The 144179-nt window shown below is 36.3% G+C and overlaps 1 protein-coding gene across 2 annotated transcripts; it reads left to right on the top strand.

Annotated features, from left to right (window-relative positions):
- The first annotated feature begins 78311 nt into the window (after positions 1–78311).
- LOC131060173 (thioredoxin H9) lies at positions 78312–140809 on the top strand. 2 transcript variants are annotated; one of them, XM_057993306.2, is made up of 4 exons: positions 78312–78790; positions 79786–79908; positions 80437–80559; positions 140466–140809. In XM_057993306.2, exons 1-4 carry the CDS (start codon positions 78767–78769, stop codon positions 140601–140603), a joined length of 408 nt encoding a protein of 135 aa, XP_057849289.2. In that variant the 5' UTR covers positions 78312–78766; the 3' UTR covers positions 140604–140809. The 2 variants fall into 2 exon arrangements, with proteins under 2 accessions (XP_057849289.2, XP_057849290.2); XM_057993307.2 differs by having other exon boundaries at positions 78314–78550.
- Positions 140810–144179: the final 3370 nt, after the last annotated feature.

The following is a 144179-nucleotide window of genomic DNA, read 5'->3' as shown; positions in this document are numbered from 1 at the left end:
CCTTCTCCTTTTTTCCAAGCTTCTAGAGGTCTAAGGCAAGGGGATCCTATTTCCCCCATCTTCTTCATTATTATGGCAGAATGTTTTGGAAGGAGTATGGAAAATTTGGTTGTGCAAGGCTCCTTTAAGGGTCTCCACCCTTCCTCAACGGATCTTGTGTGTTCTCATCAATAATTTGTCGATGATACTATTATCATGGGAGAATCTAGTATTTCTGAAGCTAAAATTTTGAAGAGTACTCTTTGCAAGTTTTCCTCTTCTTCTGGTCAGCTAATCAAATGGACAAAAAGTGAAGTTTTTTTCATCAACACCCCGGAGAGAAGACAACAAAGAATCAGTAGAATCCTGGAGTGTAGGATTTCTGATCTCCCTACTAACTACCTTGGTATCCCAATGGGTACTACTCCTCCTGACTCCTTCTGGAGTTCTCTAGTGGACAAATTCCAAAAAAATTTAGCTGGCTGGAAAGGAGCCCTCCTAAGTCAAGCTGGAAAGCTCCAACTTCTTAAATCTTCTTTGCTAAGTATTTTGATATATGCTCTTAGCCTTTTCAGAATTCCAGTTAAGTATGTTGATGCTATCGAGAAAATTCAAAAAATATTCCTTTGGTCTGGGGTTGAGGACAAGAAAAGAATATCCTTGGTGGCCTGGGACCAGGTCTGTAAACTGAAGAGCCATGTAGGTCTGGGCCTGAGGAGGATACGAACCCTAAATGAAGCTCTTCTGTCCAAACAAGTCTGGAGAATGTTTCATTTAGATACTGAATGTGTAAAATTTGGTGAAGTAAGTACTCTCTTCAGTCCTCCTCCCTTTCTTCTTTTATCAATTCGGATCTTAGTATTAATGGTTCCTACATATGGAATTATGCCTCTAAATGCAAAGAAATTATAGCCAAAGGAGTGATCTAGAAAGTTGCTAATGGTAGGAAAGTTAAATTCTGGGGGGATCCCTGGCTTTTTGATAAACCTTTAATAGAAATCAATGAATGGGCCCCCCATGCTCCCTCTTGTATAAGATCTTTTGGCTCCTTAGTTGCTGAGTACTGGGCTGGTAACAAATGGTAGAATATTGAAAGCATCCATCCAAGCCTTTCTAAGCTCAAGATCCATTTGTTTGTGGTATGGTTGAACAAAGAGGTAGACTCCCTGATTTGGAAACATGATCCCAAAGGTACCCTAATTGTTTCCTCTATGTATTGTGTTTTATCCCCCAATCCTTTAGGTAATCCCTACTGGTCTAAAGTCTGGATTAAAGGCCATGCCCCCAAGATCAATTTCTTCTTCTGGACCATCCTCCATAAAAAAAATCTTGACCCTTGACAACCTAAAAAGTAGAGGCTTTGCTTTCCCTAATAGATGTGCTTTGTGCCTTCAGGAAGAAGAGTCTGTGGACCACCTTTCCATCCGCTGCCCCTTCTCAGCCTCAATCAGGGAAAGTTTTCTCAAAAGTTTAAGCATTGCCTGGGTATTTCCCAAAACCATTAATGATTTGTTTTCCTCCTGGAACATAAAATGGACTAACTCTTTTTTGAGATCTTTGTGGCAGCTCTCTCTTCCTCACATCCTATGGGGACTATGGAAAGAGATAAATAATCGAATCTTCAAGGATGTCTCCCTCAATCAGGACATTGTGTTCCAGAAAATCCAATGGGCAATTCAGAAAAATATAGGGATCATTGAGGGTCCTTGTTTTTTGAACAACTCTCTAGAATCAAATATCTTAAGGGTGTGGAATATGAAGAGTACCGATAGTCCTAACCTCAACCATAATAAAAGGCTTGAAGCCAAATGGCAAATCCCCCCTCATGATTGGTTCAAAGTTAATTTTGATAGTGCTGCCAAAGGTAACCCGGGTCCTTCAGGCTGTGGAGCTGTTCTAAGAGATGACAAAGGAATTTGCAAGGAAATGGTTGTTGTCCCTATTGGAACCCAAACTAACCATAAAGTTCAAGCTATGGAAGCTCTCCAAGGTATCCTCCTAGCAAAAAAAGGTAATTGTCCCTACCTATGGATTGAAGGGGACTCAAACAATATTATAAATTGTCTTAAGGGGGTCTCAAAACCCTCATGGTCGATCTACAACATAATCATCTTTGTTATAGACCTTATTAGCACCTTTAAAAAAAGCTACATTTCCCACGTTTATCGAGAAGCCAATGGCTCTACTGACTGGGCTGCCGATGCGGTGGTTAACAAAGAAGCAATTACCACGTGGACGGGAGAACAAGGACTCCTGAAGATGTCAGGCAAATCATTTGCAATGATCGTTATAGAAGTACTCCAAAAATACTTGATGGACAGGATAATTATGAAAAGAACTGACTTGAGTACCTTGAGTCATTTTAATAATGAGATACTCATTCATTATAATACCAATGCCATTAGTTCCCATACTTTTTGGGTAACTTTGATTGTTCTGAAAAGCTCTCCGGCTAATTTGCTCTGCAAGTTTCAAAATTTGGTGTTAAACAACGACAACATGGGTGGTAGCAGGAGGCGATATGAACCAAGTAGCTGTAAAGAATGGAAACAGAAGGAGGAGGTTTAGGGTATTCTGCATAAGGGTGGCTTCTTGAAATTCATGGAGAGACTCCACGATCGGGACGACATGGTCACCAATTTTTTCTGTAAAAACTGGAAAAAGGGCATGTTGAAAATGGGAGACCAAACTGTAGAAATTGATGAAGATTTAATTGCTCAAGCTACGGGCCTCACAAGAGAAGGGTGAAACTTCTACAGAGATAGGAAATTCAGTAGGGAAGTTATTGAAAGATACCCGGATACTGAGAAGGAGAAAAAATGACAGGTAAAGTTGAGCAAAACCCACTACCCGCCTAGGGTTTTTGCCAAACCCTAGCGGGAGGTCCTGTTTGTTTTAATGCATTATATCACTCTAGATGGTAGGTTCACAAAAGTTCATGGTTATCACTTTGTTCTACTGAATCACTTTAGGCACAATGATAAGGTTAACTTCCCTTATTTTTTGCTCTGTTCGATGAATGTGTCCCTTAAGGACTACAAAGAGAACCCACTGGGTGATACTGCCATGCATCAAGGCCTTATGGTCCTAATTTATGACCATCTTAAGGCCAACCAAATTGCCCAGATGCAGCCCTTTGTGGATTCTGAGGATGAGGGGTCTGACCCTACCTTCTCAAAGGAAGAGGAGTCTGAAAGTGACCCTTTGACTGACACTGAGGACAACATGGATGTCTCCGATTATGAAAGTAGGAAGAAGAGGAAATACATCAAAACTAAACCTTCATCCTCTAAGGGCAAAAAGCCTAAAGGTAGACCCCTGATTAGCATTTCTTCGGAAGAGGAGGTTTCAGATGACTCTGAGGAGAACCCTCAAGGGCTGCTGAAGAAGAAGACAAAAGCTCACACCCAAACCAGGAAAAAGCACAAGAAGAAAGAGGAGACTGTTAAGGAACCAAAAGCCCACAAGCAGGTAAGGGCCCTGGAAGATGATCAGAATCTGGAAAAAGAGACCATGGAAGAGGCTCTTAGGGTTGTTGACACAACTACCACCCAGAACACCCCTAAAGAGGAAAAGGCAACCCCTGGAAAAGTTGACCCCCCCTCTAACCCTCCCTCTGAGGGTTTGCAAGGTTTCATGGAAACTATGGAGTGGCTTATTAATAGTTACAAGAAAGTTGTGGATGAAAACAAAAAACTCTGTAACAGAATCTTGATCTTGGAAACCATCAATACTGGGGAAGGGAAGACCATTGCCAACTACATAGAGGACCTGAAAGTACCATTGCCAAAGTCGAAGACATAAGAGATGCTTTCAACCCCAGGTTTGAAAAAATTGAGAAGGATTTGCTGGAAAGGAAAAATATTGCTGACACTAATGACCACACTCTCTCGGAAACTATTAGCAAAATTGGTAAAATTGAGGAGTTTCTGAAGAACATTGTTGAATAGAGCCTAAGCATCCTGAAGATTTCACCTAACAACACCAACACTCTCATCAGCAAACTGGATGAAGGAAAGGAAATCCTAGACATTGACCCAGAGACTAAAGGAACAGGGGAAGCTCAAGGCCCCAGAACCCGTACCAGAGGCAAAAAGAAGGACAAAAAACCTAACAAGGATCTGGAAGACCTTAAAGCTATCTGAGCCACTTACGACGAGCTGGTGATAAAGGTAGAGGACCTGTTGAAGAAAATTACTATGTAGCGCCTTCTTTGTTTCTTTGTTGTTGTTTGTTTTGTTGTCCTTTCGATTTGCTGGCTTTTCTGCTAGTCTTTTTGTATGTGATTCTTAAGCACTGATCTTTTTGGTGTCTTATCTTAATATCTTGTGTTAAAGGTTTCGGGTCCTAAAAACCTATTTTTTAATTAATCAGAACAAAAATATCAGAACTGTCAAAATGAACATGTCAAAACTATACAGGAAAATGTTTGAATATACTGTCAAATGAACACCGTTGTATTGAAGCAATAGATCAATGTCAAATTGAGGCTGATCATAATCTTCAATACTGAAATTGATTATGATCTGATCACTAAAATCTGAGCATAAGTATAAACTAAAATAATCACATACTGGCTGTGATTATACATACTGAAATCAAATTGAAACTGATTATGATCTAATCACTGAAATCTTATCACGTCTCCCCCTTTGACATCAATGCCAAAGGAGAGAAGCTACAAAAAAGATAGAACTGCAGACAATTATATGATGCATACAAATACAAGAAGTATAGGAATGCAACATACACTTATTGTAGTACATCTAAAGTTCCACTGATGAAACAGAGAGATAGAGTATACATTGCAAAAAAAATTGCATAGGGGTAAAAGATATACAAGAAATGCTCCGTGAACAGGAGAAAAAAAATATCACTGAATGGAACTAAGAGGGAAAAAAACAAGCTTATCCCTCAAAAAATCAAAAGTAGTTTTTGGTAAAGCTTTAGTAAAAATGTTTGCCACCTGATTGTTTGAGGATACATAATGCAACACCACATCATTAGCCAAAACCTTTTCACGAAGAAAATGATATTGAATATCAATGTGCTTTGTCCTGGAATGTTGAATAGGATTTCTAGAAATGTTTATCGCACTAAAGGTATCACAGAAAATGGATACTAGTTTAGCAACATCAAAATATACATATTTTAATGTTTGAATCATCCAAAGTACCTGAGTGCAGCAAGTAACAGCTACAATGTACTCTTCTTCAGCAGTTGATAAGGAAACACAGTTTTTCTTTTTGTTGTGCCAAGCAACTAATCTTCCTTCGAGAAAGAATGCACCACCAGAGGTGTTTTTTTTGTCATCAATGCAACCTACCCAGTCAGCATCAGTATAGACTGTCAAAGTAAAAACATTATGCCTTGGATACCACAAGCCAAATTCAAGAGTTTCAGAAATATACTTCATGATTCTTTTGACAATATTTAAATGAGATGTTTTAGGTGTTGATTGAAACCTTGAAACTAAACAGATAGAATGCATAATATCAGGTCTTGTAGTAGTCAAATATAAGAGACTACCAATCATAGATCTGTATATTGTGTGATCCACATCTGGCTGATTGACTTCTTGCTGAAGTTTGCAGTAGGTTTCCATAGGTGTACCCACTGGTTTACACTCAGTCATTTGAAATTTCGCTAACATTTCTTTGGCATATTTAGTCTGAGATATAAATATTCCTTTTTCTAAATGCAATCCCAGAAAGAATGAAAGTTCTCCTAACATAGACATTTTGAATTTGGATTTCATTATTTCTGAAAATTCAGAGCAAAAATCAGTATTATTACTGCCAAATATGATATCATCAACATAGACAACAACAATCAGAGTATCATCACCCTTTCTTTTGCAATATAAGTTGTTGTCTACGACACCTTTTAAGAAGCCTTGTTCTTGCAAATGCTTATCAAATTTTGCATACCAGGCCCTTGGAGCCTGTTTTAAGCCATATAAGGCTTTTCTCAGTCTGTATACATGATCTTCTTTACCTGCTACACATATGAACCCTTCAGGTTGTTCCATGTAAACCTCTTCCTCAAGATCACCATTTAAGAAGGTTTTTTTTACATCCATCTAAAAAACTTTAAAGTTTTTATGCATAGAGAAGGCTAACAAGATTCTAATGGCTTCAAGTATTGCCACTGGTGCAAAGGTTTCATCATAATCAATTCCCTCAATTTGGGAATACCCTTTGAACACTATCCTAGCCTTATTTATGACAAAATTTCCTTTGTCATCTAGTTTGTTTCTAAAGACCCACTTGGCTCCAATTACATTTTTACCTGGAGGCCTAGGAACAAGCTCCTAGGTCTTGATCTTTTCAATTTGGCTAAGTTCCTCATGCATGGCTTTGACCCAGAAAACATCTTTACTAGCTTCTGCATAGTTTTTGGGTTCAAGCTGAGATAACAAGCATAAGTAAACTTGATTATTAAAATTTGTATCCTTTCTTCTGGTTACCATTCCAGAAGATGTATCACCAATTATCTATTCTTGAGGGTGATTTTTATAAAGCAATTTTGTGGATCTCATTGGAGTAAAAGGCTGATTTGCAATATTGTCATTTGACTGATTTTGTTCTTTATTTTCATCAGCTTTTGTATCATTTTCTTTCTATTGTTCATTTTCAGTTTTCTATTCACAGTTAGATGAAATTTCAACAATGTTCTCATCAAATTTATTATCAATAGTATGACAAGTTTCATCAACTTTCACATTAGAACTTTCAATGACTCTTTTTAATCTTTTATTATAGCATTTGTAGGCTTTGCTATGGGTGGAATATCCTAAAATATTCCCTCATCACACCTTGATTCAAAACTACTCATGCTATCAATGTCTCTCTTAATATAACATTTACTACCAAATATTTTGAAGTAACCCACATTAGCTAGCCTACCATACCAAAGTTCATAGGGAGTATATTTTGTGTTCACTCTCAATTGGACTTTGATAAAAATATAGACAGATGTGTGGACTGCCTCTTTCCAATAGGTATTGGAGAGACCTACATCTTGCAACATAGTTCATGCCATCTCTTTTACAGTTCTATTTTTTCTTTCAGCAACACCATTTTGTTGTGGTGTTCTTGAGGCTGAATATTGCCTCTTGATACCATGTTCTTCACAGTAATCAATAAACTCCTCTGAAGTATACTCTCCCCATTTTTTTGATCTTGGACATTTGATAGTTAGATCAGTTTCATTTTCAACCATTTTCTTAAACACTTTAAATCTACTAAAAGGTTCTGCTTTGTTTTTTAGAAATGTCACCCAAGTCATTCTTGTGTAGTCATCTATGAACAACATGAAATACTTTTCATTGTTTAAATATTTTATCCTTATAGGACCACACAAATCAGTATGGATTAACCACAATGGTTTGGTAGATGAATATTCCTTAGATTTGTAGCAGACTCTTGTTTTTTTCCTTCTTGACATTCTTTACAGACAATGTTATCTGGTTTTGAAAGAGATGACAAATTTCTGACATTCTGATTTTGATCAAATTATCATAATTTATGTGCCCTAATATTCTATGCCATAGTCTGACTTCATCAATTTGACTCATAAAACATACATTAGATTCCTTAGTTTTGGAATTTTCATGAAGATTGTATATATTTCCATAAATTTGAACCCTACTACAACAGTCTTACTTGACCTTTTTTTGATTTCACAACCAAGAGCATTAAAGGTTACATCAAATCCATTATCACAGATTTGACTCACACTAAGAAGATTGTGAGCCAGACCTTCTAGATAGTATACATCATGCACTGGAGTGTCATTATCTAAAAGAATAGTACCTTTACCTACAACTGGAATACAATGATCATTTCCAAATCCAACAGACCCTCAAGAGTAGTTCTCAAAACAACAAACTTGATTTTATCTATATTCATGTGGTGTGAACAACCACTGTCCACAACCCAAAGATTCTTTTTGACAGAATGCAAGGCAGTCTGAACAACTAAGGCTTCTATCTTTTTCCTTGGTTTCCAAACCAACTTAAACTTATCATGTTGACCATATTTATTGACTTGATGTAGAGGATTAGTGTTACAGAAGGCAACTATGTGTCCTAAGTTTTTACACTGATAACATCTCAAAGTACTTTGGAATTTGTACAAACTTTGATTTAAAAAATTAGGCCTTCTTATAGACATAACTCTACATGTATTTGCTTTATGTCCAAATTGTTGACAATTAAAACAATATCCAAAGAAATGAAAGTCATGTCTAGGAAACTTACTAATTCTTTCAGCAGTCTTGTCGATAGCAACATGACCTGAGGATTCACCTTCAGCAGCTTTATGAATGCCTTTTCCCTTGTAGTCATTGGCATTTTTCACTAGGGTGGAAGATTTGTCATTGCTTTCACTTTGCTTCAGTTTTTCTTGAAGAACAACTACTTTTTCTTCTAAAGAAAGACATTATTTTTCTTTACTATTTAGTTTTTCTTGAGTAACTTCAAGAATCCTTTTATTCTCTTCTAATTGAAGAGTAAGATCAAATATGTGTTTGTTTTCACTTTGACTTTGATCCTTTAGGATTACAGATTCTTTTCAAAAGTTCCTCAAAACCCGTACAAGTTTTGAGGAACATTATATTTTATTAAAAAAAAATTAAAAGTTCCTCAAAACCCGTACTAGTTTTGAGGAACATTATATTTTTTAAAAACCTGCAAGTTATGCAAAACTAAAGAGGTTTTGGCCTTAGTTTTGCATAACCCATATGGGTTTTGTAGAACTCGGAACCAAATAGGAAGTGGGGAGAGAGAGGGAAAGAAAGAGAAGGGAGAGAGGGTGAGAATAGGATTAAGAGAGGGAGAGGAAGAGAGAGAGAGAGAGAGAGAGAGAGAGAGAGTGTGTAGGGGGTAGGAAGAGAGGGATAGAATAGGATAAGGAGAGGGGGAGGGAGAGAGTTAGAGACAAAGAGAGAAGGGGATAGGAAGAGAGGGAGAGAGGGAAATAAAGAGAAGGGAGAGAGAGAGGGGGGGGGAGAGAGAGAGAGAGAGAGAGAGAGAGAGAGGGGAGAGAGAATACGATAAGATAACGGAGGGAAAGAGTTAGAGACAAAGAGAAGGGGATAGGAAGAGAGGGAGAGAAAGAGAAGGGGGAGAGAGAGAGAGAGAGAGAGAGAGAGAGAGAGAGAGAGAGAGAGATGGATGGAGATGGAGAGAGAGGGAGATTAAGAAAAGGAGAGGGGGAGAGGGAGAGAGAGGTATATTGGGAAAAGGAGAGGGGGAGAGAGAGAGGGAGATTGGGAAAAGGAGAGGGGGAGATGGAGAGGGAGATTGGGAAAAGGAGAGAGAGAGAGAGAGAGAGAGAGAGAGAGGGGGGGAGGGGGAGAGAGAATAGGATAAGATAACAGAGGGAGAGGGGGGAGAAGGGGAGGGAGAGAGTTAGAGACAAAGAGAAGGGGATAGGGGGAGAGAGAGAGAGAGGGGGGGGGAGGGAGAGAGTTAGAGACAAAGAGAAGGAGAGAGAGAGAGAGAGAGAGAGAGAGAGAGAGAGAGAGAGAGAGAGGAGATAGGAAGAGAGGGAGAGAATAGGATAAGGAGAGGGGGAGGGAGAGAGAGGGGGAGAGAGGGAGAGAGGATATTGGGAGGGAGGGAGAGGGAGGGCGGAGATGGGGAGAATAGGATATATATATATATATATATATAGAGAGAGAGAGAGAGAGAGAAGGAGAAGGAGAAGGAGAAAATGGTGAGAGACTCAACAGAGAGAGAAGTGTGAGGAGGAGAGAGATGAGATATAACTCAAGGAGGATAATTAGGGCTCTTAATAGACAGAGAAGGTGATGGGGGAAGGAAGACGAGAGAGAGAGAGGAAAAGAAGAGAGACATGCATGTATACAAACATATATACATATATCTATATAAATATAAGTATATATAACTATAGATATGCATATATACATACATAAACACATATTATATATGTATGTTTATACATGTGTAGTAAATGTTAAGTTTACAAGCATACATTATTATGTCCTCATAACTCGTACGGGTTTTGTAAAGCACAAAATAATGGTTTTAGTTCTGCATAACCTATACGGGTTATGTAGAACTGTGAATAGTACTTTTTGTTTTTCAAAACCCGTGCAGGTTATGTAGAACTATGAATAGTACTTTTTGTTTTTCAAAACTCGTGTAGGTTTTGGCTTGGTAAGAGGGTTAAAAAATGACCCTAAGGCTTGCAAGCCCATTTCCCCCCCATTTTTGTCCCTTTACATGTTTTTTCATCTTCCAACATGATACCTCAACTTTGACATCATCTAGTTTACAAATGATCAAGTGGGTATCTCCAAAATTACCACCATAATCTCACACGTCTTCTCAATTTTCTGACCATATAAATTTTTCTTTTTTTGGACAACATTAGCATAGTAAACTTTAATTTTCTTTACCAATGCCTTGACAATCCTCACAAACATATGTCTACCATTTTTCTAATAGCTTTTGATATACTTGACCAAATTCAAAATATATCAAAAGCTATATTTTGATGCAAGTAATTGTTTTGATGCAAGTTATGCCCAGCACACGAACAAGTACCAAATTTTCAGGATGCGGTCACTTCAAAAAATCAATTGACAAAAAAAAATACTCAACGGAAAATTACAAAAAAATACACAACTTATAGATCTCACTCTTACCTATCATCCTACCAAAGGGTTTTGCAAAATACTAAATCTAACTATATATTTTGTGCAACACACGAAAACAACTATGTTATGTTTTTCTAAAAAAATTAGGAATAGTTTTTTGTGCATGAGAGGTTTGACCCTCTTAAGCTTATCCAATTTTAAAAAACTTTAGTAGTTTAGAAACTAGATTCAGAGCACTACAATTCTCATTATTCTCTCAACTCCTAGTTTTTAGTGCATGACCTTCAAATATCTCTTTGAAGTTCAGGTTTACCTGTTTTCAGAAGAAGAAAAAAAAGTGGCCACTTATACCCCCCTTTTTGTTCACCATCTTGGTGCACTTACCCTAATCTTAAATCTAATCATATCTCTAATTGAACCTTAACATATTTAACCTATGTCTAACCTAACACCAACTTTAAATTTGAAAGACTCTTAATGATGTTTATTAAATGTTATGTAAATTTAAATTTTGTGATGAACTAGACATGAAATCTATACAAACTATTCAATAATTTATGTATAGAAAATGTGAAAATTGTTAATCCTATGAGGATCCGGTTAATACTGAGAGGGGGGAGGGTGAATCAGTATTAAGACCAATTGAAACTTTAAATCCAAAATCAAACTTATATAAGATCTGAAACCATTTAACAAATATCTCAACTTCTTTAATCAGATCTAAACAACCTCTTTATCAGATTTGCTTAACACATTAATCAAATCATTTACCAAAACTATCAATACTTTCACCACCAAAGCAATCATATAAACTTGATCATTTACCAACTCATTAACCTTATCAATCAGATCAAATACTTTCACAAACAACTCCTTATTAGTTTCGGTAAGCTCTAATAAACTTCTGATAAAACATCATAACCGGTGTCTCAGAAATAATGCATGAAATGAAACATAAACAAGAACATCGCATGAAAAACATTCCACACATGAACACCATAATTTTCTGACGTGGAAACCCAAATAGGGAAAAACCACGATGGGAGTTGGCACACACAAATATTTGTACTCTTTTGAAGTATGCCCTGTTAGGAGCTTAGCCATGTTAGGAGCTTACAATATGCCTAGTTAGGAGTCATCTGGTTAAGGGATTTGACTAGTGGCCCGGTTAGGAGCTTGATGATCTGTTAGGATCAACCTCATGATAGAATTTAACACTCTTTTGAGAGCTTCCTTGTTAGGGGACTTAAATGTTTAAGGCCTGTTAGGACCTACCCGGTTAAGGGATTTAACCTGTTGCAACTGTTAGGGAACAACAATAAGAAAATGATTTGTTTACTTGTACTTCTCTGCTTGCTTGATCAGATCTAGTTATTCACAACACTCTGCAACTTTCAGGTAGATCTCACACTTCACTTGGATGGCTTAACACATTCTCTAACACTGCCGACACAATAAACATCAACTGTGTCATCCTAAATAGCCATCTCAACTAGGTCGGCCACTAAACCCTAATTACATCATGAATTTACAATTCAAATCATAAGAAATCATCACAGATCCTTATACAAATCATTACGACAAATTACAATGCAATATCAACCATTGGTTGATCGTAACCCATCACAAAAATCTGATTTGTACCAAAGTCAAATCCTTAAAACACTCTACTAAGCGTTTCACTGATTCCCAAGAAATTCTTCCTTGAATCGTGCCAAAACAACAATCAAATCTTTTCATGTGGGTTGTGTTTTGTTACCAACTTCATGTAGATGCGTCATCGATCACCGTCATAACAAAAATCATTACCGGTTTGATGATTTATTCACTGGTCTTAAACCCTACTAAAACCTTAGCGAAACTTCATCAGAAATTTGAAGCACACCTTCCGATAATCTTCACAAGTTCCAGTTCCGGTCATATACTCTTTTCCATGATACAAGTTTACCATCCAAACTGCAAATCACCAAACATCGTCGATCATCGGATCCAATCAAAACATCTCTTCTTTACCGGTTAAAGTCCTATTTCACAGACTTCATTTCTCTGTTGATAAACCATGTCTTCCAATAAACCAAATCACTTAGATGACAAAATAAAATATCAGGAACATCAGTTGCCATCAATGACAACACAAATAACTGATCAAGTCATCTAATCATAAAATCTCAATCTCTTCATCACAAATAGACTTCTATCATTTACCGGTGCAGTCATCAAACTTCAACTACATCACCTCATCTACATCAGTTATGCCAAATGCCAACATTTAGTGCATGACCTTCAAATATCTCTTTGAAGTTCAGGTTTACCTATTTTCAGGAAAAAAAAAAAGGTGGCCACTTATACCCCCTTTTTGTTCACCATCTTGATGCACTTACCCTAATCTTAAATCTAATCTTAAATCTAAGCATATCTCTAGTTGAACCTTAACATATTTAGCCTGTGTCTAACCTAACACCAACTTTAAATTTGAAAGACTCTTAATGATGTTTATTAAATGTGTAAATTTAAATTTTGTGATGAACTAGACATGAAATCTATACAAACCATTCATTAATTTATGTATAGAAAATGTGACATTTAGATTTTATTTGTTTTATTTTGTTGACTATAAGCCTTTTTTATCCACTCTTAATACTTTTATCTCAACTCCTAACTTTAATATTACTCCATTTTCTCCTAAATTTATACTTTTTAAAATGTGTAATTATTATGAACTTTATATAATTAATTTTTATTTATAAACTATTTGTAACATTTGATCTACAATATTTAATCTTAATTTTTTATATATACATTATTCTTATATTTTTATGGGAGTTACATTATGTTGTTGAATATGCGGCAACTTTAACTAATGTATCTTAAATAACAATTTTTTTTTAATGAATTAGGTTATGTTGTTGAATATGAAGCAACTTTAACTGTTTTATATGATCATTTTTTTTTTAATATGGTTAAATTTTGTTTCAATATATATTTCATTAAAATATGAGTATGTTAGTATAATCACGGGGGCTTCACTTAGTGAACTTGGGTTATATCATGTGTGTTCATGACATACTAAAGAATCCCCCTATTTTCAAAAAATATTGCCCTAAACTCCTTTTTGTCACCCCCTCCCAATACACAACTTGAATTAAAAGCCCTGTTATTTTCACCAGATATTATATTTTTTCATAGCTCGAATTAAAAAACCTCATATTTTCACTAGATAGGCAATATATTGTTTTCAATTTTCAAGATATTAAACCCCCCAATATGAATGCACGTGATATAATATTGCCTAGTTAGTGAAGGCCCCGTGAGTATAATAATATTGAAATTAATTAATTTAGCTAGGTTAGGGCTATCCTTTAAAATAGATTTAATGCATATTCTAATTAAAAAATAATATAATAATTATAATACAATAATATAAAAAGCTTAATGTTTATCTATATGACACTACTTTTAATCTAACCTTAAATTTATCCATATTTTCAATTGAATCTTAACATAACCCTAAACTAAAGATTTAACTTAAGCCTAACGTAAAATAACTTTAAACATAACTATTAAAATTATTAATTTTAGTTTTGTTATGGTTATTCTCATGTAATACTCTATCACATATAAGTGGAATAGAATTAGATAATATTACAATATATCTTATTATTTCTAATACAATCTCATTTTTTAAAATAAAAAATAAAATCAAATTACAATATTAGATAATATTACAATATATCTCACTATTTCTAATACAATCTCATTTTTTAAAATAAAAAATAAAATCAAATTACAATACATCTAATTTTAATCTACAATGTATATAATTTGAAGTTACGATTATAATTCAAATCACATTAACTATTTCTATTTTTAAATCATATAACTACAATATTACCAAATAGACTAGTAATCAACTAATTGAAAAGATCATTCTTATTTATTCAGATAATAATAGTTACATTTATTAATTCTATTATAATATTAAATCAGCAAGTACTTGCCTCTACATGACACTTGTTAAATTTTATTTTTGACAACGTATATACAATTTTTTAACTACAAATATGAATAATATATAAATTGAACAAGAAATTGATATATTAACCTATATTATCACAACTTTTTTAAATTTATTAAGATTATAGCAGATACATATATCATTCACATCCCTGGAATTTTCAAATTCACCTTCATTTCTTTTTAAAAGCATCCTAGCATAAGTGCGTGCTTAAATGAAAGAGTGTTGAACAAGTTTGACGACTATAAAACATGGCAGACTCGTATCACCTGCAGCCCTTGACAGTCGGTGCGAAGAGTCAAAGAAAAGCACCAGAAATCTGAACGTTAACAGACACTAGCATTTTTTATAATATATCTACTTATTAATTAGTTTTAACTTCTTTTTTCTACAATTTATTTTCAATTTTTAAATAGTAATCGTTCCATTAAAATATAGAAAAATTTAAATTATTTGTTTTTTTATAATTAAAAATTTACATGGGATTCTGGGAACACGAATCTAAGCAAACAACACACTTAAACAATCATATGAGAACATGGAATGATACCAAATGAAAGTGTTAAACTACAAATAAAATTCTCACGATGATTTGTAAAGCATATACATAATGCACAATACAAGATATATATGAAACTCAAGAAGTTTCTCCATTGCTTTCTATGAATATAATGATATACATATATAGATTAAAGAATATAACCAAAATCTATAATAAATTATAAATTAATAACTAATCACCTAAATTAATGTTCAATATTCTTTCAATTATTCTAACAACCACATTTTGAGTTTGGTTTGATTTCTTATCCTACCACATCTTTGGTGTTGGCTAATACAACTACAATTGAGATTTATGAAAAGGAAGAAATCAATTAGATGTAATATGCCATGAGAGGGAAGAGTTTTGAGCAAGCTTTTGGAACTAAAAAAGAAGAAATCAAGTACATGTAATATGACATGAGTAGAGGGGAGAGTTTTGAGCAAGCTTTTTGGAACATGAAAGTTACATAGATCTTGATTATGGTTTATGCAAAATAGGATATTGTGAATATGTCCATGCTTCATGGACTCGACTTTCCAATTAAGTTGGATGAACATTAAAAATAAATGTTTCCTCTCATCATTTAGAAGTAGGATAATATAGATTATAGGTTGTAACCATTATCTATGTGTTTAATAAGATAATAAGATGGTATTTTGAGTGGAGAAAAATATGGATGAGTTCATATGTCATTTATCAAAGACATATTGCTAAGGCTTTGAAACCCATAATTCCTCATTTTAGATCACCATATATCATCAAAGTACTATGATTTTTCATTCCAAAATCTATTCATAGTGCATAGTAAAATAAATGTAGATAGAAATTCGACAACTTACAATACTCTAAAAATGATATAATTTTCTCAATTTTAACATGTTCGTTTGTCAAATTTTAAAGTGAGAAAACTCATTTTCTTAGAATTCACTATATCAACCTATAGCATCATAAATTGTAGTCCTACACAATTTTGTCTGCACCTAGGCTTCACTTTTGTGTTTTGGCCTCCTATTCCCTAATAATGTTTTTATTTTGATCACACCCACCTAGATTCAACATCTTCTGCACCTGAGTGGGATCTTGTTCAAATTTGGGTATTGATTGGTAGGACTAGGACGACCTGGGTGCCATGGTTCTCCCAAAAGGGTCCCAAATTTGGACCCCACAATGGACACATCTATGAGGCGAGAAAACATTCCCAGTGTCGTCTTGCCCCAAAATTTCAAACATATTTTGTGTAGTTTGGTATAAAAACAAGCCTAACGCCCTCATTTTGGGAACCTCTATCAATATCTCAAATACACTTTTGCAAATTCAAGTGAGCAATCGATCAAACATCATTAAGGCAATCGAGGAGAGTTCAAAGTTTAGATTTCAAGCACTCGAGATGGCATTCATGAACAAGACTTTATGAAGATATCCTACATGAAATTATCAACCTTGGCATGAAGACTTTAATGCAAGTTTCATCAAGATATCAAGTTCCAATTTAACCATTTCAAATTCAAATCTAGCCTAATCCTCAAAAGATAAGCTTTTAATTCAACATTTCAATTCAATTCAAGGGTTAATTCCAAACCTGGGGTATGACCTAAGGCAAACCCCCATCAACAACAACATTTTGCTATCCTTTAGCTGTCTTTGTGTAGCTTTCTGTGTTTTGAGTTCCCTTTTTGTTTTGGTTGGGAATTGTTTTGTGTTAGGGTGACCAGGCATGGTTTTCTCCCGCTTTAATGCTTTATCTCTCTCCTGATATGTAATAAGGTTCGAGTTCCTTTCAAAAAATTGTTTTACTTAATCAAAACAACAACATTTTTCTTCTTTCTATGTGTAGGTGACAAATCCAAGATCCATGGATATAGATTCTAGCAAAGGATATGATGACAATCAGATCTGACTTTTGCAAGGGTGAAAATTGGAGACCAAGACAAAAACTATCACAGTGTTGGAAGTATGTGTTGTTGTGGTTGTCATTGATGTCAAACTTCTTGTTCCAGATAGTTGTTGGTCTGGAATGTTTATAGTGCAGAGATATCTTGTTGTATTGGTGTTGAAGTTATTATATTGGTTGTTTCAGAAGTGTTCAAATCTGAAAAGTGTTGTTGGTGTTGTTTGATATTTTTATCTTCTTTGGTTATGATTTTGGTATTATGGATATGTTAGTGTTCTCCAAATGTTGCGGTATATTTCATTGTTGGTTGTGGTATTTTTTTTTAATCCTACCTTTCACAAGTACATTCGGGGCTAATTTCCAATGGCCTATCGTTGGAATTTCGACCACTTTTCGTCAGCCTACCGACAAATGAAGTCATCAAAAACTCATCGTTGGACTTCTCAATGATGCCATTGAAGGTCGGCATTCCGACGACACCGTGAACTCTTCCGACGGTGGCCATGGTCGCTCCTCCGGCCAAAAATGTCATTGAATGGTTGCCGAAATATCGATGCGTCCCCACTACTATGCATCGATGACCATCTGACAAGGAAGTGTCGTCGAACATACAACATCCTCGTCGAATGTTTCTTTAGTTGGTGTCGGACGTTCAACGGATACCAGAAACTTTGCACCAACAAGAATGTTGTTGGTCCGATGGTTCGACCGGCGGTGCAAATTTTAGTTCGCATCAGAATTCCGATGGAAATTTATTTTATTAAAAAAATTAATTAATTATTATGTACTGTGACTGGTTCTCCTTATCTAGACATAAAGCACACCTCATTGATATGTACAACGAATGGTATTCTATCCCCATCAACTACCAATAGGGGGCATAGGTTTCAAGCTAATTAGGTTTCACCATTAATCACCAAAGGTCTTTTGTCTAAGGTTTTGCTTGACTTCAATTTTTCTTTACCTTATTGTTTGCTTGATGTCATTATAATAATAATTAAGTTTAGATTTCAGTCTTAAGATATAAATCCAATGAAGTTTTGCCTAAAGTAGTTTACACGATTGAGGAAGGATATGCAGCAACTCCTTTAATGAAAGCATCCATTAAAACTCATAGTTGCTATCACCTCATGAAACATTACGATTGCAAGCTAAGCGTAGGTTTGGCCAAAATTGTCAAAATTTGAGATTTTTGATGTTTTTGTGTTATTTCATGTGAATAAGATCATTTGAGGCCATTATGATGTATTTGGACCTAATTGGGAAAGTTTGAGGTCCATTGGGCAAAAATTGTAAAAATTGTAAAAGTTGTCATTATTGTCATGACAACTTTTTAAAATTTGGTTGGGAGGTTGGTTTTTGGCAGTTTGAGATTATAACTCACTTGGATGGGCATAAATAGGCCTTTTTCACACCACCCAAGTTTTTCTTGTTGAATTTTGAAAGTTTTACTAAATGAAGTTGGAGATTTTTGTTCATACAAAAACGTTTTAGTTTGATTCTCATTATTTTTAATTGTGAAATTCATCATATTTTCATTAGAAGTTGATTGGATATGGTAGAGAAGTGAATTACCTTCATTTCATCTTTTGTAGCATTGAGATCCATTGAAATTTGAAGAAAATGTCACTATTTTTCCAAAAACTATCAAAACCCTCACTAGTGTTTCCAATGAGTGGGAAAAAAATGTATTTTTGGCCTTTTCACCATTAAAAACTCACACCACTGGTTGGAAAGGCTCTTGTAAATATGTATTTTCATTTCTCTTTCTTTCAAGTCTCCAAAACCTTGAAACACATGCTAGATTTGATTGATTGGTCTGATATTCATCATGTATCAAACCTCTGGGATAGGAGCATAGAGAAAGTGGAATATAAGATAGGTGAGAGTGAAGTGCCTTGGATGGAATGTTGGAAGAGATGTGTGGGACCCTGCACACCCCATAGAAGCATTTAGAAGCCATAAAAAGGTGCCATAGACCAAATATTAATGACTGTCCTAAGGGTACCAATTGTGACAATCACAATTTTACCAGTGATACTGCCTACTCAAACAAGTTGTGTTTGGAAACCCCAGGTGTGGATATGTAATGGTAATGAAATGTCCTAAGAGTAGCCCTTACACCAGTATGCACAAACCTTGGTGTCACAACGGTGTTGGTGTGGCCTTGGGCCAATGGTGATTGACTGTTACAATTAGGACAATGATCTCAAACACAATTTACGGTGTTTATAACTGTAAAGTCCCAATCTACTTGTATATATTTTCACAAAATAATGAACAACCCAACCATAGCTATTAATAAGATTTCCCCATAAAATGCATGCAAAACATATCATCATTGATAGGATAACTAACTTGCATTTAGTAAGAAACCTCAATGAGTGGAGTTTCATGTTAAAAAGAGTACTTGCAATAAAGATATTGAAATCAACGAGACATTATGCATTCAAAAATCCACAAGGAAGATCTAGTATTTATGAATGAAATTGCAAATCAATCTAAGTTACATGTTTGATATCTTACTTATATCATGGCAACATAAAATGTATATATGCACTCATCATACCTCTTTGCTTGTTTATTTGAGAATGTTGCTAGGAATTAATAGGTGAATGATACATTGATCTACACATGAATCACTTGTACTTTCCTGATACTTTCATCCCTTGATCAAGGTCGCGTACCCCCTAACACTTGAAGATTGTTTCCACCCTCTTGATTACTCAAAGTCCATGCTCAAGTCACACTAAATCACAATAGTTAGTAGAAAATAGTGACCACAGCCAAGGAAGCCCAAATTTACTCATACTCAACATAATAAGAAATAACTAAATCATCTGGACCATTATTCATAACATAACCTCTTTTCACATCATGGAAGGCCAAAATTACAAGGATCATGCTTCTTCAAAGGAGCCATTGTTCAAAGCCACCAAACTATCAACAAGAGTATCTAATTTTTTTTGGTATGTGATAAAGAAGGGACTTTTCTTTTCTAGAGCTTAGGTGATAAAGAAGGGACTTTGGTCCCAAAACTGTTGCTCCACATCCTAGAGTGAAATTCCACTCACAAGGCCAGGGTTTTCATCATGCAAGTGAAACTGGCTCATCAACAAAACATGGAGGGTTAAAGGTCAACTCTATAAGAGTGGGTTATACCCAAACCTAACTGCACTCTTGACCCCAAATATTGTCCCTAGTTGAAGGAAGACTGGCTGCATAAAACCCCTATATAGCTGATATAGTTGGGTGGGCATAACACACATAAAATATATCTACTAAATCCTCACTTAAGAATAATTCCTTGGTCATATCAATAGTCATGGATGCACAAGAAGGACCGACTTATTACTAAACTATTTATTTATGTTTTGAATAATGTGAGATTGGTGTATGGTCTTAGATCATTGCTTATTCATTAGGAAACAAAGTCACAACGCATTGTGAAACAAACAAATTGGAATAAAAGATGGAGCTATGTATTTGCAATTTTGCACACAACTAAGATCATAAATTTTTTTAGCAAAACATACCTAGTAATCCATTCAATTGCATATGTTAATATATAAAATGAGAGGATCATTACAATACTTGCATTGTTCTTAGAATGTTGTTACATTCATTTGACCCAATCTTACACTCATGTCAGTAAATGTGACATGGCAAAATGCTTGGTTATGGCCAAAAAATATTCTTGAATATACACCTAATGTCATGGAGATATTCTACAATAGAAGCTACTTACAATACTACTCTTCTTTGATTCCATAGGTTTGTAATCTTTCAACAAATTGCATGTGGAGTCTATGGCTGCCCTGCGATTTCTTTGGTGTTTAGAGACCATAGCTGAACTAACCTCTTCCAAAATGGATTCCAAAACATTACTTAGTCAACGTTGGGCATGAAACCTAACCCGTGGTATTGTAGTAGTGCCAAATCTAAGGGCAAGGGAGAATCTCAACCAAAAATAGCATCTAGATCAAATAACGGGTTGAGCATTGAATTCTTGTAGTTGGGGACCTTCTACATGCATGGAGGTAGTTGGGAGCAAAACTAGATGTTTATTTTGGTGCCCAAACTCAATTTAAAAAATATGTTTTTGGTTCCAAGCGAAGCCCGAGGCTTGGGAAGTAACGATAGGTTGGGGAGTTGGGAGTGGAAGTGGACCTAGAACAAAAACCTATAGGTTCTGGGTTCCAAGTCCCTTCCGGGCTCTAGAAAAAGGGAAGTGATAAAGAAGGGAGGAATAAAATAGGGAAGAAAGTGAGGAAATAAAGAGGGAGATCTAATTTATTTTGGTATGTAGCCTCTACTACTCTTTTTCTTGTTGAATGATTTTGTAATATTTTGAGAAGACTGCAAGGCATGAAGTAATTCTCATAAGGCATGAAGGAGCTATGTAAAGCATAAACCATACATATGAATACATGCAAGGCATGAATCATACATGTAAACCATGAAGTAATACATAAATACACATAAGGTACAAGCATATATGAGAAAGGTTCTCATGGAGTAGACATGTTGAAGACACATCGATCATGAAGCATACATGAGAGAGGTATTCATGGAATAGACATCTGAAAACATCTCATTCATGAAGTAACAAAATGCTAAAAAAAATATCAAGTAATAAAAAATTTTACAAGGAAGAGGCATATTCATAACTTTTGCAGTCTCGCCATGGATATCAACACTAGAAGCAACTCATATTGTTAGTGTACATACAAGACAATATGGGAGTTCGTTATACCCAGCAACTTGTGGTGTTGTTGTTTGTGTTGGCTCTATTGGACCCTGCAATTAAGATTCAATATACATTATTCAATAAGATTAATTGTGCAGCATAATGAAATATTGAAAAGTGTGTTATCTTATTGAGCTTCGCTTCGTTTTGAGAATAGTTTAATATTCTCTACTTAACAGGGCCGACCACGTGAAGGTGGAAGCTCATTTGGCCCCTTTCCCCCCCCCTAACATCACTCTAAATTCCCTGTTAACATCTAACATTCATTCATTCATTCTTTCTACAATTAATAAAATATAACACATTCTTTAATATCACATAACATTCATTAACACATAACATTGATTAACATTAATTAACACGCAACATTCATCAATATTAATTAGCACATGTCATTCATAACCATTCATTAGCACATAATTACATTCATTAACACAAAAACCAATCATTATCAAATAAGGTAGATTACCATCATTTCTTTTTTTGTTTTTTCTTTGAAGCTATGAAAAGACTAAGTGGAACATCACTTTCTTCATCATTTCCCCCCTCTTCAGTTGTTCCACCCTCTGCTCGTGATCTTGATGTATGCCTAGTCCTATACTGAGGACGAGGACACTGAAGTGAAGGGGCATCCTCTACAATAACAAAGAAATGGGTTAAATTAAAAATATTTTTTTATTATTGTTACAAGTATTTCATTAATTTAGAGAACATAACTATTGCGCTCTTTACCTGATGGGGCCACAACATTTTGTCTAGCCTCAACCTCAACATGTTGAACACCCTCTAGATCATCTAGAGTTGAAATACTAAAGGTTACATTAATGTTGAACACCAATTGCAATTATATTTGTTTAAAGGAATAATAGTGGTCCTCTTTACCTAATTGGGGAACATCATGTTCCTAATGTTGTGTACCCAGAACATGCTCTACTTGGTCACCACTGACTACATGCTCTAAAATATTAACAAAAAAGGTTACATTAATTACTACTATAATTATAAATTAAGATGTTTAATTGTATTAATAATTACATAAATAAATTTGAATAGCAAATGAATACCTCCACTACTGGGATGCGCATCCGGACCTTCATGTGCAGGTGGTGTTTCACAATTAGCAGGTTGCATTCCAATGTCATGCACATTGTTATCATTGCTTGCTTATTTAAAAAAAATATAGTCACTTTATGTTGGAACTCAACATCAATTAGATTATTGGTAAAGTATTCAATTTGAAACAATTTTCATTTAGCTTATTTTCCTATGTGACAGATGCACCAGAATCTTGTGTTTGCCCACTCAATTCTCATAGCCGATCAGCCACGACTGTATAGCCTTGCTGGTAGGCAACTCTCTTGTCATCTTTTGTGGGTGCTCTATTGAATTTAGAGCCTTGCATTTTTGCTTGGTATCATGAAATTTGCTTGCATTGTTTGATAAAAAAAAAATCATTTGCAATTTATAAATATGTTGATGTGATATTTCATTACAGATACTTACAATTCATGTGGCAAGTTTCATATAACCACTAGAGCCGAGTTTGTGTTGCCCATTCTTTTCTTGTCTTGCCTTGGTTGCCTTTGATGTGTCACTCAGTCTATGAAAAGTTTGAAATATGTTAGATTATATAAATATAAAGAGTAATTAATTAGTACATAATTACATTCTTAATAGTATCTCGCACCTTCTTTTGGCGTTTGGTGGTGTATTTCCTTTTTTCCTTTCAATTCTCTCCTTGGCATCCAAAATCAGGTCCTTCCACTCCCTCTTTGGAATCATGGGGGGATGCTCGTACTTTACGTTCTTCTCTAAATGGGTTCTGTATTGGTCCCTCACATACTTTAGATATGTGCTAGCTTTTTCAAGGAGCTTGGTTTTGTCAAAGGTGTCATTTCCAAACCTCTCAACCATATGGTTTGTCAATTCATCTTTTAACCTTTTTTCTTGGTCATTCCACCTTTTAAATCAAAAACAAACCTAGTAGATTCAAAAATGAATTGAAGCTACATTTATTATAGTTCAAGAAATGGATCAAAGGAAAACTATTCTAGCAATGATATGAAATCAAAATAGTGGATTAGGGTTAGTTCACATATGATGTTCCACCTTTTACATATGGTGGGCCCAAATATCTGCAATGCAATGTCACTAAGATTTTTATAAAAAATATCATTTCCTGCAAAAAATGCATGCGATCATTAGTCCAAAATGAGTGATCAAAAAGTAAATTACAATTAGACTATATATAATAATAATTTTAAAGTACCTTGAACCTTCTATATCTTTAAGGGAATCATTTCTTCATCACTCACCACTAATATGACCTGCAATGTTTCTATACTAGAAATATGAGAAGATCCAGGAAATGACGGTATGTTATCACCAGTAGTCACCTCTGGCGCATCCTCATGTGCATCTCTTGCTACAGAAAATGAATCCACTATGAAATGTCCCCAAGAAAGAATGCTTGAAGGGAAATAGACACATAACAGAATATAGAGCAAAAGAGGGATCTACCAATATTGGGTGGGCCAATATGACTTGCAGTAGAGGATGTTTGCATGCTATGTGTTGTCGACATTGCAGTTGGTAATACAGGTGGGTCTAACCTCTGATGAGGTGCCGACGGAATTTGCACAGGAACATTGGCAACACCTGAAGAATAATATATTAAATATATAAAAAGTGCAAGAATTGTAAACAAGGATGAACCTTTATTATGAACATTGACAGTATCAAGTATGATGTATTTTGGGTACTCAAAGTGATAAGCCAAGAAAATCATCATCACCTGAACTACCTGCAACACCCTGATCATGGCCACGAGTCTCATGATGCAAAAATTATTGTAAAAACAACACGTACATATTTTAGTTAACGACATAAAAGAGTATAAAATATAAACCATTATTAAACTTTTATTATAATTAAAGCTTTTATTAATACTTACTTGCAAGTTGTCTGCTATGAGAATCAATGTTTGCACCCTCTCTCATATCTCAACAGTCTGAGGCTCCACGGGTGCCAAAGCAATAATCTCTCTACTAATTTTTCTAATAGACTTTCTTAACAATTCCATAGGGTTTGTGGAATTTCCAGGGTCATCATTGCTCAATCCTGTTGAGTCTGCATCCCTAGAGAGGTACTCAGGTACTACAACCTCCTTTCCCTTTCCCCGAACATCCGTCTATGACAAGAATATCATTAACAATTACAAAATTAGTCTAAAACACTCAAAAAAAGAACATAATAATGTAACAGTTTGCTTCTATCTAATTTGTATAATTACAATGAGGTTTGCCTGCTTGGTAGAAGTGTTGCGACCTACATCCCTGTATGTGCTATGTGATGGATCCATGTCGCCCTGTGACAAAGAAAAAATATAAAAACATTAGCAAAATTAAACCAATAGCCTTAGCAAAAAAACTTCATAATAAAATGGTATATTGGAGTCATTAATTGGAGGTTGGTTAATTTAAATGGTATACAGTATGTACCACCCCCATGATACTAACTTTTTTTGTATCTATACGATTCAAATTGTAATCGATTAGCAGCTCTTCCCTTGCACTTATTGATTTGATCGCACATACGAACACATGATTTCCCTCGTGCGCCTCAAACATGCAATTGGGTTGTTTATTAGTTGACCCAGGTCACGTACTATTTATAAAACCTACAATATTCCCTGTTGCTTTTGGCCTTCCATCAATGTATACAGCCACTTGTTTACTTTGATCGTTATCTTTCTGTTGTATATAATTTGCTGACAGTGCATACCTACGCATACTTTTTTTATATCAAACAATCTGCATCCAATTATTGTAATTGTAACAAGGTCCACTAAACTCCATCAATTCAACAACTTTGTTATAACAGATCTTTATACCGTCCATGGAAAATAGGCCCAAACCATGTAACAATGAAAGTGTTATGCGATATAGGCTATCGTTAACACAAAAATCGGTGTTTATTGGAGGAAGTTCCTTGGGTACCCATTATTTCTGTAGATGTTTGTACCTCAAGGGCACCTCAATGTCGCCTTTGGTCTCATCATCATAAGAACATGACCCCCCTTGAGCAAGGAAAAATTTCATGCATTTATTGAATTTTCTTCTAATCTTTTGACCTCTAGTTGATCTCTGTATTATAGACCTACTACATGTCTCACTTTCATTTTCTATTCCTGCATTTCCCTCACTCAAGGAAGACACATCTAACAAATACCTATTTGGTGGTACCTACACTCCATCAAATGAGAGAGTTAGTTGGTAATGAGAGAGATATTTTGTAAATGAGGGTAATGTTGATGAAGAAGTCGGCCCTAAAGTTGATGTTGAGATTAAAATTTGAATAAGTCCAATTGGGGCCTCAAGTGTTCATAATTGTATTAGATTTGTTGTGCATGTTGAGGTTTGAAAAACTAAGGAAGTTTGTTTTCCAAGTAATTTGTAAAAATAAACTGTTTCTATAGGGTGTATCAACTTATACCTGTCGATCCATGAGAGTGTGCAAGATCCTCATCAAAGGGGTTCAAGTTCCTGAACATGTAATTCAATTATCTTATGTTAGCTAAAAATTACATAGTACACAACATGAACTTTGTAGAAAAAAAGAAGATTAAATAAAAAAAAGATGGTGTCATCATAATCATTGTAAATTTTTCAATTCCTTACCTTTACTTTATGTAGACTATGCAGGATCCTCAACTAAAGGGTTGACAATGTCTGTAGTCAATGACCTATTCCCACCAAGTGTGACAACATCACACAAGGACTATACATGAAATCAACACCATCAATTGAGCATCATAAGCATTACATTTATAAGTTGATAAACAATAAATACATATGTATCATAAGCATCACATGATGTATCGTCATATATGTAATTGAGCATCATAATTAACATCACATATGTGTCATCATAAACATGTAATCCATCACATATGTATCATAAATCACCATCCATCACATAGGTAATAAACAATCCACATTCTATAAATAAACACAAAGTTCAAAAAATGTCACATGTATCATCATAAACATGTAATCCATCACATATGTATTTTAAATCAACATCCATCACATAGCTAATAAACAATCCAAATTCCATAAATAAACACAAAGTTTAAAAATTGTCACCTAAATAGTCACTCTCCCTATCTCCATCTCCTCGAGGTGGCATAGTTCTACTATAAGGACCTGCTAGAGGTCATGGAACATGAATTAAAAACATTAAAAGGTGCATCATGAATTAATTATGTAATGGCATTAGAATTCAAAACATAATAAATTAATTATGTAACCATATAAGTCAAAAAAAATTCTATCAAGAAATCAATATTAAATAGAAAACATTAAATTTCTACCATACATTTCATTCATCATCATGACCATCATGATCATCATCACCATCATCATCATAACCACCACCACCACCATCCTCGTCTTCATCATCATCATCGCCATCATCATCATCATCACCACCACCACCCCCACCACCACCACCATCCTCATCTTCGTCATCGTCATCATCATCACCATCACCATCACCATCATCATCATCACCATCATCACCATCACCATCACCATCACCATCACCACCACCACCACCACCACCACCACCACCACCAGCTTCTTCTTCATCATCATCATCGAGTAACTGTTGATCGTGATCATCATCTACATCATCTTCAACTTCTTCGGTATCTTCTTCTTCAATCAAATTATACTTTATCGGCCTTCCTCTTGGATCATGTCTAACAACAAATGACCAACCCGGTTTATGTGGAACCTCTGAGTAAAATACTTGCTCACATTGGCTTGGAAGAACATAGGGCTCATCCCCAACTAGTTCAAATGACCTTGTATTAACCATTGTAAAACCATTATCATGTTCAATAACAGTTCTGTCAGGATCATTTTTATTCAATCGTAGCCTGTACCATTTGATGATGAACAAAACTAATTTGAAGGAATTAAAGTCACACTCAAGTATATCATCCAAAATGCCATAATATCCTTTTTGAGACTCTTGAGGATGTATGTCATTTCTCGATGAAATATTTGTCACCTCAAAGACTGCAGTTATCCCAGAATCACAAGTTTTCTTTGTGTCATCCAACTTTTTGATGCGAAATTTATGACCATTGTAGCACATAGCATTGTGGTGTTTGACCTGCGATATGTTAAATATGTAAAAATTATTGCATCATGAGTTGACAAACATATGGGTGATTCATAAATTTATACATACCTGTTTATCTCTTAAATCATATGCTAAATCAATTTCTCTTTGTGTAACATTGGAATATCCATTACGATGAGCTTCTATAACCAATGAAGCCACACCTGCGAACAGAATATTGACAATGTTCAATCCATAACGTCATCCAATCAAGATTGTTTGCAATATACAAATGTAGTGCATCCCACTCTCGACCAACTATACAAAAAATAAATAGACGTCTTAAAACTGATTTATTTTGAAGATTAAGAATTAATTAACTACACTAACATCTTATAATTACCTCTCACTTTCCTCAATCTACCTTTCCCCATCAAGTACTCCCCTTCAAATTTGTTAATGGGGTTGGGATCCCAAATGCGATCCATGTGGATCTTTGCTGCAAACTTAGGAAGATGTTTAGAAATGTACACCATAGTCTGGTATACCATATATCCCTCCACCATAGAACCCTTAGGATGTGCTCTTTGTTGAGCCAAAGCCTTCAAAAATTTCAAGTTCCTCTCAACCATTCACATTGACCTAGTGTGTATAGGTCCACACAATTCAATCTCCTCAACTTGGTGTATGAGGTAGTGTTCTTGTGCATTGAAAAAAGCTGAAGGTAGACACTTTTGCATTTCACACATTAGATGAGGAATTTTTCTCTTCCAATATTTTATATCTTCTTTATGGATTTCTTTACATGAAAACCACCGAGAAGATATTCAAGATGCAAAAAAATATATTACATAACAAGTAAAAAAAATTGCAAATATAATATCTAGACAACGAACTGAACAAATATCACTACTTACGTCATGTATTTTCCAAGATCATATATGACTTGATTGGCATTATTGTCGAAATTGTCTGGGAGAGATAGAGGTATAATGTATTGAAACAATTATAAAATTATCTTTTTATTTTTTTCTAACATAATACAATGAAAAGTACATACGCAATATACAAATTTATAGTAAAAACACAAGAACATGAATTACCTTAATGAAGGTATGCCAATCATGTGTTTTCATCCCTGGCCCAAATTCAGTTTTCTTTGATATGAGATTGTTTATGTTCATAGACAATCCTGTGGGAAATCGAATTTTCCGTATGACTTCTTTTATAGCATTGCTTTGTTAGTCCGTTAATAACCAAGGAAGGTCACTTATATTAATCTGGTCTCCATGGCTATTTGATTGAATGACATTTTTCATTGCATGATTGGAATCCTAAATGTCACTACAAATTTTGACAATTTTTTCTTTGTCATGCCTTCCATCCAATATTTTCCATAATGTCTATGTTATATTCTTTACAATATGCATAGTATCAAACAAATGCACAATTTGTAACTACTCGTAGTAGGGCAACCTACTAAATTGTCGAGGATAACCTTTTAGTCCCTTAGGAAGGTGGTCATTTATTCCTTGACGACCTTCACGATCATCAATCACATCATCAGTAAATAAAACACAATAGAAAAGATGTTTTATGACATAAACCATTAGATGGAATGGCATTACCTTAACGATTAATTCTATTATATTCCAAATTCCACGGGTGAGGTGTCATTCTTCGTGGCTTTGATGTATTCTCTTATTTCCCATTGAAAAGATGTTTTTCAGCATTTCGATACTTATCATTTTTGTGGAGAAAGTGTCTATACTCATCAAACACCTGCTTTCCTAAACTTTTTGAATGACGAGATTTCATCTTTGGACCACAAACTAGACATACAAATTTTCCCTTTGTTTGAAGACCTACAAGATAATGTATAATTGGATTAAATATGTTAATTTTTTAATTATAATTATCATGTGCAACTTGAACACTATAACATACCACAAAAATGTGTTAGCCCTGGGGAAACGTGTATTGTCCATACAAACATCACATGGAATTGAAATTGTTTTTGTTCTATTGGTCTAGAGACGTCATACATAGTGACACCATTCCATAACTCCAGCAACTCGTTGATAAGAGGCTCGATATATACATTCATATCTTTAACTTGGTACTTACCTAATCGAATGAACAAAAACATTACATAATTATTATGACCAATTTACTGCAATATTTATAATTAAATGTAAATGACTATTAAATGATAAAATACCTGGAACAATCATTGCCAACATTATGTGCTCCCTCTTTATTGACATCCATGGAGGAATGTTATTGTTGATAACAAAAATAGGCCACACTGAGTAAACAGATCTCAGCTCTCCAAATGGATTGACACCATCCACTGCCAATGAAAGGCTAAGATTACGAGGTTCTTTTTTAAAGTGTGGCCACTTTTCCTCTATGTCCATAAATGTTGAACCATCTATAGGCATTCGAATAATGTCATCTCGACTTCTATTGCATGCATGGTAATCCATAAATTGTGTCAAGCTAGTGCACTTGAATAATCGTTGCATACATGGAGTAATGGGAATATAGTGAAGAACCTTGTGAGGAACCCTTTTTTTTATTTGATCTATTCGATATCTACTAATATGACATTCAGGGCATTCAGTTCAAAATTCATGTTGTTTGTGATATATAATATGATCATTGGGACAAGCATCTATTGCTTGATACTCCATTCCAATATCTTTCATAATGGCAAATAATTCTCGGTATGAGCAAGGTAGAATATTTGATGGTGGTAACAAAAACTCACCTATCAATCTACAACAAAAAAATATAATTTGTCAATATAAAGAATATTAATGGTACAACATGATTCACCATTTATTATGACATATATGACATACCTTAACATACGTGAGATTGTTATGTTGGATAGACCATTCATAACCTTCAAGTTCATCAACAACAATATAGCGGAGAGAAGAGGGTTCTGGGAGCCTTCGTAAAGGGCCTCAAATGCCTTCTCAAGTAGAGGGACATCATGAACAACATCAAGGTCATCTTCATCATCATGATCAGTTGCACCAGTACTAAATGTGTCGTGGATCAATGTATTTGTACCATCATCTTCAATTATGTTTTGTGGCTCATGATCGTCATCTTCCATGGGATCATTATCTTTAGCTTCAATATTCACACCTCCATGTTCCTCCACTTTGAAAACCATATTCTTCGGGTTCTCTTGATCCATATCATGTGCTTTGGGGTGCTTGACCTATACAAAATTGATAAACATAAATAAACCATGATCATGATCTCATCATCAAGTGATTTCTTATGTATATAAATTGTTAAAACGATATTATGAAAAACTTACCAATGGATGATAATCATGTCCACCTTCAATGTGACCATGCAACCTACAATGTTTCTTAGTTGTTTTGATTAGAAGTCTTCTAGTCTTTAACCCCTTAAAATTTTTGCAGGGACAATAACATTTGCCATCACCTTTTCTTTTCAAGTTAGACCACAATCTACCAATTGTCTCCTTATTTTGTTGTTCGTTGATATTGTCTGACGTGGTCTTTCTTCACAAGCAAAAAAATCAAGCTATAGAACTAGCTATATAGAAGTTGAAATGTTAGTTATGAAATCGTGTTTTAGTATAATATACCAAATTAAATTACTTGAACATAGAAATTATGCAAATTGAACCAAAACCTTTAACACTCATTGATGGTCACAAGGCCAAATCAATGTATCTATGCTTCAAACTCGTTACTCTAGGCTTGGAGGACCCTACAACAGGTCTATTAATTTTATCATTATAATTATTTTTTAATGGATAAGGATCTATATTATCATTTCCAAAATAGTGTTATGCATATTCACAAAAAGAAAGGTAAGTGGAAAGAGTGACATCCTATTGTGATGTATTCACACATCGTCCCATTGCAAATGGGGACCCCACTTTTTTGCTTTCTAGTTAGTTGTCTTAGCCTAGTTGGTTGTTGTCGAGTCTTTGTTGTTAACCTTTTGTTCGTAGTTTCTCAGGAGCTGGCCAAGTCTTTCTCTTTGAAATGAAGTGAGGTTTAACATTCCCTTTGCCCAGCCAAGCCATAATCCCTTCCACTTCTATCGATCCTGTTAGTGGGTGCCCAAACCCAATCACTACCATTTCCATTTCCTCCCATTTCCACCTCCCCTAACACTCTTCACTTCCATTTACCATACCTTCTAATTCACCTACCTTCCTATACTCTATCCTTATCCACCTTTCACACCTCATGCCTTAACCTCCTTCACATCTTAACTTAAACCTACCCTTCCATCTTACACCGTCACCTCCCTCCACTAACTTCCAATCCAACTTACCCCTACCCCTATTCTATCCTAGCATCTCCCTTCCCCTCATACCTTATATATCACACCCCCCTCCACAATACCTACCCCTTTATTCCCCTAAAATCATCTATTCTAACCCACATCCCATAAGTCTTACTTCCTTTATTTCCCTAAGCTTACCTCTACCACACACCTATTAACCTACCCTTTCCATCTTATCACCTACCCCCATCCTATCCTACCCATATCCTATCCCTATCCTAACCTACCAACCTACCCCCTTACCCTTTTTCCTTGCCCCTTATAACTCTCATTATAACCTACATCCCCTTTACCCTTTCATTACCCCCTTATAACTCCCACTCCACTTTATTTCCCAACATATCCTAACTCCAACCCCTTCTACCTCCCACATCCTAAACCTCTTTCCCCCCCATTTATCTCCTTCTTCCATCATTTATATCCCTTATGTCCCCCTTTCCCCACACATCCCATTCCCTCCTCTTTCTACACGTAGCAGCTACCCTTAACATTTCCTACCACTCCCCCCTCATATTTCTCTCCACCGTATCATATCATCCTTTTAGGCAAGAGCACCTAGCACAAAATGGCCACCATGAAGCCAATTTACTAATAGGTCAAGGTTTTTGAGTTTGGTTATTAATAAGGTCTTAGAAGACCATATTTCATGTAATAAATGTCATTAAGACCATTAGATGGTGTATTGAGTCCTAGTAGAGGTCATGATGATCAATATTGTCAAAATTGTCACTATGTTGTAAATATGTCTCAATGGATAAAATGTGATGTTTAATGATATGTAAAGGTATTATAGACCTATTTGAACCTATTTCTATCATTTTTGAGTCATAGTGGTATTGGGTTGAGTCTAGAAACAATTTTTGACAAAGTTGCTAATATTTTCAACATTATTAAAGCAACGTTTTGTGCATTTTATGAGCAATTAGGTGTTAGTTTGTTGAGACAAGTTTAAAAGGTGGTTCTAACTATTGAGGGAGGATTTTGAGTTTTTTAATAAGGCACTCTTCATGACCAAGGGTCGGTTGAGCATTGTAACTAAGAACAATTAATGAATATCTCAATTTTACCCTGCAATTTCTGATTTCTTTAACGTTGCAAACTGCTATATTGGAGTTTTGAATCCCTTATCATGTTTTTTTATTTAAAAATATCTTTAATGTGTTATAGGGGTCAATCCTCTTCAATCTCCCTTTGGTTTCATCTTGTGTCATTCTGTATTGCAAAATTTATAGCCAAATTGGTGAAAATTGTCAAAAACCTAGTCTACGGTAACCCGAGGCAAACTAAAATGCATTAGGGGTCATTTCCATGTTGATAAATCCATTTTAAGGCATGGGATGACCCATAAAATCATGTAATTTTTTTTCTTAATCATTTCAGGGTCTCATGAGCATTTTGGCATGTGCAAATATGTGGAAGGTGTTGATTTTTGTGTCTTAATCTGAGAACACAGTGTATGCATGGAGTTTGGATGGTGTAATTGACTCAAGGGTCCTTGAATGGTCTTGTTAAGGGATTGGGTAATTTTTGAGGGATTTATAAACATAATCCAAGTGTTTGGTGACCAAAAAATCCCATCAATCCGTGAGGGTGTATGACTGTCCTACACCTTGCATTGGCTGTCACAATTTGACAGTGAGTTGAGTTAGTCCATTAGCGAGATTGGGAAGGAGTTTGGTATTGAGTTTGGTGTTGGTGGAAGTTTTAAGGATTTAAACTATCATCATAATTAATTTTATAGATTTTTGTGAAGAAGAATGGCCATGAAAGGAGTGACTATCCTAAGTGCATGAGACTATCACAAAAAGTGAGTGTTGCAGCAATGAATCTTCCTTTGACCTTTGGGTGGTTGGGAGGGTAAAGACTCATGGTGGTATATGTTGAGTGGCTCTTGTAAGAGTGTCTGAAAGTACATTATTTTTTGGATATCTAATACATTTTGTGAGTTGAGTACCAGGGGGGATTAGAAGACCCGGTTGAAGGAGGATTTGTGTGAATAAGGGTTGAGGGTGTTGGTGGTGATTGAATGTTGGAGAGTTGGATTGTGACTTAGACATGTTTATTTGTCCTATTTGAGTGTGATTCAATGGTTGGTTGAGGGTTGGTGAGTATGAGTGTGTTTTGGGGTATTGAATCCTTTTGAGTAACTTGTGGCCTTGTGAGGGGTCTTGTGAGTCAGTGAAGGGTTGACACCTAATTGAATAGGTGAGTTGGGAGAAATATCTCCCTAGTTGGTTGATTTTATTGGATTCTCTGCATCACCATGCATTTTCTCTATCAACCCATTCAAACTTCCACCCAAAGATTCAATCCTGCCAAAGTTCAAAATAAATTTCCTTGTTGTCCTTACTATCTTGCATCAACTTTCATATCATTAGGTAGTCTTTTGCTTAGAACTATCATCTTTCATGGTAGGATACCATCTTAGTCCCTTGAGTTAAGTTAGCTTACCTTTAGAATTTATCATTTCCTAGGAATCCATACCTCCCAAGGTAACAATGATACAAGATAACAAAGTGTTAATGTAGCCAGTTTGTTCAAGGGGAAAATGTCACTAATCAAGTTGAAATGTTGATTTCTCAATCTGCCTAAGATAAAAGGTTAAAATAAATTATAAAAGATACAACAAGGCTATGAAAAAATGAATCACCAATATTACCTAAACCCACATTATCAACAAAATCTAGAAATAACCTTGTATGTAAATAATTTATCATGCCAAAATTGCCAATTCTAACATGAAAATGAGACCAAGGAAAGCTCTAGAACAACTACTACTATTCATTCACATGTTCCTTATTAACCTCAATCACCACGAAAGATGCACAAATTGATTATAACAAAGAAGATGTTTCATAAATGTAAATATTAATTCAGGATTAAGGAAAATGAAAGAAATAGAAGAATACCAAGCAATCAAAAAAGACTACCAATACCATTGCAAACTATGAACTTCATTTCCATTAATTCTTCAAAATATACCAGCAAAGCACAAGTATTCCATCTACAACCTATTGCTAAATGTCTTTTGAAAGAAAACAAACTAAGTAGTGTTACTAAACTTGGACCTTAAATAATCAATTCTTAGACCCTCAAAATGAATTTTGAAATTACATTTATAGGGAAACTTTTTCATCAAAATTAGAGATTAAAATCCACCTAAAACCTTATCAAACTAAGAAGTACAATCAACACACAAGATACTAGCCTATAACTGATTTAAGAACTATAAGTTGACTCATGGAAATGAAATATAAGTTAGAAGGAACTTAGAACATGGAGTCAAAGAAGCATGGAAAACAAGAAAAAAAGGATCTATCTAGGCCCCCACCCCCAAGATGACTCCTCCAAAATTTTAAAATTAGGTGCACAAGCAACAAGATGAAGAACAAAGGCCAAAGTAGGTTGTAACTACCACGAACCCATCCATCCAAAGTGATGAGAATCTAGATGTTCCTAAGTGGCTACAATTCAACTTTCAAAGGATAAAGAAGAGAGTATTGAAGAAAGTAAGTTTGCAAAATATGATTGTTGAGGTTGAGGCCACAAGGAAGCCAAAGAAGGCAATGAATTTGTATGCCACCTAAAACTATGCAAAAGGAGAGATAGTTCCCAATACCCTAAACTAGAGAAAATTTAGTAAAACCTGCCAATACCCTAAACTAGGGTAACCCGAGATAGTAAGAAAATAGTTTAGGGGTCATATAGACTAGCTTTATGTTGTATGTTAATTACAAATTGTGACCTCGACACCATGATTTATAAGAGATTAGAAATTATTAAAGGCCAAACATACCCATTGACCTAGAGCAAATATGAATCCATCCGCCTAGCTATTGCCCACCTAGAAATTGCAACCACCCTCAACAATTAATCACTAATGTTGTAGTGTGTTATTTTACTCTAATGATATCTTTCATGATGAAAATGTGGTTAATACTTGTTGGCATGCAATGTGCTATTAATCTACCTCCCGATCTGAGCATTTAAAAAATCATTTCTTTAGTTTGTGGATCAGGATTGGACTCCTATGTTGTACCACACACTTCTCTCAGTTTCCAAATATTGGTTGAGATCATGGGCTAGAATAGAGACAAACACAAAGTGATAATTTTTGTGGTTGGAGATTTTCAATCCACCCCTTCTAGGTTGGGATTTTGCTAAACCGAAAACAACTATATCTTCCTAGGGCTTCCGGGTCGGGTGTGTTAGGCTGGCTAGCAAGAGAAAGAAAGGCTTGCCCAAACAACACTGAATGAAGGTTGCAAATCACTTGAATAATATTCATTCCCATTTTTTTCTTGTGCATTGGTTTGATCTCCATCGATTCAGCAGCCAGAGGCAGACACCACCCTATATATTAGCTTGTACAATAATAATCAATCAACATGCATATGGGAGGAAGGGATTGCTCTGACAAACTTGAATGCTCACTCCTCAATCACAATTATATGGTTTTATGAGGAGTGGATTCCTATAGGGATTACGCATTCAAGGAACCACACCTTTGACCAGGAGCCATCCGGCCTGAGATTGGATAATCAATATGAATAAGAGATTGACCAATTTGCATCTAAAACCTGGGCAATTAACCACCACGTGTCTCATTTCCTAACATTTTTTGCATAAAAAAGGAATCTCTCATACTCCAAGAGTTGCTTCCACAATCGGTCAATATCCCACAAGAATGCAAGCATAACTAGCATGTATAAAAGCAAAATTTGTAGAATCTCTTGAAAGGAATCTCTTGAATGGTGTAATTTTTTGCATGATGAAATTAAGGTGAAGAATCTACCTCCTATGAGGGATTGCAATGCACAAATTCCTTCGACATGGGTTTGATCTTGTCGGGGGTTGATGTCGACACAGATGCTTGCGCGGGATTGCAATGAACAAATGACTTGCCCTCTTTTCTTTTCTTTTTAAGTAATGCCCGTTGTCGTCAGAATTTCGACGAATGCGGGAACTTTTTTGAAAAAAAAAACAAATTTCATTGTTAATGCCTTCTTCGTTGAAACCAAATGTCAAATTATCGTCAGAATTCCAATGAATTCGGGCATTTTTTCAAAAAAAAATCAAATTTGGTCACAATATACCTTCTCCATCGGAAACCTCCATCGAAAATATAGACCAAATGTATTAGTGTTTTGGGTTTGGATATGATTTATGGAAGGTAATTTGATGTGTTATGGGTCTCACTCTAGCGTGTGGAGATCCAAATAAGTGTTATTTGCATTAGAGAATATGTTATGGCCCATTAATTGTCTATACGGATGCTTTAGAATAAAGCGATTGGGATAATGTTGAAGGAGTTGTTGATTTGAAAAGAAGGATCTCCCAATCATGAAGTTGTCCTTGAACTTTGCATTAAACAACTAACCTTAATGCACACAACTCAGACCTCATATATCAACTCTCTGTCTCATACCTCTACCACAGTCTCAAACAACTCATATATCATTTGAACACAACTCTTCTTCTCTACTCTTCACTGAATTTCGCTGACTATCTTCACATCGCATACTTCCTCTCTCACTCTCTCTACACTCAACTCAGTCACATACATTCTTTATATACAAGATAGGTCATCAAAGATTGAACCAAGTCGTCTTGAAACAAAATATGCCTTCCAGACCAAAAACACACACATTCATCCACTCCAAGAGAAAGAGAGGAGAAAAACACATCTTCCTAAGCTCAATCCCTTGATCCGCAATCACCAAAACAAAACTCACAACATCCCAACATGCAATGCATCCATATAGACAATTAATGGGCCAAAAAATATTCTCCAATGAAAATAATTCTTATCTAGACCTCCACACGCTACGATGAGACGCAGAACACATCAAATTATCTTCCACACATCATATCCAGACCCAAAAGGTGAGATTAACACATAATACCACAACCAACAATGAAATATACCACAACATCCAAAGAACACTAACATATCCATAATACCAAAATCGTAACTAGAGAAGATAACAATATCAAATAACATCAACAACACTTTCCTGACCCGAACACTTCTAGAACAACTAATAAAATAACTTCAACATCAATACAACCAGATATCTCTACACCACAAACATTCTGGAACAATAAGTTTGGTACATCAATGACAACCATAGCAACACATACTTCTAAAAATCCCCCCCTTTGTCATTGATGGAAACACTTGACCAAACTAAACACTTTGACCAATCTGCAAAACAATACTACTCTATTAGAAAAAACTACAAAACTACATTCTCTTTCATTCTAAACTAAATTTCCTCTAACTCTCCCAAATTTTCTCTCTCCCTCTAGCTTCTCTTTCTCTTTCAAATTTCTCTTTCTCTCCCATTTTTCCATCAAAGACAAAGGCCACAACACCAATACACAGTCCACTGCTCCCCTTGAGACAAACCACAACATCAATCTGGGAAAAGAAATAGGCATGAAGGCTCCTCGTGGAAATATGGACCCACATAATGCACCTATCTAGAAGAAGGAGAGGCAATAACCCCAAGCTTCTCCCAAAGAAACTCAAATGTATCATTTGCCAATGCCTTAGTGAAAATATCTAAAACCTATTCTTTTGTAGAAATATATTCCAATCAAACTTCCTTCTCAGCAAACGAACCCTTAAGTAGTGATATCTAATTGAAATGTGTTTTGTTCTTGAATGCATAACTAGATTTTTTGAAATGTTTATTTCACCTTTATTGTCACACATAATAGGAATTATTTCATCATATGTTACCTTAATGTCTCTAAGAGTTAGTCTCATCCACATTACCTAAGTACAACAAGATGTTGCTGCAAAATATTCTTCTTCAACAGTAGATAGGGAAACTACGTTATGTTTCTTACTAAACCAAGAGATCAATCTGTTTGCTAAAAAGAAAGCACCACCACTAGTACTCTTCCGATCATCAACACTTCCAACCCAATCTACATCAATATAAGCTTTTAACATGAAGTATCCACCCTTTTTATACTAGAGTCCAAAATCCACAATACCTTTCAAATATCTAAAAATTATTTTCACAACTTGCTCATGTGTAACCTTCAGATTTGTCTAAAACCTAGTTGCCAAAAAAATAGCCTACATGATATCAGGTTTGCAAGTCTTCTTGTTGTATATTGCCCCAAGAGAAGTTAGCCTTGGTTTGTAAGTCCAAAGTAGTGAGCTCTCTTCATTGTAATTTAATATAGATAGTGGATATATTTTGTGGGTAAGTGCTCACCATGGCTTTTCCATGTTTGGGTTTTCCGCATAGAAAATCTTGGTGTTCATGTGTTGGATATGTGTTGTTGATTAATTGTTTATGTGTTGCTTTAATTTTTGTTTATATTGATTCATTCCCCTCTCAGTCTTGCCTTGGGTTCTACACGTGGTCTTGGAAATTTCCAACAATCTTTTGGGAATAGATTTCATGTGACAACTTGATTCCAAAATATTCTAGTTTATCTGCATCTGACATTAGGGACCGAGATACAAATTTCCACACGGTCCCACACTTCAAGCCAAACTTGCTATCATAGGTGCTCTTCTCTTTCTTTTGCTTAGGCTTATATCTATGTTTGTATTCTATGTCTATAATTTATTGTTTCTATTGTTGTATGTCAATTCTTCATCATTAACCCTAGATCTGGCATTAAAATACATTCAAATCAATTTAAATTAAACAAAGGAAAAATAACTTGATCTATCCTCTTGCATTGCATCAATTGAGTTCCCCCTTCAATGTTTTGGTTGGAAGGTTATTTCCTAGTTTACAAGGCTTAACTTGTGAATCCCTAATTTTTTAGCATTATACAACTGAAGAGGAATTTTTTATTCCAACAAGATATTTCATTATCCTATAGAGCATAAGCATTAATCCATTACATAAAAAACAAATAGAAATTATGATGTCTTAAAAGGAGAGGATACATGTTATGCTCCTATGTCAAAAAAAATAATAAGAAATTAGGATGATTTTGATTTCTATAATGAGACTATGTTAATGGTGACCATAGAAACCAGATAAGAAAACCAGAAGGCATCTACACCATGGGAGATTAAAGTAGGTTTGTCCTCATGGCACAACATGCCACAACTCAAGATAGAACTAGGGAGCTTATAGTTTGAACAAAAATAGAAAAGGGACATGCACAATATAGCTTTTGAATAAGAAATCATTTCTAAACACAAGATAGGGGAAATACACATTCAAGAGACAAATAAAATAGAGATGGAGAAAAGTGCAATGTATGATGTGGGATTCTTTAAGGATAAGGGTTATAATCCTCTAAAGTAAAGTAAAAGAGAAAACCTCAAATAAATATGAGTTTTTTTACCATTGATTATTGATATGATTAAGGGGTTTTTGAGAAAAATTATCCTTGTATATTAAATTGTGGAGTTGATAAATTTCTAGATGTGAACTAGCCTAATAAAGAGAAGACTATAACAATTATAGAAGTGCTTTTAGAAAAAAATAAAGCATTCATGAGATGATGGGGATGATGGTAGTGAAGAAAGGTTTTTAGAAGGAGAAATAGAGGGTGAAAGTTGTGAAGAGGGTTATTTATATGAAAATGAGGACAATGATAGATCCACTAGCTTGTTGATGTTCCTCATTCCAAGAAACCACAAGATCAAGTGTGTGCCAAGTGTCTAACTCAAATTATTAAAGATAGATAACAATAAGAATCTCAATGAATGCAATGTCATTGATACAGGTGGAGATTTTCAAAATAATGAGGTTTCTTAGAATGGGGTATCCTTTGTAAAATATCCAAATGAACTAGAATTTGTAAGTGAAATAGGGCACATTTTCACTAGGAACATACCATTTACAATGTGCTTATGAGTTTTATATTATTTCAAAATTTACTTTTAGGGCTTTTGAAAATCTAGACAAGTTGATATTTCTCCATGATTGATACATTCAAGGGAAATTGGAAATTTATTAAATGTATATTTTATTAAATTTAATGAATCGATAACATTTGATATGTACTTTCTACAAGGTAGGCCTAGTATGAAAAAATCATGGATATCCCATTCAACTTCCAAGGCTACAACAATTGATTGATAGATTGTTTGATTGAAGAACTTATAGAGAAGCATTATTCATGATCATTATTCAAGTTTGATTAATATAATTAGATTTAATCAATTTTTAATATCTAGTAGATAGATTTGTTACTTAATTATTATTGATTGAAATATATTAGTTATACTAAACAAAAATATGTTGATTGTTAACAATTAAAACTGCAAACAAATAATTTGATTGCTAAAATGATTGGAAATTTCAGTAAGAATGAAGCTAGTGAACAAGGAACACAACTCATTAAAGTAATTTAGAAGTCAAGATTAAGTCGCTTATTCGTGAAATGAGATAAGACTAGGGTGGTGAATGTGATTGTGGGCTTAATATGGTAGTTCAATCAAGCTGGTATAAGATAAACTTTTTATCTATTTGCAAGAGATGGTCTCATACAAGGTGTGTAGGATAGTTGGGAAGTGTAGACTAGTTTTGTAACATGCATTTACATATCTAATTTCAACTAGAAGATAATGAATAAATATAATATCAAGGACAGGTCAAAGTGACCCTGCACATTGTGATATAATTTTTCTTTTGTGTCTTGGAGGGAATGACTATTAATCTTCCATATAAAATGTGACTACATATACAAACTTGCAACAAACTATAAAGGGGTGGAAACCCATGGAAAGTCAATTTTGAGTATATATTATACCAATTTTTACTCCTTTTTTTGGGTTTCCATGAATGATGTTTTCAAACTTCTATATATACTTTCCTTTTATAATTCTATTGATTTGACTCACCTAATGTTTGATGGACTTAAATTTGTTTACACCTCTAATGCCTCGCCAATGATGAGGTGTTTTGTGTGATCACATGAACATATTTGTGCACACTAAAATTTGACAAAAATCATGCTTGTAGTTTTTGGTTTCCTTTAAAGATATCATGGTCTCATGTTTGTATTGTGGGTAACAAGTCTGATAGAGATTGGTTTCATGTTGAATTCACCCATTCTCTAGATAATATGTGGAAGGATCGAAGATAGGTTCATATTTTTATTTTTTCTCTCTTCAACCCTATCCTTCTCCCTCATAATTTATTGTTATTTTTTCAAAATGTTATTAGCTTAGGGTTAGTTCTAGCCTTTTGATGATAAATTCATTTATAAAAGGTATAAATTTATAACAACTTTTTGACTTCTATGTTTCAATAACTACAAATTATCACACATATTTGTTGTCATAAAAATTGAAATAGAATTCTTAAAAACAAGAATGAACTTTCATGAATGGCCCTTCATATTCTACCCACAAAATCTTGATTTTGAATGACATATTTTTAAGGGTTTTAATCACCTGTCAGCCAAAACTTATGTTAAAATCACTCATGGGAAGTCAAACACATTAAAATATAAAACACAGACATGTTCAAAAGTGAAATGAAAAGTTTACACTAACTAATAGTGTATACACATAAAAATGGCTATGAGCGATTAAATAAATATTTTATATTTATTTAACATTTATTTTTCTATTTAATGGTTAATTTGAAAAGATTAATTTATTTAATTCATTTTTTCGTGTCTTTCTATTAATTAATTTAATTAAAATATTTTATTAATTAATTCATCTATCCTATTCCTCTAATTAATTAAATATCTAATATTTAATTATTCTTCTGATCAGTTAATTAAATATCTAATATTTAATTATTTCCTGCAATCATTTGAATATCTAACATCTAATGATTATTCTTCTATCCTATAGTCTCAAATATTAAATAATTTTTAAATTATTTAATCCCTTATCCAACTCACCTTCCATCTCCACTTCATCTTCCCTTTGCCAACTCATCAATCATGTGGCTAAAGATATTAATATTTCTTAAATATTAATTCATCATTTATCTTCAACCTCCAAATTTAATGAAATATTGTGTACGTACACATATTTCTTAATTTTTCTTCTATATTCTCTCCAACATCCCTACATCTTAGGAAGGACTTGAGTCCACTTGTCCTCTCATGCCTAAATATTCTCCAACCATCCCTAGATTCCCTCAGTCAGCAACCTAGTCAAGGTGAGATGAGTGACACTTGTCTTCTCCTTCCCCCTTTCTCTCAACCTTCACCTTTTCTCATAGCCATCCAAATCTGCAAATCTGATCATGACCATTGATCCAGGCCACATCATCTTATCCTCTCAAAGTCTATAAAATCAGGAGTTTGAGTTCAGAGAGTTAGTCTTCAAGTTAGTCTTCAAGTGAGTTTTTGAAGCTAATCATTTATGAAAACTTATGCATATGTGAGTTTTAATATTTAAGCAAATAGCATAATCATTTTAGCATAGTCATTTAGCATTGCATATCATAGTATCAGTTAACTACTAGTTATCAGTCCATTCTTCATATGTCATCTTGGAAGCTATCAGTGCTTGTCTGAGAGCACACCATCTGCAACCAGGAATAGTGGAGTTAGGACACAATGAAACATAAATCATGAAGGTAATAATAGTATTTTTATTTCATATTTATTTCATGTAGTTTCATTGGTTGAGTTTGGATTTCATGTAGTATTTCCTTTGTATTTTGTGAAACTAACATGTTGCAAGTAGTATTCTGATGATGAAATTCAAGTCGATATATTTTGGCACCCACTGTGGGGCTTGAGCCTCGAACTCATCTTTCTAATATCATGTCTTATTCTTGCAAAAGCAAATTTAACGCACTTGTAATGCAAATTAGGTTAATTCTGACAGCGCTTTTGTTTGATAGGTTAGCTCATTTGTCCTTTAGGTTAGCGCATCTATCATGTAGGTTAATGCTTTTGTCCGAGAATCCATGCATTTAATCTTCAAGTTAGTGCTTTTGTCCTTTAGGTTAGCATTTTTGTCCTATAGGTTAGCGCATTTGTCAGTTTGGTTAACGCTTATGTTAGGGACTTCTCGCTTCTTAGTCCACAGAGCAGCACTTTTGTAGTGGAGGTTAGTACTTTTGCCCTATAGATTAGTGCTTTTGAGGTGAAAGATAGCGCATTTGTTAGAACAACGCTTTTATTTGCAACTGACAAAATTTCCTTGCAGATCTGAATGTCCAAGAGCTTAAATTTTTCAAACTACTGACATGCATGTGCAGGATTGTGCTTAAACCAAATTTTCTGCATTTCCTCACTTAGTTAATTAAGAGCTCTATTTTGGAAAGTGACACATCATGTATTACTCATTTAGTTTAACTAAGGGGATAAATTGACAGCATGCAACTTGCATTTTGAGTGACTTCTTTAAAATAGTTGCACATAGACTTTAAAAGGTTCAAATAAACTTGTGTTTTCCGTGCTTGATGAAGTAGTAGGTAAGTATGCTCTCAATATCATACGATGATCAGAAAACCAGACCTACTTTCTTTTACGTATAACCATTAGAGGGTCTGCCTTCCCAATCTACCTTGAGGGGGCCAATGAGAGGGGAATGACCCAAAGTGGAAACAGACTAATACCAAGTCCTTCCAATCCACTCTAAATAAATCATGTTTGTGACGAAAGTCCCAAACAACATGTGATGATAAGTTCATACCGACACTATGTTTCCCCATAAACCCTATGGAGCGTAACCTCTATAGGTTGGGAACCTTCTATATTTATAGAGCTGAAAGTGCCGCATGTATGGCCACATGACCGGAAGCCCTTACTAAAAACCACTTGTACTAGTTGTCAAAATCCTTCTAGTTGTTGGTGCAGGAGGTCGGACCTCTGAAGCGGCTCACATACATACGGTTCTTAGTAGAGATATAAAGTTTACAATGGGGATTTTTCATGGAGACTGGTGCTTGGCTATCCCAGAGAAGTGAGTCTCGAGGGTGGAGCCAGTGGGATCAAACATCTAAATATCCACTTTGAATGGCATAGCCTCGAGGGAAACCCCATGTTAGATTCAACAATTATTGCTTCAACCTGCCATAAGATTTGTACTTTCTTATGCATTTTGTTTCTTAAACACTATGTCTTCTATGTCTGTAACATGTTCCAAATGGTCAAAAATTGAAGAAAATAATTATCTAAGAGTGAGCAAAAATCCAACCAATTACTAGAAAATTTGATCAAAAGGGTAGTACAAAGGCTTTACAACATTTAAACACCAAATCAAACTAAAGTTTCAAAACATCAATATCAAAACACTTCTTGAGTAGATTTGTCTCTAAACCATCGCGCATTTTCAAACTAGTTCAACAACTGGGTCACTAATCCAACAGGCTATTCCCGAAAGGTTTCTATAAGCATAAACATTGAACAAGCTATTGATTTAAACATCTTAAGTGCAAAAGATCAACATCATTGTTAAGTCTCTTATCATGATATATCAAATCCTCTATCACGAAGCTTGATCAATTTATCCTATGTTCATTATCTTGGATATATCTTTCCTATTTTGAACCTAGGTTATATCACAATCAGAATTGCACCAACATTGGAATCAAACAAACTTGTATACTATTGGATGCTTATATGACTTTTAAGTATCGCCTTAAGAAAAGTAAACCCATTTATAAAGCTACTCAAAAAAGAATAAGATTCTTTTATATCAATCGCAAGATCTTATTAAAACATAGGACATTCCTACATCATTTTCGCAATTACTTACGTGGCTGCGGGACAGAGTTTGACGAAGAAATTTTACAAGGGCGTGCTTTTCAACAAAGAGACGCTTTATCACAGTGAACAAACAATAGTGGTAAAATCAACAAAGCATATCTTCCTAAACCAATAATCACCTATTGACTTTGTCCTTTGGAAATTTCAAAAAAATTAAAATAATCACGTGCTAGTTTGGACTAGAGCTCAATATGAACAACTTAGAAAACAACAAAAACAAATGGAGGAAGAAGATAATCTTGTATTCCAAACTTTTGGGTATACCACTATTGATGAAGAAGTAGTCAATAATACCATTAGAGACCTTGAGCAAGATTTAAAATTTGATAGGCTAATGGGAAAATTGTTGGCAAAACAAAAAGAGAAATATCTCTTGATGTTGGCAAACTCTGGAGCTAAATTGCCACAAGATTTTAACATAGAAAGCTTAAAACAAGATGAGGAGGCAAGTAACACCATAAGCACAGATGATCCAAATAACGAAGATGTAAACAAAGAAATTCATGAAGAGAAGAGAAAAGAATGTGATGATACAAGAAAAGAGTGTGGTGATAAAAGAACTTATGAAGAAATAAAGAGAAGTTATATGGATAACCCGTTGTTAAACCTTACTCAACAAATGCAAACTCTACAACAACAGATGCAAGATATGCAAAATGGAACAAGATCCAAGAAGTATTCATTGGAAGATATCTGCCCATATCCTTTCATTAAAAATTTGAATATGGTACCATTTCCACAATATTGCAAGATCCCTAAATATGACAAATACGATGGAAAATCTGATCCTCAAGATCACATTAGGGAGTTTTGTACTATGAGTATGGAGTTTTCCCACAATGAAAATTACCTAATGCATATTTTTCCTAGGAGTTTAAATGGACAATCAATGGAGTGGTTTTCAAGATTACCATCCAGAATCAAATCTTTTGAAGAACTTGTGAATAGATTTATTTCACAATACTCCTACAATATAAGGAATGAGATAACAATGTTGGATTTATGAAATGTTAAACAAAAGAATGGTGAATCTTTTATGATCTTCTTACAATGATGGAAATGCATGTTTAATAGGTATCCAAGAGATGTGCCTGATCAAGAAAAAATGGACATATTCATTGATAATCTTATCAATGAAATGAGTTATCGACTAAGAATGCAATTTTCTCCTTTGCCAAGATGATTGAGAATGGTCTGAAAATAGAGAATGCGATGGTAAAGAAAGGAGAGCTAAAATTTACAATAATTCTTACAACAACAACAACAACAATGGCAAAAATGACAAACCCAGGTTCTGGTCAAAGAATAGGAATGTCAATAATGGAGGAAATGACGATAATAGTGCTACAAAACAACAACAACCAATTTTTAATCTATCAAGTCAAATCCCAAGCAATAAAAATCAAGAAAACAATAAGACCAAGTCCTTCTCCAATCCTCGAAGGAAATTCACAAACATTGGAGAACCATTGGAATCTGCTTTAAAAACTCTTCTTGCCAACAAACCGATTGTGTTACCAGAAGCAAGAAGCTATGAACCACAAGTCAAGCCAAATTGGTGGAATGATAATCATTTTTGTAATTACCATCAGAATAAAGGACACCAAACAAATTATTGTCAAAGATTGAAACACCTTATCCAAGATCTAATCGATAATGGAACTATCACAGTGGATAGCCACAAGACAAATGAATCACACCTAGCTTTCAAAACTCCACTTTCGAATTATGACAAAGGTGAACCATCCCAATTAAAAGATGACAATGGAAAAGACAAAGTGAACTACACTTATAAATATGATGATGTGGTAAAAGTTATCATTGTTAAAGATAATACACCTTCAGAGCCAATCAATGTTATTACGAGAAGCAAAGCAAAGGTTACCTTTCCAGGTATAACAAAAGACCGAAAATCCACTTCACAACAATACAATTTAGTATAGAAATTACATAGAATACCCACTCAAATATCAATTTTGGAACTTCTCAAAGTTTCACCTATGCATAAGGAAATTTTGGAAAAATCTTTAGTGGAAACAATAGTTTCAATAGACTTGGATATAGATCAGTTCCAAAATATGGTGGGACACCTTATAGCCTCTCATTGCTTATCATTTTCTGAAAAATGATGACGCATCTTTACAACATCCTCACAATGCTCCCTTACATGTTGAAGTCACCATTAATAAAATATGTGTCAAATGTGTACTCATAGATGGTGGAGCCAACTTAAATATTTGTGCATTAAGTTTGATAAAAGCTTTGGGATATTCAGAAAATGCAGTGGATCCAAAGAAGAAAATAACCATTAAGACTTATGATGAAGCAAAACGTTCTTCTAAAGGAACTGTGATGTTACCAATCAAAATAGGACCTGTGGAAAGGAATACATTATGCCAGGTTTTAGATTTGAACCTCTCTTACAACATTCTTCTGGGAAGACCATGGATTCACAATATGCAAGCAGTTCCATCTACATATCATCAATGTGTAAAATTTCCTCATGAAGGACAAGAGATCACTATAATTGCAGACTCTAGTCAATATTGCAATAACTTGAAGCCAACACAAGATACAAGAGTTCCACATAACAGAGAATCAATATATCCTACCAAACAAATTCAAGAAAAGTTACGGGAAACCTTTGAGAAAAAGCTCAAATTAAATGATGAAGGAATGGGAAAATATTCTCTGCATAATTTTCCACTTTCTCCTAAGTCATATAGAAATCCTACAAATATCCAATCAAAGATCTTAGAGTAATCAAAAGATATGTTTAATGGAGCATTTGTTAGAGCTGGAACCCTTGAAGAAGAAACCGAAGACAAGGACATTCTTGGTTGGTTGTACAAAGATGAAAATGAAACTATAGCAACAGTTGCAGAAGTCAATATTCCCATAAAACAATATGGCAAAGGTTATGAAATCATGCAAAAAATGGGATATGAAGGAAAAGCACCAATTGGTAAACGACATCAAGGTATTTCAAAACCAATTTGTCCCCACTCACAATCTAAAGAAGATAATTCGGGACTTGGATATCTAAAGTCAAATCAAATACACCATAATTATCAACAATCAAAGTGGAGAAAGAAATCAGTCTCTAAAGAAGCAAACTGGCAAGAAAAGCTACATCAAACAGCAGAAATAGTCACCAATAAACAAAAGAAACAAGAAGAACATGAAAAGAAAGAAGAAGAGATTACCATCAAAGGAAAAGAAGAATCTTGTCAACAAGTTCAGGAAATACGAGCAAATGTAGAATCTGAACAAGCTATTCCAGAAGCAGTGAAAATAGAGATGACAAAAACCAGGGAACTTTTTACACCATACAACATTCCTGTATGGTATAGTGGGGTAGTCCTAGACCATGGTTCAGAGACAGATTCAAACGAGTATGAATGGGGTCCAGATGTCTTATCTAATACATCAAGTAAAGAAAACAATGAAGAACAAGCAGTTATTACAGAGGAAGACTTGTTTATTACAAAACAAAAAATGGAGTTAGAAAGAAGACGAGAAGAACTCATAATCCAGAGAAAAGAGGCATATACAAGACAACAAAAGAAAGAGGGTGACAAAGACAAAGAAGTAATGCCGCAAGAAGTACAAATAGAGATAGATCATGCATCAGGAAATATCAGATTTATATCAAATAAGGAACAAGATGTGGCAGAAACATAGAAGAATTAAGAAATAGTCAAGTAGGATTGACTATTAGTCCAGAAGATGTTGAGTTTGAAAGAAGACAAAATCTAGCAAAATAATCCTCTTTATCATGTACACAAGTATGTCAACTTCAAAATGCAAATGAAGTCATTGAAAATAATCAAGAAGGAATTTGCAGTATTAAAGACGTGTGTGTTGATATAATACATTTGTTTAAGGGACAAACGTGAGCAGAAGAACCATTTGAGTGTGAACTACAAAATACTAATACTGATTTTGTTAGAACTGATTGGAAGACACTTGGGAGAGACAATTCTCAAAATCATTCAATCTATGACATTACCTACTCTATGCCAAATTATGATCATTATGTCATGAACTTTGAAGCACCTAACGATGACAATGATTATGACTTACCCCTTCTTCATCCTGAACTAATTGATTGGGATAATTTAGAAAACCCTGAATTAAATGTCCTTTCCAATGATCATGACTTAGTTGTGTATCTTAATGCTATCAAACCCATAACACCTAAGATATCTTCCATTGCAGAATCAAGTAACATTTCTTGTAGTCAAGAGAATGCCAAACTTTCCATTCGTAAAATTGAAATAAAACAAGGAAAGAGACCTACTGTTGAAAACCATTTCATGGCAACACTAGATCAATCAAAAGGGAAAATAAAGGACATATCTGATGGTGAAAACCTTGTTGAGGTGCCAAAAGATGGAAATTTTGACATTCTTCCTCCATATTTTCAGGAGACATCTGCTATCCTAATAGAACCAACAGAAGCAGTAAGCATTGGTACATCAAAGGATACTAAGATACTTCATTATGTTGCCTCATTATCAGATGAAGAGAGGAAAGAATAAGTGGAATTCTTTAAACAAAGACAAATAAATTTTGCCTGGTCCTATGCAGACATGCCAGGACTTAATCTAGATCATATCATGCATCATCTTAATGTGGATTTAAAAGAAAAACTAGTTAAGCAAAAGCTAAGAAAGATGCATCCACACATTGCTCTTGTAAAAACCGAGTTGAAGAAACTATTAGATGTGGGTTTCATAAGACCTGTTTCTTGTCCAAAATGGGTTTCAAGTATTGTACCAGTATCAAAGCCAGATAATAGCATAAGAGTCTATCCAGATTTCAAAGATTTGAATAAAGCATGTCCCAAAGATGATTTCCCGCTACCAAACATTGATATAATTGTGGAATTATCAGCAGGACATGAGATGTTTTCATTAATGGATGGATTTTCAGGATATAATCAAATAAGAATTGCACCTAAAGATCAAGAAAAGACAACATTCACCTATGCATGGGGAACTTATTGCTGGAATGTTATGCCATTTGGGCTTAAGAATGCAGGAGCGACTTATCAAAGGGCTATGATGACAATTTTCCATGATATGATGCGTACATTTATGGAAGATTATGTAGATGATATACTTGCAAAATTTCATACAAGACAAGAACATTTGAATATCTTAAGAAAGATTTTTGACAGGCTAGAAAGATATCAGTTGAGATTAAATCCAAAGAAATATGCATTTGGAGAAACCTCTAGAAAACTCCTTGGGTACATTATATCAGCTCGCGGAATTGAAGTAGATCCTGAAAAAGGTCAAAGCCATCACGGAAATGGAGTCACCTAGGAACATAAGTCAATTGAGATCTTTACAAGGAAGATTGCAATCATTTAGGAGATTTGTCTCTCAATTAGCAGATAGATGTCATCCATTCACCCATCTTCTACATAAAAATATTCCATTCAAATGGGATTATAAATGTGAAGAAGCTTTTTTGCAAATCAAAGAATATCTTATGAATCCTCTAGTATTGGTATCACCAACCAAAGGGAAACCATTGTTGCTCTATATCTCAACGACAAATGTATCATTAGGAGCTCTCCTAGCTCAACATGATGAAGAAGGAAAAGAAAGAGCAGTGTATTACATCAGTAGAACACTTGTTGGCATGAACTAAATTATTCCTCAATAGAGAAGACATGTCTAGAAGTTGTGTTTGCAACTCAGAAGCTGCGACATTATATGTTGACTCATTCCGTGAAACTAATTGCAAAGATAGATCCACTAAAATATTGTTGAGCAAGTCAACCTTGACAGGAAGACTAGCCAAATGGGTTATGATACTGAGTGAATTTAATATAGAGTATTTTGACCGAAAAGGTATCAAAGGACATGGCATTGCTGATCAATTGGCTGAAGCACCATTACAACACGACATGCCTTTGCACATTGAATTTCCTAATCAGACATTCTGACAGTAGGTACAAAATTTTCGGAATTGTACTTTGATGGTTCTTACACACAATATGGATCAAGCGCAACAATCTTTTTCATCACACCTCAAGGACACAATTCCAAAATCATATAGACTGCGGTTTCCATGCACCAACAATACTGCAGAATATGAAGCATTGACTATTGGGCTTAAAATAGCCATTGAATGGAATGTCAAAGAATTACATGTCTATGGTGATTCATAGTTTATCATCAACCAAATAAATGATTATTACCAAACTAAGGATGACAAGCTCATGCCATACAAACAGTTGGTAGAGGAGTTTAAAGAACACTTTAAAGAAATATCATTCACCCAGATTCCAAGAAATGAGAATAAAGCAGCAGATGCAATGGCTACAATAGCATCTCTCTTACAAAATCAGGAGAATCAACATCGTTACAAATTTCTCGTGGAAGATATCTTAACCCCTACCATTCAATCCCATCATATCTACCAAATTTTCCATATATCAGGAACCAGTCAATCCTTATACGGTCAAACTTATTAGTACTTAAAAGAGAATATCTTTCCTCTTGACCTATCACACAATCAGAAAAGGATTTTTATCCACCAGTCCTCTCGCTATACTATTATTGCAGATATCCTATATAGACGAGGTCTAGATGGTACTTTATTGAGATATCTTGAACAAGAAGAATCTGAGAAAGTTCTTAATGAAGTTCATGCAGGTATTTGTGGCACACACTCAAGTGGCTTAACACTGGACAAGAAACTTCTTTATATGGGTTACTATTGGCCTACTATGGAGAGAGATTCATTCACATATGCTAGGAAATGCAAACAATGTCAGATCCATGGGAATCTCATTCATGCACCAACACAAGAATTATATCCTATGGCAGGATCATGGCCATTTTCTCAATGGAGCCTTGATTTGGTAGGAAAGATAAATCCCTCATCTTCTAATGGACATAAGTTCATTCTGGCTGCTACTGAATATTTCATTAAATGGATTGAAGCAGTGCCTCTAACAACAGTGACAGGAAAACAAATATCATCATTCATTTTGAATTATATAATCTGTTGCTATGAAGTTCCTATGACCATTATCACTGATAATGGAAGACCATTTAAGAATCAAGATGTGAAGGAGCTATGTGAACAATTTCATATCCAACATAGGTTTTCTACTCCATATTATCCTCAAGGAAATGGTCAAATTGAGGCATCAAACAAAACTATCTTGAAAATTTTAAAGAAAATAGTCAATGAAGCTGGAAAAGACTGGCACATTCAGCTGAATCCTGCTCTTTGGGCATACCGAACCAGCATTTGCACTCCAACGGGGGAAACTCCATATTGTTTGGTCTATGGATCAGAAGCCATATTACCTATAGAAGTAGAGATACCCTCTCTACAAGTATCCTTGAAAGGTCTTATACCAGAAGAAGAGCAACGAGTCTCTCGACTCCAGGAACTTGAACTGATTCAAGAACGTCACCAAAATGCAACAGATTATTTGAAAGTATATCAACAAAGAATGGCAAGAAGTTATAACCACAAAGTCAAGCCACACATTTTTTAGATTGAAGATATAGTTCTAAGGGAGAATCCAATAAATCAGCAAGACCGAGAAAAGAAGGGAAAATTTGAACCAAATTGGCTAGGACCTTTTGTCATAGTAGCAACATATGGATCAGGAGCATTGATCTACCCCTAAAGGTGATTGGTTTGATGAACCTATCAATTCTATTCATCTCAAGAAATTATATGCTTGAGATATAAAGTCTAGGAAAAAATCAATAAAAAGCATATAAAGTCTTGGAAAAAATCAATAAAAAGCATATAAAGTCCTGAAGAAATCAGTAAAAATAAAAAAAGCATAAAATCCTTAAAAAAAAGCATTAAATAGTTAGAAGAAATAGAAAAATAAAAAGAGAGAGAAAAATGCAATAAATTTAGATGGTGAAAACCTGGTAAACAGACGCTATCTAAAAAGTGAGTTCTTCCATCTATGAGATCGCTTTGCACACCTATTCACTCCATCCTATCGCATCTATCCACTCCATCATATCTTAGCTTATCCATTCCATCTTTCGCATCCATTTCTCTGAACCATTTAGCAGACAATATGCATCTTACCAATAGTTATCAATCTTTGACACACTTGTCATAGTCACTGTCTTAGATTTTATCAGAATCAATCAATCTGCATTTGTATCTCGCCATGGTTTGGATCTTGATCAATTCATATATCCATAATAAATTTTTGTTTTCGCTGCAGACAAAATCCTAATTCCTTTTGCTAAGGTGATCTTTTGAATCTTAGAAAATCCAAAACATTCGAAAAAATTAGAAAAAAACAAAAACACCTAGGGTTTTGAAACAGATAACGAACAAAAAAGCAATGAAGATCAAGGCATTTCATGACAACTAAATCATGAAACTCAGAAACCGAAGAATCAACTAGCAGGTAATAAAGGATTATCAAAGATCATTCATCAAGATGATTATATCAGTTAATGACCATGAGAACATGTGAATGACATGCGAGATTCAGTGTTTATTTCTTGATTTTATTGCTAATCATGTACTCTATGTGACTCAAGGATGTCCATGACTAGAGAAGCTATGATGGGGCATGATTATTTTTATTTGATTGTTGTTTGTGGTTTATCTATTATTGAGGTATGTACTTGTCTAAGGATATGATTGGCAAAAGATAAAGGAGGACGTTCCGAGTCATGCATGAAAGGGGATAATCCTTGTTTGTTCTACAAGCAATACTTAGATCAGCTTGATTCATTATATCAAGTTGCTTGTATTAACTTGCTATCTCAAAATCCATGTAAGAAATACTCAGGTCATCTTGGATCATTATGTCAAGCTGCTTGTATTCTCTTACAACATTTTAAAGCTCAATGATGAAATCAAGCACTGTGTCAAGATAACATATGAAGAATGGCAGTATCATTTTTAGTTAGATCATTTTAGATTAGCTCATTATTCATCTGCATTATAAGCATTCAATGTCAGTTACATTATAAGCATTTCATTTCATTCAAAGATCAACGGTCATGAATAAAGATTGAGTATACTTGGACAAACAAAAACCAATTTGCATTTGATCATTATAGGTGCATTCATTTTTAGAATAATTTTAATCATCATCTATTTCATTTAGTTGCATTTAAATCATTGCATTAGTTTGCATTCAATTAAGTGTATTTCATTAATCATGTAGTGTATCATCATTATTTTCATTATCATTAAAGATTCATTAAGATCATTTAGTTACATCTTTGCACTTGGATTCATAATCATTATAAGCATTACATATAAAAAATCAAAAACATTTGAAAAACATATTGCATAATCATTCATTTGCATTCCCATATAGATCATTGCATTTGCATCATTTAAGTTAGAAATCATTTTCAGTTGCATCCAAGGTCATCAAAATCAAAAAAATCAACAACATTTATCATTTCATCATATGAAACATTATCATAATAAAGAGAAAAGATCATAACATCATCCATCTAGTCACTGCACCCATATAATCAATGCATATAGATCATCATAAAATAAAGTAACACGCATAATAAAAGATCATCATATAGAGTTCGTGTCTGCATATAGATCATCATAAAACAATAAAAGTCCAAGTATACAATGATATCGGATCAAAAGTACAAAGTCCCATCAATATAAATCAAGTCAAGAATCATGACTGCCTCTCCAATCTGTGGGTCTAACACCTGCATCACCTGCACCAACACCATCATCCAATGGAATAATTCTTCTCTTTAATATCTTCATCATTCATTCAAATATCATCTATCATGTCTTATACAGGATGTATCTTTCCTGAAACCAGACATTTTGATCATCTATCATGTCTTATAAGGGATGTATCTTTCCTGAAACCAGACGTTTTGATCATCTTTTGTCTTATACGGGATGTGTCCTTCTTGAAACCAGACTTGATCTCAATCCAATCAATCTTATCAATCTAATTCATCTGATCAATCTGCAATCTATTCACTCATCTATCTTTCATATAACATTCTTCTTCTATCGAGAGATCATCCATGCCTTTAATGCACAAATGATCTCTCGAGGGAGCATCATCATCAAATCAATATCCAAAAATCGGTATCTGGGGCACACAATCAAGATTTTCAATCTTCATCAGGCACATTATAAAGACTTGATTTAATCTTTGAAACAATGTTGTCTTGACATCATTTCAAAGAGGGGCAAAATGTATACACATAAAAATGGCTATGAACGATTAAATAAATATTTTATATTTATTTAATGTTTATTCTTCTATTAAATAGTTAATTTGAAAAGAATCATTTATTTATTTCATTTTCATGTCTTTCTATTAATTAATTTAATTGAAATATTTTATTAATTAATTCATCTATCCTATTCCTCTAATTAATTAAATATCTAATATTTAATTATTCTTCTAATCAGTTAATTAAATATCTAATATTTAATTTTCATCCAATCATTTGAATATCTAACAACTAATGATTATTCTTCTATCCTATAGTCTCAAATATTAAATAATTTCTAAATTATTTAATCCCTTATCCAACTCACCTTCCATCTCCACTTCATCTTCCCTTTTCCAACTCATCAATCATGTGGCTAAATATATTAATATTTCTTAAATATTAATTCATCACTTATCTTCAACCTCCAAATTTAATGAAATATTGTGTGCGTACACATATTTCTTAAATTTTCTTCTATATTCTCTCCAACATCCCTACATCTTAGGAAGGACTTGAGTCCACTTGTCCTCTCATGCCTAAATTTTCTCCAACCATCCCTAGATTCCCTCAATCAGCAACCTAGTCAAGGTGAGATGAGTGACACTTGTCTTCTCCTTCCCCCTTTCTCTCAACCTTCACCTTTTCTCACAACCATCCAAATCTGTAGATTTGATCATGACCGTTGATCCAGGCCACATCATCTTGTCCTCTCAAAGTCTATTAAATCAGGCATTTGAGTTGAGAGAGAGTTAGTCTTCAAGTTAGTCTTCAAGTTAGTCTTCAAGCTAGTCTTCAAGCTAGTCTTCAAGTTAGTCTTCAAGTTAGTCTTCAAGTGAGTTTTTCAAAGCTAATCATTTGTGAAAACTTATGCATCCGTGAGTTTTAATCTTGAAGCAAATAGCATAATCATTTAGCATAATCATTTTAGCATAGTCATTTAGCATTGCATATCATAGTATCAGTTAACTACTAGTTATCAGTCCATTCTTCATATGCCATCTTGGAAGCTATCAGTGCTTGTCTGAGAGCACACCATCTGCAACCAGGAACAGTGGAGTTAGGACACAATGAGACATAAATCATGAAGGTAATAATAGTATTTTTATTTCATATGTATTTCATGTAGTTTCAATGGTTGAGTTTGGATTTCCTGTTGCATTTCCATTGTATTTTGTGAAACTAACATGTTGCAGGTAGTATTTTGATGATGAAATTCAAGTCGACACAGATAGTGTTCAATTTACACTACGTAGGCCTCTTTTTCATGTGACATTTGACTCTTGATATTCAATGTAGCCACTTGAATGAACTAGCCAAAGTGCTCTCCAACTGAGGAATTCGATTAAACTTCACAAAACTAATTAACTAATACTCTTGAGGATAGTCACATTATAAGTAAAAATCTTAATCATTCTAGTTAATCCACATAAATGTTAGTGTATCAAAGCCTACATCAACGTGTCAATATACATGTTCAATGATGATTTGGAGATCCAATGCATAACTAATAGTGCATTCTCATTTCTCCTCATAATATTTTCCACCTTGATAAAATCCCTCAAGGTTTTCTCTCAACTTTCTTTAAGTATTCCTCTCTTTTGTTCATCCTTTTGGTCTACTTGACCTTTTCAGTAACTAAAAGTCATGATACCTATCTTAAGCTATAGGGGCATCTAGAAGACCTTACAACCACCTAGGAAACCCATGTTATGCTATAGGCTCACTTGGGTGACAATAATTGCTAATAGAAGCTACCCTTGCCTAACATGAGTGACCTTGTTATCTTTTAGTGTGGCCTTAAGTACCTCATTTTTTTTCTGCATTTTCATTACCAAAACTCAAATTAGTTGTGTCATTGTCATATGAAAGTGTTTGATTCCTTTACTAATCTACCTTTTCCATGTTGATGAAATTTAATGGGATCTTGGTACATATTTAAGTTTGGTTTTGACGCATAGCTAACCCTTGGGAATTATGGTTTGGTTTCTTTGAGGGAGAATAAGCATGTATAAATAAAAAGGATTTGCTATTCCTTTGGAAGGTTTTATATAAACCAATTGTATTCCTAGCATGTTCCCTTCTCTTGTGGAATGATATGTATTTACAAGGTTACAAATATAGAGGTCTCTAATATAGTTCATGGGTAAGTGCACTAAGATGGGGGGCCAAAAAGTTGCCAAAAACTTTTTTTGCCCAAACGTAGCCATTTGGCACATGTTGAATAAGGCACTCACAATATTTGACATGTGCCAATAGGTTTGGCATGATGAACCTAAGGTTTGATCATGCCAAATATAGGTGAATGCCAAATGGAATTGCATTTTGAAAAGTGCAAATTATCTTTCTCTTTCACTCTCTCTCTTCGAATATATACATGAAATATAACATTTAAGTATAAGTCGCGTTTCAATATGTATTTTTCTTTTTTTATACTTATGTGACTTATACTTTAAGTTATATTTCATGTATATACTTATGTCTCCATCCCTATCTCATTATCCACATCCTCTAACTTCCCCCAGATCTCTCACCCCTCTCTCCCTAGGCTCTAGGTCTCTTCACTCTCTAGTTCTTTACCTCCCTCTCCATCTCTCTCCCTATCTCCTTACCCATATTTCTCTCTTTATGAACATTTCTCTCCCTCACCTCTCTACATCTCCCCTCTCTAGGTGTCTCCCACCATCGCTCCTTATCTACCTTGCCTTCCCTCCTTACACACTTCTCTATTCATGCCTCCCTTCCTCTCTCTTCCCTCTCCCTCCCTCTCTCTCTCTCCTCATCCCTATGTCTCTCCCTGCCTCCATATATACCTCTCTCTACCCCTCCCTATCTCATTACCCATCCCTATCCCCCTCTATCTCTCTCACCTCTATCTCTCTCCCTATGTCTCTCACCCTTCTCTCCCTAAGCTCTAAGTTTGTCACTGTTATCCTCAATTTATACATGTGAAAATTTGGGGTAAACCCACAAATTTTTGGCCTATTTGTGGTTTCAAATGCTCTATGCATGTTTTTCAAGATGAATTCATTATCTTACGCATGATCGTCATGTCACATTTCCAAGGTATCTTCCATTTTGAGTTCTAGGTGCACAGAGACCCTGTATACCCGATTTACACCATTTTGGACTCAAGGTGCAAATCGGGTAAATAGGCCTTATTTACACCAATTTATATTTTTTTCCTTTTCACACCTAGGTGCAAATCAGGTTCGTAGAAATGCACCTTGCCAATGATACATGCAAATCGAGTTTGCAAACCCAACTTACACATATTAATGGCACTTAAGTGTTATTAATTACCCTTATTGCAAGTCTTTATTGTTTTGATTTTAAATGCTTCTCCTATATTTTTGTTTTTGCTTACTATTTCTAGCTAAGGAAACTTTGTGGGTATGCTCCTCCTTCAATTTTATAGGAATCTTTCCTATTTTTGGTAAGATTGCTTCCATTTTTAAGTCTCATGGTTTTGTGGTTTCAAATGCTTTATGCACATTTTTCAAGATGAATTCATTATCTTACACATGATCATCATGTCACATTTCCAAGGTATCTTCCATTTTGAGTTCTAGGTGCAAAGAGAGCCTGTATACCCGATTTACACCATTTTGGACTCAAGGTGCAAATCAGGTAAATAGGCCTGATTTACACCAATTTATATTTTTTTCCTTTTCACACCTAGGTGCAAATCAGGTTCGTATAAATGCACCTTCCCAATGATACATGCAAATCGAGTTTTCAAACCCAACTTACACATATTGATGGCACTTAAGTGTTATTAATTACCCTTCTTGCAAGTCTTTATTGTTTTGATTTTAAATCCTTCTCCTATATTTTTGTTTTTGTTTACTATTTCTAGCTAAGGAAACTTTGTGGGTATGCTCCTCCTTCAATTTTGTTGGTGTAAATAATTATTCATCATGCATATTATTACACTTTACTTAAGTTTACTTAGGAAATGCATTTCATAGTAGTTTGGGTATGAGACACTTGGGTGTTTGTGCCACATTAGGATAGTGTGTGTAGGAGAATTTCCACATTTTATGGTGTGATCTTGTTGTTACACTCCACATTCAGTGGGTGATCCACCTCATGTGGAATATTATATTATTTCTCCTATCTACCCACACTTATTTCCTACCTACCCTTGTTTCTTATTGAGCCAAATGTCATGTTTGTGTGCTCACATATCCATATAGCCTTGCCTATATAAGCAGACTCATATTCATTGTATGTAATGCTTAATGATCCAGTTGATCATAGTTTTCATCTTGATAGAATATAGTTTATTTCTATCATCTATTTTGTTCTCTCTTATTTGTGCTTTCCATTGCCTCTTGATCTTAGCAAAATCTCACATGGTATCAGAGCCATTAGAGTGTCATTGGTTTGCCAATTGAGAGAAATTTGATGCTATTTGGGGTTTGCATTTTGGAATTTTCTATTGCAGGTTATTATTGGAGCTTGATGGATCAAATCTGAGGTTACCATTGGATTGAGGAGGTCCAAGAAAATCAGTTTTGCCTTTTATTTCATCCAAATCGGACTTCGGAGGCCAAATCTAGAGGCATTTGAAGTTTGAAGCAGCGACGGAAATTTTCTAGAATTTATAATTTTGCAGGCAATTTTCAAATAGCGATATCTCACTCATCCGAACTCCTTTTTCAAGCAATTTTTTTTGTTTTGGGGTAGAATTTTGTGGTCTGTACAATGGTGCAGGATTTTTCTGTTTCTCGAATACAGGTTTTTCGGAAATCATGAAATCCCAATTTTTACAACTTTGGAGGCTTCATTTGGGCTCATATGGACTCCTTTTCAAGTGCCATTTTTTTTGAAAGTGCATATTTTTTCATCTAATTTCATAATCTGCCATTTCTTTGCAGTAATTTTAAGTAGAAATTGTAATTTCATTATTTGGCCATTTTTGGCATATTTGGTACTTGCATTTTGCTTGGATCTCAGTTTAGATCACTAGCAGTATTTGTTGAAGTCTCTTAGATCTCATTTTGAGAAGTTGTAAAATGAAATCGGAAGTCCACTTTACCTTGTTTTGCAAGTGGCCAATTGTACACGCACTACATATAAAGTGCCAAAATCATCATTTTTGGGGGGTACTTTGATTGAGTGAATTTGGGGGGGTGTCTCTTGTGCTTTTGTTCTCTCATGTTCCTTCTTTTTTGTTGCTATGAGTTCTTCTAAGTTTCCTCTATTAACTCCTCATAATTATGCTACTTGGAAAATTGATGCATGGAGTAAACTTATGGAAAAAGGACTCACTCATTATATTGATGGAACTATTGTTGCTCCCGCTGATCCTAAGGTTGATCTAGTTGGTCACTTGGATTGGCTCACTAAAAATATCATGGCAATTGGTACCTTAAGAAAGTATGTATCAAAGGATCTCATTTTTCATATTGAGAAGTGTACTCTAATCAAGGATGCTTGGCAAAATTTTCAAGACTTGTATGGTCAAGTTGATGAGATTAGGGGATATCAAATTGATAGTGATCTCACCATGTTAGATCCCAAGAACTTTGATAATATACAAGATTATGTCACTAAGGAAAATGAGTTAAGGGCACAACTCAAAGATTGTGGCATTGATAAGAAGGATACTCAATTGATCTTCAACTTGATGGGCAAGCTTCCACAAGAATATGCAGCATTTGTTTCTAGTTTTCAAACCCATAGGATGATAATGGGTTCAAGCTACACAATGCCTACATTTGATTCTTTCAATGAAATGTTTTTGATGGAACAAACTAAGTTGATAAGCATGGGCATTCTTAAGGCTTCTAAGTCTCAAGCATTAGTGGCAAATCAAGGGAACAAAGGAAATCAAGGAAAGGACAACTCAAACAAGAAGAAATGGCAATCAAAGCCTAGGGACAAAGCACCGTCTTCTCCACAAAAAGGAGATTCATCCTCTTCCAAGAGGGATAACTCACCAAAGAGGGAGAAACCTACTTGTGCCTATTGTAAAAAGTTTGGTCATGAGGAGCGTCGTTGCCATTTTAAGAAGATTGATGAACTCACACATATCCTCAAAAAGAATAACATTGATTTGCCTAATGTCTACAAGAAGGATGATTCATCAACTTCCACTTCCTCACATTCAAAAGGAAAAGAGCAAGCATTCATGGCTTCTACAAGTGGGAAGACTCAATCTTTTGGGACAAGAAAAGGAAAAGCTCTTTGTGCTACTACCAGTCATGATTCAGAGAGATGGCTTCTAGATTCAGGGGCTTCTCATCATATGGCATCTTTGTAGTCTATGTTCTCTACATTTGAGCCTTGCACCATGCCGCAGATTTTGATGGGCAATCATAAATACATGGATGTGATTGGGAAAGGATCTATTGACATTGGGGATAATTCCTTCAATGATGTTTTGTGTGTACCCCACTTGACAAACAATCTCCTTTCCATCTATGAAATCACACATGGCACAACTAAGAGAGTTGTGGAGTTCACACCTGAGTTAGTTTTCATTAGAGACTTGGAGACTAGAGCTATCATTGAGACTGGGGTGGTTGATCATGCATCTCGGTTATACTCCTTTTTAGATTTTGTTGATGATGATGATTTCACATTTGATGATTCTACACATGATGATAACACTTCTTGTGATGGTTCAGATTTTGAGGAGAACTTTGGGCACTTGAACATGGGGATTCTCACATGTGAACCCGTTCTTGAGTCTTTTATTTCCTCTCCTCATATTGATATCACATCACCTATTGCACCTGATGATGCAGATAGTGCGACAGTTTTGCCTTCATGTGATTCAGTGCAACAGGATATACATTGTCTTCCAGCTTCAGATTCATGGGATGGTTACTTGACAGACATTGCAGGTTTGTTTATGGAATCCTACATTGCAGATTTGGGAGACATCATTGATGACATTCATCTTCTCTTTGATGAAGATGATCCTTCTTCAATTGTTGCGAGGGAACACTCTGACCCTCTTTTTCATTCTCTACATGATCATTCTTTCGAGGTTGACATGATTGTGGATACTTATGTATAGCAGTTGGAGGAGGTCTCTTTATCTTTTGAGGAGACATGTGAGTCTTTGGGACATGTTCTACATCCATCTCCACTAGATCTTGGAGTGCCTTTTTCAGCAGTGTGGCACAGTTTACCACCTTTGGAGGGGGTATCTTTCAACATCGACATGGGGACACTTCAGTAGTTTTCAGAGATTCCTTTCATCATGAGTTTTTTTCATACATCTTCCCTTCATGATTGGGGAGACTTCATGGATACACCTTTGGTTTTGTTTCTTCCCAAGGGGAGGAATGTTGTTCGACGTTCATGGAGCAGTTTCTTCATACATCGAGCTTCTATCATTGGTGTAGATTCCACATTGGGGGGGGGCTTCCTAGCTTCTCTTCTTCTCTCATATGGGGGGGACTTTTTCCTCACATGGGGTTTTGTTCCTCACTTTCTTCTATGAGAGTTCTCTTGTATGTTTTCATCTCTCTTTTGGGGGAGGGTTTTTTCCCATTGGGTTTTTCTCTCTTTCCCTGCTTTGTGAGAGATTTCATTGCATTGGTTTGCATGTATTTGCATTTGTTCATGGGTACCTAACATGGCCTAGTAGTCGGGACTCATCTTGCATTGCTTAGTTGCATTGTAGACTTAAGTGCATTCCCCTAAGTTGCAATTAAGGGGGGTTGTTGGTGTAAATAATTATTCATCATGGATATTATTACACTTTACTTAAGTTTACTTAGGAAATGCATTTCATAGTAGTTTGGGTATGAGACACTTGGGTGTTTGTGCCACATTGGGATAGTGTGTGTAGGAGAATTTCCACCTTTTATGGTGTGATCTTGTTGTTACACTCCACATTCAGTGGGTGATCCACCTCATGTGGAATATTATATTGTTTCTCCTACCTACCCACACCTATTTCCTACCTACCCTTGTTTCTTATTGAGCCACATGTCATGTTTGTGTGCTCACATATCCATATAGCCTTGCCTATATAAGCAGACTCATATTCATTATATGTAATGCTTAATGATCCAGTTGATCATATTTTTCATCTTGATAGAATACAGTTTATTTCTATCATCTATTTTGTTCTCTCTTATTTGTGCTTTCCATTGCCTCTTGATCTTGGCAAAATCTCACAAATTTAATAGGAATCTTTCCTATTTTTGGTAAGATTGCTTCCATTTTTAAGTCTCATGGTTTTGTCTTTCCAACTTCAAATCTTTAAATCTCAATGAATATTTGGTTTTAAAAACCCAAATCGTGTTTCCATGATTATGATTTTCAAATGTATTTTCTATCTTCTCAATTTACCAATGATTGATGGTGTGTTCGAGCCAATGAATTCAAACCACACCAATGATTGGTGGTGTTTGGGTTCATCGACCCAAACACCCATCTTGTTCTTCCCTTTTTGAATGACAATTCTTGATTGTGCATTATGTCTTTGGTGTTGTTTGGGTCCATTGGCTCAAACAACACCACATTTATGGTGTTGCTCAGGTTAGTGAACCCGAACAACATCCGATATCATCCTTTACAATTTTTACCAACGTTTGGTGGATGTCGAGTTCATGACCCACCCCCCACCTTTCTCACTACCAATTACACACATGGTGTAACGCAGGACTATAGGATCGAAATACACTGTAGGCTCTTTACTCGGTGTATGACAAGTCTATGGGCCCAACTTACACCTCTTTGAGTTTGTGATGTTAATGCATGCTGTATGGCAGGTTTATAGGCTCGCCCTATACTAGTTTTTAGCCTTTACATTTCTTGGTGTATGGCAGATTTATAGGCCCTCCTTACACTTTTTCTTTCCCTTCTTGGTGTATGGTAGACCTATAGGCCTACCCTACACTATTTTTTCCTTATCCACTTTGTAAGTGTAGTTCAGACCTATGAGCCCAACCTACACTTATAAAAAGCTTTTCCCAAGGTGCAGTTCAGGTCCATAGATCCGAACTACACCTATCCTTTTTCACCAAGTGTAGTTTGGGTTTATGAACCCAAACTATACCTTTGAACCACACTTAGCCATAAGTGTAATTCGGGCCTATGAACTCAAATTACACTAATTGCACACACACATAAATAGGGTTTATAGGCTCGATTTACACTTGTCTTACCATGATGAGATGAGGGTTTTTGTAACCCAAATGACACCAAATTGTGACAGATGAATGATCCTATTTGGTTCAAAATAATTAGTATAATTGATGTTTTCTCTTCTCAAGTGCTGATGATTTTTTTGTGCTACAATATCATTCCTATATAGATGATAGAAGTATCTCTGAGCAAGAATCCCATGAAGTTCAAGAAGCGAGATCTGCATCTGGTCTTTCCACCATCGTCAATCTCATCAAAAGTTTATCACATAAGGGACACTAAGATAGGCCATGTTGACCTAGAAGAGTTTCTTATGAGAATAGAGTAGCCACCCTCATACTACAAGATGGAACCTGCCATCAATAATGGTATTCATCTACTTTCAACATTCCCCATGTCTGCTCAGGATCCTGAATTTGTCATGGTAGCTACAAATAATTTTGATCCTGTTAGCAAGAGCATGAAGGACACAAGTGGAAAAAAATTAATCAATCTTGATGAAGAATTCTTTGACAGTATCTTCAAGTGTCCTAATATTGAGAAGAACTCAGATATCACCATGTAGTCAGCACAAGCCTACTATGATAGGATTTTAGACAAGTGTAGGAAGAATATGAATGACAATTGGTTAAAGACCTCAAGACCTACAATTTTCAGGTGGCCAAAGAACTTTCCTAGGAGTGATCTTATTGAAGAGGTCAATGACTTGGTTACTCTCCTAGGAAAAGTGAAAGGGCTCCCTACCTGCAATACGTATGAATGGATGTATCAATACATCCATGCCATTAGATAGAACAAGGAGAAGATATTTTGGGGGAAGCAGATAAGTGAGGTCATATGTGAATGTACCAACTACTCTCAAGTTCTACATGACATCTTATTTGGTGTATGTGGCAGCCTCTATGAGGTTTCCAGGACTGTCTACATTAGTAGACAAGAGGCGGGCTAATATATATGAGTACTAATCCCAGTTAGTACTAGAGAACAATTTCGATCATTTCAGAAGGGTGAGTGATACATTCTTTGGTTATCATATGTGCATGTTGAATAAATATTTATACAACAAGAGAGTGTTAGATCATGCTTGGGAAGTTGTGAAAGAATATGGGTGCATGTTCCTACAATTCCCTACTTTCACCTATCTAAGGGTAGGATGCTTCAATGGTGAACCTTTCATGCTTCCTAGATATCCATCAGATAAAATTATTTTGATGAAATTATATCATCAAATGGTGGTGATACATAAAGCACAATCTGGCTCACACGAAATAGGTCTAAAGTTCTCCTTGACCATTGGTAGGTACTCTATCAACTCAATCTTCAAGGCTAGGGCAATGGAAGAAGAGATGAGGAGAGTAACTATGAGATTATTTAAGGCTAGGAGATACTTTGATTAATGAGGAATGAGGAACAAATTAAAAAAAGAATATGTGCATGGGAACTATATTTAAGACATATAGATTAATTGTAGAATAGAGCATGATATCAAGAAGCTTGATTATTGTTGGCTCACATTGGACTTGTAGACACATAAATTTGTCCACGAATTAAATGAATATTAAATATTTATTTAATGAACTAATATTCCTCTATTAATTAAATTTACATTTAATTACTTCACTCAACCCCTATTATGCTATTTTAATTAATTAAATTTTATAAATTTATTTTAATTAAAAATACTAACTATAGTCCAGTTATTAAATAAATCTAATTTATTTAATTTCCCTCTTTCCTCTCTTTTAAATAAATTTAACATTTCTTTAAAAATCATAAAATCCCTTCTCTCATTTAAATAAATTAAACATTTATTTAAAATCCCCAAATCAAATCCCCTTTTAGATAAATCAATATTTATTTAAAAAATGCCTCATCCACTTGCATTCTCCTAAAAATGCAAGTTGCATATTTTAATTGAAATAAATGATTTTATTTTAATTAAAATTTCACTTTATCCTCACCCACTTGCTTCTAGATTCTTGTAACCTCCTTCTATATTCTTCTACCCCCTTCTAAATTAGCCTAATCCCTCTTCTAATCATTTGCACAATCCTAAACCAAAATTAACCTCCAACCCATCATCTCAACCATTTAAGACTCTTACAGAGTCATAAATATTTCCCTTCTTCAACACTCCAACCCACATGGGTCTTGACCCTTTAGTCAAGGCTTAATCATGGGTAAACTTTGCACAAGAGTTCACCCATTGGATAATAACCTTACCCTTGGATAATAGCTTTATCCAATAACCCAACCCACATGAGGTTACCCTCATGTCTTATCAGGCATTAAGTGCTCCTTCCCTCTCCTCTCAATCCATCTCACGCTGACACTTGTCATCATGGGATTGCGTTGAAAATCATCACATGAATCATGAATCATTCAATCTTGGTCCTCCACAAACCAGATCAATCTTGACCATCCAATCTTCTATTTTGCCTATAAATATAACCCTTCTCCTCAAACAAAGGAGGAAGCATTAGAGTATTGTTATTATAGTGGAATTTGAATAGATACTTATATTTCTCTCAAAGCATCACTCCTTTCATTTGTATAGCATATTTTTTCATTTTCAACCATCTTGAATCTCCATTTGGCATTCATGGTTAGTGCTAAAAGCTAAGAGCTACACTCCTTTGGAACTTGGAGAGGAGGGAAACAAAGGAGGAACACCAAAGGCATCATGGAAGCATCGTAGGGAGACTCTTCTCCTTTCTTGTTATTTTGTTAAGCTTCTTTTATTCTTTTCGAATCTCCTTTGATATGTTTTTGGAATAGTTTTAGTTCTTTGTTTTAGTTTTATGGTTGAAACTAACATACTAACATTGAACTTTGTTTTTGGCTCTTATCCACATTTCCACGACATCATTTGGTGAACCCGACGAGAATCCAACACTTAAAAATTAAATTTTTGCTAACCCTTTTGAAACTTGCAGATTTTCATGCACAGGTTGCACTTTAGTGCTTTCGTCACCCAGATTAGCACCTTTGTCGCTCGTTTTAGCACCTTTGTTGCGCCTTTTAGCGTCATGTTACTTGTTTTTGTTGCGTCGGATTTAGCGCTTCTGTTTAGTTTTTTAAGTGCTTTTGAAGCTTTTTGTAGTGCTTTTAGGTTAGTGTAGCGCTTTTAGGTTATTACAACATTTTTTTCTCTGTTTGGTGCTTTTGTCCTCTGTCAATTTAGCACTTTTGTAATAGACAATGAGCTACTTTTGTAATCTCAAAGAAATTTTTTAGGCTTTTTGAGCCCACCATGTGAACTAACATTTTGAGGGTGTTTGTTGCAGGTTTGCAAGAGTCTGAAGTACAAGATGAACATTTTGATGATGAACATCCTGATCTGGAGCCCATTGATGTTGATCAATTTGAAGGTGAGTAGGAGGATAATAAAGAGCATGATGAATATGATGAAGGACTACCACATTTAGATAAGTCCCATGAATCCCTGCCTCGGGTATCTCTCTCTTCTTCTACTATGGTACATGCTCTTGATTCTACCACTGAAATAGAACCTTTGGGATCTATTGTCACATGTGTCACTCCTAGCACAATTGTACATATCTCTTCCACTAGTGCTAGTGAGTCTACCTAGGATACACTGCATGACAATATTGAGAATGTTTTCTCTACCTTCCCAAATTTGTTTGAAGTGTCAGCTACCATGTTGGATGACTTTGGTAAGTTCATGACAAAGACGAGTCCTAGACCCTATGAGTCATCTCTAGAAAATATTCAAATCATTGTGACCACCACATCACCTATTGTGACTACTACTTCTCAAGTGAAAATAGATCCCTCTCAAGATTTAGTCACAAGTGTTGATGACTATTCCTCCTTGTCGCCATGGTTGTTCTCTAATGCTCCTAAGATAAAGAAACAAGTTGTTGAACTCCAGATGATTTTGATTTCAGTCGTCTCATCCCCACCAAGCTAAAGACCACAAAGAAACCAAAGACCATATAGAGGGTGAAGGTGGATAAAGATAGAAAAAAATATTTAGAGATTTCCATTCCCCCTCCTGATAAAGGCATTTATTGGATCTAAGAATCAGATTATATCAGCAATAGGGTTGAATTAGGAAAACAAACCCATGATTTTACCATAGGAGATGTTCAATCAGCTTTGGGTGTTCTTGTTTCTAGGTATGATGAAAATAATATCAAGAATAAGCTCAAGGCACATGTTGAACAACTCACCACTGTGCTAATTAAGGTAACTAAGTCTTCAGAGGCCATTGAACCAATGACTTCATCATTGGATGAATAGGTTATGAAGAGAGATAAGCAAGTAGCTTCACGAAGTAGAGCATAATGGGCGAATGGATGGATAGAATGCTTAGCCAAGGTACACAGCTCCTAATCTTAGTTATCACCATAGTCAATAATCTTGATATCACAAAAATAAGGTGGACAACACCATAAAATTCTTCTCCCAAGAGTTGGAAGCATAGAAGAAAAAAATTGATGCATGGTTGAAACTTGAAGATTTCGACTCAAATGATCTTTGTGCAAAATAGTGTCATTCCTTCTCAAAATATGTATGTTGAGAAGCGAGAGGCACTAGAGCATCGAATAAATGCTCTAGAGTGGCTTATCAAGGATATGAGGAAAGCTCAAAAGGAATGCACGAATAAAAAGAAGGATATTGTTGACAAGATATCATAAATTCCTTGTAGTTTCCTTGATGAAAAACAGAAAGCACTATATGTTGATGTGATTATCAAGGAATTTAGTTTATTGTTAACCATTGAAATTGAAAGAGAGGAATTCTCTTTTTCCTCTATAAACAAATTGATTGATCTACAATTCGTTTTGGATTTTATGGATTCACTTATAAAGAAACATAAGAAATGTTGTGTTGATTTAGGAGATTTTATCACATGGGTCAAGGTCATCACCAATCATACCCAAGGACCCGATTAAGCTCAAATGAAGATTATTCTACAAAAAATTGAAGAATTCTAGAAATGGGATCAACATGAAGAAAATGACACTTAGTCATTTTTATGATTTTCCAGTGGCATTTTGTATTTCCAATCGACACCTTAAGTGTCATTTTGTATATGCTCTACTACAAAAGTAGGACTGCACGTGTCCTATGTCAAATAAGTCTCTACTTTTGACTTCATCACAAATTAGTTGTAATTTTTCCTATTTTTGTGCATCATCCCTCTTCTATATATACGAGGTATTTCATTGTAATGATGATCTTTTTCCATCTTTTTGCTAATACACCAAAATTCTATAGAATTGAAAAGTTATCTAAGTTTGTGTGCTTATAGTGTATTCAATAAATTTTTATCAAAGAAGAAAGGAGTTACACCCAATCTTTGTCTTGGGACTAATTTATTGTGTGAGGGAGTATTCTTATTTCATTCCTATCTACATTCTTTTAGATTAAATCTTGCACAGTGAAAAGTATTAGAATCATAAGTGTTTAGGTAAAATATAGTGAACTTTGTTTTATGATATTTACTGAAAGAGTTTGTATTAAGTGGATAATAAGGTGAAGTTTTTGTGCGTTATTGAGTTGTCTTGTTAGAGTAGAATTTTTTATGATATACTTGGAAGACTTTGTGCTTACAATTTATCAATCTTGGGTTATGGTAGTTGATAGGACTTGAGTATTTGAAGGAAACTTTTTATTTTGTTTACCAAAATCTCGTCCCTTAAGTCATTTTCAGAAAAAGGAAGCAATAAGAGGCTTTATACTCTTATGGACACTTTGCTTTGAATTAGTATAGATTATTAATATTACTAAAAGTTTGAGTTGTTTTATTGAGGAAAAAAAAAGAAATATGTTCTAAATAGAAAATTGGATAAAACTTGTTATGAAAAAAGAGAACTAAGTTATTGTACCATCTTGGATTAGTGTAAAGTTAGCAGGCATATTTAGAATAAATAGAGATTGTAGTAGAAAGGGAGAGCCTTCCCTTTATAAATAGGAGAGATCATATCTTTCCTTCTGAGAGGTATTATCTCATGTACTATCGTGAAAATCACATTTTGTAAGCCTCCATGAGTTTACAAAATTTTCACCCAACAGTTGCCTATAGACAAAGAGAGCCCATGTGAGAGAGAGCGAGGGAAAGAGAGGGAGAGACTTGAGAGAGAGAGGGGGGTTTTGATGGAAATAGAGTGAGATGTTAGAGAGAGAGGGAGGGATGGAAAGAGAATGAGAGACCAGAGAGAGAAAGTGAGAGAGATAGAGGGAGTAAGGGAGGGGTTGAGAGAGAGAGAGAGAGAGAGAGAGAGAGAGAGAGGGAGGGAGGAAGGGAGGGGTTGATGGGAAGAGAGGGATATACTAGGGAGAGAGCCTAAGTGAGAGAGGGGGATAGAGAGGGAGAGAGGCAGGGGAAGGTGGGGGTTGAAGAAAAGAGAGGGAGAGACTTGAGATAGAGATAGCCCTACCTTACTCCCTCCCTCCCTCTTGCTTGGGATCTCTCTCTCAACCCCTCCCTTCCTCCCTCTCTCTCACTTGGGATCTTTCTCTCAACCCCTCCCTTCCTCCTTCCCTCTCTCTCACATGGGATCTCTCTATATCTAGTCTCTTCCTCTCTTTCCATCAACCTCTCCCTCTCAACCCTTTCCTTCCTCCCCCCCTCTCTCTCACTTGGTCTCTCTCTCTAGTCTCTTATTCATTTTCCATCCCTTCCTCCCTCTCTCTCTCTCAGGTCTCTCTCTCTCCCTCCCCCCCTCCTTCCCTCCCCCCTCTCTCTCTCTCAAGTCTATGCCTCTCTTTTCCTTAACTTCAATATTCCTCCCTCCCTCTTTCTCTCTCTTGGGCACTCTATCTCTCAAGTATCTCCCTCTCTCTATGAAGGGGTTAAAAGAGAGAGTTCCCAAGTGAGAGAGGGAGGTAAGGAAAGAGAGAGAGATACCTAAGAGATACTAAGTGAGAGGGAGGAAGGGATGGAAAGAGATGGAGGGACTAAAGAGAGAAGATCCCGAGAGAGAGGGAGGAAGGGATGGACAGAAAGGGAGAGACTAGAGGGAGAGAGAGAGACCAAGTGAAAGAGAGGGATGGAGGAAAAGAGGGGTTGAAGTAGAGAGAGCCAAAGTAAGAGAGATAGAGGGAGGAAGGTAGGAGTTGAGGGGAAGAGAGAGAGAGACTAGAGAAAGAGTCCAAGTGAGAGAGATGGAGAAGGGATTGAGGAAAAGAGAGGGAGAGACTTGAGAGAAAGATAGCCCTACCTTCCTCCCTCCCTCTCTCTCACTTGGGATCTCTCTCTCTCTCCCTCCCTCTCTCCCTCCCTCTCTCCCTCCCTTCCTCCCTCTCTTTCACTTGGGCTCTCTCTCTCAACCCCTCCCTCTCTCTCTCTCTCTCATATTGGCTCTCTCTAAATCTAGTCTCTTCCTCTCTTTCCATCAACACCTCTCTCTTAAGCCTTCCCTTCCTCCCTCTCTCTCTCTCTCTCTCTCTCTCTCTCTCTCTCTCTCTCTCTCTCTCTCTCTCTCTCTCTCTCTCTCTTTTTCCCTCCCTCCCTCCCTCCCTCCCTCCCTCCATCTCTCTCAAGTATCTCCCTCTCTTTTCCTCAACCCCTACATCCCTCCCTCCCTCTTTTTATCTTAGGTCTCTCTCTTTTGCTCCCTCCAACTCTATATATTGGGAACTCTATCTTTCTCTCTCTCAAGTCTCTCCCTATCTCTATGAAGGGGTTGAGAGAGAGAGAGAGAGAGAGTGCCTAAGTAAGAGAGGGAAGGAAGGAAAGAGAGAGACCTAAGAGAGATCTCGAGTGAGAGGGAGGGAAGGGATGGAAAGAGATGGAGATACTAGAGAGAGAAGAAATTGAGAGAGAGGGAGGAAGGGATGGAAAGAGAGTAAGAGACTAGAGGGAGAGATACCAAGTGAGAGAGAGAGGGGGAGGAAGGGAGGGTTTGAGGTATAAAGAGACAAAGCGAGAGAGATGGAGGGAGGAAGGTAGGAGTTGACAGAAAGAGAGGGATAGACCTAAGAGAGAGAGAGGTTGATGGAAAAAGAGGGAAAGACCAGAGAGATAGGGTTATCCAAAGAAAGGGAGATACTAGAGAGAAAGAGCCCATGTGAGAGAGAGGGAGAAGGGATTGAGAGAGAGCCCAAGTGAGAGAGTGGGAGGGAGGAAGGGAGGGGTTGAGAGAGAGGGGGGTGATGGAAAGAGAGGAAGAGACCTTAGAGAGAGAGAGAGAGAGAGAGAGAGAGAGAGAGAGAGAGAGAGAGAGAGAGAGAGGGTTTGATGGAAAGAGAGGGATATATTAGGGAGAGAGCCTAAGTGAGAGGGGGAGAGCGAGTGAGAGAGAGAGGGGAAGGTAAGGGTTGAGGAAAAGAGATGGAGAAAATTGAGATAGAGAGGGAGCCCTACCTCCCTACCTCCCTCCCTCCCTCTCCCTCACTTGGGATCTCTCTCCCCCTTAACCCCTCCCTTCCTCCCTCTCTCTCAACCCCTCCCTTCCCCCCTCACTCTCTCTCACATGGTCTCTCTCTATCTCTAGTCTCTTCCTCTCTTTCCATCAACCTCTCTTTGTCTCAACCCTTCCTTCCTCCCTCCCTCCCTCTCTCTCTAGTCTTTTGCTCTTTTTCCATCTCTCTCTTTCTCTCAAAGGTCTCTCTCTTTCTCTGCCCCCTCTCTATTAGGTCTCTCCATCTCTTTTCCTAGCCCCTACATTCCTCCCTCCCTCTTCCTCTATCTCAAGTCTCTCTATTTACCTCCCTCCCTTTCTCTATCTTGGGCACTCTCTCTCAAGAAGAGAGAGTTCTCAAGTGAGAGAGGAGGGAAAGAGAGAGAGATCCTGAGTGAGAGGGAGGAAGGGATGGAAAGAGATAGAAAGACTAGAGAGAGAGAGGAAGGAATGGAAATAAAGGAAGAGACCAAGAGAGAGAGAGAGAGAGAGGTAGGAGTTGAGGAAAGAGAGGGAGAGACCAGAGAGAGAGGGGGAGGGAAAGAGAGAGATAGAGCGAGAGACAAAGAGAGTGAGAGTGAGAGTGAAGCAGGGATGGAAATAAAGTAGGAGACCAAGGAGAGAGAGCCCTAGTTAGAGAGAGGGATGGTGGAAGGTACGTGTTGAGAGAGACAAAGAGCCCTAGATAGAGAGAGGGATGGAGGAAGGGATGAGTTGAGAGAGAGAGAGGGGGGGTATGTAGGGAAAGAGAGGGAGAGACCAGAGAGAGAATGTTGATACAAGCATACTGATTATTCAAATTTGACTATATAAAATTTATATAAATATTCTAAAAACTAGAATCTACATTATAACTCCTAAAGATCTGAAACCACTCTCAAACATCCTGCTTATATATATATATATATATATATATATATATATATATATATATATATATATATATAACTTAAAGTATAAGAAAGGAAAAAGACATATTAAAATGTGAGTTATATTTTATCTGTATATTGCACTGCCAAATACAAAGAGAGAGGTATTGATTTTTTTTCATACAAAGCATTTGGCATGTGTCATATTTGATGCACACTAATGCATAATTTGCATTGTTTAGTTTTGGCACACGCCAAAATTGGCGTGCGCCAAATTATCTGCCTTGGAAAACACCAAGTCTTAGACTTAAATTTGCCTTGGGCATCCAACCCAAAGGCCTAGACATCCTTCTTAGGCTTGAGACGTGTTTTTCAACAAACATGCAAAATTTTCTAACATTTTTGTTTGTGCTCTCCTTCAGGTTTGCACATGTTTCAATGCAAATAAAAATAAACACAATAGAATCGTTAAGCTCTCTCTTAGCTATCCAACCATATAATTCTTTTCAAATTTTGATTATGTTAATGTCTTCATCTCTAATTTCTTTTGTTAGTGTGTCCGTTTTTTTGTCAAAAACCAACATGTATTTTGGGCATAGATTTTTACTTGTTTATTGAATTTTGAAACAAATTACATTTTTAGAAACTAGACTCCATTCTACACAATTTTTGTTTTAAAAAAGAAAAATTGATTTTTGATTAGTTTTCGCAATTTTTTTTGGGGAGCACACTCAAATTTTTGTTTTTCAGGATGTGTCCACTTCTAAAATTTGTAAAAAATTATAAATTCATCAAAAAATTAGCCAATTTTTTTGGAATAAACTTCAATGTGTTAGCTAGTTTCTCATTGGAGTGATTTGCAAAATTCTAAAAAAAAAGTTAACATTTTAGGGGCATCACATTTGGTGCTATGTTATGGTTTTCTGATAAAAATATGACCAATAATTGTGGTGCCCCTTTTTGAAACCCTTAATATCCACCATTTTCAAAATAAATTAGTAGTTTGGAAAATAGATTCAAAAAACTTCAACTCTTCTTCTTGTTGCATCTTCGAATTTTGAGTGTACTTATCTTCAATTTCTTGTTGAAGTTCAGACTTTGTTGATTTTAGAAAAAAAGTGACATCTTAAGACCCCTTTTTGGTCCCCCATCTTTGTGCACTTGCCCTCATATCAATTGCTATTATAGATTGATCATTCTATTATTTTTTATTCTATTGACTATATTTATTTCTTGTGTGATAGTTAACAACTCATTGGCATTTTGATTCCTTGAGTTTGAGTAATCCTAGTTGCCAATATAACTATTTCCATTATTGTTACAATAATTACCATTGTTAGGTGATGGGGCATTTATAACTACATTGATTGTGGTGTTTTGATTACGCTTTAAAATTTTAGGTATTGAGGGTTTATTCATGTTGTTGTTTTGAGTTACCAATCTTCAATTGGCACCATATTATTTCCTTCCATTATCAATTATGGCTTGGTCCATCTTGAGATTTATTTCAAGAGCCTCATCATATGATATACAAGGCAGTTTTTAGACCTCTTCTCATGTATTCTATTTAAGGCATGTAGGAAAAGATTACAAATTTCTATGTGGTCTAAGTTGGGTGCTGTTGTAGAAAATAGAGAAGCCATCTCCATCATGTTATTAAGTGTGCAAATGATTCATTAAGTTCTTGTTTAATGCTTAGGGAAACTATTAATGTGTTCTAAAATTTAGCTCTCTACTAATCTATCCAATCTCAATATGCCTTTTTTTTGCCACCTTCAACTCACTCATAAAATATAGTGCTAGACATATTATCAAAGTTTTGTACCTAAATTCATGATGTTTCTTTTTGTTTTGTTTAGGTTGTTTGAAAGTTGTTCTGTTAGGGTTTCCCATAAGTCATATTCCTTGCTACTTGTGATCATCTCATGCATGGTATATATACATGTATAAATAGTAGCATCATCTCCATTTGTGTGGTAGGTTTTATATGTGATGAGCTCTTCAATACATACTTCACTCCAATGTTGCAAGTCAAATACAATACTAATTCCCAAGCTTCTATCAACATATGTTGTGCCCCTTAGTTACATTACACGTTCTCCATCCTTTTGGTTATTTCTCCTTTGTCCCACAATCTAGTTACTACTTTGATCACATTATTTATGATGTAGTTAAGAATGATCTTATATACGGTGAAAAATGATGATGAAAACTATTGTAAAACCACAAAGATCCAACCACAAAAAAAAATTCTAGTTCTACAACCAAACATTCACCATACACCAATGAAGATACCTAAGAACATGCAAATCACCAAATTGAACAATAATACCATTCACATGCCAAGTAGGGTTTCAATCTCCGCTGTCTCCTATCTCCATTGATCTTGTTTGATATATTTGCTCTTAGATTTTGTATATGCACAAGAGCTCAACAAAGAACAGATTGGGGTTGAAGTAGCTTGATCGCAAGAAGACTTGATTGCATAAGGTAGACACATTGATTAGTTGATTAAGGTTGATAATGAAGGAAGTATCCTCTTATATAGAAGATGGTTTAGAAAATGGAGGGATAAGATTAAGAGGTGAAAGAAAGAAATGGTCAGCTAGGATTAAAGGGTAGGTTGAAGAAATAATAAAATAATGAAGGGGGTAGGTAGAGGAGGATTAAGAGATAAGTGACATGTGTCATAGAGGAAAAAACAAATGAATTAATTAAATAAATAAAGATTTATTTAATTAATAGAAGACTTAGGATAAAATAATTAAATAAATAAAAATATTTATTTAATTAAGGAGGACAATTTTAGGTGTATACAAATCTCAATACATGAAATCCTTGTGATTTTTTCTCAACACAATCTTGGTCCACTTGTGCTTGTCCTTGAAGTTCATAAAGTCTTCCTACATCAAGCTTTAGTCTTCCAATGTTTGCATGCTTGACTAAATATTCACCATGTCTTAGACTCTTTAAGGTTTTACTCTACTTTACAAATCTAAAATGGTCCATCTTGGTTAACTTCACATCTGTCTTTTATATGGACCATTTTTTAAAGAATTTTTAAGAAGGCCCATCTAGATTGTTTTCCATTACCTTCCATATTCTACTCAAGTGGGGTGACATTCTTTCCCTCTACTAGCTTTGGTTTTGAAATTTCCACCATCAATCTTTTCCTCACTTGATTAGGGGAGAGGGCCCTCTAGTAGAGCACTCTAACTTTATGCCTCCCAAAACATTATGTCGATTAAATTTGGTTTTGATTGCACATGGTCAAATATGATGCCACATTACCATACTTTAGCTAGGTGTCCAAAATGGTCCCCCAAAAAAGTAAGACCTATAATTGTGCACTAAGTCATGTTTATTGATGTGTTGATATGGCATCACATAATTGATTGTTCTTTTTAAATTTACTAAACCTTTCTGAAAATGATTATTGACATAACACTTTTTATGCTCTGCTAAAAGACTAATTGTATCCAACTACTATCCCAATATTAAACGTGCTCCACTATAGACTCCTCTTCCCTAAGCGCGATTCAAACTTCACTCCTGAACCCTAAACCCTCAATTTTTTACCCTAGCTACTTAGTTCGCACACTACTCTACTTTACTCCTTTTCTCACTTTTAACTTATTGGTGAATTTATCCTCTCACTCGACCTCCTTTTGTAGCTTTTTCCCTTGTTTTCCTCGCATCCCACTCAGCCCATAATATCTAACTTTAATCTATTCCCTTCTACCTATTTTTGCATTGAGACATAGACGGATATATTTCCTCACTATGGGGTTTGACATCATGTTCGAAATGGCGAATTTCTGATCCCTGTTCACTGGAATTGATTCCTTAAACTAAAGTTCGATTCTTTCTTCTGTTATTTTTAGAATACTATATGAAAATTTGAAAATCTGGGACCACTAGCAAAAGTTCCTTTGGCCTCTTTTTCGATGGTGGACAAAAATGCTTTCTTCAGTTGGAAATCTTGTATGCATATCGTAATCAAAGCAATGACCGTTATCAAAGTTTTGTTTTAATTATTCCACGACTTTGCTTCGTCTTCAAGAGATTCACTGAGCTTGCCATATTTAGCTTGCAATTGATCAATTTGTTTGCAATTCTAGTGCGCTGATATTCCGCCAATTTTCTATTCTGATAGACATATACTGCATACGGTAGCATTTTCTTATATCTGAAATTATCATGGGCATTCATTCCAGCCGAGAGGTACGAAACTGAGCTTCTTCTTTTTTTTCTTTTTTTGGTCTTGTTGCACTCAAAGTTGTGCTTTTAGAGCATTGAACATTTCGGGGCCTAAGGTTTCTCTTGGTAGTCTCACCACCAATGCCTATTTACCTGTGAGGGAATAGATTTGGATTAATTTGGTCTTTATGTAATGCAACTGTCAGTGGCGTTGGGCTGTCAAGTATTTTTGTCATAACATCGGATAATCTTGTCAGGAATTCTTGATAGTTCCAATTTTTTGATTATCAGATGCAAAGACATGCATAAGCTTTATCTCTGTAAATCTTTGGAACAAAAGCTTATTGGAGGCAATACTTCACCTTATCTCTTAATTATTTGAGCTTTTTTTCTTGCTCCGATTTGCGTCGTCATGTAATTGACTTAGTATTAGTTTTGAAACCCGACGAGTTACTCGCCAACTCATGATTCAAAGGCCTTGGCGAGTTATTCGTCCAATAATCACCGGTGAGTTATTGTTAATACTTGCTGAGTTTTGCCGACTACTCTCCAAAATCTCTCCAGCTAGCAGAAATGCATTTTTCTCTCACATTTTATTTTTTTCCATTGCGGTGGATTTTGACAAATTTTCTAGCTATGCAAGATTTGTATTCATTTTTTTATCTTTTTAACACCATTTTGTAGTTATTTAAGTTTCTTTTATGTATTATGTATTTTTTTAATATGCTGAGATTTTCCTGAATCTGTAGCCCTTGTCAAAATTTGGGCTGCTGAGTTTTTTGTTCAGTCTAAGCTTTTGAATGCTGGTATTTGCATTTTTTTTTGTCAGCTTGCTTGTTTTGTTCATTTGCATCATTGAGAAGATTATTATAAATACCTTAGATTTTTTCTAAAACTGTCTGTCAGGCATGTGAATTGTGAAACCTATTGAATTGTAACTGTTACTAAAAACACAAATTTTATGTTTCCTTTTACAACGATTATTTAATTTCCTCACAACTGAATCCCATGTTGTTTAGATTTCGTCAAGCGAAGGCACCGATAGTGAAGATGAGGCAAGTTCTCATGGAAATGTACACATTATCACTTCCAAACAGGAGTGGGAGGCAAAACTTTCTGAGGCAAAAACCAATGGAAAGATTGTAAGTTTCTTCAGTTTCCTTTGAATATGTGGGGACGAGACCTATTTTTTCCTTTTGTTGCGATTCTTATGGTTTATTTCTTCAGGTTTATAGGGTCTGTAGAAATGCAATCTACTGTAATGCTAGCTTCCCTTTAACAAGTGAAGACTATTAGAAGAAGACAATGTTGGTCTTCAACATCAGTGGTTATATCGTATAAGACATTTTATATTCAGTAAAGAGTTTCTGTTTTTCTGCTGAAACCATTTCCAAATAAGGGATAATTTAACATTTTTTACTAGTCTGGGTCCTACTTTAATATCGAAGCTACAAGTAACTTATGAACAAATGATACTAGTTTCTTCCCGAATAGCTCAATTGTGATTTTCTGGAGGGATCTATGAAAGTAACTATTTGTCTTAATTTCACCTTTTCTAGTTATCAAAATCATTCCGTATCATTTGTCAGAGATACTTATCTTTTTTCATTTTTTTAAATACTCATATTGATTAATTCAATTGTTCTTACACAAGTAACCATTTTTTTCAGGTTGTGGTGGATTTCTCTGCGGCATGGTGTGGCCCCTGCATAATGATTGCTCCTTTTTACTCTGAACTTTCTGAGAAATATACAAAGCTTCTGTTCCTCAAAGTGGACGTTGATGAAATGGCTGTAAGATGATTCATTTCTAAGAAATCTGTAGTTCTACGAAGTTTGCTGGCTGTTTTTTATTTTTCTGGTTGAATTTTTGAAAGAAAATTATCTCTCTTTTTTTTCCAATTTGGAGATAAATTTTTTTCTGAAGACCATTTTGTATTTTAGCATAGTTCCACAGTGTTTTCTAACAGGGGGATGAGGGGATGGGAGAACCAAGGGCCTTAGTTTGGAGACGACAGGGGGGCGATGCAAATACATATAGTACTTGAAAAAATAGTTATAAAAGATGTATAAGGAATAAGTATAAGAATTACAAATGAAACTTTGGCAAATTAGTAAAAGTACTAAATAATAGACTTTAAAGTTGCAAACACATTGAAATGATTGCATTAAAATTTGTATTTTGAAATGAAAATTAACAATGAAAATGCCAAATTCGAAATTTATACTATATTCAAAATTTCATAATGATGATTACAATGACAAATGTTCAAAATAACAAAATGGAGTGAAAGGAGGCCTTAAAATCATCCCCAAACTCCTCTCCTTGTATGTAAGTGTCTTGCGGTAAATGAGATGCTATGCACAAGCATAATCTTCCCTGCCCTACTAGAGGTAAGCATTATCCTCTTAATGAAGTGGATGAAGCTATAATTAGACTAGTTCCTCTCAACAATAGAAGAACTAGAAATCTAAGATAGCAAAGCAAGGGTTAGAGAGGTAGTCAAAGAAGGCAACCAATGCATAGTCGACCACAAATTGGGTCCTCATATGCCATAGTTTCTCTATCCATCTTGGCCACCTCAAAATAACCCTAAGAGTCACAAGGTTTGTCCACTCAGTATGAAATATGTTGGCCTTTGTAGAATAATACATCTTTTGGATGGCCTTCATGAACCCTATCTTCACCTCAACATCATGTATGGGTATAATTCTGCCAAGCTTTTGCACCTACCACTTGGGGTTCAATGCATAGTCAACCATATGCGAGAGAGTGTTTACCTTCTCCCATCTTTGATGAATGATTGGATGAATATGTTTGTTTTAGAATTGTAATTTGGAGTCTTTTCGCATGACAACCTTTATTGGGTCAAGCATAGAATCAATGCAGTCATACACCTCATTAAGGCTAAGTACATTGGCATTCCTATATCTAATCACTTTGAAGAATGGAAATGATGGAGAATATATTTTGCATCACCACATCCTTCACCCTTTTCCCCTACTTTGTCTTGGAGTTAGACCACTGATTCCATTATGTTGTTATAACCATTAGTATAATACCTCTTGCAACTCAATCATCCTCTCCAAGAGAATAAAATACGACGCATATCTAATCTCTACAAGTTTCAAGAACTCCTTAAAGAAGGTTCTAAAGAGTGCATGTGAAGTTTGGCGGTCACAAATAAACATTTGTGCATCTTTAATAATTATTTTGATCCAGTCAATTATTTCCATGTCCTTGAGTGCATTATTCATTGCATGCACACAACGAGGAGTCCACCAAATATGTCTATAAACTAACTCAATCGACTTCTTTTCAATATTTCACATATGGGCCACATTTGTCACTAAAACCACATTTTGTGTCCCCATCTCCTCAATAGCATCTTTAAGGATTTGAAACTAAAAATCAACATTCTTGTGATGTCCTAACAATCAACAACCCTTAAAAATTAAGGGCCCTCTATACGTGCCACCATGATATTGATGAGTGGACGATGCCTAATGCTTGTCCATCCATCCACGACTATGTTGCATCCACTTGTGACCTGGGATTCCTTCATTTTCTCCATTAAAATGTTTATCCTAGAATAGTTTTTACCCAAGATTGTGGCCCTCAATTTTGTTTTCCTTGGTGACACATAAGATAGTCCTTACCTTTCTATCTTTGCGACTGCCTCCTTATAATAAGGAGAGTGAACCACATGGAATGAAATGCCATTAGCAAAGAATGATTTTTTAATGGCATCATTTTATCCAAGATTGTGGCCCTCAATTTTTTCTTCCTTGGTGACACATATGATAGTCCTTCCCTTGCTATCTTTGCGACTACCTCCTTTTAATAAGGAGAGTGAGCTACATAAAATGAAATGCCATTGGCAAAGAAGGATTTTCCAATGGCATCATTTACCTCACCCGTTATTGTAGATTAAATAATTTTGCTAGTAGGTTTGGAGCATCACTTGTCATCTTGTATTCCCCCCTAGCCTTTGTTGCCCCTAAAGTAGAAGAAACTGACATGTGCAACTGACCTCTACAAAGTAGTAGAAGTAGAACCCTATCTCTAATGACCCTTTAACCTTAGAGATAGAGAAGCAGACGTAGGTGCATTGGCTTCACTACCTAGACCACCCCATTACCTTATCTCAACTCTATAGTTCATTTTTTCTGCTAACTTCTCACATATATTGACACCTTTTCCTTGGATATGAAGGTGGGCATTAACTTTGGTCTTGAAATTCAAGCTTTACAAAAGTGGCACTTTGACAACCTAGTGCCTCTAGATGCCTTAGGCTTTATTTGTAATTTAGTTGCAAATTGTCTTAGAGGAGACTTAGGATCAAAGGGACCCTTAGAAATTTTTTCCAGTATTGTGGAAGGGCAACTAATATTTGCACTCGCAATGTAACTAGTGGTTTGGATTTCTCAATCACCCCTCTTTGCTTCGACACTTTCAATAGGTGCATAATCAGATTTAGTTTCATTTTCAACTTCAACCTGTTGAGGCTCAACCGCATCCTCACTCATGTTGTGAAAACTCATAGTGACACTGCAATAAATGATATAAAATTTATAAGTGTATAATTTTAAAATTAAAATTTAAACTATGCCTAATGCAAGGGTTTTTCTTACTTTAGGTCATATGAAGCATAGAAGCAAAGGATACAAAAATAAAAATCTTTGTTTTAACCTTTGTCAAACAAGGATTTCACTTCTATTTTTTAACTTTAGGTTGCACAAAATGTAGAAGAAGAGAATACACAAAAGGTTAAAATCCTAATTTGACAAAATAAAAAATTGGAACATCTAAGACTTAAAAAAAAAATATGATAGTTTGCAATAAAATTTAATCATGATTTATTAATATTATTCATCGAATCATTTGCAAAACCAAACTAATAATTATTGAAATTTGCAACAAATTACAATCAACGATGTAAACTAGTATTTCAATTTGTAATGAAGGAAACTAATGAAAACAATTAAATATTCCAGTCATGGAAGAACAGGGAACTAGAAGCCTACCTCTCTTCTTGAAAAATGCTTTCAATTCTTTGAGTTGGTGTCACTCGATTCTTCTTACTCTTCCTTAATCCTTTCGCTCTTCACTCTCACTCTTTTACGTTGTACTTGTAGGCTTGCTTCTCTCATTCTCACACTCACTGCTATAACTTCTTGTTGATTTCTTATTGTGAGTTGAAATGAGGTTGGAAGGAAAATTTATAGAGTGTTTGGGTTTGGGTGGGGCCCATAGGCCATTAGGGTTCAGTCCTGCACTGATTTTCAGGAAAAAGATTGATGAACTTTTTCATTGCTAATGTTGCAAGAGATGCCTAGGCATCTTTGAGATGTTAGGATCCCCATGGACATCTCGTGGATGTCTTGGCGTCCCAAAGAACTCCCCCCAAAAAGGGGACATCTTGGATATGCCCCCTCTGATAGGGAGACATACCCGAGACAACGGAGTAGTTTGTGAGACAGTAGAGGGACATCCCCTCCAAGTTCCCATGTCCCGATTAGGGTTCAGTCCTGCACTGATTTTCAGGAAAAAGATTGATGAACTTTTTCATTGCTAATGTTGCAAGAGATGCCTAGGCATCTTTGAGATGTTAGGATCCCCATGGACATCTTGGGGATGTCTTGGCGTCCCAAAGAACTCCCCAAAAAAAGGGGACATCTTGGATATGCCCCCTCTGATAGGGAGACATACCTGAGACAACGGAGTAGGTTGTGAGACAGTTGAGGGACATCCCCTCCAAGTTCCCATGTCCCGAAAATGTGAGGATTTTGTGGGGGCATATCCTTGTGTTTCTGTGTTTGACTTAAAGTCACTCAGTTTGCATGTTTCTGTTTTAGGGCAATTCAACAAAGAAACTTAACATTAACTCATGTTGAATAACCTTACAATTTGTTATTTTGGTAACTGTAAATACAAGCATAGAAAACTTAAAAGTGGTTAAATTCTTCTAAAAGATAACTTTAATACATTTGTCTTGTTATGTTCAACCTCTCAATTCTTTGTGGGAAGGAGATTGACAACCCTATCACTAGAAAATGGTTGAGCATACAAAACTTTAAATTATCATGTATCACACTATTGTTGCAGATATAAAAAAGCTTTATGATATACTATTATTGGGTTAACTTTTACATTGATATGCATTGGCTTATAAAGCCTATGGTTTTCCATACAAAAATTTCTCCACCTAGCTAATCACCACAAAACTAACATTTGTTTTTTTTCTATTCTTAAAATTATTTATTATATTTAATTGGCCAAAATCTATATCTACCACGTTAAAATGTAATATTCTAACATCCCCCCCTATTACATTTCAACAACATATTTGTTAGAAGCTTCCATTTGAAAATAGTTCTTGAACTAGGTAGAACTCCACAAAACTACCTCGTAATGGTTGTAAAGGTGTAGCCCTCGAGCTGAATTCTTGAGTTCTCAAGCTCCACCTCCCCAAGCTCCTGAATTATGAATCTCCTAAATTATTGGACAACCATCCATGTTGATGTACATCCATAGTGCTCCATCAAGTTGTCTCATAAATCTCCAAGGATATAATTCTTGAGATCCACAAACGCTTGAACTATTGGGGTAGCCATCCATACTAAGCTTCGTCTATGCTAGATCCCTGCTTGTCTTAAAAGTGTGGACTTCCATATTCAACCATCTGTGGTTACAAAACTGCCAAGGTTTCCCTTACTTTAAGAGGGTATACAAATGTGGTGTTTCCTCTCAAACAATCTAAATAGGATAGAGCATACAAAACTTCAGATTATTGTGGTATACTCACACCTATGTTATAGATATAAAAGGCCTATATGATATATTATTTCTATTAGGTTATCTTTTATATTGATATACATTGGCTTCTAAAGCGTGTGGTTTCCTGTAAAAAAGCTTCTCCACTCAATTAACTATCAAAAAACTAACATTATGTTTTATTTTTATACTAACAATTATATGTTATATGTAATTATCTGACCTATATTTAATATACTAAGATGTAATATTCCCATACCTATCAATGAAAAATTATGGTGATCAGATATTATTATGCCAGTATAGTATACAATCCGTTATTAAAAGGATATGGTATATGTTTCTCCTACATCAATAACACGATCATGTAACAATTATAACTATATAGCAAATTTTGTCAGTCATGATAGCAGTAATTTAAAATTTATGAAAAGCATATCTTATTGTTCTAACTTCTTTTCAAGGTGAATATCAAAAATTTAAAATGGCCCATTTCCTCTAGGTCTTTCGTTTTATGAAATTTGCTGGTTGTTATTTCTTTGTTAACTTGTAAAAGAATGTTGTTTCTTTCCTAGTTTCAGAGATTAAAAAATAGGACGACCTTTTGTATTTTATTTAAGGTCCCCTAGCTTTGTATGTTTCTATTTCTACAGCCAAGGCATTCTAGTAGAGAACACGTCATTGAATTGTTCTGAAAAAAGATGTATATTGTCCTTTGGGTATGTGTAAGTTTATAAGTACAAGAAAGAAAGAAACCTTATCATGGTTAAATTTCTCTAAATGATTCATCTTTGATCTCTTAATCCCTTGTGGGAATGAAATTGGCTATCCCATCAGTGAAAGGGTACGATGATCAAATAACTATTATGCCACTATAACATTCAATATTATCTCTAAAGGCTATGTTCCGTGGTGTTTTAGGGATGTGGATGGCAGGGAATGAGAGGCCTTTTCTGGAGACGGAAGTGAAAAAAATCTGGTATACAATACAGAGGGAAACATTATAGTTGGGTTAATGGAACCTTTTCTGCCCATTTTAGAATTTTTTGGTTTCAACTTTCAGCAATGATAACATCATATTCACAGTCATTATTAGTAGTATTGTGGCAATGGAAGGAACGCCAATTTAAGTGAGGTAGTGGTGTATGGATATGGCTTTTATAAAGGTAGTTGACATTTCATCATTCCATTCTTTAATAAAGAGGTCAAATTATGGTACACTGTACAAATCCATTTCAGAACATCAACTTAAAAAAAATCCACAGCTTTGTATGCAGGAGAATCCATATTAATCTGTATATGATTATTACTAGTGAAACAGAAATAGAGTTGATAAGTAGGAGATATTTTCCACAGCAAGTCAAAGTATGATATTGCTATCAAGATTCAACTGTGTAGTTTTGAGTCAAACTCATTGATACATGTTTAAGTGCACTTGAGTTGGAGTAGTACTGGGATGGGTGACCTCCCAAGAGCATCCAATGCTTCACCTTTGTGAGTATCACCTAGATGCAATGAGTGCTAAGTGTACCATTCATTTTCATGAGAGATTGGGTTCTTTTGAGCCACTACTCGTGAAACATGGGTCAATGAGTTTGACTTGAAAACTAAACAATTGAATCCTAATAGGCAATAGCAATATCGTAATGAGATATAGAGTTATATCATATAGTTGTGAAGAAGATTATTACAATTTACTTGTATCTGGCCATGCCCTTTTTATTTTATCAAAAAAATTATTCTATGGTTCTAGCAACTATTTTTTTTTGGCAGATTGAATCGATAGGTGCAGGCTATGGTTGTGGAATATATTAGTTAATAGATGTGGTTAAATCAAAGTAATGAGACTCGGACTCGGCAAGGGTGACTTGACTTAGGTCTCGGCAAAAAAACTCAATGCAGACTCGACAAAGACTTGGCAAAGTGAGAACCCAAGAAATTTAGAGATTTTTAAGGATTTAAAAGTTGTTTCATCATCATGTACCCTTTATTAAATAAACCATAAAGACACAATAACATCATCACATAGAAGCTAATTTAATCACATACACAAGTATACATTAATCACATAAGTTCAAACACAAATTGTAGCTAAAGTAAATACCAAACTTAGATATATAAAATTATAAATATTATCAAATGTATACAAAACTCACGGAATATGAAATCCATGACATCAAAGGTTCCAAACAAATATCAAAAGTAAAACAATAAGTACAAGTCTATGGCTTAGATGAGCATTCATCACTCCTACAAATGCGTTTAAGGTAGGTCCATAATGATGTAGTAATCATAATCTTTGCCTGTGAAACCATGCCACCCTCACCAACATCAGTTGTGCCTATGTCTATTCATGCTCTATCCTCCTGTCGGTTGAAAATTTTGTACACTTGGGGAAATATACAAAATTGTGGTTTCAACCACAGCACACGAGTAAAAACTCTCCTAATTCAGGGAAGGCTCCCCCTATCTAACTAAAACTGAAATAAAAACAGGATGGTACAGCAGTCTTCCTTCTTTCTTCAAGAAAGACAATATCCTTTTCTCTTCACAAAAAAGGATAGCGATTGAATATGAACAGCAGTAACTACTTTCAAGTGAAATGAGAGAAAGAAAATGAAGTTTCCTGAAAGCGCAAAGACTTCCATCACTTCCTTCGGGACAAGACAGCAATATCAAGCTCAAAGACTTGACTATTGCAAGTCCTATCTACCCTTTGCTATACTAAATTTTACAACGAATAAAAGATAACAGCTCAAAGACTGGACTAATCTATTCTTTCAACACAAAGACAAGAACTAATGCAAGCTCAAAGACTTGCTGCTATTTCTTATCAAACAGTAATTTTTCCTCAAGAATAGACGCAAGCTCAAAGACTTGCTGCTCCTTCAAGAGAGTTTCCTATTTTAATTAATCTTCTCTACTTGCAGCTCAAAGACTTCAAATCAGATTGGATTAAGCTCCTTTAGAAACACTTTGCTTAGAAGATATAAAAAGATTCAAACTCAAACATGTAGCTCAAAGACTCAAAACTTGAGTGATCCTTCTTTATTATTCTTCAAAACCTTCAATTCACATACATAAGCTCAAAGACTTCTTGCTGTAAATTTGGCAGAGTTTTTGCTTGCTTTCCAAAAGATAATAATTACAATGGACACCTCAAGTATTTATAGAAGAGGAGCCTTGAGAAAAAGGTGGGAGGATCCTAACTAACTTGAGAGATTCTTTCAACCACCAAGACTCATTCAATAACTAACTGAGACTTCATTAATTAACTAAGAGTTACTCCAACTAACTAAGATTTATTCAAACTACAGTCCTAATCGGACACAACTTGTAGTTGCCTTACATGTAATTACAAAAGTGCAAGTAATGTGTAACTTGCATTTTACAAAAAATACTTTTACATGTAACTTGCCAAAACTAAATTACAACTAAAGATTACAAAAGAGGGAAAATTCAACTAAGTATTGAAAAACACTTAAGTTGCATTTTGTGAAGACACAAATCCTTGAAATTTCTGGATGCTCGCTTGTAGTTCCTCGGGATTCGGTTCATGGGTGTTCTTGGCAACAACCATAGTCTTCACAATAGTGTCGTGACAGCGGAGGAGCACAGAATTGTTTTTATCCAGGATAGACTGGATTTCATGCAGAAAGGCTTGGTGTTTCATCAATGCTTGAATTGAAGCTGTCGAGAATTGTTCGCTCCTCCATTCATTATGAATCCTCATCTGTAAATCAGCAAGAACTTCTTCTTCTGGAATCAGCTCTCCATCCTGACTTACTATGTTGCAAGAGGCCCTTTCACAATGTGAGACAATATCTCGGTAAACTTCGCCCCGAAATCTCTTTGCATCACCGATTTCCTCAATGAGAGATCTAAGAACAAGGGTCTTGTTTTCCAGGAGTTCTTCAAATTCCAAGTACATGAACCTGGAAGAGATGATGGCGTGCTCCTGTAGAACACTTAGTTGTTGTTGGGGCACGGTATGCCAAATTGTCAAACTTTCTTCAACACTTTCCAAATTCTTTTTGAAAGTATTAGAAGTTTGATCTAGTTTCTCCTCAACAGTTTCCAATTTAGACATTATTTGAAAAATGTCTTTCATTACCTGTACACATTGATCATGAAGTTGATCAACCCAGGAATCCAGTGCTTGTACTTTCTGAGCAGCCCTTTCCACTCCACGAATTGATTCTTGGGAACCAGAGGAACCTATGGAGTTACTCCCTTTAGCAACAGGTTTTGTAATTTTATGAACGACCGCCATAAGTTGTCGGTTTTCCTCTTCTAGCTTGTCTTTCTTTGCTAGAAGATCATCACATCTTTGCACCAGTGAAGCAACAGAGAACTAAGCATCATGTTTAATGACCTCATGCGTTTGCTTGCCCAACTCTATCCTTGTAACTTTATAATCAACAATTGACATTTCTTCAAGTGGCTTATCTGCAATAGGTTCCACAATTTCAGCTACCTTCATCTTGTTGCTATCAACAGTTACCCTAGAGATAGTCTTGGCCTTCTTAGCAACTTTGGATCTGGACTGTTTGAGTTGCTGGTAATCAAAGGCATCAGGTGAGATTTCTTGCTTCTTCCTTTTCGGGTAAAAGAACTAAGCCATGGAGGCAAAGTCATCAACTCTCTTCCAGTAGTAGCCGTAGGCAAAGGAGAAGCAGTTTCTGTTTGTATCACCGTGGTCACCTGGGAGGAATATCTGTTTGGACAGCGACCACGGTTTGCTCAGTTACCAATGGGCATGAAGATTGCCTCATGAATTTTTCAAAACCAGAAGTGGAAGTATTAATTTCTGATAACTGGATGCAAGCAGGAATATCTTCAGGAACTTTCAACACACTTTCTTGCTGATGATCAGGAGATGGCTCGTATGCTGAAATGGGAATTGCATTCTGAGGAGACTCATCCACAAGCAAATCAGGAGGAGAAAGAGGCGTCTCAATGGAGACTGGAGGAATGACCTCATGAGGCGAGTCTGAAACTGGAGACTTAGGAGCATCATCAGATTGCTGCCCCTCTTCTGGATTATCCAGATCGATCATCTGAACATGGAATCGTGATTTTTCCTTCCCACGAACAGTCGTCTCCTCAAGAGGAAGCACTACTGCACGACTGACTCGTAGCTTGATCCTTGTGCCTGAAGATGAAGCACCCTCCTTGTTGTCAATCTGAATCTCAGACTTCCGTCCAAGAGGCCCCATAGAATCATCTTCTTTACCAACCTTGATTTTGATAAGTCTAACAACATTACTTTTCAGCCATGTGTTAGTGTTGGCCAAGATAGGCTGAAATCTGTCAAGGATGGAGATGCACTCTTTGTGCGACCATTGGATCAAAGGAAGTGGAGCTTCCTCAACCCTCCGTGAAGTGTATTCAGGATCAAGTATATGCCCGTCATCAATCATCCCTTGTGGGATATCCACCAAGTTCAAATCAACAATTTGCTCAACAGTGAGCTTGCAGTAATCCATCTTGAGGACTTCGGCTTCTGTGCGGAGATCTACCCAAATGTCTTCAATGCGATGAACATGCACAAAGGATTTCTTGATTTTCTCCTTCATACCTCTATAATCAAAATCAGCTCTAGGTTTAAACCTTTTGAGCTTGATTTCCTGCAATTCAGCCTCCATGGCCTTAGCCTTCACAGATGTGACAAGGGAGTATTGACCAATTTTCAATGGGTTTGTGGTAGAGATCCCCATTCCAACCTTGTGTCTAGCAGATTGAAAAGTGTGAACAGCCATGATCTATCTTCCCAACTCCATAAGAATTATCTTATCGGTTGGGTATCTCGGAAGCATGTATGGCTGACCATCATAGCATCCTATCCTCATATAGGTGAAGGTGGGAAATTGCAGAAACAAACACCCATACTCAGACACCTTGACCCATGCCTCATCTGATACTCTCTTGTTCCTGAGATTTCTGTCAAATTGACACATGAAATATCCAAAGAATGCATCTTGGACCCTTCTGAAATGCAGTCTGCTGGGTTTCAACGGCAACTGGTCATAATATTCCCAAACTGGTATAAGTGAGCGATCACCCTTGGTAGAAAGACCTGGAAAGTGTCTAAGTGATGCTGCTAAATATACCAAATAGGAATTCATGAAAAAGATCATGGTGGTAGGAACTGCTGCAAGTTGTTTGCACAAGGCATCGCTGATGACTTCCCCCCATGAAATGTGATGTGACTGCCGTATGAACATAATGAACTGATACATCCATGGCTCAAAGACATTGGAATGTTCAAGGCCCATCATCCTGCTGAGAAGAGTGATGGTGTCTCCTATCTCCCATTTGAAATCACAACCGTACAACTTTGCCCACCTTGAGAAGGAAGGTCGTGGCTCTTGGATCCACCTATTGATGTGCCACTTGCAATCTTTTTCCCTCTTCACGTAATATTCCGCTGCACTTTCTTTGGTGATTTCCATATAAACAGGTGTAGGAGGTATTCTGAATACCTTCTCAATTGTATCCGCATCGAGATGAATTATAGCTTCACCATCATCATTTTTTATGACTCTTGATTCCTTGTCAAAATGATGGGCGCATGCAAGAACAAACTCAGGTTCTAAGGCAGCCACTGGGAAGGAAGATGCATGATGGATATGGCTGTCCAACAGCCGCTGCAAGTTATTATCCTATGGATCTTCTACCCTGTTGACAAATTCTGCCATATCAACGTGCCCTATCTCCGTGTCTCTGATGCGATCCAAAGGAGAAGAAACCTGGGAAGGTACAACCTCATTCTGATATTTGTCATATTTGTATTTCATTTTCTTTGGAGTTGGATATGCCGACAAATCTGTCATTGATTGTGAACCTGGAATACTGTGATGAAGACTTAAAAGGGTTAAGGCAACATCATAGTCAGCTGCAAATATCATTCTTCCTTCTCCAAATGGGTAAAACTTTGATTCTCGAACTTTTACGATTTTGTGAGAGGAAGAGGGGAAATATGTAGAAATGGGAAAATCTTGACTTTGACCAATTTCAGATCTTGGGAGAATTTTCGCAAGTATACAAGTTGGAAAGGACATACATGCAATCGGGGTTTTAAAACCCGAATACAAGTACACTTGTAAATTCGAAAATGGAGAAATGGACGAAAAATGAGATTTTGACTTGCGGGAAATGACGGAAATGGAAAGTACGGATATGGGGAACATGAATGGATAGAAATGGGAAAATCTGGGAAAGTCATTTTCATGAAAATGGGAAGAACTCTTCAACATGTAATCCGGTTTTCAAAACTTGAATTTGCAAGGGAGGGGTATTTCACACTTTTTAACTTGGAATTTTAACCACAAATGGTTAAATTCCATAACCGTAGGGGAAGAACAAGAATTTCCAGCGAACTTGTAATCGAGATTAAAAATCCCGAATACAAGTAAAGAGGGAATTTTTGGGAAGAACAATGCAATTTGAAAATTGCATACCAAGGGGAAAAATCATCTCACAAAAACCAATTTTTGGGGAAAGAACAACACATATTTACAAAAATGCAACTAAGAAAGCAAGAAAATAATAAAATAAAGGAGAGAAAGGAAAGAAGCCATACCTTTCTTGAAAATGCAAATGCTTTTCCAAAAATGCAATAATCTTTGGAAAGAAGAAGGAAAACCGGTAAATAGAAGCAATCCGTAATGCCAAACCCTTATCACGTTTTTGCAAAAATGCCCCAAATTGATAAATGTAGCAGCAATTCCGAATTTGGAGGATTAAAATGCCAATAAGGGAGCACAATCAAGAGGATTGGAACAAAACGCCTAAGGAGGAATTGAAGAAATGATGACAAACATTTGCAAAATGTAGCCAAAGGAGTCATGTGGAGAAAAACGTGGCCATCATTTGCATCTTCAATGGCATCATTAAATAGCTTTAAAACTCTTCTCAAACTCCACGCATAGGTAAGAGAGGGCAAAACGTTTTAGGAGAATGCAACTTCATTAAGTTCTAATCCCTCAAAATGTGGCATTAAAGAAAAACGTGTTTGCTGATCTAGGGCGAAAAACCAGTCAATGCAACCTCCATTTGGGTGAAAGATGTCCATGAATGCATGAAAATAGGGTAGAAGCAAAAACACCTTTCCTCCCTAGAAAATCTCCACAAAAAATTGCTTTGAATTCTTCAAAAACCGTTTTTTTTCTAGCATTTCGGGTTTCTTGGAAAAAAAGACGAGTTCGATTTTGCATAAGGGAATGCAAATCGGGTTTTTGGGAGAGAATGACAAGTTTTAATTTCACTTTTTCCACTTACAAGCCAAAATCGAGTTTTTTGGAGCAAACTACAAGTTTTATTTTTACTTTTTTACTTGCCAAGCCAAAATCGGGATTTTTTGGACAAATGATAAGTTTAAAATTGTCAAAAATGCACTTGCAAGACAAAATCGGGTTTTTTGGAGAGGAATACAAGTTTTATTTACTTGTAAAAGGGAAATAAAATCCCTACAACAAGTTAGAAATACTTGCACATATGTAATGGGGATTTAAAATTCCTATTACATGTAAAAACCATTAAAGTAGGGGTTTTTAGACCAAACTACAAGTTTACTTGTAATTGAGCGAAAAAATCCCTATTTTAACTAAACATAACCAAAAAACAATTAAAAATAACAAAAGAAGGAAGGAAAATTTAAAACAAATTGCAAGTAACATCTTTTAATAAAAATGCACATGTAATAAGCTAAAAATTCCCCTACAACAACCAAAACAATGAATATCATTAAAACTTGCAGTTTGAAGAAAATTCTCCACCTACAGTCGGGGTTTTAAAACTCGAAATTGAAGGAAAGACATAGCAAACGAACCCAGAATTTGACGAAATTCAAAACGTAGTTCGAGGATAGACTGAGGATTAAGCCAGTCCAAGGATTAGTCAAAATTCTGTCTCGGGAAGCATGCCATAGAGTAAATTTTGTCATTTTTTCACGAAAATTTCATGTAGTGGCCCTTCATTTTTGGAAACAAAAATGAGGACAACAACTCCTTTGCCACAACTACAACTTCAACCTCTCTATCTACCTAGTCAACCCAATCAAGGTCCTCGTCACTAAAGATAGGATCCGTAGCTTCAATGATCCACTCAGATTTTGGATCAACCTCCTCTAGCATGATTGGGGTGGAGTCATGGTCCAAAACCTATCTCTGTCTAAAATGAAGGTTGTAATGAACATAAACTAGATCATTCAACCTCTCCACGGACGGTCTATTGCGCCTCTTGGAGTGTATGTGCTCAAACATACTCCAATTGTGCTCACAACTCAAAGCACTGCATGGTTGGCTCAATATGCGAAGAGCTATCTTCTGGATATTTGGTGTTTTAGCACCAAACATTTGCCACCATCTATCTGAGATGAGAAAAAGAAAAAAGTCAATCTCATTACCAACTTTAAGCTTCAAGTTCCATCATTTAATAATAATATAAAAAGAGGAAAATTGAATTACATTTTTAGACTTAAATTATGCCCTTAAATATATTTTTACTTGTCTGCAATTTTGTCTGATTTTCTTTGCTCATTTGATGAGAAATGAGATCTCCTTGTGCATTAGTAAAGGCCTCTATTTTGTGGACTATATGGCTGGTATTACCAAGCAACATTCTCTCTATCACTGAGTAGAGCCCATTAAAAAGCTCTTCATCTACCTTGAAATCAGGGAAGAATTGGGATGTTGGATTGAGGAAATAAGCAGCTGCATGTAGGGGCTTGTGAAGCTGGAGGTGCCATCTCATATCAATGATCTCTGAAATGGGATGATACTTACCTTCAACTCCCTCATAGATGGATCTAATGGCCTCTTTGGCCCTATCAATGCCCTCATATATGTAGCCCATTGTAGGCTTCTCCCCATCAACAACTCGTAGGAGAACTACCAAGGGCTCGATGAACTGCAAATATTGTGAAACATTACCTTGACATAAGTGTAAACGGAAATAAGCAAATAAAAGAAAATATGAATAAAAATTTAAACATAATGTAGAATTAAATTTTACCTTCACAATCTTTGCACAAGGTGCCCAAAAGCCTAGCTCATCAAAAATGCAATTTGCCACATCAATCCTTGTAGTGGTCGTAGCATAGGATGAGGAAGTCCACTCCTCATCAACAAACATACGACTCAAATCTGCTTTTGACCGAATCAAGGATTGTAATGTGAGGAAATTAGTAGCAAATCTAGTGATGCCAAGACTAGCCAACTCCCTCTGCCCCGTGCATTGCCTCATTAGGATAAGGACCCATGCGTGATTGTACACAAATTCGCAAATATTTTTGGCCGCATTCACACATGTTTTGATCCATGGAAGCTTTCCAAGATCCTCCAATATGAGGTCAAGGCAATGGGCGGCACATGGTGACCAAAATATTGTCGAATGCTTCTCCATCAAAAGTCTACCTGCAACAACATAATTTACTGCATTAGTGGTCACCACTTGAACTACATTCTCCTCGCCCACCTCAAGTATGACTTCCTCTATAGCATTACAAAGGAATGTGTCATTTTTTGAATGTGCTGAAGAATCAATTGACTTGATGAACATGGTGCCACCTGAAAAAGAAGCAAAATCAATGATCAAATAAATAATAAATTAAAAATATTAATCACTAAATCAAATTCAAATTATTCAATAAATTGAGGGAAGTACAATGATCAATCACATGCAAAAGAAGGAAGAAAATTCAGTAGCGTCCTATTTTTCTATCAGTTCAATCAGCGGTCATTATGGTGCTACCCTTCTTGCTCCATACCGAGTGCTGCTCCTCTATTTTGGCTTTTACATCGGCCATCATTTGTGCCAAAATTGGGCCCTTTAAGTCATCTTCACTAGGGGCTTTGAACCCCGCCCCACAAATAGTTATGACATCAACCGTGTTTTGCCAATAAGGAGACCTAACACATGTCACAAATAACAAATAAATTAAATAAGATAAGTATTGTAAAATGGGGAGTTTAACTTTACATTTGAATTCAACATACATCTAAATATATAAATTCATGAGACAAAGAATCAAGCCATAAATTTTAAAACAATCAAATAAAAATGAATTACTTGGCTGCATGGAATGAAATGGTGCAATAGTACCAAAAGTCTTTTCAATTGCACGTCTAGCTGCATCATGTACCTCCTTATTCCGACCCATGCTCTCAAGTGACAGTTGGGCACCAAGATTACTGCGTAGCACAAAATATGAATACATCTTAGATTTAGAAACTCTAGGACCAATGCTACCACTCCCACTAGCATTGGTGTTGTGCTTTGCACGCACTCCTCGTCGCCGACAGGGTCCCCCTTTCTCGTTTTCATCTCGCCCCCGTTGAGGCCCCGGTGTGGGAAATTTTGATGAGTTCACAGAGGAGGTGCAGCAGTTAGGAATGTGAGGAGATGATCCTGCAGGAGAGTAAGTCCGCCCACTTCCTTAGTCCTAAGGAACTCGCATCGAAAGTTGAGCGTGATCCCGTTCATAAAGGGTGAGTCAGAAGTGAGCCAAATAGGTCGAAAGTCGGCCTAGCGGGTCGAAATATGAGGAACAAGACATTAAATGTAAAAACTCCCAATCTCCTCATTTAACCGGAACCCCATTCATAATTTAATGTTCAAAATTCTCACAAAGAGGCTAATTTCGGCCTAAGTGCAAAAAAGGAACAAGTTTGAATTTCGACTGTCGGCCGAATTGCACAAAAAAAGAGCACAAGTTTGAATTTCGGCTAAGTAGACCGAATTGCACAAAAGGGACGTAATTTTGAATATCGGCTAGTTAAGCCAAAAATATCAAATGTTCAAAATCTCGCAAAATGGCCTTTTAGGCCGAAAACGTCAAAATCTTGAAAAGTCTCCGCTTTAGCCGAAAATGTTAAAAGTTGGCAAAGTGGCCTTCTAGGCCGAAATTCATAATTTTTTTTTTGAAAAATCGGCTTAAAAGGCCGAAATGTGAGAAGAGGCCGAAAAGAGTAGAGAAAGGCGTTTATCTAAAACTCGCAAAAGAGACTTCCAACCCAAAAATCCCCAAAATCGCGAAAATGAGCATTCACGCCGAAGTGAAATAAAAGGTTTAAGTCGCGCAAAATGTCCATTATGCCCGAAAATCACTAAAGCTCATAAAGTAAGCTCTTAGGCCGAAAGAGGAGAAATTCAAAGTTTGCAAATTGATCTTATACCAGAAATGCAAAGGAAAGTCATAAAATCGGCATAATGCGAGATACATGTTTCAAATTCGCCCTCACTTAAGCTAGAAATCCTCTTTGAATGCCAAAATGAATTCAGACGAAATCACGCGAAGTCTACCTCAAAACGCCTAAGGAGTTTAAGTGCAAAAAAACTCCCAAATTCTTCTCTTTTGCCGAAAACGAAAAAAGAAGAGGTCATCATAAAGGCATGGTGCATATTCTTCCATTTGCCCTAGAATCTTTAGATCAAAGTCGCGCGATTGACTATTTTGCCGAAAATCATCAGGAATCATTCAGATCGCAGAGAACACTCACTTGGTTGAAGGTTTTCAATTCTTCATGGTCGTGCGAATTCTTCTTTTCTGCCGAAAACCTTTCAATCTCTGCAAATCACGTGAAGTCTTCTTCAACGCTCAAAAGGTTTAAATCACGCAAAGGATCACAAATTGGCTTCATAAGCCGAGGGGTGAGGTTTTACAAAAGCTCGGGAATTCCTCTTTCTTGCCGAAAATGATTAAAGGGAGAGAATAGCGCGAGACCCTTGTTTAGGCCGAAAATGTCCGAATTCGCGCAAGGCGACTAGGGAACTTGCAACTAAGGAGAAGTCAAATATCAAGAGAGATTCACATTTTGCAAAAGGCGTTCTCTCATTTCACTATGTCAAGTTGAAACTGCAAAGGTTCTCTAAACGTCGGGTTGGTACTTCATCGACATTCGAAGCAGTCAATCCCCCCTTTCATTGCACTTTCAGGTAAATTCGAAATTTCCCCTTGAGTGTTTAAATTGTTGCATTTAACAAATAACCATGTTTCTTTTACCTAGGATGAAAATGCAAATCAAAACCAAGTATATTTTAAAGGTTTAACCTCGTAAAACATCAGTGACCTGCCAAATCGACCATTCAGCCAAAGACTTGAAACTTAGGCAAAATTTAAGAATTCTAGTCCCAAACTGTGAAACGCATAGCATCATCTTTTTGGTAATTTGCACGCAAAATCGTGTTAAACATTCAGCTTTCAATTATCAGAATAGTCAAACGCTGAGTCGCAAGCCAGAACATTCGTAACTTTCCACCATTATCAATCAGGAGTAACATTTTGAAATCCGCTCCAAGAGCAATAGTTAAACAAACCAACCTGACTTTCAGCTTCAAATTGCATTTAGTTTCCAGACGATCAGATTTAAATTGTTTAAATGTCCTGTTTTAGCAATATTGTCAAATCTCGATTACCTCGTTGATCGTCAGTCTTAACGCTAACGCCGTCTTCTGTTTTTGCTAACCCGTTTTTGTTACTTTAATCTTGTCTCGTAATCCGTGTCCGTTTGTGCAGGATAGATGCCTAAATCGATGACTGAGTCCTCAAAGGCACCAGGCGCGATTGGAACATCCCAAATTTCCAAAGCTGACATTCCCCACAAGGTCGAAAAAATGAAGTACCGGTACCAAGGAGGAGGAGTTAGGGAGTCAAAGGTCAAAAGTGTGTGGGAAAACATAGGAGACACGAACCTAGGCCATATTGATATCCAGGATTTCAAGAACAAAGTGTACTCTTCCAATGCCTATGGCAAGCCCAGACGGATGAAGGAGAGTGGTATTGCTCAGGTAGCTGGTTTCCCTTCGGCCGTGCAGAATTATGAATTAGCGGTTGAGGCTGCTAAACATTATCAGCTGGAAACCAGATTAGTGGTGTTAAAGGGGATGGTACTAGCTGACTTCACGCCTGAAGCCCTTGGGGAAGCATTTGATATCCCATTTCCAGATGATCCCATTGCCACAACTATCGATGAGGCTCAGGTTGTTTATGACATGAATCCTACTAAGTGCAAGACATTGATAAATGAAGAATAGTTCAAAGAGAGAAGACCCCCAAGCACTAGAATCGGTAAAAAGACCCCCAGAAGCGATTTTCACAACGAGTATGGTGATATGGTTACCTTACTCAGCCGAGTCATGGGACTTCCTCAATAATCTCTTTGAGGAATGGATGTTCTACTTCACTGAGCAGGTCTTCGCTAGGAAGCCTAAGTTCGAGTGGGCTCAGATCATCAGCGACAATATTCATACACAGCTAGTTGAGCTTGAAGAAAAAAAGTACTTTGCCATGACTTCCTACTTGGTCTACATGTTTGCTCGACACCAGCCGCTGATGGGGTTAATTAAGAAAGGTGAGATCGGGAATGGGCCGAATCAGGTGAAGGTATACGACTGCTACCCTCAGCTGCATTACTATGACATTGCCCAAAGAGAAAAGAATAACATCGCGTATGCAATTGGTCAGTATGAGCGTGTTAATGATGCTTTTACAATGCGCTTGGTTAGATTAATGCAAAGAGGATTGCATATAAGGCTGTCAAAGCAGGCTATCACTCTGATCCGAAAATAGGGTGCATGGTTCATCCAGTTCCCCAGGTTCACCTACATCAGAATAGCAAGCTTTAGGGAACACCATTCTGGCTTCCGTGCTATCCATCAGAGAGAGTAGTCCTCATGGAGGTAGCAAGACATGCCCACCCAGCAGGCAGCTTACTCAGAGACAAAAAACAATCAGGGTTCACCTTCCCCATGATTTTGGGTACTCTTGATGCGCACTTCAAAAATTCGGTGCAAGTTGAAGAGTCATTTACTGAATTGGCATCCTATTGCTTACAAGAACATTTCCCTAGGAAATCCTTTGATCATGATAATTTGGCAAAAAGGGCTTACGACAAGCACTACAGGGCCAAGGCGTCGATAGAGGACTATTGGAGCAATTGTTCTGATGACTTTGAAGTCTGTTGGCGGGAATATTCTAGGTGGAGTGTTCAACAAATGCGGCTTTATGAGTACTGCCAGGTCCCAGGTCAGGTAACGGACTATGGAAATTGCTTGCAAGTCCAAGAATTCGAAGCAGTCAAGGATCTCCCGCCAGCCATCGATTGGACTCAGGACCCAATCACAGATTTTGAGGTAGTTATGGAAGCTCTAAGAAGGTACACTGATAACTGGTTATCCCAACAAATTGAGAGACTGACCCATGAAGAGACCCAATTCACATACAATTTAATGGGTAGTCTCGATTCCCAGTCTTCAGAGGACGAAGAAACCTCAAGCACACCAAAGGAAGAGGTTGAGAAACCTGAAAAGAAGAGAAAGAAAGCAAGGGCCAAGAGAGGGACTCGAACATCAAAAAGAACAAGGAGAGAAAAGATCCCAATCAGGAGGCCAAAGGTTACTTCATCATCCAGGGACCCTAGTTCAGAGGATGATGTGGTTGAACTCGATTACATACCCACTCCACCTTCACAAAGTGATCCTGCTGCATTCGAGGCAAATAATCTTCAAACACAAAGTGAGCAAGAAGTAGAGGTGAGGATCATTGGCTTGGATGAACCTGAAAATCAGGTTGAGGAGGGAGAGATTGCACCTAATCAAGGGACTGGTAAACGTGACCTCACGCAGGAGAGCAGGCATGGGTTGCGACTGAATAGCGGCAACAAAGATGACACCACTATTGAGGGAGAGCAGAAAGGGGATGAGACTCAAGAACCCAACAGAACTAAAGAGCAACCATTTCAAGAGGATACCCAACAGTTGTTCAGTGAGGTAGGAGAGAACTCAGCCGTGAGTAAGGGATTGGATACTGCACCCATTCCTCCTATATCCGATCAATTACAGATAGGCAGCGAGTCATCTGAGGCCTCCAAAGAACAGAGTGAGGATCTGGCAATTACATCTGGACAGACCATCCCTCAGGACTGGCTAATTGCTCGTACGCAGCGGAAAGCAACTGTCAAACCACCAATTAACCTGGAGGATATCTTCTCTCGAATAGGAGAAATAAAATCCAAAGGCAGGGAAAAGCTGAAGACTTACTCCAGGATTACCCAAGACGAGCAAAGGAACCTCACAATTCATATTGCTACCCCACCTGCAGATAAACCAGTAGATCAGATTGCACTGGTTGACTACAATGTCACGACCATCCCAATAGGGCGAGCCACCTAAGAGAAAGAGGGAAGAATTCCGAGATTCCGTGCAGAATATGCTTAGACAACTCGACGAAATGACTGCTGAGAGAGATATGTACCGGGATCGTGCTAAGCAAGCTGAGGGGTACATTGATCACCTGTTGAAACCGTTGAATCCCATGTTCCCCTATTGGCACTAGCACAAAAGACTACAACTGAATTCGAAGGAGTGTGTGACACTGCCAAGGCGGTCAGGGAATGGATCTAGAGCATTAAAAAGAAAGGAAAGAAGATTATTAATGATGTATTTGAAGTAACAACCAAAATACAAGTGACACGGATCAAAATGCTGGAGGTGCAAAAGGAGTACGCCAAAATTCAGGAGGTGGTTGCCTTAGCTCAACCACTCATGAGGGCTCTTTTCTGGACTCACGCCCAGATTCTGACAATCCATTCTATCCTAGATCCCTATAATGTCAATACTTTGAAGGAATGGTATTGGATTGTTTGCATGAAGATGGACATGACGGGCACTATTAAGAAGATTTAGGAGGAATGTGAGATGGACCTATCCCATATTGAAAATGGCGGTGAAAATATCCATAAGGCATTGGTCATTGGTTGGCCAGATACCATGGAGGATGTTGATGTAGTATCACGATGGAATGCTAGGTTGAGGCCCGATAAAACTGCATACTCTGTGGAGGACATAGAGTGCATTAGCAAGCTGCATACAGACATATTGCGTTTCAAATATCAACAATCGGATTGGCGCGAGCGACTAGGGATAGTTGACTCAAATCTTGAAGGCACAAAGTTCAAAATGCGCAATCCTCCTTTTCCCCCTAATGAGGAATTGTTTCCCATTTGTATAAAATTCCAAGAGTACGTTCGAGAGGAACGTGTGGCACACCGGGATATTTGGAAAGGTTACCTGCATGAAGAGGACGAATTTGTGGAGAAAAAGTCCACCGCGGTGTTGTGACCATTTCACACATTGCCCCATTAAAATGGGGACCCCCTCTTTTTGCTCGGTTTTGCCTGTTTCTTTCTCTGCTTTTAGGGTTTTGAGTAGGTGAGTCAGTCGTCTAGACCAGGGTTAAGCCTTAGGGTTTCCGTTTCGATGATTTTAAGCCAGGGTCCAGTCCAATTTGGAGAGATTGTTGAGCTTCCTCTCGTAGGATGCAATTTTGAAATAAGGTGAATCTGTCAGGAGGTCAAAAGAGTTTGTCTAGGTTCAGTCAGTTTTTTGGATGCAAGTCTAAATTTTGCCTAAGTGCTGATGATGAAATTGTGATTTTGTCTGGGTGATTTTTTTTGGCCAAATTTTGGAAATTTTGATAATTGATCCTAGGCATTGGAAATGGCCTAATTTTGCCTTGTGAAGTGACTGAAGTCTTAAAATCTTGATATTTTGGCCTATGGAAGTGAAATCGCTCCTGTCCCTCAGCCAGGGACCAGGGCGAAAATGATATTTTATGCATCTTGGTTATTAATTTATTTCATTTGTCTTGTGCAGGGTCGCCAGGAGATGCAGTTGAACACGAATTGAAAGCTTTGAGGATTTTGAGATTCGAAAATTGCAAATTTTTGGAGTTTGAGGCCAAATCGCTCCTGTCCCTCAGTCGGGGACCAGGGCGAAATGACTCACTTAGACCATTTTGACCTCATTTTGATCAAATTGAAGCGTCAAGGACGTAATGGAAGGTGAAATCAACATGATAGAGTGCCAGGATTTAGCCGTTTGCAATGAAAAGTTGAACTTTTGCCCTCAAGGACAAAAATCGCTCCTGTCCCTCACTGAAGGACCGGAGCTTGTTTCTCAAAATTCAACTGTCCTTGCAGGATCAAGACGATTTTTGGATTGGAAGATATAAAGGAGGGCATGTTCTGTCCATTGAATATAATTTGAAGAAATTTGCAAACAAGGAAATGTGCCAGGAACAAAAATCGCTCCTGTCCCTCACTGAAGGACCGGAGCTTGAAATCCAAAATTGCCTTGTCCTTGAAAGATTTGAATGATTTCGCGATTTGAGAAGAACAAAGGAAGTACATCTTATCAGTTGAATATAACTTGAAAGTACCATAATAAGGAAAATTGGCCCTAAAAGCAAAATCGCTCCTGTCCCTCTGCTAGGGACCAGGGCGAATTTTAGTGATAGCTCCTGTCCCTCTCCCAGGGACTAGAGCGATTTTCCTTATAAAACAAGTTTTGGGCAAAGATCAAGTGAGTGTTAAGTTTGAGGCAAGCAAAGGAAGCGTAACGAATCCATTGAATATAATTTTGAAGAGTGCAAGACGCCAGTGAAGCCTATTTTGTCCTAGGCGCTCCTGTCCCTCTCCCAGGGACCAGAGCGATTTCTTCCTTAGACAAGTTTCTCGCCAAGATGAAGTGAGTTTCATGTCGAAGATGAGTGAAGGGGAGCATGGCGGATCCGTTGAAGATAGTTTTAAGTATTGGCAAAAAATGATTGAGCCTACAAATGCAAGTTCGCTCCTGTCCTTCAGTCAAGGACCAGGGCGAAATCTTAGTTATTCTGCCTTCCCTTCCGATTTATGATGGATCCAGACCAAGGTACAAGGGGGCAATGATGTTTGGAACACCTCGAAGAGAAAGTAAAGTGTCAAAGACCGCAAAAGTGATAGAAACGCCTAAAGTTCGCTCCTGTCCCTCTCCAAGGGACCAGAGCGATTTCTTCCTTAGGCAAATTTCCCACGAAGTTAAAGTGAGTTTCATGTCGAAGATGAATGAAGGGAGCATAATGAGTCCGTTGAAAACAAGTTTGAAGGTTGGCAAAGCACGAGCAAGCCTACAAGTGAAAGTTCGCTCCTGTCCCTCTCCTAGGGACCAGAGCGAAATAGTCAAATATGCTTAAACTTTGAAGGCCACGTTCGTTTCAAACGTTCAAGAAGGAGTAAGGGACACCATTTTATACCTTGAAGACAATTTGATATCAATATGATGGAGGATTTGCACCATAGACTAAAGTTCGCTCCTGTCCTTCAGTCAAGGACCAGGGCGATATTCATAAAATCAATCATTTTTCTTCCTAGATCACATCAAAGCAAGGTTACACAAGATCCGAAATGTCATTTGAAAGGTGATGAACAAGGAGTTAATGATAAAAGATGACAAATTTGAGCTAGAATTCAAAGTTCGCTCCTGTCCCTCACCAAGGGACCAGGGCGATATTCACTCAAATATCAAATTTGCTTTGTAAAGGACAAGTAAGTATGCGTGGAATGAAAGAATAAAGTTGTTACTTGCCTTGTGATATAAATTGGTGATTAAGGAGGCAAAGACCAAGGAGTAAATGCAAGATCGCTCTTGTCCCTCAGTCAGGGACCAGGGCGATAATGATCTTAAGAGGCATTCATCTACAAAATTGAATAGATCAGGCTCGAGATTCCCAATGTAGATGCCAGTTTCAACGTGGAGGAAGTGATTTTGAACGTAAAAGGCGAGAAATTCAAGAGCAAAATGCTAGATCGCTCCTGTCCCTCTCCCAGGGACCAGAGCGATGTGGTTTGTACCCCTTACATCCCCCATGTTTTGGCGCTAACATCATTTTCAAATTATTTCAAATGCTAAATTTCGATAAAATGGGCATTTAATAAGTGCGCACAAGACATTTAATTAATTAATTTTGCCTTTAAAAATCGAAACTATTAAATACGAAGGCATTAAATTAATTAATTATTATTTTAAATAAATAAATTGGGGCGCTTGGGTTTTATTTTCCATATTTTGAAAAAAGTCGGCTTGGATTTTTATTTAAAATTTGTTTTTATTTTGCCTTATTTCCAAAAGTCGGCCTAGAGGTAATTAAGGGGGTAAGCGCTTATATAAAGGGGGTGTGATATGGCATTTTAAAACATCATTCAATCATCCTTTGCATGCGATTTGGAGAAGACAATTACAAGGTGCGAATTTCATCAAGGAGAGGTGCGAAATTTCCATTCAAAGGGGAGTGCGAACTTGGTTTGTGTTCAAGTGGAGCGAATTTGCCATCAAGACGTTGAAGACCCCACAAGTTGGCGAAGTTAACAAAGAAGGCGCCTTTGCTAGAGGAGGATCGTATCGATACTTCAAATTTCGATTTTTGCCTAGGCGATTTCCTTATTTTGCATTTTTAGAGTTAGTTCTCAAGTGAGGTATGGCGAAGTCTTCCCTTGTCTTGAATTTTGAATATTGATCTAAATTTTGAATTTTGAAATTTTGAATTTCCAGTAGCTCAATTGTATTTATGAAATGATAACTCAAGGACTTATCATGAAGTTTCCTAAATTCAATCTTTAATCTAATTTATGTTTATACATTGCAAAATCTATTTCTTATTATGAAATGTTGTGTAGGTGTTACAATGGCGACCCCAAAGGCGGGAGCATCCACCAATCGTCCAGCTCTCATGAAGGAAGTTCTCTTCGAGGACATCAGTACTAGATGCAATCATGTTGAGGAGGTTATCCACCCGATCCAGGACAGAGTGTTTGAGGTGCTGCATACTATTCTTGGCAGGAGGATCGAAGTCGAGACAGATGTGGATTTGCAAGAATTAGAAGATAGAGTCAAGGTCATCTTTTGCAAAGATGAGAATATTATTACAGATGAGCAACGGGACCAGATGTTTGCTACCATGCTCCTGATTGAGAAGACCAAGGAACTTGAACCTGAATGGGACGCTGCTCTTCTCAGGGCTTTCGATCAGGTCATCCACTTGGAGGAACGAATGAAGAATCTTCCCGAGATTCCAATTGCTGAGATCGAAGGAATCGTGTCTAGGTTCATTGCATATGCTAAAAAGGAGCATTGGAAAGGGAATAAGATTCTAGATGAGAGGTTGTTATAGATGATGTGGCACCTTGATTGTCATTGGTCTATGTCTCCTAGATTTTCGTGCCAAATTTAATATTTGGCTATGCATTTAATATTGTTCAGTAAAAAGGGGGCTATTTGTAATAAACCCTAATTAGGGTTTAGGTGTCATAATCTTGGCCATTGATCTTATTTTGATCTGGACCGTTCATTGTAATTGAGGATGCTATATATACCCTCATTTCTTTTCATTTTGTAACTAGAAACTAGAGATTAGATATCAGCATTAGTGATTAGAGATTAGCAATTTGATAGAAGCAAGTATTTTGTAGCAAGATTGAGCTTTGAGGAAGGAATTTCAAACAATTGTTGTTCATGATGGCTTTGAGATCAATAGAATATTGAAGTTATGGTGTTTTATTGCAATTCTTATGGTTATCTTCATGGTTGTTCACTTTCTTGAATCATTCTCAATCAAAGTAGTATTTTAGTTTGAAGGATAAAGTGTTGGACTTGATCGTCGGTGAGATTCACTCTCCAAACCACTAGTTTCTTGCTGATTGTAGGAACGCCTTGCGTGGTCAACTGGATCAACTTGAATCACTTAAACTTTCAATCATTGTTGTATCTTGGACATGTGCCTTTGTGGTGGTGTTTACGATCCTTGATGAATTGAAAAATCATTTGTTACCTTAGAAGATCGCATCAATTTCAATTGAGTTGTTACTTTATGGCAATATTGAAGTTGGTAGAATCTTGCCAAGTCTCGTCCACATTGAGTCATTCTTAGGATTAGATTAGACTAGATCTCTTGCAAGCCCTACTCTTTTGATCTTTTTTGAGAGCTTGTTAGTATTAGGAAACCCTGTTCCTGCAGTTCGGATTTAGCGTAAGACCCCTTGATGACACAGCAATCACAACGACCACTGGTGCTTATCCACACGTAGAGACCCTACTTAAAAGAACATTGAAGTCACCCTAACTGATCCTTCTTGCGATATCTTTAGCAGTTAGAGATTTTATTCAAGAGAGGATAAGGTACCCTTGGGTATTTTATTCTGTGTATGATTGTGTACAAAATACACGTCAACACACGGGAAGGAAAAAGTGCTTTCCTGAAAATATATGTTTCTTTTAAATCTTAAGTGCACTTTTTCAAACATAAAGTTTCTTTCCCAATTGCCAAAGTCATTGTAAATTTTGAGCTCCGTGCAAGTGCACTTTTTGGAGCAGCTTTATGTTTGGTAGTTGGTAGTTATTAGTTACTTTATGGTTGGTGTTGATATTTTGCTACCAATTTATGGATATGGGCAGCCTTGTTATAAGGGATGAATCTGGCCCACTTGTTTAAGTTTAATCTTGGCCATTCATCCATTTTGAAAGCTCTATATAAAGGAGTTGGTTTCTCCTTTATTTCTAGCAGAAAATTAAAGACTGCTGCAAAAACTCTGGCAAAATTTATACAGATTTTAATGGATGTTAAAGCTGTGTCATTTTTACTGTGAGTGCATGGTCCTCTTCTCCACCTGTTTTTTTAAATTTCTGCAAATGTATTTAATTTTCAGACAGTTTGTTTATACATATATTTGATGGAAATCTTGGTTCATACCATTAGGAAATAATTGATTGTTATTCCCTTTGTATGGTTAGTCTGAGCCCAATTTTATGCTAAGTTCGGTTGTTAAATTTGAATGAATGGGTGTAAAAGTCCAACATTTGTATTCAGCAACTTGAAAATTTAAAGTTCCTAGATGATTGCACCAGTTTTTACCTAGTTGTGCTCGTTTGTTGGCAAAGTAATTTCTGGTTATTTTAAGATTTCCGTCTGTGTCTCAATATGTTGTCTTAGTTAAGTAACTAGTTGTTCTTATTACTCTCTCTCCTTATCCCCTTTTTCCCTTTTTTTTAAACCCGCAAGTCAAGCTAAAGTAGCATCATGTTAAAGGCAAATAAGATGAAATCAGACTGTAAGATCTTAGGGAACTTGTGTGAAACCAATTCCGTCTAACCGTAAGTCCCCTTTGTGTTTCCAGCAAAACACATCAATCGTTGAGCTATCCTGCAGTCAAGACTTGACAACCGAAACCTTGAGTTCAACCCCCATTGATCAATTTAAAACAGCATTAGGGATTTCCTTATCTCAAGAGAGGATAGGATACTTAGCATTCTATTCTGCGTTGGTCGGATGGAGTCGTAGTTCTGCGATTTTAGCCACATCAATAGAATTGGCGCTAGGATGGCCAAGCTGGAACGAATTGGATCCTTCTCTTCGGAGAGGTTTGAAAGAGTCCTAAAGTCCACCCCAGAACGAGAAAGATTCGCTGGATTTCAGTTCTATAGGCGTAAAAATTATCGCTGGGTTGTAGACCCCAGTGAGCCCAATTCGTCAAACCAACAATTTGCTATCCCAAAGAGTACTATTTACGCAGTCCCAGTTGTTACTACTCCGGTTGCCCCTCTAATTCCACTGATTCAGCCACAGATGGCGCGAAATCAACCTGCTCCAAATGGTGCGACCTGGTTGGTGGACAACCTGTATAATTTTCACAAATTACCATGATATGCCCAAAAGTACGGATAAGTTATGTTCTATCTTTCATGTAAATGATCTAAAAAGGACAGTAGAAGAGCATATCAAAATATTTGAGGATGCATTGCGTAATAGACGGATTGAGTATGCAGACGTTGCATGTAGGCTCTTCCCTTACTCCTTAGGAGAAGATGCATTTTACTGGTTTATGTACTTGCCAATATCATGTATTGATTCTTGGGAAAAGTGGAAGACAACTTTTACAAGAAAATGTGGTATTCCCATAACTCCCATCGAGCTGTACAAACAGTTCGTAGAAGTGAAGAGGCAAGGCCACAAACCAATCAGTTCTTTCAATAACAGATTTCACAAGGCCTTCACTCGGTTGCAAGATCCGTATGTGGTGAGTGATGCTTCGGCAAGGGAGATTTATTATTTAGCTCTGGATTATCAAACAACGATGTGTTGATGTGTGTTTTAGGCACATAACATTACAAAATAAATTACCAAGATAATTTACCCTCTCCTGAACAAAATCACCTCAGATGCTAAGAATGAGATCAACTAAAATGATTCCAAGGTTTCTACCTGTCAAGTCTTGATGAGTGGGTAACTCAATGGTCGATGTGAATCGCTGTGTTCACTTGGGGACTTACGCAAATGTTTGGATTATCATGAATGATGCGGAATAGGTGTGTTGACAACTTGAGATTTATCAATATGGCTCTAGATTTTACTTCTTACTAAAAAGTGGGCAAAAGGAAGAGGGTTCAGGAAGTCTATTCTAAGCCTAGGAATGTAGGAAATGATGAATGGATTTAGTAGAATCAAACCAGGCAAGGTCTCACAATTAGGTATTGACACAAGCTTAGTGCAATCGTCTAAGGTATACTTAAAGATTTTCAGGCTATCACCATCAAACGTTGATACCATCCAAGTTGATGCTTCTCAAGGGACGCGTAATAGTTGAAGTTAAGCTTACTTATATTCCAGTTGACCACACAAGGCGTACTTACCAGCAGCAAGAGGCTAGTGGTATGGATTAAGGATTCCACACAAATAAATTCAACAAATCTTCCACTCAATCTAACATACATGAAAATAAATTCTAATCTAAAATTCTAATCTAACTTGGAGGAATTGAGAACCATGAGTGCAAATACAACACTTGAAGAGAAAAATCACCAACAATTGAACAATGATTATGATTCAAATAGCTGCAAGATATACCAACAATTCTACAAAAACTCTCTTACAAATGAGAGACAAGGAGGCATATATAGTCTCTTACAAAATGGATACGGTCGAGTTCATGCCAACAAAACCCTAGAATTGCCCTAATTAGGGTTACATAAAAAATGGTGCCACCAACATATGGCCCAATGAAAAGATACCTAGTCATCAAATAAGGAATCTTCTAGAAGATTCCTCCCTGCATCTCTCTCTCTCCTAGCATACTCCAAGAATTTGGACAATACTGAATCTAACTCCTCCATGGAAATGCTAGGCAAGGTATCCTGTTGTAAATCAATCACGTCCAGTGAATCCGAGCAAGCATTCAAAGTGTTCTCTCAATCTGGCATGAGCTTCTGCGAACTATGAACATGAATCAACAAAGAGACCAAGTCGTCTATCTGACTCTTCTTCAAAGAGTCCAATTGGCAAAAATACATAAATTTCATCTTGTCTCTTAATTCGGCTAAGTGTAAACCACTAGCATCACTAACATCAACACCCAATAATTTCCAATCGAGGCAAGATCTTCATCTGAATGTCCTGAATTAGTCCTTCCATCTCCATACAACTCGACTGGGCGTTTTCATAAGTTGATTTCTTCACGGCTAATGAACAATACCAGCCATGGAAATCATATCTGTCTCCACTGTGCACAATGTTCTCACTGACCAAGGTGGAATTAGGAACCTTCTTCAAAGCCTGGAGGCATGGAATAGTCTTCTCTTGAATTAAGTCCGGAGCTTCATTGCCAAATCCTAAGTTATCAGCATACTTATCCTAATCCATGATAAGATTGAGCATTCATGTACAACGTAAGTCCCCTTGTGATTCGAACATTATCACATCAAACCACTAAACTTATCCACACGTCAAGACCTGACATTTCGTAACCTTGGAGTTGTCTCATTTGATCGCGAAGCATAGCATATGAGAGACTTTGTTCAAGAGAGGATAAGATACCTTGGTATTTTATTCTGTGTTCACATGTGCATAAAAAACACATCAACCAAGTCAGATGCCAATTCGGATTGCCAATCCCATCCAGAGAAGAGTGTATTGTGGATAGATCTTGGAGTGCATACCTTGTAGCTATAGAGTATAGAAGAGCACAAGCACAAGGCATCGCTACATCATCCGATAATGAAGGAAGCCATTTGCGATTCGATGATACAAGTCCACTTGATGATCCATGCATTGCAATGGATAACTTTCCATATCTTGCACCAAAGGAGTTTAATGAGGAGGAAAATATCCAAGTTGAAGAGACAGTGACAGGTGATGATCAAGATGTTAGTCCGACAATCAAGGAAGATAATGATTCACATCCATTGCAAAAAGTAGAATTCCTTGATAATTTATTGCTCTCGCTACAAGAGGAGATTATTGAGAAGGAAATGCCAGAAGTTTCAAGTAGCAATCGTAAGGGAGAGAAAAATCATATGGAAATATTGAGCGAAGAACTACAAGTTATCACAAGTGAGCCCTAATATGAAGATCAATTCGAGGGGGCGCTGAAAAGTCTTAAGGAAAAAGTACAAGAGGAGTCATTGCCGACATTGTTCCAGGACAAGCAAGTTGTTGCGAATGGCATGATTCATCACCAACTTCGACCTCCCGAGGTATTGTTGAATGGGTTGCAAGGAGATAGTATGGATGAGCATTTAGTTTTGCAAGAAGAAGAGTTGAATGAAGAATGTCAAGCCATCCCGAAGGAAGAGACCTCCAACATTATTGAGATAGATCCAGAGGATGATGAACAATTCAATGGGGCGCTATCACTTGAGATCATATACCAAAAGTGGATTGAGAAAATTTTTGAAGATCAACTTATCAAGGAGAATCTCATTTTTGAGGACATGCTTATGGAGTTTCATAAAGATGCGTGGTTTATGCAAGATATTGAACTTGTTGTTGCCATGGAAGTGAAGAGTGATGAGCAATTTGAGGTTGCGCTTCTTCCAGTCCTAAGGACGCAAGGAGAACCAGTGAGCGAAGATTTGCATATCAAAGATGCAAGTGGAATGATCCATCACCAATGGCGGCCTCCTGATGTAGCTGCTAGTCTCTTTTCTGATGAGGAACTGATGGATGCCAGCAAGAATTCCTACTTGAGCATGAAAATCCCCAAGTTGTCTCTTTCCTTAATCCTAGCTTTGAAATTTTTTATGATTTTGATTATGGGGGCTTTGGGAAAACAACTTGCATTTGGGTAGATCATGGACTTAATGAATTACCCCAATTGATCATTTTGAATGGAGTTTTGATTGAATATGAGACCTACATTGTGAGAGCTTACATTTCCATATTCAAGGATGAATTTGCCCGTTTGAGAACCATCACCATTGACATGCTCCTGTTGCATATCTTGAGAAACCATGCAAGGTCATGTACATATGTCATTTCTTCGAGTCGTGTTCGTTCTAGGAGTTTTGTATATAGTTAGAGTAGGTTTTCTTTTCATGCATAGCTTAGAGGTTTTGTTGAGCCAGGTTGTTAATTTGATTCAAGATCCTTCGGTGGCTCAGGTTTGCTTTAGTTAGTCACTTTGCTTAGGTTAGGTGTCCTAAGTGGGAACCTCTATTTGTGAGGTGGGTGTTGTGTTGTCTTCTCGCATGCTAGTAAGATTTTGGATCTTATGTTCGGTCCATTTCTTAGGTATCTATTCATGAAGTGCTTTTGAATCCGAGGTTGTTCCTCTCCAACTTCATCATTTGGTTAGGACTTGTTCTCGACTTGGAAGAAAATCACTTATTGTGTTTGGATATCGACATCTTTCGATTACTATATTTTACACACTTAATTGTTTGCTCTAAGTCATTGTGGTTTCTTAGGTGAAGTTGTGGCTAGTGAAAAATCTAAAATCTTGCTTCAGCGCCACTGTAATTGTCAAACCCAAGTGAGCTTCACCGCTTACATGCCAAACTACAAGTGTGGAAGATATGTGAAAAGAAAGTATAATGAGAAAGAAAAGAGAAAATTCAAAAGAAAAGAGACAAGATGAAATTTATGTATTTTTGCTAGTTGGACTCTTTGAAGAAGAGTCAGATAGACGACTTGGTCTCTTTGTTGATTCATGTTCATAGTTCGCAGAAGCTCATGCCAGATTGGGAGAACACTTTGAATGCTTGCTCGGATTCACTAGACGTGATTGATTTACAACAGGATACCTTGCCTAGCATTTCCATGGAGGAGTTAGATTCAGTATTGTCCAGATTCTTGGAGTATGCTAGGAGAGAGAGAGATGCAGGGAGGAATCTTCTAGAAGATTCCCTATTTGATGACTAGGTATCTTTTCATTGGGCCATATGTTGGTGGCACCATTTTTTATGTAACCCTAATTAGGGCAATTCTAGGGTTTTGTTGGCATGATCTCGGCCGTTGATCTTGGATCAATCTAGGCCATCCATTTTGTAAGAGACTCTATATATGCCTCCTTGTCTCTCATTTGTAAGAGAGTTTTTGTAGAATTGTTGGTATATGCTGCAGCTATTTGAATCATAATCATTGTTCAATTGTTGGTGATTTTGCTCTTCAAGTGTTGTATTTGCATTCATGGTTCTCAATTCCTCCAAGTTAGATTAGAATTTTAGATTAGAATTTATTTTCATGTATGTTAGATTGAGTGGAAGATTTGTTGAATTCATTTGTGTGGAATCCTTAATCCATACCACTAGCCTCTTGCCGCTGGTAAGTACGCCTTGTGTGGTCAACTGGAATATAAGTAAGCTTAACTTCAACTATTACGCGTCCCTTGACAAGCATCAACTTGGATGGTGTCAACGTTTGATGGTGATAGCTTGAAAATCTTTTAGTATACCTTAGACGATTACACGAAGCTTGTGTCAATACCTGACTGTGAGACCTTGCCTGGTTTGATTCTACTAAATCCATTCATCATTTCCTACATTCCTAGGCTTAGAAAAGACTTCCCGAACCCTATTCCTTTTGTTCTTTTTTTAGTAAGAAGTAAATCCAGAGCCATATTGATAAATCTTAAGTTGTCAACACACCTATTCCGCATCATTCATGATAATCCAAACATTTGTGTAAGTCCCCAAGTGAACACAACAATTCGCATCGACCATTGAGTTACCCACTCGTCAAGACCTGACATGTAGAAACCTTGGAATCATTTTAGTTGATCTCATTCTTAGCATCTGCAGTGATTTTGTTCAAGAGGGGGTAAATTATCTTGGTAATTTATTCTGTAATGTTATGTGCCTAAAACACACATCAACAAAGAATTTCGCGCTAGAAGGAGGGCTGAGCATTATCATGTTGTGAGTAGTTGAACTGCAAATCCTATCAATTCATATTTGCAAGGAGTTTTCGCGCTCAACATTCTTTGCAATCATTCGAAGATTATGTTCTGGAATGGTGTTGCCTGAAGAAGAACTTATCCAAGGTGAACAAAGAGATATCATTTCACAATTCAACACTCTTGCTTGGAAAAACCAAAGTAGTCACCGAGTTCAGATATAGTAGATAGAGATGAATTATTCAATCGAAGTGACGTGCTGAGAGAAGACAATACTTTTCCAGATCCTCCAGATCCAAATCAGGAGGAAGCTCAGCAGTTTCAACAAGAAGACCAAGAGATGGCTGAGAATCAAGGACCACCTCCAAACGGTGCTACCTGGTTGGTTACCAACCCGTCACTACTCGCTTTCGAGGACATTCATGAGATGCCGAAGAATCCGAAGAATTTATGTTCGAAGTACAATGCTGGCGACTCAAGCAGAACGACAGAAGATCACATCAAGATGTTTGAAGACCATTTGAGAAATAGACCAATTGAGTATGGAGATGTTGCTTGCAAGCTCTTTTCCTATTCCTTGGGAGAAGAAGCGTATCATTGGTTCATCCATTTACCTGTAGGATCCATCACCTCATGGGAAGAATTGAAGGAGACATTCATTGGAAAGTTTGGAATACAGATTTCCCCATCGGAGTTGCATAGACAATTTGTTGAGTGTAAAAGACAAGAGAATGAACCTATCAATTCATTCAACAACCGATTCCAAAAAGCTTAGACAAGGTTGCAGACTCCTTATCTCATTCCAGATGCTCAAGAGATATATTATCATGCTTTAGGTCCACTTACAGCTATGTTTGTGCGTACTCATCCCTCTCCAGAAAATTTGAACGAAGCATATGTGAAGGTGATAGAAGTTAGTAAAATATTACGTCAGAACCTTAGTGGACCTTTGCTCAATTTGGGGTCGCCCGCGGCCGCAAATCAAATTCAAAATTTAAGCCAAGCTTTGGTGCATCATACGCCTATAATGAATCAAGTTCCACAACCGATGTATTCAGTTGCTCAGCCATCAAATCAGTTGGTACTCCATCCTGGAGCACCCATTTCTCAAGCTCCGCAAACGCATCCAGTGTATCTGCAAAATGCTGTGACATCCACGAAGACACAGGAGGAGAAAGAAGAAATGAAAGAGTTAATAGACCAAGTAAAGAAACTATCTACAGAGGTTACTCATTTGAGGAACCAGACCAATCAGCTCTACAATATGCATAGAAATTATCAAGGTGGTAATCAAAACAATAATCAAGGTTACCAAAGTAACAATCAGAATTATCAGAACAACAATCAGAATAACCAAGGATATCGTGGCAATAATCAGAACTATCAGAAGAGAACGTGGAATACTGCGCCCAACAATGGAAATGTGTCGTCACCTCTAGACAATCCGCCAGCTTCGGAAAGTCGACCGGCTAACAGAGTCTTCCTCGCGGAGGCTGCCTTATCAAATTGGTGCAGATTACACAACACAAGTCAGCATTCATAATTGCATTGTCCCGAATTCAAGGTTGCCGCTGATATTTTCTAGCAGGAAGTGCGAAATAATGAAGCATCAGAAAGCACTCCAACAACAGGATATGAAATTGTCTCGACTACAAGATATGAACAAGCATTAATCATTGAGGATTTCAAGTTTCCTCCAGTTTATAAAGAAAGTTTAATGTGCGAACAAGGTGGGAGATTCCCTCCAGAATCGGCGAATGGATGGTTCCGCCTAATTCTTAGTTCCCACCTGCTTCAGCCAATGGACCTATTGAAGATCCAGACTACTATTTCCCACCATTGAATAACAGTGTTTTAGTTGAAGGAATTAAAGAAGTGTTTCATCAGTCGTCAGGAAACACTGGACCAAGAGTTTATTAGAGGAATCAGAGGAATCAAGAGCCTTTAACTACTTCCGTTCCTCCGAACAATTTTGCTATGCCACCAAATCCAAGTGCATTCAATACACCAAGCTATCCACAAGATTCACCTGAGTATAGACAGAAGAACATTCCCCCTCCAGGAGAGGAGTTGAAGCGGCTGAGTCTGTGTGTGTTAGAAGAATTCAAGAAAGTCAAGGTAAGCCTACCATTGTTCGAACTAATGAAGGTACCTGATATCAGAGATACATTAATGAATGGACTAAATGAGAATATTGTCGGGAGAGAAACAGCTCAAACCTGTTCCAACACTCAAAGAGGCTCATATGTTCCTCAAGCAAGCATAAATGTGGTTCAAGATGAACCAAATATTCAACAGTCATCATAAGAGGTATGTGCAGTTCAAGATTCATCTAATATGCCCAACAAAGAAGAATTAGTAAAGACGACAAATGTGCCAAAGAAAGAAGATATGCTTGAAGGCAAAGCTTTTCTCACAAGAGATAATGTAAAGAGAGTTAAGGATTCACCAGTCATGACTGAAAATCCTACCAAGGGTGAAATCCCTTCTAAGAGTGAGATTGCTTCTGTCGAAAGTACGGTAAAAAAAGATGAAGTTTCCAAAGAAAGTGTGAAAAAGGAAGAGAGCTTGCAAGTCCATAGGGATAAGCCAGCAATGAATTATCAAGATGAGCCAGCCCCATTCTTGCTTTCAGTAAGGATTATTCGGCAAGCTTTTGCATAGTTGTCTGGTTGATTCCGGAGCTTCAAGTAATGTAATGCCAAAGGCTATATGCGAGAAATTGGGTCTCATTCCCATATAGACTAGTAAAAGAGTTACACAATTAGATAAGAAAAAGGTACCTGTGATTGGAGAGTTGAACAATATTCATATGCAGTTGGTTGCGGATCCAAGAGTCCAGCACTTCATAGATATATCAGTTGTAGACATTCCAGACGGATATGGCATGCTCCTGAGTCGAGATTGGTCACGAAGACTGAATGGTTACTTTTCGACCTATTTCTCTCACATGTGGCTGCCATGGAGAGGTGTATCAAACCAAATCAAGATAGATAATACCCCAAGATTAAGATTGATGATAATAGAATATGGGGAAAACAATGAAATTCTTTTGCTAGAAACAGATCTAGGAAATTATAGACCAAAAGTTGCAGAGGTTTTGATGCTTCAAGACCCAGTTGAAAAGATAAAAGAAAATCATGAAATTGTGAATTCCACGGAAGTTGTAGAAAGCGATCATGATATAGATGAGGAAATTGATATATTTGAAAGTTTCAGAGGATTTGTATTCAAGAATATCCAGCAGGGAGTTGAGTTAGGCAACCATGCCCGCATTCAAAATTTATTGTTGCCTAACTGGTGCCGAATCCACGATACTGCTCATTCTGAATTCTCTTGCATGATGTGCAAGGTAGCTTTGAATCAGATACACAAGAGAATTCCTGAAATTCTGACACTTGAAGAAATTAGAGAGGCCTCTCCTAGGCTAGATGAAGAAATTATAGATAAAATCAAAGAAGAAATACATGACGAAGATCAAGTTTGGACATTGAGATTTGATGGTTCAAAGTCAAAGAAAGGATCAAGAGCTAGATTTGAATTAATCAGTCCCTCAGGGGAAACTTTTTTGGCCTCCCACAGATTGCAGTTTCCATGTACGAACAATGTTGCTGAGTATGAATCCTTAGTTCATGGATTGTTGTTAGCCATTCAGAAGAAAGTGAAGATTTTACATGTGTTTGGAGATTTAGAGATTGTACTAAGATAAGTGCGGAAGCAGTATGTCTGCCACAACAAAAGATTGACAAAGTACCGCAATAGGATATGGGATCTCATCGAAAGCTTTGATGCCTTCAATATCAAGTCAATATACAGATCACAGAATCAAGTGGCAAATGCGCTCACACAGGCTACTAGTTCCTTGGCACCCATCGCCATGGAAGGATTAAGGAAGTTTACAATGGAACTCACATCAGTTCCATCCGTACCAGATAATGTCACCAATTTCCAAGTTTTTGAAGATGATAAGTATATATTGGATTTTCTGACAAATACAGATATTTTCCTGAGTCAGGTTATTGATGAAGAGGAAGCCGAAGAAGTAGAATATGATTCAGATGGTATCCTAGATTTGAAGACAAACTTCATTCCTAAGGGAATGATAGAGCTAGAAAGAATATTTGATAGAGATAAAATGAAGATAGAAAGATTGCATGACTCAAGTGGAAGTGCCTGTGAAACAGTGAATTTGGGAAATGACAAAGAAGTTAAGAATGCATTCATAGGGAAAGCATGCACACCCAGTGAAAGGGAAGGCATATTAAAGAACATGAGAGATTTTCCCGATGTGATTGCATGGGGATATGATGATTTGAAGACATATGATACGTCAATACTATTCCCTTGAAACCAGACAGTAAGCCATTTAGGTAGAGATAGAGGCCAATGAACCCTTTGCTGGAACCCCTCATATATCAAGAAGTGAAGAAATTGTTATCAGCAAGGATTATCTTTCCTATGCGACACTCGACGTGGGTCGCCAATCTAGTCCTAGTTAGAAAGAAGAGTGGAGAGATAAGGCTTTGTGTTGATTTCAAAAATTTGAATAAAGCGTCAGAAAAGGATAATTACTCGCTTCCATCATTGGATGAGGTTTTACAGATTGTGAATGGATCGCAGATGATGTCCTTTTTGGACGGATATTTAGGATACAATCAGGTGATGGTAGAATATGAAGATAGATTAAAGACAACCTTCACCACAAAGTGGGGTACGTTTGCATACAGAAGGATGCCATTTGGCTTAATCAATGCTGGAGCCACGTTCCAGAGAGCTATGGACATTGCATTTCAAGATTTAATCGGAAAATGCATCATTATTTACATGGATGACATTACAATTTTCTCAAGGAAAAGAGATCATATTGAAGATTTGAGAAAGGTATTTCAAAGATGCAGAAAGTACGGGATATCTCTTAATCCCAAGAAATGCATATTCGGGGTTACAGAAGGTATATTGTTAGGACATATTATCTCGGAGAAAGGAATCTCCATTGATCCAGAAAGAGTTGAGGCTATATCCAAGATAAACCTCCCGAACAGTAAGAAAGAACTGAAGTCCTTCTTTGGTAAGATCAATTTCGTGAGGAAATTTATCTCCGGATTTTTCGGGATAATACGACCATTGAATGAAATTTTGAAGAAAGATGCTAAGATGGATTGGACGACAGAAGCAAAGAAAGCATTTGAAGAAATCAAGTCCACCATCGTTGAGGCTCTTGTTTTGGTCAGTCCTGATTATGCGAGACCTTTTTATGTTTATTCATTCGCCTCAGAACATACTTGTGCTACAGTCCTTACACAGAAGAACAAAGATAAAGATGAACATCCCATAGCATTTATGAGTGCACCGTTGAAAGATGTGGAGCTGAGATATCCGAACGTAGAGAAACAAGCTTATGCTTTGGTGAAAGCAATAAAGAAATTCAAACATTACATTTTGAGGACAAAAGTTCATGCCATTGTCCCAGATGCAGCAATTAAGACACTCCTTATGTAGAATGAATCAGGAGAAAGAAGAGGAAAGTGGGTTGCCACTATCCAAGAGTACGACATTGAGATACAACCAATGAGACTTGTTTGAGGTCAAGCCTTAGTGCAGACTCTAGCAGTTGATGGACCCGGATTAGTCCAACAAGTCTATGCAATTGAAGATGTCACTCCAAATGAATGGTATAAAGATGTTGTTTGCTATTTATTAAACCAGAGATGCCCTACGCATATGGGCCCAGCTCAGAAGAGAGCATTCAAATTGAAGTGTCAACATTTTATGTTACAAGGCTCGGTTTTATACCGAATAAATCATGAAGGAATATATTTGAGATGTGTTGGAAAGAATGAAGCTAAACAGATTGTGGAACATTTTCACAACAGATTTGGGACAGGTCATGGTGCAAGCTTGGCTACTGGGCACCAAATTTTAAGAGCAGGCTATTACTGGCCTACCTTGTTCCGAGATACTCATGAACATGTGAAGACATGTCACACATGCCAGGTTGTTGTCGTTCGAGAGAAGAATCCAGCTATGCCGTTGCAACTCGTGATCGAGTCCAGACCTTTCGCTATGTGGGGTATCGCCTTCATTGGTATCATCAATCCACCTTCCTCCGCGCAACATAGGTACATTCTAACCACGACTTATTACTGTATTCGGTGGTCAGAAGCTCAAGCTTTAAAGTTATGTACAACTGACGCTGTGATTAAATTTTTAGAGGAGAACATCATTACCAGGTTTGGTTGTCCACATGCTATTGTTTGTGATAATGGTTCTTCCTTTACATCATTAATATTTTCAAATCGGGCTTTTGAATATGGTATAACCCTTAAGTTTTCATCGAATTATTATCCTCAAGGTAATGTGTTAGCCGAATCAACGAATAAGAATTTGCTGAGTGTGATTAAGAAATTGTTAGAGAAAAATCCGAAAGATTGGCACACACAATTGAGATTCGCCCTTTGGGCAGATAGAACAAGAGTTAAGAATTCATTGGGGACATCCCCATATTTTCTGGTATATGGCCAAGAGCCTGTCTTCCCTGTACAACTGAGAATTCCTACATTGAGATTCATACAAGATTACATGGAGGGCGAAGACAGAGTGCAAACGAGACTGACACAGTTGATGAACTTAGAAGAAAAAAGAGATAAAGCATTAGAGAATTTCGCCAAACATCAGGGCGTAGTTAAGAGATGGTTTGACAGACAAGCATGGGTAAAAGCCTTTAGGATTTCTGACCTAGTGCTATATTGGGATAAAGCCAATGAAAGAAGGGGAGATCACGACAAATTTGACAAACTATGGAAAGGCCCCTATCAGATTGCTGAGATATTGGGAGAGAATGCATTCAAGCTAAGAACCTTAGCTGGTGAGGATGTTCCGTTGCCCGTCAATGGACAGTTCCTCAAGCATTACTTCGAACCTTAGGTTTCTTTTGAAGCCTACCCCTTGTATCATAGTTAGAATAGGCCTGCTTTGGTTTGCCTTAGTTTAGTTTTGCTTCCGGTTCTGCTTTAGGTTTTAGGTCGGCTTTGCTTAGGTGTTAGTTCTGAGGGATATCCGCTTGTGATGTGGGAGTTGTTGTCAAGACACACTCTGCATTTCACTAGGTTTTGTTTAGTCCATTTCTTGAGCGATACCTCATGAAGTTCTTTGAATTAGAGATTGTTTTTGTATAGTGTATCATAGGTTGAATCCGTATTTGACGGGATTGGAAAACTTTTATTGTGTTTTGACGCTGACATCATTTGATTATTATATTTTACACATTAATTTTATCCGAGTTATTATAGATTCTCAGGTGAAGCTGTGACTAGTGAAAAATCTTATATCCTGCTTCAGTGCCATTATAATTCTCGAACCCAAGTAAGTTTATTACTTACAAGCCAAATGAATTGACGGAATTTGCAAGTACGCAAAGAGCGAAATATCAAAAGAAAGAAAGAAAAAGAAAGTAATGCAAAGAAATGAAATATCTAAATTGGCTAGTGGGAATATGCGAGTAACTCCATCGGGGCTATAGACGCCTGGCCGGTAGTGGAGCAATATTCGTGAGATTATAATCGACCACTTGCGAAGTATGGACATCTTACATAGCTAGTCTCACTGGATCCTTTGACTTTACAATATTCTCGTGAAGGTAATGAATGCAATTGCACACACCTAGATAATCAATGACTAAGTAACTTGATACAATTCTTGGATTCCATCTTTTCAAATGTGTTTTCTGACCTTTTTCTATGTTATGCAAGGATTAATTGAAGGTTCTAAGTGTCGGATTGAGCTTTGTTCTTGAAATGTTCTGGAACATTTCCTCAGTGGAGTCGCCAGATGTTGTGACCTTTTCACACATCGCCCCATTGCTAACAGGGACCCCCTCTTTTCCGGCTTTCTACGTTGTTAGGTTAGGGTTTTGGCTGCTTAGTGGGCAATTTTGCGTTTCCCGTGCCCGAGTCTCGGAGTTTTGATCATGCCTAGTGCCATCTAGGGTTTTTGAAGTTGCAAAAGTTGATATTTTAATGATCCTAAGTTTTGTCCAAGTGTTGACCATTTGAACGTTAACGTGTTTTTAAACACGCGCATCAGTGATTTTAAAATGCCAAGGTATTCCAAGACCTTTTGGAGTTCTTTTCTCGCTCCTAAGGTATTATTTAAATTGATTTCGCACTTTATTCCAATATTTTCCTAGCGTTTTGCTCATATTTTTGGAAAATTTGTCTAAGTCCAGTCTAAATTTAAAGTTTCTAAGTGATTTTGAGTGGTTAAAATGATAAAATCCTAAGGGAAATTCATATTCCAAGGGTTAGGGGGTCAAATTTCATGCTAGAGATGCTTTTCCCCTCTCATTCCAGACTACCCAACCCATTCCCCCACTCAAAATCCACACTACACATGGGTTTCCCCTGAAATCCACACTACACATGGGTTTCCACCACTGTTTATCCAGACTACCATCGATTTTCCACCAGGAGTGCGGACTATAGTGCAGACAAAGTTAAGGATGATTCCATGCCTGGGTCGACTTTCCACCAGGATGTTTTGTGACAAGTGACTGCGGATTTTTGTCTAGACTTTCATTCAGACAGAGGTCGATTTTCCACTGAGAGCATTTTTATGAATTTTGAGTCCGGATTTTCATCCAGATTGAGGTCGATTTTCCACCAAGGAGTATTTTTCCAAGTTAAGTGAGTTTGGAGTGTGGATTTTTCAATCCAGACTACCATCGATTTTCCCCTGGGGAGTTTTGTGTGCATTTTTTATGAATTTGAGCATGGATTGTGGATTTTTCAATCCAGACTGCCATCAAGAAACCTCAAAATTTAGTATGTTGCATACATAGTTTAAATTCTCCAAAATCTCTATTTTCTAGCTTTGTTAGCATTTCTTTTTGCCTCTTAAAAATCAAGAAAATGATGTGTGCCATGACAATCTATGTGGTTCTGAGGCTCTTAATTTGGGCTTGGGGGTAGGGCCTTTGTCCCTTGACCCTGCCCTATATCACGACATAAAGCGCACTAGGGGCACTGCTCTTGAACCCTGCAAGGGTTTTTCCTCCTCAACACCATTGGGGGCACTGCCCCCATACCCTCACAAGTGGCGCTGCCCCTTCACCCCCATTGTACTCATTTGAACTGAGAAGTACACTACAAGTCCGAGTTTACAAGGTACAGTCCAAGTTCATGGACAAGTCTTCATCTACAATATCATCACTAGTCTTCCCTAATATTACTTTATGTTTACTTGTCGTTTGGAAGACAATTTTTTTAGGGGGAATGATGTAGTTAGCATACAATGACTATTATTATGTTCCAATAATATTGGCTATTTGACTATGTATTAATTTTTCGTATTAAGTGTTTCATAATTTCAAGTAGTTATAAGTGTCGGTTGGTTGACGGTTAAATTCCTCTTAGCACTATTGGGCTTTAAATATATTGTGTATCGTCAAGGAAGGTAGTATGATCTAGTCAAATCAACTTAGTTTCTTGGTTGACCATCTTTGGTCTTCTTTTGTAATAGTTTCATGTGTGAATAAAGATACATTTTACTCCTATATCTGGTATGTATTGTTATCTCTATTATTAATTCATGTATTTAATTTATCGGATATAGCAATAAACACATAATACACTTTGGGCAGAGATAGTTGAGTCATATATGATCAGAATGTCAGCTGCTGCGTTATTCTTTCTTGATTGGCAATCAATGCTCATAACTTTAGATTTACCATTAAGGCTTTGGACAAGTGGTGAAGTTGCCAACTCTCCTGATCTTTGGCATGGGCTGAAGGATTTTGGAATCCTTTTGAATTTGTAATCTAGTGATACCACATTCCCATGCTCTCCTCATGGTGTACCATATACCATAGGCTTCTTAAATATTTTTTGTCGATACACCTAAACACTACGCAAACCAAAAAGATCAACTTCCCTTTGTTATCCTTGCATATGCCCCCTGCAACCAATTTGCTTGGGTTTCCCCATTAGGTTCCATTTTGTTTGCTAGCTATATTCCTGTATAAGTAAAACCAACCAAATGACTGTGCAGCAGAGAAAGAAGCTATCAATCAAGTAAAACAAACAATTTCAATTAAGTCAACAACACACCATTGCCAAAATACAAGATTTCCATCATAGCTTCAAGCCATTTCAATATTTAGAACTGTGTAGTTTCACTTTTACTTCCATAACTTCAAATTGTTGTCATGGATTAAGTTTGGATTGCTTCTTCCCAAGAGGATTGACTACATGCTTTAGATTTGGTTTCAAAATCCACAATACAAACTTTTTAATGCAAAATAGAAAAGGGCAGGGTCTGTGATTACATAGCATTATGGGTCCTGAAAAACTATGGAGATGGCACTTGTTATTCCAAATCATCCAAATATTCTTCACAGTTATATCTAACCTAAAGATGACCAATCATACCCTCTCTCTCTCTCTCTCTCTCTCTCTCTACCTACGTATCTATCTATCTATTCATCTATAGTTGCAAATTGAAGAAAGAAATGCCTAAGGATTCATTGAGGAACCAAGCACCACCAATCTATGTCAAGGGTCTAGTGTTTCATTCCCAGGTTGTGAATAAACACGGGTATATATCCCCCTTAAAAGTGAAAGTTGTAATAATGAGAGAGAGAGTTATTTCAATGGTTGTTGATAACATCATAATAGTATAACTTTCTCATGTTAGAATGATAAAAATTGCAAGCAACAATATTGGTCATAGGATAACATTTTTCTCTTGTATGACGACAGCATATCAAAATTTGTACATGAGCTCTCCTTTCTCTTGTTCTCTTCTTCTTATTATAACATTGTAGACTCCTTATAGAAACACAAGGACAATAAAGAATAACAAGAATTATTTGAGCTAACCCAAGTTAAAAAAACAGAAAAAGTAAATGCAGACATGCACAACAAAAATCAGCTATAACTCATTGTTTATGGAGGTTTTGTGGGTAAGATAGATTGGTATATGGATGTAGGATGTTCTCAAGCTGGCACCAGTCAAAGTAAGCTCATTAGAGCCGTCTTGTGCACTGCTAAATCAATGAAAATGTGTCCCTTAAGATTCCTTAAACAACCTTAACACTAAAATGATATTTGTCAGATTGATTTCTCCATCATCTTAGAAGTTCTGCACATAGAAATTGAGATTGTTGTTTATGAATCATTTGAGCATGTCCTTGTATAACTGTCCTTGCTTCCTTCTTTTCAAATCATAGGATATCAGATTTGATCTTTATTTTAACTTTTCTAATAAGTAAACTCACTAGGGCCTCCTCTTTCACCACCAAATCACTAAAACCTGAAAATGGTGTTTCCCAAATTCATTCCTTCGTATCTTAGAAGTTTGCGCGTGGAGGTGGTGAGTGTTGTTTATTAATCATTTGAGCATGCCTTTTTATTACTTTCCCAGATCTCTTGAAGCTTTCAAATCATATCATATCAAACCTATGTCCATACTGTTTCTAGGACAGGGATGGCAGTATATGTGTAGATGCATTTCAGGGACTGCAGGGGACGGTGATTAAAAATAGGGAAAATTAAAAATATGGGAAATTTCAATTATTCATTTGATAAAGCATTCACTCAATTCATTACATAACTATATTACATTTCATTTGACATACAAATTTACAAAACTTATCGTTTTATTGTCAATGTGCATATACATTGACAAAATGCTAGAAGGCTATATATACATAGAAACAAGCTCTACAACTGGTACACCTCATCTTCATTCACACCAAAACTAGATTTTGGATATAGGTTACTCCCAATATGTGGGACTGCGCCATCCAAAGGATTCCTAACCAATCTATGTCTCCTCATCAATTCGTTTGGCATCTTTATGATCAACATCCCAATGTGCTGTTGGAGTCTAATATTTATGTCAATTTGGAAGTCCCAGGTGCTATGCATGGTCACCAACTTCTCTAGTTGTTAAGAGGTAATCCTATTCTTCGTGATTGATTGGATGAAACTATATGTGGACCAATTCCTCTCTATAATAGAGAAATTGACAACTTGTGAAAGGAGTCTAGTGGCAAACATTCTCAACTTTGTTGCATCCTTTTCATGCCATGTCCACCATTTGATAGGGTTAGTTTGAGAAAATGTAACCTTATCTATACTGCTCTTAGGTTTGCTAAATGTTGTAAGATTGACAAAAGCAAACTATTATTGTCAAAGTAAAGTTGCTTCCTCAATGCTGTACATTTTTTGAAGGGCCTTCATGGATGCTTCTTTCACCTCTTCATCCTCAAAAGGAGGCATTTTCCTAGCTCTTGGTGTATGTCATCTGGGATTCAGATCATAGGCTACTATATAAAGAGGACGTTTGTAGTGTTCCACTGCTACATCACAATGGGCCTTTTATGCTTGTCATGTTATTCAAATTAGGGTGCTTGCTGTAAATTGTTTGTTTCATATAGCAAAAAAAAATTGTCAATTGTCTCATAAATCTTTCCGAGACTCTAAGGGAGTCTATATTAGTATATCTGATCACCTTCACAATGGGTGAGATAACAAAGGTAATGTGTCTACAAATAAAAAAATCAAGAAAGAATAATACTCAACTGATAGAGTGAATGCTACGCTTTTTAGGATGTAAAATTTAAAATACAAAAAGTGAAAATAATATTCAAGTTATAAACACTAATAATATAAATTTGCTTACCTGATAGTGGACCACCAATCATCATGAAGGATCTTTTGTTTCACTCTTTATTTCAGCCATGTTCTCCTTTGACCACCTACCCCACTTTGCATTTACAATCATTAACTATAGAAATTTTTGCACCTCAACTGTCCACTTTAGAAAAACGAAGTAATTGTCATAACTAGTCTCCACAGGTTTGTGTTAAGATAAGGTGATATTAAACTTGCAATCATATGTAATAATGTTGGATCTACGACATCTTTGGAATGGGTACTTGGATGCCCATATAGGTGGTTGAGAGAGTATTAATTCAGTGGCATTAAGAGGGTATGCTACTACAATGGTGGTTACAAAGTAATTTGACTTCATTTATACCATTTTTCCAATTGTAGGTGTTAGGAGTGTGGAGCATGTCGTTATGATGGCTGGGGTCCACATTAATTGACCACTCCATTTTGAACCACCATACTTGGGAATATGTGCCCAATCTTCACACAAGCGAAAGATAATAGTTATGATTTCTATTCATGGAGCATTGATTGATTGATTACGGAGCTGTTGGTTTTTGCCATACAATAAGTTTTGGTAGTTTTGGACCTTTAGTTTTGGGAAACCAATCATGGATTTCCATCTTTGGTTCTGTATAAATTGATTATTGGATGCCTTGGATAGTTGTTTCATGGGCATTTCAACAGGTTGAGCATCGTTCATTACTAGAATTTTGTTATTTTGAAGGGAGAAAGTTGGATGTATCGATGCAACACTTCTATTGGATCAATACAAACTTGTGATGTCTTTGATGGCAAAGTTTTTTCTTGAAAGGGTTTCTCCATGTACATTTGGTGTTGTGTTACTTATATGTGCTTTCTGATTTTAATTTGTTGTTTTGAATTCTTACATGCTTTCCAAGTTATATTTCAGATTTACAATACTCTATGGCATGTTCTAAATCAGATTTGAACACTTAATTCTAATATTATATTTGCATTTGTTCACCAATTTCTCAACATTTGGTATAAGAGCCTGAATTGTGATTAGAGAGGGATGACTTTTTGGAAGTATTGTGAGATTTTCCATTTTGGTGGAAATATTTAAATTTAGTGGGTTTTATTGATCTATTTGTGGTTGTAGCCATAACATCTACTTCCATTCAGATCTTGAGAAGTTCAGTGGTTTTAGGTACAAGCTATGGAAGCTAGAGATGGAGAATCTTTTGGAAGAAATGTATAAATGGAGATTAGTGGCAAAGGAAGAAATAATCCAATAGTATATCTAATCAAATTTGGAAAAAGTTAGACAAGAAGACATGGGGAACCATCTGGTTACGTCTTGTAGATTCCACCCTTTTGAATGTCTTAGAAGAGACCACCATGTTTGTATTGTAGAAGAGGATAGATGGTATTTATCAAACTAAAATTCTAACTAATAATTTATATCTCAAAAGATGTATGTACTTTTTGAAAATGAAAGGAAAGTGATTTTGTTGCAAAATATTTGATTACCTTTAATATGATTTTGAGTCCACTAGATTTATTAGATGTTAAAATTGATGGGGGAGATAAATGTATATTTTTTCTTTTTATTTTACTCAAATGTTTGGAGAACTTAATTGTGGATATTAGTGGTAGTGTTATAGAACTAAAGATGGACTCTCTTATTTCTATGTTGCTTAGTGAAGAGATGAGAAAACCTAAGGATGAAGGTTCTAAAGATGCCTTGCATGTCTAGGGAACGCCTAATACAAAGGTGGGTCAAAGGGGGAACATTAGAAATCTAAATCCAAGTCAAAGGATAGTCCAAAACCCCTAGAAGGAGGAAAGCGAAGTGTTGGAAATGTGGAAAAAGAGGATGTTTGAAGGAACGCAAAACAAGATCTTTGATGATTCCTCCATAATGAAATCCTTTGATGACAATGATAATGATGCATTGTTTATTTCTGTGAATGTTACTAGTGATTACTCTTGGCTAGTTGATTTATTTTGCTCCTACCATATGATTCCTAAGAGCTACTCCCAAAGAGTGGGAGTTGATTTTGGTGAATTTTTCTCTCGTTGCTAAATCAATTTCCACCATATTCCTACTTTCTGCTCTTGTTGCTCTTTATTTTGAAGTAGAGCAAATGGATGTAGAAACTTCTTTTGTATAGGGATTTTGAAGAGGAAATTTATATGCGACAACTAGATGGGTTTGAAACAAAGAGCAATAAAATTGTGTCTACAAGTTAAAACCATCATTGTATGGTTTAAAACAATCACTTATTGAAGTTGGGTAACTAAATATTTCCAAACTAGCATTCTTGGTTTCCTTGTGAAGCAATTTGCCAATCTCACAAATTCCTAGATCCTAAATCATTGTATCATCAAATAATCTAGAGGTAAAAAAAATGAGCATACCTCATCAAGTCATCCATCTCAAAATTGATGTTGTGGGAAAAAATCTGAATTGCTCCTCTATGAAAGAACACAAATCAGCTTGTATGCAAGCTGAAAACAAATTATTAGTCATAAGTCACTTCATTGTCTACCCTAAACAAACTTAGGATGATTGTAGTATTTAATTTTTCCGATTGAAACCACTTTCCAACATACTCCAATAGTCTAGTGGTCCCAAAATACTCAATTTTGAAGCTGATCAAACAAAAAAATAGCAAGTCGCAATCTGATTTTATTAAAATCAGTAACCTTGAAGTAGGACAATAGCTGCATAAATGCAATCTCCTTGCAAGGACATGAATGGTGAGCATTGAGATGCTCAAAATATCTTGGAAGAGGTTGAAAAAGGTTCCTAAGAACTTTCAATTGATAGTTCCTCCATCCCTTGACTGAAATTTTTTGCCATCCTTCATGAATGTGAGCAAACCAAAGTATTAGGTGGCTGATCTGCAACAAACAATAGAGTCAAAACTGAAAATTTGAGTTATTTTTTGCCAAGGAACATCTCTCTGGTCACTATAACCTTCCACCATACTTTGTTGGTGACCTCTATCATGAATCCAAAGTAATGAAGCAACTCCACCTTGCTTGCGCTGCACAATTCTGCTATTCATGTGTGCCTTGTCAGAAGATCTCCTCATTAAACTAAAGGATCTTCTCCAAAAAGAATGCCTGCAATCCAAATCACCCTAGTGCCATAACAAATTGCACCTCCAAGGCACTAGGATCTTTGTAACCATCATATAATATTATGTCCATCTTGAACTTGGCCTCCTGCTTCCCATGGAGTATTGTGACATCTTTGACTTCTTGCAACTCAACCATGAAAGCATCACCAACTAAGGGTCTAGGAGCAACTGATGTCTCCATATTCCATTTCAAAGAAGGATTAGCATATGTCACATAAGTTCCCAATCCAAAAAGTGGATTGTCAAATAAGTGGAAATCATGTTTGGACCTTTGTCTTACCAATTCTTTATGCAAAATAAGTTCTGAACTTGCATTATCTTCTGCTGTTATGAAAATTCCAGCAAGCTCAAAATCACTTTTTGGAAACTCCTCATGGTTAAGCATGATGTAGTCTCCATGTTTCAATACATCCCATGTGGAAACTTCATCTTCATCCTCATGCATTCTTTATCGAGTGGCCTTCCTAGAGGATTACCAATCATAAAGTTTAGCACATCCTCATGATATATTCTTGAATCATTAACAAGTTTAAAACCACACTCTTTCATGCTTGGAAATTTCACCAGGATCCCATATCTTGATATTGTCACTAGATGTTTCATCTTCCATCACAAAGAGTGGATTATCATAAGTTGACTCTACACCCATTCAAAGAGAGAATTAACAAAAAACTGAAAGTCATTCCTTTCCTCTTGCTCAAGCCCATCTTGTTGATCCAAATCTGCACATGCAACCTCTAATTTCTTTGGGAAACCATCTAAATCGAACTCATTTTAAAAACTGTCAACCTCATCAATTACTTGCTTGATTTCTTTGGCTCTTTGCTCATTCTCTTGCTCCTTGAAAAGTTTTGTATCAGCTAAGCTGACCTTCTACCTCCATTAGTGTCATCTAAGTATTTCTTAACATGTCTTTTGTTGAATTAAGCTCAAAAGTAAGCTTGTCAACCTTTATCTCCTCGTCTTTGAATGCAGTGATGGCCTCCTTTGCAAATTCAATGGCATAATCTCAGTCTCTAATCAAGTGTAAGTACTCTGATTTCATTGTCTCCAAAGAGTCTTAGATAAGTTGCAAGTTTGAAGAAGTAACTCTACCCTCAACGCCTTTTTGCATGAGGATTTTAGGGATCTTGTGAGCGTTGTTCAAACTTGTGAGGACTTGAATCTCTTAATCATTGGTTACCAAGAGTTGATTCTTCAATTCACATAACTCTCTGTCTTTGTTCTGCCAAGTGACTTAGTTCTCCATGTAGCAAAGATTTTGAAGTATCTTCATTTTGAGGAGCCATATGATCTTCAAAATCTGCTTTCTCTTCACAATCACTTTGATCAAAAGTCATAGTAGTATAGACATCCTAAATTTGATTAAACTAATTAAATAACTATTTATTTAATTAAATTCATTTTTTTCCTAAACTTAATTAAAAATCTATTTTTATTAATTATTCATATCCCTATAATTGATTAAAACATATTTAATTTATTATCCTCATTCCGTAATTAATTGAATTATATTTAATTAATTACAAATTCCCTACTTCAAAGTTTGATTAATAAAAGTAAATCAATCTTAGCTCTCACTTCCATTAATTCTTACAATCACGATTAATTAATTAATTCATGATTAATTAACTAATATATCCTTAATTGTCATTAACATTTTTCTCAATTTTTAATTCTTTAAATCTCCAAACCTATAGTCATGTGACATGTGTCTTCCCAGCCTTCATAAATGCTTGAATGCACGTCACTCTCATCCTTCCACGTCATCCTTTGACCAATTATTTTATTGGTTGTTCACACATGTGAGATCCTCTTCCCAATAAGAGTCACCTTACAGTTTCCTCTTTTCTCCATTTGTTATTTTCCCAAAGCCTACGCTTCTTACATTTTGCCACTTATGTTACACTTGTCCTCTTCTTACTCTTCGCAATGTGTTCTCACACATATGTGAGCACACTTTCTCCTCTTTCCCATGCCGAGTATCATTTTCACATGCTTCCATCTTGTGACACTTGTCACAAGGCTAAGACCTCTCATTTTTCCTTCAATCTTGACCATCCATTTTATATTGAAATCTTTATACTGCATTCTCGCATTCAAAATCTATAAATTGGAGCCTCTCCTCTTCCTTAATCATCACTTCTTGCATGCTAAATTTATGCTATCATTTTCATCTCAAGATCATTACATTGCTAAGACTTTGCTGTTGGAGAGCCATCCACATCCAAGTCCATCCAAGAGCAAATCAAGTGAGAAGGGTGCATTACTCTAGCTCAATCAAGAGAGGAAGAAAGGTATAAACTTTGGAGCTATTTGCTTGTTTTCTTACGTTTTATGCCTTTTAGTTTTTCATCCTCTTCAAGCAACACCATACTCTCAAACAATGAATCATCGCTAAGTGCTCATTTAAATTCTTCATCTGGCTTCATTTCATCATGTTCTTCTATTGAATTCTCTTAGAAGTCAAACTAATGTTCTTCATGCATGGAAAATTCCCACTCAAAATCTAGACTGCCATCACTGGAATGATGTGGATGCTCCTCTTTAGGTGTTGTTTTGAAAATTTCAGCAGCATCGAATTGTTTATTAGTAGTTGCAACTTTTTCGAATAAATCATTCTAGAGCTCCACCATACATGCCCCTTGATAAAAGACATCTTCTTCTTCATAGGAAAGTTCAGAATGTTTGTCTCTCTCACATTTAGGCTCGACTTTTGAAATTTCTATTATTGTCTTTTCAAAATCAGCAAGCTCTTTCATTATCACATTACCTTTCTTGGGCTCATCAGCATTCCGTTGGATCCTTCCACTCATTGTGCGATTCTTTCCTAGTTTCTCTCAAAGACTTTACAATTGTAATCACTTCCTTGTCTATAGAATTCTGCATTTTTGCTACTGTCAAGGAATGACTAAAACAAACATGCACATATTGGTCACCAATATGCATATTACCACTAAACCAAGAGATTCAATTGAAATTCTGATCTCAACTCTGACATGCAAGTGCTGTTCACTAACATGCAATTAAAAATCTACAACAAGTGTTAGCTTCCCAACAGGCTGGCAAGAAAACCAGCTCTGATACCATTGTAATGACCACCCCTACTTTTTTCCAAATAATCTTAACTGAAAACCAAGAACACACAGTTTCTGATACACCTTTTGATCACCTAGATCTTGAGATTGGCAAAGTGAGAGCATACGGTGCTTAGGATCACACTTCTTCTGAGTTTGCTGCTATAGTAAATGCCATGCAAATGAGTACATACACACCAAGCATCCACAATACCCACATGCCATGCTTATTCGAGGAGAGTGTAATGTGCAACACAAGCATGCACTAGATGGCTGAGTTGACAACTTTTACTCTCCTTGAACAGGGTGCATGACAAACATAATGAACATTTAAGTGAGCATCAATCAAGCCTTGATTCAAACCAAAAGGGTTGATAATACTAGGCTTGTCCAATTATAAAATGTGATATGTATTGGAGCTAAACTGTCCAATATTACAATATAAGAAATGCATGCATGAAAGCAACCAATGGTACAACCATCCGGATACTATAAACATATATTGTCACATCTAAGAATAAGTGAGTACAATGATTCGCAAGAGCTGCTATATAAGCTTTGTTTCTGATTTTCAAATTGAAATACTGCTGCAATAGATTTCATGAAGTAATATCACTATGAGCCATATGAAATCAAAAGGCAATCATACCAAGTGAAGGGAAACTATAGTAGATGGTGGAGAAGCCATGAAATCACTGAAGTAACATTGAAAATCACTATCAAACACTTATACATAGGTTTTGAAAAATAAATTGAATAAATGATTCAATAATCGGATGATTACATTGAACGATATACACACGTATATATAGAGGTTACAAGACGATGTTCTATAATTAGAACATAACGTTAAAGTAAAAGATTAAAGACCTAAACGCTAAATTAAGTGTGAAAGCTAAATAAAGCTTAAAAGCTAATTAACTAAAAAGAAAAAGTTGAATACTAAATAAAGCTTAAAAGCTAATTAACTAAAAAGCTAAATGACCATTAAACAAGGAACTAAATATAGGTGACTAAAATATAATTAAATATTCTAATACCCTCCCTTAATGGTCATTCTATCTACTAACTACCCTACAGAAGACACTGCAGGTCTTTTGATCACAAATGAAAAGAACACTCTGCTGCAATGGAGACCCTCCCTGGATCTGAAAAGTGTTAATGACCAAGAATACCTAAATCCATCCAATCTTTTGATTACAAATGAAAAGAACACTCTGCTGCAATGGAGACCCTCCCTGGATCTGAAAAGTGTTAATGACCAAGAATACCAGAATCCATCCAACCTAACGTTGGGTAACCAAACTGAAAACTGAAACCATGATTTTAAGGAAAATCGACAAACCCTTTTGCAGAAGACTATCAACTCCAAAACTGACTACAAGATACCACGGTTGCAGATGTTCGCCTTGGCAGGTGCAACCCAAACTAACTGCAACAAAGCACGATTTTGAGGAAAAAACCGTCAAACCCTGAAATAGGAACCCTCGAAAAGAGAATTTACGATTTTGAGGAGAAAACCGAAAAACCAAGAAATCTGAGGTTACAAATCATCGTTTTTGTGGAAAAAAACGGTAAAACCCAGATAACTAAAATCTTATGCGAATATCGCGGATTACAGATGAGATCATTTTTAAGGGAAAATTATAAACCCTGCGAACAATTTTTGAGGAAAAAATCGTAAAAACCCTCCCATGATTTTTTGTGGAAAAAATCAGAAAACCGACAGACAATTTTTCAGGAAAAAATCGTGAAAACCCTGGGACCTGTAAGACGAGGTCTGGCCTAAATCAATCTGATCAAGGCAACAATATTCAGATATCATGAACATGCACTGTTCCCAGGTGTTGTGACAGTTGTTGAACTTTTTTCTATGTTCCAACATGATGTTAGTCAAAGATGCCATCACAAAAATGGAGGTTGAACGAGGTCAACCTAGTGAAAGTATGAGACAGAAGAATCTGATTAAAAAATCAGAATAGAAGCAGCTGCACAAAAAATCTGAAACCCTGGAGGAGAATTCTGGCACAAATTCCAAGGTGCAAATTTCAAGGTTTGGAAGAAACCCAGAAATTAAAATTTTCTGCACACTTAAAACAACATAAATGGTGCCCAAAAAACAACAAAAATCCCAACGTCCATAGAAATAGCAGAAATTGTGAATTGTTTTTAAATTCCAAGGCAAATTTGCTGGCACAAAATTCGAGGCACAAAAAACGAGGCACCCAGAAAAATCTGAGACCAACCTAGAAAAGCTCTCGAAAAACCCACGAAGAATCTGAAAACATAATACAGATCCGACGGCTCAAAAATCGAGGCATGGAAAACGATGCACTTAGAAAAATCTAACGACGACCTAGTTGAGGTCTCGAAAAACCCATCAAGAATATGCAAGCAAATTAAAATTTCGACTTGAACTGAAAGGTCAAAACCCTAGTCGAAAATTGAATAAACCTTAGGAAAATTTTCAATCTGCAAAAAAAAACTCCAGTTTGCAGGTCCGAAAATCTCCAGAATGCTAAAAAAAACATGAACTGCTGCCCAGCACAAAGAAATTCGCCCACGAACCAGAAACTCTCTAAAAGCCTTCTAAAAAGCAAAATCGTTTTTTATAAAAAAACAATAAAAAAAAATCTGGAAAATATTCCAGAAAGAAGGGCATGAATTTTTATTAAAAAATTCGCCAAACTTTAAAGAATCCCATTGACCCGCTCTGATACCATGAAAAATAAATTGAATGAATGATTCAATAATCGGATGATTACATTGAACGATATACACGTATATATAGAGGTTACAAAACGATGTTCTATAATTAGAACATAACGTTAAAGTAAAAGATTAAAGACCTAAACGCTAAATTAAGCGTGAAAGCTAAATTAAGCTTAAAAGCCAAATAAAGCTTAAAAGCTAATTAACTAAAAAGAAAAAGCTAAATACTAAATAAAGCTTAAAAGCTAATTAACTAAAAAGCTAAATGACCATTAAACAAGGAACTAAATATAGGTGACTAAAATATAATTAAATATTCTAATAGGTTTGATATAAAATGGCACAACATAAGTCTGAAAGAACAGTGAATGTCATTTAGAAATCACTCAAATAACACAATGAATCATACCCATCACCACTCAAAACTGTAGCTTATGTAGGAATCTTGAAACTCACTGAAAACTCACTGTTCACCATGAAATTTCTGTCATATGCAGGTCAGAAATTTGAAACAGCAAGGAAGAGATCTGATACACCATCAAACCCTATCACCACAAAATCCAAACTCCTTCCAACATAATTTGATCAACAAGAAATCATCTCATAACGAATCTCTACAACCAAGCACCTCCATACAACCAAGAATCACTCCAGGACAAGCTGCAAATAATTCAGAAACCTCCACACACATGCCATACTCCAGCATTGGTGCATCCTCCATGAAATGGTGTGACCATTTTAGGAAGGTAATTCAACACTTCAAGTTCTACAAAATTTCAAAATATTAATCAAACCAAAACTTCAACATTTCTTAGCAAAACCTCAATCTTTCTACTGAAAACTACAAACTCCATTGAAGCTCCAAAGTGATTTCTGAAGTGAAACTACCATAAACCAGCTAGGGAGGATCTTTCACCACCGAAACTAGCGAATTCGTGAGGTTTTTGTCCTCAAGGGTTTTTGAGGACACAAGTTCTATCAAAAATGCTGAAGCAAATCAAACTCATCAACGACCCAAACAATGAGCCCTCAACATCCTTTTATAACTTTTTTGAGCAATAAAATATTACTTTTTTCATATTTGCTCCAGAACTCCTTTTATAAAATAATAATTAACTTTATGGAGCACTTAATGGTTTATCATTAATAAAGTCCCTTTTCCAACACATCCATTAGAAATAACTTTTTTACACGCTTAAAATGAGCTACTACACTTAGTTGTCCCTTTTAATATTTTCAATATTTGACAATTTCTGTCAAATATTAATTTAATACTTCAATAATATATCTAAGTTGTGGAAAACACCCAAATGATAGAATTTTGCAATTTTGATCATACCAAAGTAATATTGAAAACTAGGGATGATATTTGGAGGCAATCGGGTGACCTTTTAAAAATGGTTTGCTCCTTAAAGAAGCTTGGAGAGCGCCCAAAAGCTCAAAAATTGATTCTGAAAGCATCAAATGGGCTCTATCTAACCAACATAACTCAAACCCAAGAATAGTTTCTCTACAAGACTGATCAAATGCTTCTCCAAGAACATTGGAGTTTTTCCTAACCACCCAGATAACCTCCAAAAGACTTGGGAGCTTGCTAAATGTGCACAAATTGGCTAAGCACCAAAAGGAGACATTAGAGTCTGCCCATCCATTATAATCAAGAAACTCATCCTTATCTAGTTTTGATTTGTATCCTCCATCAACAAACTAACCTTCAAATATTGTTTGTCAAGGATGGCAATGCATTTCTATGTTCTCTAGGGGGACACATGAGGAACTAATACTATTTCTCTTTCTCAACATTCTTGAATTAAGGGCGAACGTGCCACATAAAATGGGATGAAACAAGTACAATGGAATTGGTCAACCAAATCACATCTCTTCTCATGCTTGCACATTTAAAATCCTTGCAATTGTCCCTTGCCTCATTTGTTTTCCTCTTTCATTTTGTAGAACCTTCAAAATTGACAACTGTGGGATAGCAGAAGGTATAGATTCTAGTGGCTTCCCTATAGATCTTTCTTCATCCTCCATAAACAACCTGAACAACTTGGCCTTCTCACTAACAATTATCTTTTCATAAATCTCAACCCCATTTGCAGACATGCACAGAAAGTGACTAGAAGCGCTAATTTAGCTCCCTTTGAAATCTCTATTGCACACAAAACAACCATGAAATTTTCCCTTTTTTTGTTTTTTTTAAAGCTGTCACAAATTGCAGAAGTAGTTGAGAGGCATTGAATGGGTTCTTTGCATAAGTTTCTAGGAGAGAAAAAGGGCATGCAAATAAGTTATGTGGTGGCTTGTTTTTCAATGCCAACATCATTACTTGCGTGCTCCTCAATGCTGCTCATGTTGTTCGAATAGAAACAAGTGCAAACTAAAAAACAAAAAAGAATAGTTTGAACTTTGAAAGATTAAAAAGAAAATTGTAAAAAAATAACTTATGTCGATGTTGTTGTTGCTCTCTTCTTCTTGGTGTTGGAATACCAGTCTCTTTTTCTCCTCTCTATTCTTTGTCACTGTTCACAAGTTTAACAAAACAGCACAATGAAAATGTGTGTAATAAGTTTTTCTGTGTTGCAGTGTTTGGCACAAATATACCTATATTGTTAAATTTAGGTGATCAGATCAGATAGACAAGAATTTACACAATTGCACAAAGATTATCCTGGGAAAACCTTCCTCTTGAAGGTGGAAAACCCAGCAAAGAAGTTCCTTATTATTTTTTTGATATTCAAGATGACTTTTACAATGAATTTGCTTCACTCCTTGAAGCAATATATGACAACTAATTCACATACACAGAAAATCTGATCTGCAACAAAATCGATCCTCCTTGATTGATTCGCAACTGCTGTAGATAGACTTCAATCTGCTGCTTCAATGATTCGACTTGCTGAAGATATACACACTTCGCCAGAAGATGAATCGTTGTAGAAGACTGCGGATCTGCTGAAGGTAATCTATATTCGATCTGATTGTATGAATGATAATTATGGAGGGAGATCAAACCAATCTTTATACCCATGCGTAGAGGTCTTCAAACAACACGTCTCTTTCACAAAGTCGGCTTCAGATTGAATAACACGCCTCTTCACAAGGAGCGGTTATATTTAATTAATCACGTCTTTTGATAGATAATGATTATATCATTAATACACGTTTCATAATCCAAGGGTGGTGGGATGCAAATAGAAGGTCGATAGTTATTAATATTAAATCAGATTTATGTAAATGTGTAAGGCCAATAGGCGACTCACACATTTAATAGCTAAGTCAGCCCTGAAGGATCCAACCGAAGCTATACATCAACATATATGGCTTTGGTTCAAGGTTAGGGCTGGAGATGGGATGGCCTAGTGTTTGCTCAAGGTCTGCCCTATGAACCCTAAGCTAACTCGGGGTAGATTTTAGCAAAGCTAGAAAAACCCAAAGGCTACCCAAAGAAAAAGAAAAAACATTTTTAAAAATACTTCTATAAAAAAGTACCAAACACCTATTTTTTCCCTTAAGTGATAAATTTGTGAAAATGGCATGTGCCAGAGGTTTGTCTAGTTTCAAAGAGCCGCAGGGTGTTGCCCTCATACCCCATGAGGGGTGTCTCCCCTTGGCTTTGCTTGGGGTATTGCTCGAAATTCTCACTGGATGCCCTAGCTTTCTGTATGGCTCTATATATTTTTTTAAACGTTTCAGACTTTTTGGTGTATCCTAATGCTCTGGCACCACGTTATAATTGAATACTTGCAAAGCATCGCCCATCACAGAATCATCAGAGCGGAATGAATGAACAACAGAGAGAGAGAGAGAGAGAGAGAGAGAGAGAGGGAGAGAGAGAGCTTGGGGTTATAAGTTACAGTTTAGTCACTTACTACAATAAATGGATTCACGGTGCGTATTTAGCAAACGCACTGAGCATGCATTAGAATCATACACTGTCTTAAAGGGACAAAATTAGATTTATGCACCAAAAGTTTGTCCACATACATCAATTTAGGGAACTTTCATCTAAATTAGTTACTACATTTCATCCCGGTCAGATTCAGTTTCTGCAATTCTAATTTTTTCACCCGACATATGGGTTGCAGTCCTTTAGCTGTATTCTTCCTCTAGTTTTCTAGTTCTATATCGTCATTCCACATTCCACATTCCACATCCTGCCCGTTACACACGGCATTTTATGAACAATAGATTGCCTTTTCTCCTGTAACCAAGGTCTTAAGAAATATCTGAATATCAAATTCTTCTTGTAAAGGATGTAGTTTAAACATCGTACTGTTAGCATTGATTTTGCTTATATATTTTTGTTTTTCATGTAAAGTTATCATCCAATGAGTTCTTCCTTATTCGTGTTCATATAATATTTGCTGCAGGATATTTCCGCGGAATGCGATATCCAAGCAATGCCAAGTTTCGTTTTCATAAAAGATGGGAAACAGATAGACAAGCAGGTGGGAGCAAACAAAGCTGAGCTGGAGAAGAAAGTAAAAAATTATGCCACTGCAGCGTAGTGAGCATGTCAGCCTGAAGATGCTTCTTTGCTAGACTTGTGTTTCTCCATAAGATATTGTGATTTGGATTTAATATATGGTATTGCTATATATATATATATTGTGAACGTGAAGACTGACCTGAGTGAAATTTAGAGTATTAAGTGATTTATTCCTCCCAGATGGTTCCTTTTCTTTATATAAATGACCATGCACCATTATGATAAGTATCATCTTTAATATGTTTTGTATGAATAGATTGCTGACATTTTACAAAAATGACACACATAACTTTGCAATATAAATCCTCAGTAGCTTATTTGTTCTAATTATGGAATGGAAGTCATACTTTTATAAATACACCACTGCCAAATGCATTGAATATTATCAAATATTAATTTGAAGTCGGAAAAACAACGTGAACTGAGCCATAGAGGGACAGATGGAGAGTGGTGCGATATGCTTGGCAATGCATGATTTTTGATAATCTGTCCCAAAAAGATTGAGAATTTTGTTCGTCACACTCTTTTAAATCTCTTTTTTAATTTTAGCATAAACATTCAAATTAAAAAGTCGCAAGGCTAGGGGCTGAAGTGGCTATTTTAGCATGCATTACATGGGATAAAGAAGTATTCTGGTATGGAGCTGAGAAATGTTAATCAAGAAACGTTCAGAAATGTGATTAATGGTAGACCAGTAATCTGTGAAGTATAAGTATTGAATGGATGAAGCAATTTAAATTTGAGTTTACATTGCGTTTTTACTTATCATCCTTTTTAATTTACTTGGTTTGCCACTAGATACCTCAAAAAATTTACTCTGCATCCTCTATGGTAGGAGTTTACATTCTTGCTTTGAAAAATCTTGATTATGGCAAATCTGCTGGAAATATAAAATTGATAACTATCCAGTTGCTTTGTATTCAAGATTCATTCGATTTGGAAGTTGGAACAATAAAAGTCGGCCTTGATTACAACAATGGCTGGAAAGTAAATTGTTTGCAATTCCAAACCATTTACAATCAGCATTTAAATCCCCCAAAAAGAATCCTGCAGGATCCGATATAAATTCATGCATGAAGCTATTGCTGGTTGTGAAAAATGACTAGGTTAACTAAGCGATTGAAGATAGCAACTTGCTTGCTTCAATATCCATGGTATATGTATGTTTTGGGCAAAGTGGCAAATATAGCTAGACTCGCCAAAAATGCCTTGAGAATACCAACTGCACTTCAATGGCGTAATAGTTAAAATATTGGCGGCCTGGCCTGGTGTGGTTTCCCAATCATGGAAGCAGTACGGTGGGATTTTATGGTCAGCTCGATGTGCAGGGCTCTGAGCTGCTAAGATGGCAGTGTAGGGCAAGTATGGTGTCGGAACTATGGAAGAAGCGAAGGTTGTTTTTTTAGAGGTTAAGAGGCATGCGATTAGATTCCTGGTGACGTTTGAAGTTTTTCCAGACCTTTTAAGGTATGCCTGAAAATACAAGGCAGTTATTTTGGGTCATTTCTTGGATCTGGGTAGAATAGTTTTGAATGAATGAATGAATTTTAATAATGTTCATGAGATCAAGTGGTCTAAGGGACCAAGAGCTCCAAAAACAACATTGATTCAGGTTTTTCTCCACGTCAGCTCTTTTTATATGCAGTCTGACTAAGAAATTCACAGTTTTGTGAAGTCTTGCTTCCTCAAACAGCTTGCTCAGATTGCCCACCTTCAAATTGTTTTCAAACTGCTTACAGATATCCTCGCAAGCCACACACTCCATAATGAAGTGCCACTTGGTTTTAACCACTCCTTTATCACAAAAGATACAAACCTTTTCTTCCCACTCTTCTTTGACAGTTATCCATCTACTCGTTTCACATTGAAGATGATGCGACCTGGTCCTCAACTAAGCCATTAAGATTCTAGCCTTACCCTTGATTTCAGCCCTTAAATAAACCTTTTTGTCATGCATCCACATGGGATCGAATTTTTTAACATAGTGTCTTCTTCCAACCATTATGCTTTGTCCACATGGCAGTCCTAAATTTCTATAGCACCCAAACTTTTATCTTCTTGTTAGAATTAGGACAATCTTGTCAGTGAATGTCCCATTTGTTCATGCACTTGTCATTTTGTTTTCTCCATGCTTTCTTCCTTCGTCAGTGAATGTCCCATTTGTTCATGCACTTGTCATTTTGTTTTCTCCACGCTTTCTTCCTCGTTTTAACTCCTCCATAGTAACCGTTTTGGGCCATCGATGTTCATCCATGTTTTCAACCTTTTTCAAGTAACTTAACAAACAAATTATTGTTGAAGCCTCCATCAGGAACATACCAGCATCAACTAAAAGGATCTCATAGGGAACCATTGATTTGAATTTGAGGCTACTAGTGATTAAGTGTTTTTGAATTCTTTCCAATTGTCTCCACTTGTGGTTTGATATGCTACAATCCCAAATCTCACAACCTTAAAGGACAATCGGGACAACCAATAAACCAAAAAGTGTTTTCTTAGTCTTCCAATACCATTGTTCCGCCAACCTGCATGTGTTTTGAAGAAGTGAAGAAGCTCTCCATCCCTCTGTTGGATATTGTTGGAATGGTGTTTTGTCATTGATGTCAACATATTCTTTTGTGTATTCCAGTGTTGCAGTCAGATTAAATGAGTTGGTTTGGTTAGTGTGTTGTAAATGAGCTATTGCGGTTTAATGGGTTTAGGGATACTTATCTCTAGTTGATTCAACAGAAGGGTCAGTGATCCGCATGATATTTTGATTGAGTTGTGTGATCCGATATTATGGTTGTTATTGTAAATGTTATTCGATTTTCAATTTAAGATGCAAGTTATATTCAAGGTTATTCTTCTTCTATATGTTATTTCTTAATATAATGGATCTGATTATTGTCTGGTATGATGCAGATGGAGAAGGAGCATTTATCGATTTCAATGTTCTTCTCATCATTATCGATATATATATATATATATATATATATATATATATATATATATATATATATATATATGCTAATTAGGAGGATCAAGTAATACCTTGACCGGTCATGTCTAATGTACATGACCGATCAAGATATTACTTGATCGTACCTCTTAGAATCATAATCGCATTTTACCTTATACCAATCGGCATGTATAAGTTACTAATCGATGTGTATATCATAACAAGTGAGCCGATACTAACCGGTGTATATGTTATTAAGAAATGCACCGATACTAATCGGTATGCAGTCTTTAATAATCCCAATAACAATCGGTGTTTAAGTAGTTAACGTGTTTGACCGATAATAATCGGTGTGCAAATAATTAACAAGGTAAACCGATACCAATCGGTATTTGTACTTTATGATTTGCAACCGATAATTTAGACATTGATCCGAATAAGTTAGGTTATATATCGAAGAATTATCATTAGATGAAGGAATGATAAATGAAGTCTTATCATAGTCTATCGATAAGATAGATGATTGAATGAGAGACTTCATTTATCTCTCATTCAATCATTTATCTTACCGAGGCTATCATGTATCAACACTCCCTCTTAGCTAGGTAAGATAAATGAAAGATAACATATCTAGCATCACATTTCTAACGATGA

The sequence above is a fragment of the Cryptomeria japonica genome, chromosome 7 (genome assembly GCF_030272615.1).
Source record: "Cryptomeria japonica chromosome 7, Sugi_1.0, whole genome shotgun sequence".
NCBI lineage: Eukaryota > Viridiplantae > Streptophyta > Pinopsida > Cupressales > Cupressaceae > Cryptomeria > Cryptomeria japonica.
This window is presented reverse-complemented; position numbering and strand designations above follow the sequence as displayed.

Coding starts and splice junctions, on each gene's coding strand:
- LOC131060173 (XM_057993306.2), top strand. CDS start 78,767: ATGGGCATTCATTCCAGCCGAGAG. Junction 79,909..80,436: donor CAAAAACCAATGGAAAGATT/GTAAGTTTCTTC, acceptor CATTTTTTTCAG/GTTGTGGTGGATTTCTCTGC. Junction 80,560..140,465: donor TGGACGTTGATGAAATGGCT/GTAAGATGATTC, acceptor TATTTGCTGCAG/GATATTTCCGCGGAATGCGA.